Source organism: Rhipicephalus sanguineus, chromosome 1 (genome assembly GCF_013339695.2).
Source record: "Rhipicephalus sanguineus isolate Rsan-2018 chromosome 1, BIME_Rsan_1.4, whole genome shotgun sequence".
NCBI classification, from domain to species: domain Eukaryota; kingdom Metazoa; phylum Arthropoda; class Arachnida; order Ixodida; family Ixodidae; genus Rhipicephalus; species Rhipicephalus sanguineus.
In genome coordinates this window covers 147,312,311-147,456,489 of record NC_051176.1, presented here as the reverse complement: position 1 = coordinate 147,456,489, position 144,179 = coordinate 147,312,311, and the positions used below count along the sequence as shown (strand labels likewise).

At 47.2% G+C, this 144,179-nt stretch overlaps 1 protein-coding gene across 2 annotated transcripts; it reads left to right on the top strand.

The window, feature by feature from the left end:
• Positions 1-51,556: 51,556 nt before the first annotated feature.
• LOC119399883 (nucleolin) lies at positions 51,557-111,656 on the top strand. Of its 2 annotated transcripts, XM_037666764.2 has the most exons (12): positions 51,557-51,758; positions 51,894-51,990; positions 65,489-65,770; positions 71,362-71,406; positions 73,781-73,870; positions 74,701-74,733; positions 89,148-89,253; positions 91,495-91,719; positions 97,914-98,032; positions 104,707-105,041; positions 110,684-110,732; positions 111,431-111,656. In XM_037666764.2, exons 1-11 carry the CDS (start codon positions 51,705-51,707, stop codon positions 110,693-110,695), a joined length of 1,398 nt encoding a protein of 465 aa, XP_037522692.1. In that variant the 5' UTR covers positions 51,557-51,704; the 3' UTR covers positions 110,696-110,732; positions 111,431-111,656. The 2 variants fall into 2 exon arrangements, with proteins under 2 accessions (XP_037522692.1, XP_037522709.1); XM_037666781.2 differs by lacking the exon at positions 110,684-110,732.
• Positions 111,657-144,179: the final 32,523 nt, after the last annotated feature.

The following is a 144,179-nucleotide window of genomic DNA, read 5'->3' as shown; positions in this document are numbered from 1 at the left end:
CCAAAATAATGCAACGTTTTTTCTGCACAATGGTAGACAACGTCCTTGACTTCAATCAGAGGGATTTTTAAAAAAATTAAAAATGGCCTTTTTGAGAAAATCATTTTCAAAGTTCGGCGTTTTTGGTAAATCACGTACGTTTCAGCCCACTTATCGAGTAAAACAAACCGCGATAAAACCATGCAAATTATTTTATAAGAGAGCGAAAGTATCAAAGTTAATATGGAGCGATTTTTATTATCCTCACTTTAACTTGCTTGCAGCAATAAATTCCTGAAATACAGGTATTTTGTGCGATTTGCCAAGTTTTTGATTTTTTTCTTCAAAAGTGCTTCGACAAGCAAGGGAAATAATAGACTAATAAGATTGTATTTCACTTGTCCTTTAAGGGGAATAAATATTGTGACGAAGGAGTGCACCGTTTTTTCCCTAGGTGCGCTCAAAAATCAGAAATCGCGAATTAGGCGAAAAAGCGTTTTTTGCGGCCAAAATTTGTATATTTTTTTTCAGGCAAACAAAATTCTTTTTTCGCAAAACTAACCGCGAAACCATTGTTCTGGGTGTAATGCCTAGGCCTACAGTAAATTTCATCACAATCGGGAATGGTGACCGGTACCTCGTGTTCGATCTTATCTGGACACACCCAGTAATCTCTTTTAGATCTGATACCATAAAAGGTCGCGGCTATATACGTAGTCTAGCTAACTTACAATTAAATCCTTCGACGCGCCTAAACCGACATTCCGAACATTGGCATGTGCCGAGACCGCGCACAAATTATGGTTTTGAGACATTGCATTATTGCTTGCCGAATACACTAAATAAATTAGGAATTAATTGTGAAAATGTTCGTAAGCTCTCTAATACTTCTATTTTAAATATGCTTTATTAGTTTATGTGTGTAGTATTATTTGCTGTTTTGTATACTTCTTTCTTCCGATGTATAGCATGTGCGTTGCTGGGATGTATAAGTTTGTATAACTTCTTTGTTCCGATGCAAAGCATGTGCATTGCTGGTTTAAACTGTCTTGTGGTTCACTTTGCTTTTGCCGTTTTGTTGTCACAGTGAACATGGGGATGTGGGGCTTTGTCAAGCCGTTTTTATACAGCTTTTTTCCCCTGTCCCTGCCACTTACTGTACAACTGTACGTGGTAAATAAACTGAACTCAACTCATCTTTTTCGTGCTTTCGACAACAATTTCATTATAGACTGCATATTTTTAGATTACGCTAAAGCATTCGACACTGTTTCGCACACTCTCCTTTTTCTTAAAATGAGCAAGCTAAGTATAGATCTTAACATCCTTGACTGGATTCACTGTTTTCTAACAAACCATCTGCAGTATGTTCACGCTAATAATTATAACTCTCCTACCGTTGCTGTTACGTCAGGCGTACCACAGAGTTCGGTTTTAGGTCCATTACTTTTTCTTATTTATATTAATGATTTACCTGTCGGAATTAATTCTACCATTAGGCTTTCCGCTGATGATTGCGTGCTGTATCGTGTCATTCATAACCCACATGACGTTTCTACTTTGCAGTCCGACATTGACGCTGTTTCTAACAGGTGCGACAAGTGGCTCATGAAATTAAACATTAGTAAGTGTGAAGTTATGAGAGTAATGCATCACAATAAAGTTAATGACAATTTCTCCTATACCCTTAAAAACTCCACTTTAATCCCCGTTAGTAGTTACCGTTATCTTGGCGTGCATATAACCCACAACCTCTCTTGGAATACGCACGTTGAACATGTAATTAACAACGCAAATTGCATGCTTAAATTTCTCCGCCGTAATTTTTCATCCGTTCCTTCAGATTTAAAACTTACATTGTACACAACACTCGTTAGATCCAAATTAGAATACGCTTGTTCTATTTGGGATCCATTTAGCTCCGTATTAACTACAGCCCTTGAGTCCGTTCAGAACCGTGCAGCTCGTTTCGTGCTTTCCAATTACAACCGCTACGCCAGTGTCTCTTCAATGAAAGCTACCCTAGGTCTCCAACACTTAAGTCCCGCCGTAAGTACTTCCGCTTAAAACTATTTCACAAAATCTTTTACACGAATCCAACACTTAAAAATGATCCTTTCCTACCCCCAGATTATGTATCACCACGGTCCGACCATCGTCTCAAAGTTAAAATTCCCATATGCCGCACTAACACTTGCCATGCTTCTTTTTTGCCGCAAACAAGCAGTGACTGGAACCACCTTCCTGCCTCCATTGCTGCAATGGAAGAATCTCCCGCCTTCAAAATAGCAGTTATTGATGTATTGTTTTCAGACCACTCCTCTCTGTAATGCCCTCGGGCCCTGAGAGTATGAAAATAAATAAATAAATAAATAAATAAATAAATAAATAAATAAATAAATAAATAAATAAATAAATAAACTATATTTCTTAAGATGAACGCACCAAGAAAGTGCTTATCTGTTTCTTTCGCGCTGTACCCAAGAAAACCGCAATTTTCACTATTTATGTCACTGTACAGCTTAAAGCTAGGCGGCAGCCACTGCGGCGTACATATATATATATATATATATATATATATATATATATATATATATATATATATATATATATATATATATATATATATATATATATATACATACACACACCCTAAGAAAAAAACCGGCTGAAGGGGGAGTTAAGTCAGCTTTAGTCCTCAAATCGTGTCGTTAGTCCGCGAGAGGACCAACTGTCGCGAAGTGCGTGTCGTGTGCAAATTCGGAGGACTAGACATACCTCGGAAAAGACTAATGGGGGGACGAACGGTTGCATTTACTCCCGTGGGTAGAGGTTGAAGGGAAGACGTTTTTTATGTGGCCTTTGTTTGCAGCAAGGCTCAGCATCGAACGAACGCGAAGCAGTGATCGTAGACCCACGAATGCCTCTTTCAAAGGTCATGAGCTTAGCTCTCGGCCAGGGGCGCGCCCTATTGTTCCGAAGCCCTCCTTTCTACTCTGTCGCGGTGCGGGTTGCAGGCGGCGACGACCTGAGGGGTAAGGAATTCGGCGAACGCATGTTCCAAATGTCCACGGCACAGATGACAAGAAGGCATCGGCCCGCTTACTGCTGCGATCAAGAAAATAACGCGATAAAAGATTAATTTAATTTGTAGTGTGTTAATATTGTGTCATCAATTATGAGGACTTGAAACTTAGTTCACCAATAAGCTTCCCAATATTCACTGGCGGTGACAATCGTGTAAATCTGACGGACGTTTCAGCGCTTATGTTGGGTATCCTTCCGCGCCGCACTCTTTCTTCTTCAGTATCGCTCGCCGGAGTGTCGAGTACGGGTCGTGTTCGTCACTTGTGATCTATCTTGCTCTTGTTTCGGGGTCAGCGAGTGCTGCTATTTACGCAGACTATGAACGCAGCTGTGAAGAACATACCTCGCTGCATGTGCTGCAATTGTGGACGCGCATGCGCGTTTGTTTCTGCGTACCGGCTGTTTATTGGACCCAGCATCGTAACTTTCCTGCGGAAAAATGGACACCTCAACTTACAGGCAAGACTCCATCGCGGCTTCCTTTCTGCAAAGCTTCAGAGATGGACGCCGTCATATCGAGGTGTGATCAACAATTTCTGGATTTACTTGCTCTGCAAACAACGTCCCTCTGCTAATTTTGAAGGTAAGTTTATTATTTCCATTGCCTTGGTGCATTGTATTATAAATAATATGAAGACTAAAAAAGCATTGTGCGTCGCATGTTTTTGAGCATGCGACTGCGCAATTATTGGGGCTTACGTGATTAAGTCGTTTTCTTCTAGCTACTTTATTTTGTAACAAAATTTTCTTTTTTGTATTTCTTCCAGGTAGGATTCGCCCTAGTAATTCGGGAACAGGCCCTACACCAACTAAATTATGGCATTCGTTCCTTTTGGTGTTTTCGTAAAAATAAAGATTGATGTTAATAGAATCGTGTTTTTCTTTCTTCCTTGAATACTTTATAGAACACCGTAGGTTATCTGCAACTTACACAATCAAGAAATCAAAACCGTTGGTAACCTGAATCACTGTGCATGTGTGTGTGTTTGGTGTCATTCATGTGACCTGTGTTCCCCTGTCGTGGTTTGCCACTTTGCCAAGTGTTTTAAAGGATTGAAAGATCAGGGCACGCAACTAAATATTATCGCTAGGGCAAGTCTTGAAGCCGGTATATACAATTTCTCTCAAGTTCGGCAAAGTAAATTCGAATGATCAGCATTATTGCTTGCAAGCGCTCACTGAATGCATTAATAGCAGTTAATACATGTAAGTTGGGTACCACTTCTAAAGCACTATTTAAGTGGCATGTTTCCGTGAAATGTCCGTTCCTAAGAGCGCAGGAACTTCGCCACCATTTTTTACAATTGCGAAGCGCGATTTGCTCTCCCAAGGATCATTTCTGAGGATCAACCAATTAATACTCCATAAAGGAGTAACATTTGCTCCTTCAGGGACCATTTCCAAAAACCAACTGTTAGTTCTTACAGGAGTAACATTTGCTCCTTCAGGGACCATTTCCGAAAATCAACTGTTACTCCTTACAGGAGCAACCGTTAGTCCTTTGCAGTTAACCCTTCAAAAACTAACTGTTTATCCCCTTGCAGTTCATCCCCAAAAGGACTATTGGTTGTGTCAAATCAGTTGATCCCCAAAAGGACTAACCTCCCTACCCCTTTTAGTCCCTTTTTTCTTAGAGTGTATATATATATATATATATATATATATATATATATATATATATATATATATATATATATATATATATATATATATATATATATATATATATATATATATATATATATATATATATATATATATATATATATATATATATAGTCACGTGCGGGCCCGCTGCCCGCACATGCCTTCAGAATCGAATATTTCAAAATATTTCAGAATCGGCGTACAGATTCAGTCACCTTGGAAATCGGTACCCACATGTTTCTCGAATCCTGACGGCAAATGCCCTTCAGAGATATGGGAAGGAGACGATATATGGATGGGAAAGGCCTTCTTTCAAATGGCAACGTTATCTGACATCTTGTTCAAGCTGCCCCTCCCCGCTCCAGCCTTCTTCAATGTCGCGGCCCTCACGGGACTAAATTTTGTGACTGCGGCCCGCTAGCTGAGGTGAGTTTGAGACCCCTGGTCTATGGTAATGCGCAACGTATCGTCATTATAACATGCATGTAGTGGATATCCCGTTGAATGAACAACCACCGATAGAGAGAGAATTTTATTTGAAGGCAGAGAGGTCGGCCTGTGCTAGTGCGCTCTAGCCTGCTACTCTGCACAGGGGGAAAGGGACTGCATCATTGCATCATACGAAAGAGCCTAAATATAAATATATTCATCGCCTGCTGTATAAGCAATAAATAAATAAATAAATAAATAAATAAATAAATAAATAAATAAATAAAAGGTTAGCGTAGCTTGCACTGGAGGCACAAAGAGACAGCGGAGCTGGGCACCTATAGTCCTGGCTTTTGCTGTTTTGCTAGGTTTTGCAAATTCTCTCTTTCTTTCTCCTCTCTCATCTCCGTTCTTTCTATGCTCTTTTTTTTTCAGTTTATTTATTTCTCTCTCTGTTTATTTCTTTCTTCCTCTTTCATCCCTTTCTGTCTCTCTCCCTCGCTTGCTTCCTCCTTACTATCTATTTCTCTCTTTCTCACTATTCTATGCTATGCGTTACTCTCTCCCCTTCTCATTTCCCTCCTCCTCGTCATCACATCTCTCCTCCTCACGCTCACTTCCCTTTCCCACCCCCTTGCTATATATAGGGAAACCAGCGCTGGAGTTTCCGCCTCTATTTTTCAAAGGTAGCGCAAACTCCTCCTCTCAGCGCCGTTTCCTCCTCGCCCGGCCGCCATTATTAGGCGAGACTCGCAAGGCGCGTCCGGCCTGCATGCGGCGCGTCGAAGCGCTTGCTTGTATACTTGCTTAGAAACGCGACAATTCTGGGCGCAGATTCACACAGCTGTTCGTACGTAAGATGTGTAGTAAAAATAGTTTGTGATTGGTCGGTACATTAGCTATCATTTCGCGTTTTATAAGCAACAAATCGCACACTGGTGCCCGGCATATATATGAAATCTCACTGCGGCACCTTACGCGCGAACAGCTTTCTGGACCTGGGACTTCTTTTGACAACTTGAAAACCTAGCATTTGTGCATTGTATTTGAGTTCATAAATGTAGGATGCGTCGCTCGCACCAGGCGAACAAGAGGCAGAACATATTAAACGCAATCCTAGAAAGTCTTTGCAGCTGCCGTTTTTCTTTTCGGATACCGTGGTGTTTGTTCACAAGAGGCATTTCGGAAAATCAGACGCTACATCAAACTATGAACACACAACACGGCGGAGGCATCTATTTGCTAAATACCCCCAGCGCGCATTCGTTTAAATTTCGAACTGGGTATGGGTTGACGCGCTTCTGTTGCCCAACTTGGTTCCATCGCGTGCTGCTCGTGCTCATTAATTGGAGCTAGCTCTTTAATTGGAGACTGTTTTAGACTGGCCGATGCAGAAATATGGAGGGAACCGCATTAAGCTTTAGCTTCTTGCAGCCATTTGTCGCAAGGATGACTGGCTCGAACTGATCGTCCGTGAAGTGTTTCTGAAATATACAGACATAAAGCCCCTTGATTTTGAAAGTAGCGACACTCTCCTCCGCGCGCGCGTTTTCCTCCTCAATTCTCCTCGGATTTCTCCCCTTCCCTGGCCGGCGCGGTGCGCACGGCACGCTGAACCCTCCACTGGCTCGCCGCAGCCGCATAAGAATCGCTGCGCGTGCTTGTTTATTCGGCCCTTTGAAGCATTAAATGAGAATCTGTCGCATAAAACCCGTCGTGACGAAAGTGGGCTTCCGATAGGACATAATGACAAAAAGATATTTTTTTAAGACGCTTCGATAAATACAAGCGGATGCGCTTCGAAAAAAAAAAATGAGTATACCAACAGGCGGCAGAGCGGTTTACTTCTCCGTCGCCGCTTCGGCTGTCCGTAACGCGGAGTTGTATAAGCGCATGTAATGTATGCAGCATAAAGTATAGTCGAGAATTTCGTTCCTAATTGTTGTCTTCCTGAACTCAAAGAAGGTAGCCAAGAAGAAATGTGGTGGTTTACTTGAATTGCTCGAAATGAGTGGGCCGGAAGCCTTTTTGTGCCAATGCCGCTGTCAGACACGTACGCACGAACATATATACACATGCGCGTACACACGCAATACAGGCACGCACGCACGCGCATACACACAAGATACACACACACATGCACATATACACACGCGCACACACGCGATACAAACACGCACGCACATATGTATACCCACGCACGTACACACGCGATACAGACACGCACGTACGTACACACGAGCCTTAACTCGCGATACAGACACGAACGAATGCACATACACACACACGCGCTACAGGCACGCACATACATACACACACGCATATACAAGTGATAGACAATCACGCATATACATGCACACGCGATACAGATATGCACGCACATACATACATACATACATACATACATACATACATACATACATACATACATACATACATACATACGCTCGCGATACAGGCACGCACGCACGCCCGTACATACATGCACACGCGATACACGCACGCACATACACACGCGCGAATGTACACAATCGCACGCACGCACAGGCGCACACATACACACACATACGCGCGCACATGCACATACGCACGCGCCAATCCAGACATGCACGCACACATACGTGCTCGCACGCACGCACAGGCGCGAAGACACATACACAAGCGCACGCACACCATGGCGCACACATACACAAACCTACACGCAGGCGCGCACATGCACTCGCATACCTGCAAAAACACGTGCACACATGCACCTACACACGCAAGCGCACACATGCACACATACAAACACGCATGCACCCGCACATACACGCCTGGAGGGTTGATGGCGTGCGCGAGCAACTAAAAGCGCGTGAAATTTCCTTGCGCGCGCTTTTCGTGACGTCAGGGTCACCTGACTTGGAGGTATAGCGCGTCGCAGCCACTCAGCGTTGCGGATGCGCCGGCTCCACGAAAGAGAGGGTGAAAAAAGAGGACGTTGAAGGCGCGACGAGGGTGCGGCCGTGGATAAAACAGCGCTGCTACTTTCCAACATCTAGGGGCTTTATACAGATATCCTCCAATGTGCCCTCTGTAATTTGCCTAACGAACTACGGCCGAAGTGCTTAAAACTACAACAAATAATAAAGCGCATCAAAGAGAAACATGCAGCAACTGTCTTATAATAATTATTATTGAACACAGAGTATCAGTAACACTGAATCAGAAACACTGAGGTTGGTTGGTTGAAAAACTTTATTTGGGTGCTGCAAGGCGCGCGTCAGCGCGCAGCGGGCGACTCCCACGTCGGGACCGTCAGACCAAGCCGAAAATGCGGATAAATTAAAAAAAAAATAGTAAAACCGACAACACAAAGAATAAAAACTTACACCCGCTTCAAATAAACACATAGTTCAGGGGGAAAATTAGAGGGTTGGAGAACAAACATGCGTTTAAAATTATAGTTTGCATACGGGCAGCTTTGCAGCATATTGCTAAGTAAAATTTGTTTTACGCTCAGCAAATTACGCTAATCAATCGATGCTACTTACTTGCCATGTCTCTTTATCGTACACATCTCATCACCACCCTCTATTTATGAGCGCTAAAGGAACAGCTCCGACTTTCTCAGAGTAAGCTTTTTAACGACTTTTGGAAAATGAATTTTGTAAAATCTACCCCGCGCCAGGGTTGAGCGAGAAAACAGATCTTGCAAAAATATTTTTCTCAAACGTTGCAGTAAATTTTCGCAGAACAATTATTTTCGCTGTAAATATTGTGTGCGAGAAAGCGTGGCCGATAATGTCACGCCGCTTTTTTTTTTGTCTAACTTAGGCATCAGTATCGAGCCTTAGCTCCATCTAAAAGAGTTCGAATGGCAAACATACGCGAAAGGGTTTAGTAGTGGTCGACTTACCTCACAAAGCCTCCCGTCGTGTCAATCTAAATTCTTTCTCCCGATAAAATGGAACCATATCGCACGCCGTTTGAGGTTTTCCTTTCCGCGAGGAACAAAAAAAAAAAAGCTTGACTCCCTTGGCATTGCTGTTCGAGCAGCCAACAGCGCAACAAGTTGGCATCTGGCTGCAGCCGATGGCATCTTGCAAACTGTAAAAAAGCTATAAGAAGCCTGCGCTCACGTACAGCGCGCACATGCGGCGGTGTTTCTACGCCCAATAATGGCGTCGTTTTCCGGCGCCAGAGCAAGAGTCGGAGGGGTCATCAGGGATAACTGGTCACGTGTCGAGCCTAGTCCAATAGGGGAGCACAAAAGGGCGAAGAAGAGAGGAGAGACGCAGAGAGTGGGGAGGAAATTCTCCCTCTCCTTTTTGGACAATGGTTTGCGCTACCTTTGAAAAATACAGGGACCTTAGTTTCCGCGGACAGGGTGCGCCGCCCTGTCGGGCACGGCCGGAAACACTGGGGCATACAAACAAACGCAAGTGGCTACTATTAACGTCAACCATGCCGCCGTGCGCGATCATCAACGAGGAAAAAGAAGCGTCGAGATCGGCGGTATATATTGTTGTATTCAGCCAATGCCACAACCACAAATGTCCTTACCCAGGCAGCACGCCGCCATTGGACCGATCTCGGCCCAACGTCGGCAAATGACGGCAGCAATATTGGCCCCACGTCGGCAAATCACGCTCGCGCTACTTTCACCCGCATCGGCCCGACGTCGGCTAGCCGCCTTTGGGCCGATGCGGGCTTGCCGGCTTCGGGCCGACGTGGGCTAGCCAGCGTCGGTCCGAGACGGGCCTGCCGTTATTCAGCCGATGATGGCAAGCCGTCGTTGGGCCTATGTATGCTAGCCGATGCTGGCGCGCTGTCGGCCCCGCCGACGTCGGGTAGCCGCCGGCGTGACCGTTTACACCCGTTATTATGCTTTAGCAGTGGTGGCTTACCGTGCGTTAAGCACGGTAGTACTGTACCGTCGTCGTCGGCACGTAGCTAGTTTATATGGAGACACCGGAGGTAGTTGCTCGATGCGTAAAGTAACCTGATCAGGCAGGCTGATACATGTGTTATGAATTAAAATGGCTGCGTGCCGACCACAGCAGTTCGGTATTACTGTGGTTACTGTACTGTAAGTCAGCAGCGCTAAAATAGACTAGCCCAACGACATTCATCGACTGCCATTGGTGCCATATTGGAAAAATGCTTCCTAATTAGAACGACTGCTCCACTGATGTCTTAGTGTACAATTCTGTCGAACCGTGCAAGGCCGAGAACGAAAGTCAATATTGTCTCAAACAAAACTAAATTGATGAAAGGCCTGCTGCACCAACTACGCATGCGTCTGAGAAATTGAGGAGGAACACATTTGCAAGGTGATAAACACAAATTTATTCACAGATATGAGCACACGCCAGCACTTCCGGAATAATTATGCCATCAAGGAATATCTAAACATCTATACATACCGTAGCCAACATCTAAAACAACCCCACAGCCACCGTATTCCTCAAAAAAAAGCAGGACTATCCTAATCGAGAATGGGATCAGGCGCAAAATCATAGGCGTGAGCAGGGTTCTCCTTCAGAGGGGGGTGGGGGGGGGCGAACGTTCATCGCGGCGGCCCCACCCCCCTCCCTATTAAGTCAATGTGTTTGGCAGACCTTGCGCCCCCCTCTTCTTAAGTGACTACGGGGGCAGGCCGCCCCCCTGCCCCATTGTGCGCACGCCTATGCGAAGAGTTACAATCTCTTCAACTTTATGCGCGGCACATTCACTATAAATATTGAAAGAACTAGAACGGGCAAAAATAGGAATAAGGATTAACGAAGAATATCTTAGCTACTTGCGTTTTGTGGACGATATCGCGCTTTTCAGTAACGATGGTGCCGAATCACGAAAAAAATTCTGGAGATGTAAACGAAGGCAGCATTAAAGTAGGATTAAAGACGGACCCGAAGAAAAGAAAGATAATGTTAGGCGGCTTGCCGAAAAAGCGAGATTAAGAATGGCAACTAGACTAGAAGATTGTGTATACGCGTGAGCTAATTACGAGCAGAGGAGCACTCCCCCCTCCCCCCCCCCGTTTATTAAGTTCACCAAGGAACGGTAGGCATTCGCAACACATGACTGGCAATTAAATTAGCGTTATCCTTTAGGCGGGAATTGCAATTTTTTCAGGCCAAAAAGATGGATATACTGCTGCACGCGACGCGAGAAACATTGCGAGCGGTACCACAAGATCCCATGAACTCTACATCTAAACAAGATAGACACGCACGCATTCCCATTCTAAAGGTAAGAATATAACAGAAAGGAATCGTGCATAAAAACCACTCACGTGTGCCCGTTGGACTGCTAAAAACACGAGCGAATAAAAAATGCAAGCGCACCATATCAGAATACACAAAACACGATGGTAAATAGAGAATACGCGATAAGAAAACAAAAATCTGATGACACGTAACAGCAGTGAACACGCGGCCTTATATGAGGTGAGCGAGTTCAACATGGAAGCAGGGGGCCACTGGTTTCTCGCTGCGGTAATCTCTGCCGAAAACAATGCCGGAATCCTGCCGCGTATCCGTCTCGTGCACAATTTTGACTTTCCACCACACATGTCCACACACCGCACTTCTTGAAGAATTCTGCTGGTCGGAGTGAAAAAAACCTGCTCCCGCAGCTACGATTGTTCCTCCGTCTGGACGGCTACCCTACCCTGCCTGGTCAAGCGAGTTTCACGACAATGACGCTGAACGAGGGGAAGCGAGGGACGGGGGGGGGCGGTTAGAGGTTGAAGAAGACGAAAAAAAATTGCGAATTCTCCCTTCTTGAAAGCACGCCTCAGCCTACCACAATGGTGCGCGATCCCCCCAGCATGTCTATGGGCATGCTGTTTGAGAAAGGCGTTCGTCGAATTTTCAATGCATCACTTGTTGCCACATGTCGCTGCATGAAAACTTTGCGTACACCACGTTGGAGCCGCATTTTTCATCGTATTTCACGTGCCATAATAATAATTTTATGCGACTGTTTCTGAAAGCACGTGGGAAGCAATCGTTGAGCGAGATTTTTACTTGAAAAAGATATGTATGTCGCAAAATGGACGGCAACGAAGTGCAAATGCGAACTGACAAACACGTGGCAAACACGTGTTTGTCAGTTCGTTAAAGATGGTCAGCGGGCTAGTTGATTTGTAAACATTCAAACGACAAAACGTGTCTTCACTTCGCTCGGTCTCTTTTGCACCATACCTATTTTTCTCAAGTAATGAACCAACTAGCTCAGCAACACGCCTTGCTGAGCTTTTGCTATTTTCATAAAGTAAAATTATGTGACATCACTGAAGCAAATGCGCTTGTTACGCTTCACCCAAACACGCGCGTATGTGTAAACACAGAGATCGGAAACTGTCCGTGTAGTATATGAGCGCTGGCGCCACACATTCAGCGGCTGAAAAGATATAGCGCTATAAATATGACAGGCTCGATTTATGCGCAGAATTAGTATTCACATAAAACTTCTTCCGCTAAAAGCATTCGTGCGGGAATGTTTGGGTGAATTTCGATGCTGGATACATTAGCGAAGTCGGCCGACCAGTGGCAAGAACATTTACGAAACAGAAGTACTTCGAATTTGGCCATGAAGTTAATGATATGTGTTATAGCGTTTCAACATTTTTGATAGCGTTGAACAACTGGTCAACGAAGTGGCCATCTAATTTCACTAAGTTATTCTTCTAAAGACCACCTTTTTTTTGGTAGAAAAGTGACTGTGCTAGTGATAGTTGTTAGTCATTGTCATAGCAGAAACGAATAAGAGAATGCAAGCTATTCAGTCGGCGATACTTCGCGCCCCGAGTCGTACGTGCGGCATTAGCACGGTACAATATTTGAACTTTGTTATTTGTGCTAGTACAGCAATCCATGTGGCGGTATTCTACAGCTTAAGCTACAAATATTCAAGCGCCTAATGCTCTATTGCATTACGATTGTATCCTAGGCGGGCAAGCTGCCGGGCTTCTTCGGCGGGCTAAAGGTAGAGCGCAACGTCCAGGTTATTCTCGTCACTGACGGCCGGCAACACGGCGTCCAGCGTCGTTGAGGGGCTTCCGTGAACTAGTTTGAACGGCGTCATAGTGCGCCGTTTCTTACACTGCCGTGTTAACCTCAGGTTATGTGCGGAAGATATTATGGCGTCCCGTGTCATGTGTTCGACGTACAGTACATTGCCCGCATGTCGGCGAGGGTTTCATTTAGCCGCTCGGTGAGGCCATTCGCCTGCGGGTGATGTCCGTCGCTGACTTGTGTGTCTCTATTTCAAGATGGTTTGCGTTAGCTCTGCCGTAAAAGCCGTACCTCTGTCGGTGACGAGGGCTTTTCGAGCGCCGCGACGCAGGAGGACGTTCTCAACAGGGCATGTATAACTGTCTGAAGGGAGACAAGAAAGTTCCAACATCGTCGATAAGCCATCGGCTACGCCGATGTCAGCTGAAGCACGGCAGAATGACGGCATGCTCGGCCCAATGTTGCCGGTGAAAACCATCGGCTCGGCCGATGTCGGCGAAAGTACGGCAAAACGGTGGCTAACTCGGCCCAATGTTGCCGGTGAAAGCCGTCGGCTAAGCCGATATCGGCGGAAGAACAGCAAAACGCCGGCAAACTCGGCCCAATCTTGCCGGTGAAAGAAATCGGCTAAGCCGATATCGGCCGGAAGGCGGCAGAAGGCAGGATAACTCGGCCCAATGTTGCCGGTGAAAGACCAACATCGGCTGAAAGGCGGCAAAATCGGCCCTATTTTGCCGGCAAAGGTCATCGGCTCCGCCGATATCGGCGCCAGGCTGGCAATGCTGGCCCGAGGTGGGGCCGCGCACAGCCGCCGTAAAACCAATATCGGCCCGACGTTGTGTGCTGCCTGGGTAATAACTGAAAAAAATAGTCCACAGCATAGTTGAGTCCCTTCGGTCTCGCTTAAATTTCCACCGATGCACATGGGTTGGCGCTCTGGAAAAGATCACAAATCTTTTATTTGAGACTGGCCTTGAAAAACTTAAAAAAAGCAGATGACAGCTTAGGTTGCGTAAGCATCGCGCTGTACATTACACATACCGTATTTACTCGATTGTAACGCCAGGGGTGACTTTTGATTGCGTCCAAGAAGAAAAAATAGAATTTTGGTATTCGATTATAACGTGAGGGTCGACTTTAGGTTGCAAAGATCTAGAAAAGAACTCGCGTTACATTCGATTAAAACGGTATTGTACGTCACTGTCACCTGCACAGCTCTAGACCGGTTACAAAACCACGACCCCTGTTGTCTACGTATGTTTCAACCGTGTTGAAAAAACCGTGTTGTCTACGTATGTTTCATTACTGATCACACACTGCATGTCAAACGCGGAACTACCACGAAGACTATTACCACTAGGTTCCTCAAAGGCATTTCTTTTTTTTTTAATACAAAACCACGACCGCTAGAAAAACCGTGTTGTCTACGCATGTTTGATTACTGATCACACACTGCATGTCAAACGCGGAACTACCACGAAGTCAATTACCACTAGGTTCCTCAAAAACATTTCTTTTTTTTTTAAGTATCAGGCTTAGACGACGTCCGATCGCAAGTTTGCAAACGGTATGCAGACGATGGATTAAAGCACGACCCCTGCGACATGTTTGCATTTCCACTAACACCACTGATCTTCACTTTACACCAGCCTTTTTACATTTATTTCACGCTTCACTGTCAGCTTCAAAAACTTTTTTTAAAAGACTGCGATACGAGCATTAGTGGGCACATGCAAGCCGTTGAAAACAGTACCGCAAAGGAAAGCGTGTAGCGAAACAGCTTCTGTAATATTCGCCGCGAGATCGGGCTATAGGTGGCGTTTAAGACGACGCCGAATGAACTAACGTGCTTGAACGAGAAAGTGGTACCAACATTGAAATGATTTTGGCGAATAAACGGTACGATAGTTAGACCTAGCGCCATACCGACACGGGCGTGTGCTCATTTATTAGAGTGCATACAAGTCCCGTAAAGCGAAATGCTTATGTATATCGTGTAGGCATACGTACAAGCATTTGACACTGTGCTAGCACAACGGAATAAGCTGTAATCTGAGGACGCGCATGACGTACGCACACATGCGAACACGGTGTGGCTAGCAGATGACACAAGGAGCCATCCACACCGCGGGGTTTCCTCCGCTCGCCGCTAGGTGCCGACTCTGCTCGATCTCGCCGCCAATACCAAGGGTCGGTTTCTTCGTCTTGGCCTCGAGGAGTTACGGAGTCGCCCTCTATCGGACGCGCCTCGATTGCGCGCTAGGCAGGATACCGCCGGCGCGCTCCCCATAGGTTATCCTGTCGGCGCTCTACAAAAACACCTCGCGGAAGTCCTCCAGGGCATTTCTGTAAGTACTTTCGAAATGAACTGTGTTCTTTACTGTCAAAATAATCATTTTCGACGAACTGAAAGCACAAGATAGTCCACAGTCGCTGTCTCTTTGCAGAAAACCGAGCACCCGCTTCACGCTGTCACCGCGTTGGAGACCCCTGAACCGGCTTCTTGCGTGAAAGGTAGTCACTCGCTGAGTGCAAACTATGTGAAATATCTCGTTAGAGTAGACTGCCTGTATAACCAAACGGAGCATAACAGAAAGAAGCCTCAAGCCAGCGATCGCACGGGTTCGCCACGACTGACGGTGCCTCTGCATGTATGAGCGTCTGCATGTATGTTCGTACTGATGGTTTCGCTTTTGCTACGAGCGCGTTTTGGCACCGCGCTGTGAACTTTAGGCCGCAAAATATGAGAATATGTGAGTAAACAAACAACTACTGTTGCGCGGACGCTATCAGAGCAGTTCAAAAACAATTTCCTTACAACTGCGGCTTCGGTGCGCACGGCAACTTTGTGATCGGCCGTCCCGACGATTCAGTGTTTTTTTTTTCTTTTTCGGTCTAAAATCGGGTACGTTTCAATGTCATTTGACAAGTTGTCTCGCACTGCGTATTGATCGGTCTTTTCAGCGGCCAAATGCCGCTGCTTCTGTTTCTTTATTCAGCGCATTCGTTTCGTTTGGTGCTCACACAAAACGTGAGCAAATGCGACGCCTTTTTTAATGCTCCTTAATTATCGTTCCGTTTGCATTCCAGTGAACTTGCCGCTCTCTATCATCAACAAATTCATAGACCCAAGCTTCACCACTTCGAGATTGCTGGTGGAAGGAGAACCAGTCTACGAGATCGAGCATGTAGTAGCATGCGACGCCTAGGAAAAGAAAGAAAATACAGTAACGTTTACCGGACTTGTTCTGCAAACGTCGGCCGTGAACTAGGACCCACATGAACTTGAAATAGCGGTGAATAAAATAGAGGGTATTGCAGCAGCCAGCAGCCGCAAAACAGGATAGTATTTATTTGGCGAGTACCCCAGCAATTTTGGCAGCAGTGTCGTGTCTAACGCCAACAGGGTGGCATCTTTCCCACGTAAATAAATGAGGCTCCAAGAAAATACATAGGGTTGGCTGGTGGGCCGATCACGAAGGCAATGCAAAATTTATGTAGCTTATGAAGCAATGCATGCCTCATCAAATGGGAAGGTTCCCCGTCGACGTCTGCGTCGGCGGCGTTAACACGAGTGATGCAAAAAATAATCGTCACGTGATGGTGTCACCATATGACGTCATCATGACGTCACAGATCACCAAAATATGTAGCGTCATTATGACGTCACATGATGACGTATTCACACGTCATGGTCGCTTTGCATTGCCTCCGTGATCGGTCACGGAGGCCGTGCAAACCGTGTTAGGTGCAGAACGCTTTTGGAGGGGGGGCGCGGGTGAATCAGTACATCGACTGACAAGAAGAAGATGGCTTTCGCCTTCTAGTCATCTTTAACGAATGCATAGGGGACCCTGTGCGTTTTTTAATTCAACGTATCTAAATAATGACTTGTGCATCTGCAGCCGATTTTGTGGACGCTGAGCACGGGGCCGACGATCAAGAGGTCGCATTGAAGGGTTCTGAGATGGCATCGCACGTGGTAAAAGGTAGCGCTTTTACCATCCTGTGGCAGATAAGCATCATTTGCCGGCCGGAAGCGCGCGCGAGCCATCGTCTCAGTGCGCGCTGTCTGCTACTCACCGAACATCGCAGGCCCGACGCAGTAACAAAAGTCTTCGTCGCGGAAGTGCTTGTTGCACACAAGACTCGTAGCGGATTGCTATTTGCCGGTTCTTAGCTTTACAACCCATGCTTCACGCTGTTTCTTGTCCCGCGGTTACCGGTGAAGGCTGACAATGGGCTCCTTTGCGTAAGCGCGGCACTGCGGCACCGAGCGGTAGAGCCCCATGTTCGTCGCCTTCGGAGGCAGCCACTCTATTACAATGGTTTCAATTGAGTAGAAAATGAGAGAAAACTTCCGATTTTGAGCAGACCGCAGCGCATGTGGGACTTGAAACTCGTTTTCAAAGCACGCGGCAGTGCGCCACAAGCAGCCGACGCGGCCGCTGAGACCACGTGATCCTGCCAAGCACGTCACGCCGACGGTGGCGCCGGCGTTTCCAGTGGTGGGCCTCGAGGCCAATACCTCCCATAGGACGCGAAATTCAAACGCTCCGCCGACGCAAGCGCCGACAGCGCCGAGAGCGCTGTTGAGTTACGCCCCTTGCAGAAGGCCGCCAAGCTCAAAGGGCGATGACGTATCGATTACGTTGCTTACGTCGTCGGGGCAACAGTAACAACAGCCGCTAGCCTCCACCTCACTTCCTCCCTCTCCGCGCGCCGTTTTCTTTCTCTTTTTTTTTTTTGTGCGCTTGCTTTTCCTCCTCTTCCATGCCGCGCACCGTTTTTTTTATTTTGTACGCTTGCTTTTTCTCCATGTGCTTGGCCGCGCATTCGCGTTTGCCCGCAGCCAGTATGTGTAAGAGCATAAAGGTTGAATCCACCTACAACATTTCTGTTACCTCTTTTTAAAGACAGATAGTCTTTCTTGGGGAACTTAAACGCAGAAATCTTGGTCTGTCTTTCTGTTTGTCGGCACGTCACCCGATTCAGCCACTCGGCCAAAGTTGAACCACTTGCTTACCGCCCACCCATCTTGAACTGATATGGCTGTTCATACTTGCGAACGTTGTCGATCAAAAAGTAAATATTACGCATATCTGAGGCGCAACATCATTAGGTAAGTATTAGGTGGTGTGTTCCTTTAATAGAAACTACATAGATACGCAATTTTAAAGACCCTAGTTTCTTAAGCTGCGCTGAAAAGGCGACTGCGCTGAAACTTGTCTTCCTCCGTGCCCTCTGCACATGCTCACGTTGTGTTTTGGTTTCGGTTCAGTATTGCATTGTACGAATGACAGGGGGCGCCGCTCTGGCATTCCTCTTTTACCCAGGCGACGTGTAAATAAGAGAGTTTGTGGAGAGTACTCGTTGAGTGTGGACGTTTCTTCTCCTTCGGCGCATCGCGCTTTTCAGTTCAGGAGAAGAACAGAAGGGAAGAATTCACAGTGCGTGCATGACTAAACACAAAAGTGCATTGTAAAATTTAGAAATTAAAAAATCGAACACACTGAAAAGTGTAGGCCCTTTGACGTACACACATATAAGAAACACGATTTTCATTTGGTGCAATACCGAGCAAAGTGCAGAGGAGCCTCTGATGAGAGGTAATCACGTAGTTTAAAGAAATGTCACTGCATGACAAAAACATAACGAAGCGCAAAATATGTAAATATGAAATATTATTGCAATGCTGGACACCTTCACCAGATAAACAAAATGAAAAAGATAAGATTTAGCACAGTAAGTAGTACATTGCGCTAAAAAGAGCAAGGCACAATATATGGTACTTGAACACTACTTGAAAATTAGTTGGTGGCAACGGGATGCAGGCCATGGTCAGTTTATGCAGCAGCACATGACATTGAAGAAAAGCGTATTACTCAACGACCAGGTGAAGTAAGCCTATACGCAGCTTTTCTTTCACCGCGAATTCAATGCCTAGCTGAATATAACGCCATTGAAGGGAGGACGTCATGTTGGGTACACTGAGCACTGTTAGGAATGAGGTATCGTGGCCCATCGCTACCGCCACCTTTAGGTTCCGATGTCGTCCCTCAGGCTCGCTGCTGGGAATACGCGTCGTTGCATCCCTCCTCTGGAACCGCTGTTGGGACTCGGGTTGCGTGGCCGGTGCGAACACGGGTGTGTATCGTGCTCGGAGTAGTCAGTAATGGCAAGGTGAAGAAGGAAAAGATTTTATGTACAAACTATTTACATATTTTTGCTACCAGGCAACATGACTGCCAGCCCGACCACGTCGGCTGGTTCGACTCCGTTCGAGTCGTTCTCCTTCTCCGCTCTCCCCCCTCATCGATGGACCGGCACGGCCTTAAATCCTCTAGCCGTCCATTGTCCAGCTGACGGTCCGCCAGTCGCAGGTGTTGACGTTCTTCTAGTCTCCTGACCGTCCGCCGGCCGCAGGTGTTGACGGTCTTCTAGTCTCTTGACCGCCCGCAGGTGTTGACGGTCTTCTAGTCTCTTGACCGCCCGCCGGCCACAGGTGTTGACGTTCTTCTAGTCTCCTGACCGTCCGCCGGCCGCAGGTGTTGACGGTCTTCTAACCTCTTGACCGCCCGCCGGCCACAGGTGTTGACGTTCTTCTAGTCTCCTGACCGTCTGCCGGCCGCAGGTGTTGACGGTCTTCTAACCTCTTGACCGCCCGCCGGCCCCAGGTGTTGGCTCCTTTTTGTATGTTGAGCAGCCTTTCCATAGCTGGGCAGCTTTGAAGAACGACTGGCGTCAGTTGTCGGGACCGGCTGGGTGAAGACGCCGTTTTCCCCGGATTGCCGACAAAGCATGCAGGGGTTGATCCCCGCTTCCACGTTCGATCAGGTGCTCTGGCACAACAGCACCCCCGCCACAAAACAATGCATCAGGAGGACGAGCTGCTCCACGTAGCTCGGCTGAATTGATGCGGCCGGACACCAGGCTCATCCACGGCTCGAGGCGAAGCTCCCAGGATCACTGCTCTTGTGACATTCCACACGAACACTCAGCTGGCACGGACTCGAGATTCCTGTGGATAAGACGAACTCGACAGGGCAACCATTGTCAAACTACACCCAACGCTGCAAGTGCCCTCCGCACTCCCTCCAATTGCCAGACATGAATGAAACAAATCCTACTGACAACTAACGTTCCCGCTTTAAATAAAACAAGGAGAAGTGCGTATCTCATGGCGACAAGTTCAACCACAGACCTCAATTTCAGGTGTTGTTAAAGAAAAAACTCCGAGGTAATACAAGAATTGTAATTGTACTAAAGCTGCTTAGGCATGGAAGGTAAACAACCAAGGAAGCCAACGGAAGCTCAAAGGCTTCGCTAAATTCTCACTAAACGCTCTCAGCGTAAGCGTAACACACTAAGAACACAACATGGTTCTACTAACTATGAACTGAAATTGAAAATAAAGCTTGCACCCTTCACATAAAACAATGTTGAACTACCCTTCGCCCTAAATGCTCATGCTAACTAGTACAAAACAAAACAAAATTCAACCTACAGCTAGCTCTGTTGAAACATTTTTCAGCAACAACGCTAGAAGATTAACCTCCAAAATATAGACACTACATAGGTCAAAATTACTGCCTCTACAGTAAACACAAACAAGTAAAATTCGGTTACGCTCGACAAACACCACTCTTTCACACTTAGCCGTCGTAAAATCTTTACTCACGGCTAACGTGTATTATTTTACGCCGTCAGCTCACTCCCATGCGGGTTACTGCTTCCGCATGTTATTCTTATTATTGCGCCAATAAAGCTAGACATGTTCCCGTGAGCACTCTGTCACGCTGCACCCACATCAGGAACTGAATCCGCAAACGACATCCGTAATTGCACGTACTAGTGCCACTGCGAGCTTCTACTCCGCGGATGTACGACTAACCTAGCTCTACTCTTGTGGTCACAATCTTTACAAACAACCGAGCGACTCGCTATAACCTTTCCTTTCTACATAGAACGCACGCGAAAAAAACAAAAAAACAAGCAAAAATAAATTTTTGCGTGGCTCTACCAAAACTCGCACAAAGCCTAGCCTTGCCTATCCTTCTCGCAAGCTCTCAGCTTACCGCCTAAGGTTCCGCTATCAACTCGTGGGACACCTTGACTTACTAGGGAGCTCCCGAACGGCGCACACAAAGCCCTGCGCCGGCCTTTCGTGTAACTGCGCACGTGTCATACGCCAACCGCTTGCGGGCTCCCGCCAAGTGACGGAAACAGCAGGCCTCAAACGCCAACGCTAACTCAGCGCACGCCACCCGAAAACTGCCCAATGTTTCCTTGCGTCCACGCATGACACGCAACGGAAACGCCACAATCTCTTTTCATAGCTGTGGTAACCCTATTCGAGGCGCTCATCTCTTGAAGCCCTCGCTCTGATGCGTGTCACTAACCTTCCGATAGCTAGCTGCACAACGCATATCGGCTAACAAACAAAACCACAGAGCGCTAAAGAAAACAAGGTTAAATAACAGTTAACTAAGCTATCAACACTCGCGGAAATAACAAGGAATACTAATTACTAACCAAAATCAACACTCAAAATTCCTTCCAACAAATCTGGAGTCGATATTCCAGGAAAAGCTAACAGCTGTCCTCAACAACTTTTCAGGCGCACTCGCGGTGGTCGCGCCCAGAAGGCTTTTCTCGTCAAGCGGGGTGTACGATACGCATGAAAGTTAATCACCCCCTCGTCGAGCCTCACTACTTTCCCTGTAGCGGACTTTTCTTTGTCGCCTCCTGCCACCTCGCGAAGGTCACCGACCTCGCGGTGTCGCACCTGTTTCAACGTTCCTCGAAAGGAACAACGGGGAGTTCTTTTACCCACTGACCCTTTCCGCGAATCATGCGCTTCTCTTTTCTTTTTCTTTCGGCGGTACGGGCGCATGCGGTAGAAACCTGTCCCTGACGGCATCGCACTTGTCTTGCAATTTCGCGCCGACTTTTGAACTTCTTTCTCAACCGCGTCGCGACCTTTGTCGCATTTCTATCTTTCGGACGCTTTCTCCCTTTCGCACGCTTCTTGGTGCAGACTTTGGAGCATTCCATCCGCCTCCGATGCTCATCAGCATCAACATGCTCTTCAGCTGTCTCGCGCTTACTGTCTTGATGATTGCGCATCAATTCATCCTCTGACCGATTCCGCGAACCATGCTCTACTCTCCTCCTGTTCTCTTGGTGGTTCAGACGCATGCAGTAGAAACCGGTCAATAATGACAATCGCGCCCCTCTCGCAATTTCGCGCCGACGTCCGAACTTCTTCCTCAAACGCGTCGCGACCTTTGCCGCATTTCTGTCTTGCGGACGCTTTCTTTTTGCACGACTCTTTGTGCATATCCCTTGCATCCTTGGCGTTCGCTACTCCTTCGTACACAGTTCTGGGCTATCCGTAAATCATTTATACCGCGCGGCTCGCTCTGACACACTTACCTGGTGGTTCTTCATGTTTAATTTCCGCTTCCCTAAGAATAAAAGAAGAAAATATACTTTGGGGCCTTCGTCACGATACCTATGTGCGCGACACCTCGTTGCGCTCCTGCCTCTACACGGCAGTGAAAAAGATGAGAAAAGACGGAAACCTCGGCTTCTGAATCTCATCGACATTCGCTTCCTCGCGATGCGCTTAGCGCACCATCTAGATCCCCGCGGGACTCTCAACTTGGGACGTTTCCTAGCACGCCTTTTTGGGAATTCTGGCCAAGCCTTCAACTTGGCGTCTCGAGAGATGCGGTCGTCGCGTTCTGCTAGCGCTTTAGCACGCTTACCGCTACTGGTCTCTCTTTCGTTCCCCTTTTTCTTTCGCCGGCGCCTTTTCCTCACTGAACGGCTCGGAATGCTGGCAGCTTCGACGCACGCGCGCGCAAGTACGCTGCCTTCGATATTCATCGCCAAAACCTCAGGCGGCTCAACTAGCCTATCCTCGGTGTCGTCGCTAGGTGTCTGTACTCCTGACATAGCGACAGTCTCGACACTCTCTAACTCAGTTAGCTCGCCCTGAGATGTCTCTTTAGCTTCGGGTGATCTATCACTATCCTGGATAGCCCCTTTTCTCAGGCCTTCGAAGGCAACCTCTGCGTCCTGCGCTTCGCGACGTATCTCGACCTGTTGGTCTCCGCGGCGCGCCTCGTCTTGCGCCTTACGACGCGCCTCGTCCTCACGCGCCTCAGCTTCTCGCGCTATGTGAAGTGCCTCTTGTTCTCGCGCCTCTTTCGCTTTTCGAAGCGCCTCGTCCGCTCTCGCCCATCGAAGCGCCTCAGCCTCTCGTTCTCTCTGATGCGCCTCCTCCTCTAGGGCCTTGTGACGCGCCTCTGCGTCCTGAAGCGCCTCGCGACGGGCCTCAGCCTCCTGTGCCTCGCGACGCTTCTCGACCTCTTGGTCTCTGTGGTGCGCATCATACTTTTGCGCCTCGGAGCGGCTCACAATACTAGACGCCTCGTCCCTCGTACTCGCATGTACGGAACTCGGTGGAGTCAAAGCTCCAAACGGCTGAACTGAGCTACCCTCGCGGTCTTCGTCAGTTATGTCCTGTGACTGAACGACAGCCGCGACGCTCTCTAAGCTAGTCAGCTTGCTCTGAGGAGTCTCTTCCATTACTGGGGCTTTATCACTGCCCTGCAAAGACCTCTCTCTTGGGCCCTTGCATTCGGCCGAACCTACATTACCCCACTGGCTGAACAACGTATCCTTAACCTCAGTTAGTTCCTGCACGCCATCTGACACTAAGGCCAACACTGAGTCTTTCCCACGTCCGAGGCACTCTGCGTGCCTGTTGGCCATTTTTCCCCTTCCCTCATGCGTGCCCTCGTCCGATGTCCTAGCTTTGCGCGCATGACTCAAACGCTGTCTGAATGCTTTTGCTGACAAGCGACATTTGCGCAACAGCGCCTCTTTGACCTTGTCATACGATACAGCGTCCTTCCTCTTGAGTCTAGCTATAACATCGGCGGCCTCGCACGGAAGAAGAGTTAGCAACTCTTGCGGCCAACTTTCGAGGGAGAATCCTGCCTTCTCGCACGTTCGCTCAAAATTAACAAGAAAGAGTGCGATGTCCTGGCCCATTTTGAACGGCTGCAAAAGGTCTTCCATTTTTACCGCCTCCCTCACTATGGGAACCTGTCTTGCGGCGGATATACGAAGTTCTAGCTCCCTTAGGTTCAACTCATGTTCCTGCTCGGCAGCTTTCTCTTTATCCTTTTCCTCCTTTCTAGCTCGAATCTCCTCATGAGCTTCCTGGGCCTCCTCGACAGACACCTTCTCTGCCTCCATAATCGGGAGGATCTGTCGATTCCGCTTGGCCGAGCCAACGGAAATGCCCAACTCCTTGCAAATTTCAAGGAGGTCCTGTACACTGAACTTGTCCATACTGATACTTCACTCCGCCTCGTTTACCCTCGACTGAAACTAAGCGGTCAGACCACCCAATTCTTGGCTGACCAAACAAAGTTACAAGTCTGCAACAAAACCTGCTAACAATGACTTAGGCTAGCTAGGTCTGGCAATAAGAGAGGTAAACTTCAGGCACTCACCACACCAGGGTAGCTGACGCTGGCCGATCCCACCGAGCTGCCATCCACTGTTACGACTGGGGTAGGGCCCTTCGGGTGCGTGGCGTAGGATACGAGGTCGTGGCATCCCACCGCTGCCACCACTGTTAGGAATGGAGTAGCGTGGCCCATCGCTACCGCCACCTTTAGGTTCCGATGTCGTCCCTCAGGCTCGCTGCTGGGAATACGCGTCGTTGCATCCCTCCTCTGGAACCGCTGTTGGGACTCGGGTTGCGTGGCCGGTGCGAACACGGGTGTGTATCGTGCTCGGAGTAGTCAGTAATGGCAAGGTGAAGAAGGAAAAGATTTTATGTACAAACTATTTACATATTTTTGCTACCAGGCAACGTGACTGCCAGCCCAACCACGTCGGCTGGTTCGACTCCGTTCGAGTCGTTCTCCTTCTCCGCTCTCCCCCCTCATCGATGGACCGGCACGGCCTTAAATCCTCTAGCCGTCCATTGTCCAGCTGACGGTCCGCCAGTCGCAGGTGTTGACGTTCTTCTAGTCTCCTGACCGTCCGCCGGCCGCAGGTGTTGACGGTCTTCTAGTCTCTTGACCGCCCGCAGGTGTTGACGGTCTTCTAGTCTCTTGACCGCCCGCCGGCCACAGGTGTTGACGTTCTTCTAGTCTCCTGACCGTCCGCCGGCCGCAGGTGTTGACGGTCTTCTAACCTCTTGACCGCCCGCCGGCCACAGGTGTTGACGTTCTTCTAGTCTCCTGACCGTCTGCCGGCCGCAGGTGTTGACGGTCTTCTAACCTCTTGACCGCCCGCCGGCCCCAGGTGTTGGCTCCTTTTTGTATGTTGAGCAGCCTTTCCATAGCTGGGCAGCTTTGAAGAACGACTGGCGTCAGTTGTCGGGACCGGCTGGGTGAAGACGCCGTTTTCCCCGGATTGCCGACAAAGCATGCAGGGGTTGATCCCCGCTTCCACGTTCGATCAGGTGCTCTGGCACAACAGCACTTCATTGTGATAAACACAAACAGTAAAATTCTGCATATAGGACATGTCTCATGCCTACACATGAATCCTTAGAGCGGTTTTTCCATAGGTAATAACAGAGACAATATATAAACACGCAGACTACTTCTTCATCCGTAAGTACATAGCATATTCACGCACCGAGAAGGAGCACTGGGGGCAGGATAGAAAGCTGGTCCACTTGAGTTGCGGATCGAGACTTCGCAGAGAGCTGATTTTACAGCTGTTAACCCTAGCTCCTTGGGCAAACGCATCGTCCTGAAATAAAGCAATTGAAAACTATTAATTCCAACGATACAAGTTACGCAGTCGCATGAGGCAAACGTAGTTTCGTCGTCTCGGCTCAGTGCAAGCTGCGATACATTAGGCAGTTTTAGAATAGCGTACGCTATGTTAGCGTTTGCGGCTAGCTTTCCGTCACTACGGGAGCCCGCAAGCGGTTAGCGTACGACGCATGCACAGTTGCGCGAAACGCCAACGCAAAGCTTTTCGTACGCTATTCTAAAACTGCCTATTGAGTCTCAGAAACGCGTCTTTAAACGATGGCGAGTGATAAACAGACAAAAAAAAAAGCAAAACGCACTTCCATCATGCAGTTCTGTCATAGACGCAAAAGTTAAAATGAGTCTCAAGTGCTTTAATTTCATTGCTTCTAGGAACAGCGATATTAACTGCAACATCGTGCTCTTCACGATTCAGCCATATTAAAAAAACAGTAACTGTGTTGTCCAACTGCAATATATGTGTGGCTGCGAACGCAAGCCGCATGCTCACCTTTAGTTTTTCGCAACCTCAAAGAATCTTGCGGAACTCGACCGGTGTTGAAGTAACCGTGCACCGTTGCATGATGTACGAATGGTGCGTGCCGTTAACCACCACGGCGGCAAGAGCGCACAACACGCTAACACCACAAAAAGTCCACACGCCGGCCAAAGCTCGCTTCATGTAACGGAACATCACGAAACTTCATGTCAAGGCCAGCGACTATAGGACGGGCTCCTGTATGGCGGCGACGGAGCACGGCTGACGTAACGACCACTCCGATAAGTATCAAGAGCGAACAATGACCAGCCAACCACAACGGGAGACTCGCAGGTGTCCGCCAAGCATAGCCTGCCTGCACGGCCACCCTGGTGCCCGCTCTCAACACTCGCTTCGTGCTACAACGGAACTTTCGGGGAATTCAAAACTAGCGTCGCGGCGCCAGGGTTGCCAAGTCGAAAAAACAAAAAATAGCCAATAAATCGGAAAAACTAGCCAGAAAGTAGCCAATTTGAGCCAAGGACACTAAAAGTAGCCAAAAGTAGCCACACGATAACACGTGCGTGAAAACGACTGCGACCTTGTTATTCAAATGACTAATTTCAGTAGCCTTTTGGTGGAAACGTAAAGAAGTACACCAGAAGACCTTAAAAATCATAATTTCTGAGATTAAAGCATAAATTGTTGACTTTAGCAATCATTTCGTGCCGGATGATGAAGTTTCTTACGCTGTTGCAGAAATGACATCCTCTTCGCGCGCCTTGCGTGACTTTTCTTGAAAGGGCTACAAGTACCACCGACAATAAAAATTAGTGCTGCATAAGTGTTCACAAAGTCAGTTTCCGTAATTGAAGCATAAATTGTACTCACTTCGGCAATCGTTTCTCGCGTGATGACGAAGTTCGAGTAAATAATATTCTCGAGTCGCAGTCCGCCCCTAATTCTTGGAAACGACACAAGCATTTCGTCAGATATCCGATTTCTAATGTCGACAAGTGCATAGCACCTTGGATGCGGAGCGCTTTCGGTTGTCCTGTTCACTTTCAATTAGTTTTAAAGTCGCGTTCAGCAATAGGTGGTCTGCGAAATGAGACGCCATGCAACAGTTTTCTCCCAAGTCCCAGCCACTTATGCATAAGACTTTTCTTTTGTATAATGCGAGCGCCAAATTCAATTTCGGGAGCTTGTAACACGCCTTGATAACCATGTCTTGACACCGCATACTCGAACGCCAGCGGCTGCGACGTCACAAGCTATTGATAATTTGGTTCAAATTGAGGCAACAAGAAACTAGCCAAAAAGTAGCCAAGTAGCCAACACACTTTTCCTGCCGCCACCGGCCTAAAAAAGTAGCCAAATTGGCGCAAAGTAGCCAAACCTGGCAACCCTGCGCTGCGCGCGCGCGGCCGGCGCGGGGCGCACAGCTTTGCCGGCACGGCGGCAGGCCAGGCAGGCTGCCATTGGCTGCTTTAATTTTGAATCTTCATGAACACTAACACCATTTTCGCCTTCAGTTACGGCCCCTTTTAAAAGGCCGCCGAACTAGCAAATTATTCAAGATGGTGTCGGTGACGTAACGATGACGTAATTCTTTGGGACGCCGGAGCGGCAGTGTTTCCGGGTATTGCCAATAGTACGAGAGCTGTAACTACCGATTACGTAAATGTGATATGCTCACTAAAACCAGCTGTCACTCACTGGTCCGAATGTTCTCAGTGCTGCCTGAGGCACTAATTTTATTTCAAAGCGGGCGCACAACGAGCAAGCGTCGAGCTTCGCTAGCGCAATTTGTACACACTTACCTGTAAGTTTACGTCGTACTGTGCTTGACACTTCGCCGAAAGTTTACAATCGCTGTCTCTGCAAAAACAGCTTCTTCCACGTCATGGACATACTTCGCATTGGACAGCTTCCGTCCTTTCGACAGCACACTCTCGCGAAGGTACCCGTCCGCACACATCACATCACTGAAACCGCAGCGGAGAATAATCTGTGGCATCGCTGCTCGCCCGCTGCGCCACAGGGCAGTGAAATGTCCCGATCTTCGCTAGTCTTGCGCGTTCAAAAGTACCTATACAAAACGACGCACATCGAGCAAAAGCCGTGGTATTGTCGAATGACGTTCAGCATGCGTTTGAACGTGCCGCGAGGTGTGTGAGGGCACGTTGAAACGTGCCGTCGTGCGCCTCGCGGCAGCTTTGTATAAATGTTTCTCAGCTAGCTCACCAGGGCGGCGCTTCCACCACCACTCGGAGCGTCCTAACCACCACTCGGCTATCCAGGCATCGCGTGCCTGGATAGCCGAGTGGTGGTTAGGACACTCGCCTTCGGATCGAGGGTACGCGGATTCGAATCTCGCCATGTGAAGAATTTTTTTTCGCCAAGTTTCTTTCTTTATATATCTTTCTTTCTTTCTCGCTCTTTCTTCCTCTCTGTACTCAACTATCAAGGTTATTACAGGCCACGCCGGAGAAGTCGGCGCACGTGTTGTGGGAGCAAAACATGATAATATCTGGGGTCACGTCCCAAAACCGCGGCGTGATTATGGGGGACGCCGTAGTGGAGGGCTCCGGAAATTTCGACCACCTGGGGTTCTTTAACGTGCCCCTAAATCTAAGCACACGAGCCGCAAACATTTTCGCCTCCATCGAAAATGCAGCCGCCGCGGCCGGGATTCGATCCCGCGACCTTCGGGTCAGCACTCGAGCGCCATACCCACTATACCACCGTGACGCGGCTGGGAGCGAAACAGAAGAGGACGAAGATGACGAAGAGAGCGCGTGCCGGTTCATGATGATGATCATTTCTGTTTCCGACAGACAAATTGCGGCGAGCTTAAACAGCTTCGCTGTTAAAAATGCTAATCACACTGAAATATGGCAATTATAGCACGGGAACCGGACACGCTGATAGCGTCGAAGGCAAGCCAGAGACACGATCCATTCGTAAGTGTTCCTTGTGATTGACCGGCCAGCTTTTCTATACTCGGTTACAACCTACGAAAAAGGTGTTAGCTCCACCCACATGCCCTTCACCTGCAAGAGACAGTCGTGCAAACTGCATGGTTTCCGCTCGAACCGTAACTACTTTCTCTCGTAAGTACGTTTGGCTGAGCAGTGATGTCAAAATTCCTGACGAAATTTACCAGGACGTTCAAGGTTCCGACCTCAGACCAGCGACACGCTATAGCATGCGTTTGTATGGGAAACAATCTGAAACACTCGAGAGGTGTGTGTCGTCACGAAAATCAGCAAGCGCTATTGGATATAGAGTATTTATGCAAATTCTCTGAGCATACAGAGAAGAAAGAACTTGTCTCCAAAGTAGAATATGCTCAACTTCCCAAGCACCGCTAGATCTCGGGAAAATACTTGGACTATACGTCTTCTCCTTCTCAGCAACGTCAGATTATAAAATTTCTGTTCAGATTCCTCGAGGACATTAACCGAATTGATAAACTGTAACTTAACTTACATCAGCATCATTACGTTATGACATGTATACATACCACGCTCATATTATCTTCTCTTTTTTCCCCCTCTCCTTTCCTGCCTTGGGCGGAGCTGCCATTTTTTCTTGGTTGTAAACGAGTATAATATGTCTGCAGCACCGAGGAGTGGAGAAAATATTCCCTTGGAAACCTTTTTAGAGTATACTCAGACATTTTATGACACATTATTTAAGGTACTGAAGTAATACACCTCGAGCAGGTGTCAATGTGCATACAACGCTAACGACAGTCTCAATACACAATAAAATTAAGTTAGCACGTAAAAGCAAGCTATTCGCAATGCCCACGAACTATAGGTGGCGCGCCGTGCTTTACAAGATGGCGCCAGGAGGAGGGTCAACCCGTTTGTTAGCACACTCTTAAAAAAAAGGTAGTAGTACTTGCTAACTTTGGGGTTGTAACGGCTTGTCACATATATTACAGCCCTGTTAGTAAGTGCAGTTAGTAACGGCAAGGGTGGTAACTATTACTACCTTTGCAGTTACTAACAGCAATTAGTAACTGTTACTACCCTGGCCGTTACTAACAATAGGTAGTAAAATAAAGGGAAATGAAAGTAGTAACCGATACTAACGTGTTCATTTTGCCACATTATTATCGGTGATCAAATTCATAATGTCACACTACGATACAACTTCGGGTAATCTTCCGTGGAGTGTCATGAACTAGAAGAATACACAGATGCAACAAGTTCACTACGCGACAGTACTTACTACGCGACTCTCGGGGTATTTATAGCCCCTACATTCGGGATGCACGACTGGTACCTGTGAGCACCTGTGTTTCACGATGAATTATCAAAAAATGTGACACTGAAGTACCATACCCTACTACCGGATTATGTGTGCTTGGGGACGTAGCACAAGACTTTTAATCAACCGCATTAAAATAAACAATATGTCCTGTCTATTTGCTATAGAACTGCCGCAAAAAAAGCATTATGTACAGCGGCCGAGACAAGGTACTAAATCCACTAACATAGCCTCAGGGCATTTCAATGAATTCCTGTGCTAGTACATAGACAGTAAAAAGCTCATAATTATCATTTCTGGGATTTTACGTGCCAAAACCACAATATGATTATGAGACGCACCGTATAGACTCCCGATTAATTTTGACCACCTGTGCTTCTTTCACATCCACCTGTCATGTTAGTTTGTTGGAATTGATATTGTGTTCTAAAACGCGTATAGCACTTGCTTACAGTTAATTAACTTTTGCTCCTCCGTTTTCAGAATAGCAGAACGATGCTTAGAAATCGCGGTTGCGTAATTTTAAAAAGAGAACTTGTATTTTTTTCTTGATCCATGGACATTTTTTTTCACCAGTTTTCGATTAAAAATGATGTGTCGAGACGATTCCAGTTATAAATTAACACAGTAGGTATTAACTACAGTTTTAGATTAAGTAGTTAACGGCCGGGTAAGAAAAAGGTTGTAACGGTTCATGAAAGTTAGTATAACGGCTGCAGTTACTACCCATTTGCTTGCGGTAACTAACGTAGGTAGTAAACTGTCAGGAAAAAGTTTGCAACGGTTGCAGGTAGTAACTGTTTACTGAGGTAGGTAGTAAACAGGCAGAAAAAGGTTAGTAACGGTCCAAGACAGTTAGTAACCGCTGCAGTTACTACCTATTTGATTGCAGTTACAACCTTTTTACTAACTTTTTTTTAAGAGCGTAGGAACAGATAGTACGTGCGGACGTACGGCCGTGCCACTTTCACCGGATGAAGTCATGAGCTGTGCTGAATTGGATATGAGACTAAGCTACTTTCCCAAACCATGGAAAGTGCTAAGTACTCGCCACCTAATTATTTGCTGTGGTGTGAAAGGTTATATTTCAGCTCCGTTACCGTGCATAACGATGCTTTGCGAAATTCTGTGCGTGCCACATAAAACTGTGTCACTGATCCCGTTAATCGGGATGGCAATCGCCGGGCGGATTCTAAGGACTGGCGTCAAGGCCCTCCGAAAACGCACCACGAAAGCGCGGACAATTTAGAGTTGGTCCTTTGGTGCGCCAGCGAACGCCGGTTGTGGTCCAAAGACCGAGTCAGAGCCGAGAGTCGATAACACAAACGAAAACGAAATATATTCTCAGTTAAGGCAATACAAATAATACAAACACATGCACACTCGGCTGGTACCAGTTACAGCTTCACAATAATACTCAGATGGTGTTTACACAACGGGAGCTGAACAAACAGATCACACGCTACAAATGCAATCGCATGCATTACAACTATTCAATGACCGTTAAAGTCCTGAATATACAATGGCGTATCCAGTCCACAATACTTGGACGGTAATCGAATGCTTCTCTTCACGGAAACACTCACGCCAGCTCCAGCGTTGATCGTCGTAGCTCAACCGTCGTCGTGACTTGTCACGGCTCACACGGCGTCGTCATCCAATTCTTCCAAATTGACGATCGGCCGACCGCACACCATCATAAACACGTCTTCTTTGGCTAACGAAGCCACACGTAGCATAACTTCACCATCACCGGGCCACTCCTTCACTGACTTCACTTCTTCTCGACTGGCTCCCTCACTCCCGTCCCTACCGCCGATTGCACGCTTTTATCTCTTCTCCCCCGGGTTCTAGAAGCGTCGGGATGTTTCTTCTGCGTGCAGTACAGCTAAGCCTGGTGAAAGGGCGAGAGCTTTCTCGTATGTTCGAATCGCGGCGGCATCGCGCACGGATGCGTCCCCCCTTCCTTCCAGAAACATCTAGGATTTGCCGGGCGTTTGATCGCGTCGTCTGCGCCTGGCTCGATTGGGTGAGGAGGATGCGGCGCGCCGGCGTCTTTTGATGCTTGTTTTTTCGTCTTTTCGCGCTTCTTGGCGAGCGGTTCGCGCCGTTCTGTCTCGTAGCAGTTTGAAAGCGGCTGCGCGCGCGCTTTATAACCCGCTAATTGGTGACACTGCCCCCACTTTAAGAATATTATCACATAATATTCAAACAACACAAATTAGCGCGCACATACACATCCAAAAATGTCCTACATACAGAGTCCATAACTCAGTCCACACACAATGCGCGTCCCATTCACAATAAAACTCTCAATACAATTCACAGGGCATTTCAATGTCACGACATACAAAAGATAAACTCAAGTACATAAGTATAAGACGCCATCATACATTTCATATAAAACAATGCGAACACACAAAACAAGCTCTTCATTTTCAACGCTTATACAGTTATACCCATAGCATTGTACACATAATGTTAAGCAAACGACCCTGCGGCTCTCTAGCCATACACTCTTGACACAGGGAATAATAACACTTCAAACACTTTCAAACTCAAAACACTTCAAACAAATTCAATTCCAACACCCTATACTGTTTAAATCGTGCCGCGCTTGCGCCCCTTCTTTCGGTGCTCGCTCGCTCTCTTTTTGTTTCTCTTCTTTTTCTTGCGAGTCGTTCCATTTGACAGTGCCGGAGGGGGCGTCTCTGCTGCCGTCGACACATTTGACGCTAGCAAGGCGTGGTCGCGTTCGTTAGAACGTTCGCGGTGCTTCGCCAACTTCTGCGCGCCGTGGTGTTTTGCTTGGACGACCACCTTCGTCATCTTTTGAGCCGCAGATGATGGTGGCCGCTCAGTTGCAATGTCACCTGCTCGGCGCGTCTTCACGGGCGGTACAGCGACCGTTGGTGTTCCATTGTTGCCATTCTCTGACGCCTCGGCATGAATTGGAGCTCGGGCGACATCCTTCATGAGATTCCCTTCCGCGCTTCCTTTTTGTCGCGGTTCCCGAACTGACGAGGGCTCAATCTTCGGGGCTTCTCCCAAACGTTCAGGATCGTATGGCCCTCGAGCTCCGTCGATGTTTCCCACGATTAGGTCAAACAGGGGGTTATCCATGCACAGGGCAGTAACTCTCCCGCTGAAGTAAGGGGTCTCAACCTCAATCTTGGCTTCGGGAAGCATTCGAATGGAACTATCAAGCAAGCGAACCGGGGTGGAATTGCCTGTGAAGTCACTCTCTCGGACCAATTTCTTTCGTACGATCACAGTGCATCCACTATCTCTTAATACCGTGGCTTCCTTTCCACCAACTTTCCCCTTAACTGTCGGCATTTCTTTCTTTCTGTCTGTTGTCACCGCAGCACCAATGAAATCTATCTTCCTGCTTTTCACATCGGCCAATTCATCTTTGATCGCTTCTGTTTCCTCGTTTGGCGGGGCATACGCACAAGCTGCTTGGTGGACTTTACTCACATCACTTCGACATGCGTCTGCTTTGTGCCCAGTCTGACCACATTTAAAACACTTCATCACACTGGGGCGTGAGAAGTTGGTCCGACAGCTGTTAGCGCGATGGCCCACGCGGTTACACAGAAAGCATCGCGGAACACTCTCTGGTGCACGCTTGGTTTCTTCAGGTGCCGATCTCTTCGACTCCTCGTGAACTTCCTTTTTTACTTTGGCCAAATTCGTGCCGCCTTGCGCTTCTAAGAATTGATCGGCCAACTCAAGCATGTCCTCAAGCGATTTAGCTCTCCTCTCTTTCAGATACAGCGACAGGCTCGGGTGGCAACTGGTGAGAAATTGCTCTCTGATTAAAAGCTCTCTAAGCTCACCGTACTCCTGCGCCGTCTCTGAAAGTTCGATCCACCTGTCAAAATAATGGCTGAGCCGCGCGGCATACTGCGTTGCCGTCTCGCGATCAGCTGGCTTTCCCGTACGGAACCGATCTCGGAAGCCTTCCACGGTGAATCGAAATCGCTTCAGCAAAGCAGCTTTCACTTTCGTGTAATTAGCTGCATCGGTAGGTGTCAGCCTACCGTACACACTGAGTGCTTCGCCACTCAAGCAAGTGCTCAAGGCCGTTGCCCATTGCTGCTCCGGCCAATTTTGGCTTCTAGCTATCGTCTCAAACCTGTGCAGGTATGCATCAAGGTCATCTTTCCTTTCATCAAACGCCACAAGCAGTTTGCTTGGGTTCAAACGGAAGCTATGATCTTCCCTTTCACTGCTCTCCACTCTAGCTTGCACGGGCGTCTCTATGCGCTGCTGCAAACGGAGCCGTTCGAGTTCCAATTCGTGCTGCCGTTGCCTTTCTCTCTCAGCCATCTGCGCCTCTCTTTCTGCTCTCTCCCTCTCAGCTGCTAGCCTCTCTCTTTCGAGCTCTGCTGCTTTCTCTTCCTTGACCCTCTCAGCTGCCAACCTCTCTTTCTCTAGTTCTGCTTCTCTCTCTTTGTTAGCCCTCTCAACCGCCTCCTTTTCCTTTTGGCTCACCCACTTTCGTAGTTCGGCCGTTCGGTCCCAGAAAGACCCATCTTCTCACCAAGGGCAACTAACTTCTCGAGATCCATGATGCCCGTCAAACGAAACCTAGCCGCGTGCACAATACCTCTGCCTAACTTCGAATACCAGTACACTCTCGGCACACAGGTTAGCGAGAACGCGGTGCAACACTCAAAAATCGTTCGCAAGCACTATCAACGTCTCAAGGCTCTTTCTCCCTACTTTGGACACACTTTTGCACCAAAAAGGTCCTGTGTCGCGGACGCCAGAATAATTGTCACTGATCCCGTTAATCGGGATGGCAATCGCCGGGCGGATTCTAAGGACTGGCGTCAAGGCCCTCCGAAAACGCACCACGAAAGCGCGGACAATTTAGAGTTGGTCCTTTGGTGCGCCAGCGAACGCCGGTTGTGGTCCAAAGACCGAGTCAGAGCCGAGAGTCGATAACACAAACGAAAACGAAATATATTCTCAGTTAAGGCAATACAAATAATACAAACACATGCACACTCGGCTGGTACCAGTTACAGCTTCACAATAATACTCAGATGGTGTTTACACAACGGGAGCTGAACAAACAGATCACACGCTACAAATGCAATCGCATGCATTACAACTATTCAATGACCGTTAAAGTCCTGAATATACAATGGCGTATCCAGTCCACAATACTTGGACGGTAATCGAATGCTTCTCTTCACGGACACACTCACGCCAGCTCCAGCGTTGATCGTCGTAGCTCAACCGTCGTCGTGACTTGTCACGGCTCACACGGCGTCGTCATCCAATTCTTCCAAATTGACGATCGGCCGACTGCACACCATCATAAACACGTCTTCTTTGGCTAACGAAGCCACACGTAGCATAACTTCACCATCACCGGGCCACTCCTTCACTGACTTCACTTCTTCTCGACTGACTCCCTCACTCCCGTCCCTACCGCCGATTGCACGCTTTTATCTCTTCTCCCCCGGGTTCTAGAAGCGTCGGGATGTTTCTTCTGCGTGCAGGTACAGCTAAGCCTGGGGAAAGGGCGAGAGCTTTCTCGTATGTTCGAATCGCGGCGGCATCGCGCACGGATGCGTCCCCCCTTCCTTCCAGAAACATCTAGGATTTGCCGGGCGTTTGATCGCGTCGTCTGCGCCTGGCTCGATTGGGTGAGGAGGATGCGGCGCGCCGGCGTCTTTTGATGCTTGTTTTTTCGTCTTTTCGCGCTTCTTGGCGAGCGGTTCGCGCCGTTCTGTCTCGTAGCAGTTTGAAAGCGGCTGCGCGCGCGCTTTATAACCCGCTAATTTGTGACAAACTGCATGAACTAAAATTGACGTATGAGCAGAACGGCACTCCGAGGTAGTACGTACCGAGCCAACGTTTATGGATACGTTGTACCGAGCCTACCTTACGGATTTGCCGCAGTAGTAGGCCGCCAGCGAGTAGCGCCATCGCTGCTGCACGGGACCGCACGTTTAACGTGGTGATGGTTTGCAAACATAATACGCCGTCGTCATTACTCGTGCAGTCGGGAACGCGGAGTTACGTCTTCAACGGAGCACAAGCATTTAACTTCCCATTCAGTAGCGCTTGTGTCACAGCCTTGCTGAGACTGTAGCCGTGTGCAATTCACTTCACTCGCATGTTGCAGGCTCGATCAGCACGATCGAAACACGAATATCGAAAAGAATGCACACGTATCCTTTTCGCAACGTCGAAGAAGTTAGCCGAGAGGCGTGGATTGTGGCTGTGACTGCACGTTCCAACGCTCTAACCATTTCGCTTCTCTGGTCGCGCTCGAGCGTGTTGACGGCATGCGGCGCTCCTTAATATCTACAATAATTGATACATGCAATGCACAAGAGGAACTATGCTTTTACTTTGATCTCGCTCAAGGATATTATACATTAAATACAATCAAAGTGACTTACGAGCATGAAAGAACATTAACGCACGAGGACGTGAAGTGCAACTCGCTCCTCGTGAGTTAGCAGCTGATCGTTCACTGTCGCTGTCACTCTCGGTGCCTTCACAGTCTTCTACGTCCAGTGAAAAATCCTCGTCGTCAAGATGGTTTCTTTCAACATCACTGCTGCTGAAAGCAATCTGAAGAATTTCCTCCGCCGAACAACTTCGACCACTCCGCGTCACCACGTTTACAATTATAGATACGTCTGGGCGGTGAGAACATCTCGCTCTCAGATCGGTCAACGAGCAAATCGCTTTCAGTGTGCTGCCACCTATCAACAAACGTACAAAAACAAACGGCGCAGCGCTGGCTATGAAACCAACACACTGGCGAAGGACGGCGTGGAAAGCGTTCGCTCCACCAGAGGCGTGGAGCGGACGCGTCCTCGAATTATTGAAACGTCGCTCGCACGATTAGTAACAGCGCTTTGCTGACAAAGGATAGAGGCATATTTTAATGTATCGACAACTTGAGATCGCTCAGTTTTACAAGAGCACATCGCGAGCCGGCGCGACCTCCCGCGTACAGTGTTATGGGATTCATGCACAAGAAACACTGACCAATGCTTATACAAGTGAAACAGGGTGAGCTTCAACTGAATATGTCAGACGATAACATTTAACTAACCTACGTGGCTACAGAAAGCCTCGCGAAGCTTATAGTATGCGTACGCTGTGGGCTAGCATTGAAAGCGCGAGTCGCCACGTATTTTCACGAAAACATGGCGCCTCGCAAGAACGAGTCAGATTTCTCGTGTCATGGAGGGCCTGGTTTGTTCACTGATGCAGGGAACATGCCAAGTCGTAGTGTTCCTTCCTTGCCAACGCGTTAACACTGAGGTTAGCACAGCCGAACAAGGGAGCGACTACGTAGTGCTGCCATTTTGTCGTCTACTAACCCTCCTCGAGAGGACGCTCCTGAATTCCGCTTGGCGGCGCGACAGTCTATGGGCATTGCGAATAGCTACTTGTCCACTGATTCGGGCATCAAAGATGTGCAGCGGTCGTGCACTACAAATCCCGCTGAACTGAAGTTTCTCGCTGCTCGCACTGCAGTAGCCGGGATTGCCACGATATATTCGCTAGACACCAAGGTCTTTGCAATCCCGGTGGGTCAAGTCCTCTGTCGACGGCGAGGCGATATAGTAAACGCTGACATGTCGAATATAAAAAGAGATACGGCTGTTTACTCGCCTCTGGTCAATGGAACGCGAATAATCGGAAACATGCGTCAGTGCGTGTTTCGAACTGAGGGGAAGGCTTAACATTCAAACGCTATAGACCTTTTTTTCGTGGGCGCCGCCATATTGCCTAGCGGGCGGCGCCGTCCCTGGTCTGGCAACCCACTGGCATGTGCGAAGCACCGCGTTTGAATGGAAGGTATGCTTGCGGCTGCACTTGCAGTCGGTTTTTTTCGTTCTGGTGCGCTGAATTTCGTATCAAGAGATGCGGTCTACTTAAGAAATGAGTCTGTGAGACGTCCTGAAAAGGTTTGGTCCGTTGAGGGTCAATGATGTTAATATACGGCGGCGCGAATGTGTCGCAACTGGTCGATGTCATATATTTTCGGCACTGTCTGTTGGAAAACCACGCAAATATTTCGACTCGTTCTAGCAGGGCAAGCAAGTTCCGCCACTGCTAGCGTATACAATGAATTTTTTTCTTGGACTGTAACCTTTTAGTTAGTTTTTTTTCATTCACGGTGTGTTTATGCTGTCGCAGCGACTACCGCTCGTACTACATGCGGTCGTGCGTGAACACGCAGTCTCGATTTCGTGGCACGGCATCTGTTCGTTGCTCACAAACAGTTGCCTATCTTGTTTCTCAACTTTTAAGTGACCGCTTATTACTCGCTAGCTTATTGCCCACCGGTGTGGACGAAGTTTTGGCTGTTTACAGGGAGGTGCTGGTACATAAAAACGATGCTGATGTTGACATGCTGGCGCGCTTCTTTTTCTTTTTTCTTTTAATTGAGAGTCGTGATATTTGATTGGATTTGGGCGGCGATAAGATGAAGATGGTTAGTGTGTTTCTTCTGCCGGTGAGGCACGAAGCGCGCCCGGGCTCCAGCCTTTGATAGGCATCGGAGGTGATTCGCGTTAATTTTTTTTATAATTTCATATACCAGATGTACTGTTCTTGCTAATTTGTTGCTGTCGTTCGCAAAGCTAAACAGCATAATTGGCAGTTCAAGAAACATTAGACATGCGTAACAACGTGGTTTTTGTATCGCGTTTACAGCGAATTAACTGTGGATGGATGAATAAACTTTATTTTGGTATTATGTTGTATATTATTGCGTTGTATATTATTGCGCGACTTGTCGGACACGGTTCTTGACTACTTAAAAATTTGTCTTCCTGAGGTAGTTCTACACACGGAGCGACAGAATTCTTTTTTTTTTACTATTCGGCTTTCATATCGCTCATCGTATACAATACGCCTCGCTGTCTTACGGAAGTTGCAACCTCACGACAAAGATCTCGCCACGTCCTTTTGATGCAGTGTTCACTGAATGTTCGGGTTTTACAAGGCTGGTACGGAGCAATTATTAAATGTATAGTGCTGGTTGCCTCGCTGTGAAGTGAGGGACTTCTCGTTCGTGCTAATACCGGTATGAGAGCACTGCACGGGCCAGGGCCGGCCCGAAAGCCGGGCCCGGCCCGCGGGCCGGGCCGGACTCGGACCCGCTCATTAAAAGGCGTAAGTCGGTCCTTCGAGCACACGCGAATGTTATGCATTCCATGGTCTAAGGTATACTGTGTCAAGCTGAAGTGACACACACACACACACACACACACACACACACACACACACACACACACACACACACACACACATATATATATATTAACAGCACTAAGAATGGGCCAGATCACGGTTGTTCCCATGGGAGGCATAAAGATTTCGGTCTTTTATTCGAGGTTGACACATACGACACATTTCATTTATATTCCTTGGTATTACGTGCCAAAACCACGGTATGATTACGAGGCGCGCCGTAGTGGCACAGGATCAATTTCGACCACCTCGAGTTCTCTAACGTGCACCTAAAGATAAGTATATACACGGGTGTTCTTGCATTTCGCCCCCACCAAATTGCGGCCGCCGTGGCCGCGGGAATCGCACCCTCGTCCTAGGACTTAACAGCGAAACAGCTTAACCGCTGAGCTACCACCGTGGGCAAAGCAACATTTCGATGCATGTACACACCGGATTTTCCGTCCGATCGCCCGCTACAAAGCGCACGGCATCATTAATAATCATCATCAACAACTAATATCCTCTAGCGGGCCCGGGCCCAGGCTTGAAACGACGGGCCCGGGCCGGGCTCGGGCTGGGTACGGTCAAGTACGCCCGGGCCCGGGCCAAGTTCGGGCTGGGTTCGGTCATCTATGCCCGGGCCCGAGCCGGGCCCGCGCTTGGAACCACGGGCCAGGGCCGACCCGGGCCGTAAAATCCGGCCCGTGCGGTGCTCTAACCGGTATACATCAACTGCAGCGACCACCGTGTTGAGCCGAGCTACGAAGCTAATTGTTAGACCAAACACATCATATTAAAATGTAATAATAAAACGAAGCAAAAACAACTGAGGCGGCTACTCGAGTGGTACTCAGATGTCTTGCACTTTACCGGACAGGGCCGCACTTGACCGCTTATATTTGTTCGCATATCTGGCCATGTCCGATTGACATTTGACTGCGTGGAATACAAGAGATTGCGGATATATTGCTGCACTTGCCGATTTAGAACCTGTAACGTAACACAAACGATGTACCTTGAAGAGTTTGCAACCGCACACACTCCGCGTTTGGTGATGCACGTCGCATACTTATTCAGACAGCAGTTTCCTTTTTTTATCTAGTTGTTAGAACAATCAAAAACGGCACAGTGGTTTCCTGTTGACCTTTCTCTGGCTGACATCGCAATAAAACAGAACGAAATCCGCAGGCCGACCTAAAACACGCAAAAATTGTTCGGAAACGCCACTCATCCAAGCACCAGCCCGAACACTCCGCGCCGTCGCGCACGAGCCAGAAAGGAGGAAAGCGCTGGTTGCCTGTCCGGTCCTCCTCGCCCGATGCAACGGTCTATAGACCAGAACACAGCGAATTCCATGCGCATCGCCATATTTGCATCGCGCGTCGCGCCATCTATCGCACACGCGGCGAAACAACGTGCGCGGGCTGCCACGCCAGCAGACGCTACACAGAGCAAACGTGAAACTTCCGAAAACTCAGCCCGTCGGAGAGCGTGTTTCGCGTCTTTTCTAGCCTGGACATTTTCGCTGATTTTACTGGAACATCAAGAACATCTTCCTCATGCAAGTCCACAATGTATACAGTACGTGCTGAGTGGGCTGCGGAAGCAACCTCGTCAGATACGTACGCTGTTACATTTGTAAAAAAACGTTCTCGTTGTAGTACGCGTGAATCGTAATTGCAGTGCAGCTCGCGAAAGAGTGAAACGATGTTTTGTTGCCCTATATTATAAGTTGTGCACAAAGTTTTGTGAAAGCTCATCATTTCAGCATGCATCGCGTAATAATTAGAGTACGCTTTACGGGTAGTTTCGCGGAACGTAATTTTTGTTTCACGGGCGCTCTTACAATAATGCGTCTTGCTCACAAAAGCGTGCTATAAGAGAGTATAACCTGAAGTATCGTTCAGCGATCCCTTTTGGAAGCTACCTGCGCTATTTTATTCTTGTAACGATGGAGCTTTACAAGCGAAACTGTGCTACTCTTAGTTAAGCCGGTTAGCTACGCCTGCGACGTAAAGGACACTGGCGCAAGTACTGTTTACTTACGTGCCAATGTATGTATTATGTGCAGCTGGATGCCTCGTGTCCAAATAAATTTGGGGACATCAAACACTGAAATGAAAGCACGAAATTCTGGCCAGCTGTTGTGGAGCACCGTACCATTTATTACCTTTGGAAGACGAAATCTCGAAGGCGTGGTTGCCATCAAAAGCACTAAAGCTTAATACTACGTTGAAAGTGGCAAAGCATGCTGATTGCTTGTGCTTGAAAGCACTACCTTGCACTAGATTTTCGTCAAAGGAAACGCTCAAAGGTATGAAGTGCACCCCCACACGAAGCTCGCGCCTGCCTTCAACCCAGCTACGTGTCACGCAAATTAGGTTCGCAAAATGAAATAGGTGGGCATCACACTGCAGAATACACGCTGTTAGTGTACTTACTCGCGCATTCTCACTCGGCTCCTGGTTTTTTTGCTTGAATTACAGTTATCCACTCGCGGCGAAGCTGAAAACACCGCACCGGCAATATTTCCGTGGCGCGTCGTAATGGTCGCAGAACACGCTAATGTCCTCTTCTTGCGCAGCTTGTTCTGGCATCCAAAGACGACGCAGTGGTGCCCAGACGAGCTCTTATACGCTGAAACGGCGTGAACGGGTACTTTTACGCACTTTAAAGCCTCAGAACTGCAGCTTGCCCTGTTTACTCGGTGCAGCCCACGCGCGCCTTGGCAGCCCCGGTCAGCCCGGCGTCTGGGTGCGAGAGTATCCGCTCGGCTCGCCAGCAGCCTGGGTGCGAGACAGGCGTGCTCTGGTGTATAGAAGGAACCGGAATACTAGCCCGAGGGATGGCGAATACGAAGACGCTGTACGTGCTGTATGGAGGAGTATTTCATTATATGTAGCGTCCATATTTCCGGCTCGAGTCGGGGCCGTAGCTCGCACGTGGCCCGAGCCCGAGCTACAGACCTTTCTATCAGAGGGAGAGAGCACCTCCTTTCTTGAGAACTGTTGCGCGGGAGTACAAAGGCTGACATCACTGCCTCGGCAGAACACTTTTTTAAGGGTCACGCATATTTACAACAGCGCAGAGGGCAATATATAGTATATGGCGGCTCCCAAGGAGCCCTCGTTGAAAAGGTGCATATATGGTTACCAGGGGCGTAGCCAAGGGGGGGGGGGGGGGGTTCAAACCCCCCTCCCGAAATTTTTCAGTTTTGCTTGCGTATATAGGCACGCACACATACAACGCACGCACGAACATACATAAAGCATGGTTGAACTCCCCCCCCCCCCCCCCCCCGAAAAAAATTTCTGGCTACGCCCCTGATGGTTACGTCGGGCCGTCCGGCCCGACGTAACCTCTACAACTGCCTGTTTGTCCCACAACAATAATCGTCATCTGACTTGCTTGCGTTTCCTTTCCTGAAGATTCGACGCTCGGCCAAGTTATAGTCAAGATGATATATGCGACGCTGATAGCGTGCACGCCAGGGGCGTAGCCAGAATTTTTTTTTTTTTTTTTTTTTTTTGGGGGGGGGGGGGTTCAACCATACTTTATGTATGTTCGTGCGTGCGTTTGTATGTGTGCGTGCCTATATACGCAAGCAAAATTGAAAAAATTTCGGGGGGGGGACCCCCCCTTGGCTACGCCCCTGGTGCACGCCGTTCGTGACCTCGAAGTGCCGGGGGCGCGGCGATAATGCAAGGAAAATACACACAATTTTTGCAGTACAGTTGAAACTCGATTTAACGAAACGACAACCACGCTCGATTTATTTTGTTCGATCGGGAAGTTTGTGAAATCGGGAAGGGGATTTTCGCGATCCTTCAAGACCTAATTGTATCGTAGCGGCAATTTAAAGCTGCCGCAGCATTTTATTTGCCGTTCACACACGCCTGCACGTCTGAAAAGTCCGCGAGGGCAACCCGGACATGGTTCCATGTCTGGGCGATACAGGGGAGAGAGATGGTTACGTGAAGTTACGGAAAGCTGCCGATGTGCAAAGACGGGGAGAACGAATGCACTGATTGTGTGAGCAGGCAGAGCAAGAAAGTTGCGAGGAGACGATCAGTGCGATCTGTCGCATAAACCATTAAATAACGAAAGCGACCAGTGTTCATGTGGCAGCATTTACAGGGACAACGAACCGCCGCCGCCCCTATATATAGCCATTTGGTGCAGCCTCGTGAAAATAAGACTATAGTTTATAGGGTCGTGACTAAATGCTATAGATGAACTTCGTTAAATCTGGTTTAGTGTCATGATAGCTTTGTTAATTCGAGTCGATGGCAATAGCGAACCCTAAGGGTACCTGCCGGGGAATGGAAATTTATTCGTTAGATCAGGAAATTTGTAAAATCGGGCTTCATTATATCGAATTTTAGCTGTATATGCATGTACACACACGCTTACACATACATATAGAAATCTTAACCCCCATTCTCGCTGAAATAGGATCCTGGCCGGACAAGGAGGAACGTTGCTGTAAAGACCACACGAAGCCCGTCCCGAGTTCTTGCGCACTTGTTAGCGCTGCTAATTGCTTTACAATTCGTTTATTTCAACAAGCCAGCCCCCCCCCCCCCCTTCCAAATGCAGGCGCCGATTAATGAGACACGCCAGTTAGCACAAAAAAAGGTATAATCGTTCTTATTCAAGGATACATCGTCTTAACCGTCAGAAATCGAGATTGAAGGCAACATCGAGAAGGATTCAGTCAAGCTGGAAGATCCAACGAATTTTCGACCTTGAAAATCGCCCGCGTCTAGCGTCCTTGCATTATTGTTACTTTTTGCTTGTTTGGTGCCGTTTTCGTTATGGCGGGAAGTTTTGGCGGGCGGATAGCAACTTTTTATTATTATTGCCATTTTATTTCGCGCAGTGAAAAGAGCATCAAAGCTTTTCTTTGGGCCAGTTAGAGCATTGTTAAACACTTGTATGATAGTGTACTTCTCGATCTTCTCGCATCTATTATGGAGCGGTCAGTTATTTTGTTTGGAACGCGTTGGTTATTGAGCAGATTAATCTTTCGCAATGTAAAAATTGTACGCAGAATCTCCTTTGGAAGTTGTCTAAGTGACGCGTAAGCGTAGTTTTGTTGTGGAAAACTGTATACTGTGGCGAACCCTTCCTCGAAAGTTGTTGCCAAGCGGCGTTGGCACGACGTCCTTGAACTTCTTTCTAGCGTGAATTCGTCAGCGTCTGGAAAGGCCCAACGAAAGGCGCGTCCTGCGACCACCGAAACGCGCGTTTGGCATTAAATTTTCGCTGAGCTGGAATTTTCCTGACAGGTCGTTGCCAGAAATGTTTCAACAGCGAAGTTGTTGAAGCTGGAGGTAAAACGTATGACCGGAGAAAACTATCATCATCATAAACGGGTATGTGCCATACTGGTCCACCAAAAAAGAAGAAGGCAACAGTTAGCCCAAGCAATAGCTCTAGACTGGTCATTCTCGATTCGGTTACCGGACTTCACCCCTATTTACCAGGCTGAATTGCTGGCAATAGTCCTAGCATTGAGTAAATTGCCCCAGTGTCTATCAGCAGTGGTTGTACTAACAGACTGCCTCTCTGTCTGTTCTGCGTTAAGTGCACCTAATTTATCGAGTACCATACAGACGTTCTATTCGATGATTCCCAGGCATGTACGGCTGGTTCGATTAGTGTGGGTACCAGGCCATAGAGGGCTAGCACTCAATGAATATGCGGATGCACTGGCAATATCATCCCATGATGGCCCTATTTTGTCTGTATTGCCCACGTCAGCGTATGTCACAGCAGCGAGATTTGAAAAGCGTACCACGGCCAATAACTTCGATAAATCTCCTTTGTTTTCATCAGATTTCCCACAGCTAAAGTTTCCTTGGAAGAGCAGATGGTGTTCATCTAGGAAGGAAGAAATACTAATTACAAGGCTACGCTGTCGAGTCCCACCACTGAACTTTTACCTTCACAGGTCGGGTCTGGCTCAGTCACCGTTATGCCTCCACTGTAATGAGAGGGAATCTCTGGAGCACTTCTTTTTGACGTGCCGAAGATTTAAAACACAAAGAAAAAGACTACTAGAAGAACCCCTGCGGAAGTTGGGCTTGAATTTGTCACTTCCGGTGATTCTTTCATTTGGGGCAACCATATTTGGTTTTAGCCACAGGAGCGTTTTCAACGCTGTCTCTAATTTTTTACGAGACTCCAAAAGAATTGAATGTTGAGTGTAGCCTCAGTTGTCTTATATGCAACTGTATATATATTTTTTTATTGTTCTTGTTGTTTCCATATAGGCGTTTTTTTTTTCTTTTTTTTTCTCTTTAAATTTTGCGAGTTTATATGTAAAGGCTAAAATTTCATTTCAACTTTTTCCTTCACTACGTGAAATAGTTTCCTAAGCAAAGCACCGTCCGCTTCATGGCCTATCCCCCGCAGTGGGTTGAGCCAAGGTACTGAGGAACCAACCAACCAACCAAGCTGCGAAGCGACGGCGGCGAGCCGATTCGAAGTCCCCGAGTACGAGAGAATAGGGAACAGGAATGTCAACGGCGGCTGCGAGAAGACCCCGAAGCGATGGAAGCCCTACGCCAACGACGACGTGCCCGTAGATCTATGGGAGGTGCGAACGCTTTGTTTCAACGCGAGTTTCTGTCTCTGGGGTTTGGACATCCGTGTCGTGTCTGTGACAGTCTGTGGTTTAACTCGAACCTCTCTGCGCTGAGCATCAACCCCGAAACAACCTAGCATCACCTAGCTAAAGCCTAGCAACGACCTAGAAGCAACCAGATTAGACTTCAGAAGCGTTCAGCTTCGCTGTTTCAAGCCTTGCGCGGCTCAAGCCAAGCTCCGCCTTGTTTTTTTTTTTTTTCTGGAGAAGTGTTTTTTTTTTTGGGGGGGGGGGGGGTGAACTCTTAGTACGTAAAGGCAAACCCGTTTTTTCATTGTTTCATTCTTCTGACTTAACACACCACCACGCCAGAGTAGTAGCAATAGACTTTATTGAGAGTGATTGAGGTCAATCTTGTCCCAGCGGAAGGAGCCCTATGTAGGCCTTCGCTATTGCGTGAGCTCGGTTCGCCAATGCTGTCGCTGGTCGTCCTGGATAGAGCCTTAGATTGGCACGGGGTGGCGTTGGGGATGGAGCGAACTGCAGGATTACACTCTCCGGGTAGTACGGTACAGCAGATTAACTGACTATGGCTTTACAAAAATATCTGGAAAACGGGCATATGCATATTGTGCGCAGGTTTGGGGGGTACCGTGCACTTGTGCTGTTTAGTGTAACTTTAGCTACAGCTTTCAAGCCGTGAAACTTGCGCGAAAGACGCCACACACGTTGCCACCTGCAGCGCGCAGTACGGTGGCGGCGAACTAGTGTCGTAACGCCAACGCAACTAAAAACAAAAAGCGGGCAGCGTGCGGGCGCTGACTCCACTTCACCTCAAAAGGACGCTCAAAGCACCTTGCCTGCCCCTCTGAGGGCTTTTGCAGAAGATATATAACACCATTCCAGCCAGAAATTTTTTTCGGTGGAGGGGAGGGGGAGTTGAACCAACGCCTCGGCGATGAATAGGGCTTTTTGTTTTCGGATAAATCCGATAAACGCTCGCCGGTAAAATTTTTGGTAGGGCTGTACGAATAGTGAAATGTCATCTCGAATCGAATAGCTAGTGGCCAAAAATGTCGAATATGGAATCGAATATCGAATACAAAGGATTTTATTGAAAATTGAAAGAAAGAACAACAGTAATGTTGTGCTTCATCGTCATGATTGCTCCTGGCCCAAACATTTTCGGGCGCGCGTTCACAGCAGCCTTGTAACTACGCGCGCGCCGTAACGATGGGACTTTCTGAACGAGTCGTGCGGTGCGGCAGTGGCGACTGCACAGCGTGAACAAATTTTCACATGTCAAGCCAATCACAGAGGGTTTTGCGGGCCAAAGTCGGTACGTTTTACGGCGCTTGCGGCATACGCGACCCAACTACGCGAGAAGTCCGTGCCTTCGTTTCGGAAGCGAAGTTGTGAAGGGCTTGAAAGTTTTCTCGTGGGTTTTTTCACGTGCGTAAATAGAGAGTTTTAGTGCCGGGGACCCCAAGCCGCCTGCGTACGCATGCTCTTGCGTTCCTTTGTACTCCCAGCCGCATCCACGGAGAATACAAAAGAACGCAAGAGCTAGCGTGCGTACGCAGGCGGCTTGGGGTCCCCGGCACTAAGGGTTCCCCATTAGGGGGGGGGGGGCAAAGGTTCATTGCAGCGCCCCCCCCCACCCTACTAAGTCAATGTATGGGGCAGATTTTGCGCCCCCCCCCTCTTAGATGACTAGAAGGGTCAATGTACGGGGCAGATTTTGCGCCCCCCTCTTAGGTGATTAGGGGGGGGGCTGCCCCCCCCGCCCCCCCCCCCCCCCCCCCTGTGCGCACGCCTATGCTCATCGGTGAAAGTTTTAACGACTATAAAGGCGTTAGCGTTAGTTTTATCCACCCCACCCTAACCAAGTTTCACCATTGCACGGCATTTGTCGCGTTTTAGATATTCGTCATGTCGATTTATTCGAAACTTCGAATACTAGCTATTCGAAAGTCGAATCGAATTATTCGATTAGGTATTATTCGATTCGAATATTCGCACACTCCTAATTTCTGGCAATTCGGATTTATCCGGTAAACACCAATTTTAACGGCCAATGTGACCCTGTTCCGTTCTTTATCAAAAAGGCATGCCATTGACACATCGGCCAGTTTGGCCAATATAAACTTTACCTAACGTCAACAGTATCTCGTAGACCGCACACATCGCACATTTAACAACGGGCTTGTCGCGCACAGAGCGAGACGTCAACGTACACACGTATAGATGGCTTGCATTGACGTCACGGAAACAACCATGTTGGAGCACCAGCATGTGGAGACGCGACGCTTGCGATGCCACATTAATGCTATCAAAACATCACATGCAGGTTATTTCATTACGCACGCACAGAGACGCTCCTGCCACGTCGTTTTCACATTGTAGCAATTTGTTTGTCGTCAAAACCACCATCGTGGAGTACCAGTACATTCAGAAGCGGCGTCCATGACGTCACGTGCAAGCCATCTATACGATCCTCGGGAGTGCGAGACGACATCCCAGAGGCGTAGCCAGAAATTTTTTTCGGGGGGGGGGGGGGGGCGTTCAATCATGCTTTATGTATGTTCGTGCGTGCGTTTGTACGTGCGCGTGTATATATACGCAAGCAAAACTGAAAAATTTCGTACCCCCCCTCCCCCCCGAAATTTTTGGTTTTGGCTACGCCCCTGATCTTGATATACGATCTCCTGGCGGCACTGCGGCGCGCCAGAGGACGTCGAATATACAGACCTCATAAACTATGCTTGCCTCTAATACGACAAGTTTTAAGTTATTAATAAGCACAAACGTAGATATTTCGTATTCAAGTATTTGCGGCTGTGTGTATATGTGTTTGGGCGTTCAAACCTCCCAGAGAAATAACTAAAATACACTTCGTGTGTTCTGACGTTTTCGTGTTCAGATATCATTTCATATAAGATATTGCAGTATTGAATCATGCAAAATTAAACGAATTGGGGATTTACGAATAATAATGTCCGATAAACGCCGACTTTCGACTTTCTGCCCCCCCCCCCCCCCCCCAAAAAAAAAAATAATAAACTCCGAAAAACACGCTCTGAATTTCAAGAAAAATAAACTCCGAAAGTGCCCGATGAACCGTGTCATGAACTATACATACACGCAGATATTATATATATATATATATATATATATATATATATATATATATATATATATATATATATATATATATATATATATATATATATATATATATATGATGCATATTCCAGAACTTGCGAGGTGTGCCGATTGCAATGATGCGCGCAGCCTTCTGGTTTTCTATCTGAGCAGTCCGGTCTGGAGCCGAGGTCCTACTCAGACACTCCTACGCGTTCGCTGCTTTCAACTTTTCATCGTGTATAGATATACATCTATACGGCTCTGGAAACGTGACGGGGGGAAGCGGAGACGCGAGTGCATGCTTTCACAAGTTCAATTGCACGGGGGCAATGTCCCTCTCCTCTGCCTACCCCCTCTCTCGCCCCAAGATCGTCCTTCACTTCTTTCTTTCAATGCGGCGGGTACGGTGGAGCCGCCACTTACACGGTGTTTCGTAGTGCTTGACGTGGTCCCATGACGTGGGGACCTTGCGCGCCTTTTCTCACTTTATTATTTTTTTCTTTCAATTTTTAGTTTCATTGTATTCGGTGAGCCCGTTCATAACCCTACAGAAAACAGGCACTCGATCGGTTTCGTTTGGTGGGATATGTATATCCTATCACACAGACGCGCACGATTTCAAGTGCACCACGTGTATGGCGAGCGGTGGTGGTGGTGAAAAGCTTTATTAGCCACCATAGCTTTATTATAAAAGACAGTGTATGAGCCCCTGAAAGGGCCCTACGGACTAGGTGACATCCTCAGTCCGAGACGTCATTGGACGACACCGCTGCTTTTGTTCGCGCAATGAGGGCTTTTTGGGCCCTTAGGTCAGAGCAGCTAAGCAGCGTCGCCTCCCAGTCCTCTCGCGTAGGGTTGGGGAGGGAAGGAATGGCTCTGTTCAGCTGGCAGGCCCATACCATGTGGTAGACATCGGCTGGCTCCCCACAGTGCTTGCATCTGCCAGTGACTGCGGGATCGAAGTATTGTAATATGGCCGGGCATAGCGGTTGGCTCAGTTTTGCGTCTTGCATGGCTTTCGCGTGGTAGTACCGCACCACACTTTAAATATAGTCCAAGACGAGGAAATTCGCACATGTAAATTTTTTTTTTTTTAATTGTCGTGTGATGTTCATTTTATGGCGACCGACTTCTCGATCACGATCGACTGCAGTAATCAGTGTAACGTACTTGCGAAAGCGCGGTGGCTAGACCGTCCCTGTTTTGCAAGATTCTGCATTCGGAAAATAAGCAAACACTAATTTCTTAGCCTGAAATGAAACAACACTTGCTGGAGGCCTTGACTATTTGAGAAAACCATATTTATTTTGGTAAAACACCCCCCTCATCAAAATTACGAGGGGGGGGGGGGGCTAGCCTCCCCCCCTCCTGGCTACGAGGCTGGGCACATATCCTATGGAAATGTACACAGGTCAGAGTAATATTCAGAGAGGACAACATATATAGACCGGACCTTCTCGAGGAGCGATGGCTAAGCGCTCTGACTAGCTCAGGTCTACACGACCAACTGTTGGCAAGCCAGCGGGCCCCGGCCGCGGTGGAAAGGCTATGTCTCACCGCACATAATGTCCAGGTGGCCTGAGCCCGGGCAGGCAACCTTGCAGGTGCTTTTCTGAATAAAGTTTTTTCCGGCCGTCCGTCCGTCAGTCTCGAGTGTTCCCGCCAAAAGTCAAACATGAGGGAGGCTCGCAGCGCCACTACTGTCTCGCATTTGCTTTAGATGCATTCTCTCAAGCCAATTCTTATTTAACATGTGCTCATTACATATTTTTGTTTGCCAGAATAGACATTATTAATTGATAAATATTGTTATATTATGGCAAAAAAACAACGGCAAGTACCGTAAACCCGTAAAACCGACGCTCTTGAGCCATTCTAGCAACCTTGGGGCGACGACTGAAGCTCTCGCCCTCTCGCGTGCTGCTAGTGGCGAACAATTTCTTTTTGTTCCCACGTGCTGTTCCTGTCGGTAGGTGCTGTGGTTGACGTCCTGATTTTGATCCTTTCGGGACGGTTTTCGTCAAGAGTGAACTATGCCTCCGAAGAAGACGGCGGCCAAGGCACAGCCTACGCCGACGAAGGCCAGTGTAAGTTGATATGCTTGCCGTATACCTCCTTTTTTTTTTTTCTCTCCCAGAGCTTCGCGTCGGTACACGTGTGTCGGCCAAGCGCGCCGGGATAGCCGGCACAATTTTTCTCATGCACCTGTTCAATCCGCGCAGGGCAAGAAAGCCGTGAAGAAGGTGGTACCCGTCGAGGAAGTGGAAGAAGAGGACGATAAGATGGAGGACGACGAAGAGGCAGAAGACGCAGATGCCGGTAAGCGAACGTGGCGGTTGCATAGCGCGATCGGCCGGCCGGCTGCCGTCGCGGCACCACGCTCTTGGCGTGGCTTCTAGGACTACTTTTGCCGCAAAGTGCACCTCGCTGTTTCTCGCCCGTTTTGGCCGTTCCTAACGTCCGATTTGCTGTACAAGCGCTTCAGGAGCTGGAAATTTTTATGCGCCTATGAAATATGGCTTGCTCGTTAAATTTTTTAACCTAACACTCGCCGATCCCCACTGGCGCGAAATGGCGCCCTAGGGGTAGCAAAAGCGCCGACTGGGTTTGTGTCTCTTTCGTCTCTGCAGGTTTATTTTCGGGGTTTGCGCTTATTTTACAGTAACTAATTGTTTCGTCGATCGTAAACTTCTCGATCAGACGAGACTTGGCATCGCGGTCTTTGTGACGTAACCCCGGTGCATGTGCGATTCCAGACTGAGGCAAGCCTTTCGCGCTTCACGCTAACGATATCTCGGTTCCAAGGCACAATGGAGACGGCTCGTAGAGATCCGTGAATGCATTTTTCTCTGCATATCGAAATTTCAAACTTAATCTCTACGCACCTGGTGGAGCACGTGTGAAAGAAACGCGCTGGTGTTTTGTATTGCGTCGAAAAGGCGGCAGCCGTGTTTTGTAGCCGCTGCGAAGCCGATGGCTAATGCAAATGCCATTTCACGAGTTGTGGCCGCTTCACCGGCAACGATGCGATATTCCAGTGGCCACTTTTCTTTGTTGCTAGCCGCGCACACGTGGCGGCTAAGCTTGTGCCTGGCGAAATCGTCTGCTGTAAGGTTACAATGTAAAAAAGAAAAAGTGGTTGATATAAGGCCCGCGTGGTTAGCTAGCACTTTTTGTACTCTGGGTTTGTGGTTTCCTGCATCCATCTTGTGTCGGGCTGTGTTTTTGGTCGAAATCGTGGCATCAAATCATTTTTGTACCATCGATTGGCGCACAGATTAATGTTTATTTTTTTTTTATGCCCGCGTCATTCTGGGTCGCACTTCTTAGAATGTTGGAAAAAAAAATTGATTTTGCCGCCCAGTCTTATGACGGGAGCATTTTCAGAACATAGCTTTGAAAATGCTCTCCTATTAATGATATTACCAATCAGGCTTGCCCTGAACTCTTTACAAAGTGTGTTGACAACGAGTGTTGCTAGAACTATTTTTTTTTCTTGTGCATTAAGGATTTTTTTATGGCTCTTGGAGTTTATTGTGCTGGATGAATTACCGTGAAGTTCAGTACGTATTGACAAGTGGATAGGCGAGTTGGTTACGTTATTTTCGTTACAATGGCGTTAACGGGACAAAAGCCGCTCAACTTACCAATTGGAAAGAGAAGCAGCTATATCGAAACGCTTCTACTGTTGTCCATTGTAGGTGATTATTGTACAGATTATTTCAAGGCAGTAGAGAAAATGTATCTGCTGTGAAATCTCGGCAGTGAAGAAGCCGAGCGCGCTCGTGCTTTTTGCTAGCCTGGCGAAGCACCACTGTTGGTGACAAATCTGGCTCACGCGAACACACATGAACGCAACTAACTCGCATCGATGCAATATGCTCTTCCCTTTTTTTTTTTTTTGCGGGCCGGGGGGAGGGGGAATTCTTCCGTAGCCTTGCCGCAGAATTAGCGGAGCAGGGCGCGCGCATCTTAGTGCGTGTTTGATGCGCAGCTGTTCGATTTAATATTTAATTGTTTGTGATGAGATCGCGTATGCTGCTGCTTTCTAGCCGTGTGTGACGATTGCAGTTCTCTGTTGTAGATGTGCGCAGAAACGCTGACGCGGGTGTCGCAGGAGGCAGTCACGTAGGCGGTGCTGCGCTCGCGCGGATCAGGAGCGGTCTGCTCGCGGCTGCATGTTGCGCGGGCAGGCTTGATTTGATTTGCGCACACGTGCCCAGCGGTGTACTACGTGCGAAATGTTTCGCACGGAGCGTATCGCAGTCCTTATTGGTCACGGGCGGCCACGATAAACAAGCGCAGCTTTTCACCATAACTTAGAGGTCGTTGTGGTGCCGTTTGCCAAAGTAAATACGGTCGTTGGCTCTAAATTTGTTTCTTGGGTAGTCTGCAAGAACAGTGCAGGTTAGCATTCAATTTGTACTTTTTCTTAATCTGCAGTGTGTGGATCGTTGCTCTCGTACAGTACTCTCGATAATCCAAACTCTTCATAATTCAAACTTTCGGTTGATCATGCAAATCTTTAGGTTTTGGTTGGCCCGCTATGTTTTCAATGTAATTGAAAGCCGCATTATTCAAACTTCCCCACTGTACAAATTCGGTTAATTGAAACTTTTTGCTTTTCCATGCCTAGAAATATCTGCTGCCTTTGTTGCTTCTATCTGGACATTCGCGTTTTTATGCCACTAGCAGTCGCAAATAAACCTGATTGCCTGCCTACAGAAGGGTCAAACTAGCCAAACCAAGTGCACCAACAGTTGCATGTTGACCGAGGAAGAGGAAAAAAAAAAAAGCCGGAATGGTCTAGCCTTGGTCCACCGTGTGTCGAACGGCTCTTGGTCACTTTCGCTGCACTACACTAGCGTCATACGAGGAAGCGTCCTAAGAATGGGAAAGGGCTACGAACTGTCACGAGACTCAACACATTTTGTCTCTTAATTACAAGCGCGTGCACATGTTTTATTATGAGTACCGGTATGATTGCTGTCGTCTAAAAACTTTACTGGCAATCATGCAGAGCTGTCTTTGATGTTGCTGCGGCACTGAGAAACAAACATCACAGCGCTACTTGGTATGTTGCCTCGAGTTATATTTATGAGAACTTCTGATAATTCAAATGAGATCCTGAGGTCCCCTAGAGTTTGAATTATCAAGTCTACTGTAATCTGTTCAGATCTGTATGCTCCTGGCATTACTTGACGTAGTGGTTATAGTTCGTTAAAAAGATCACAGCTGTTCTAGATCATGTCTCCCATAAGCTAGTTACGTGACCAGTAAATATTTTGAGGGGAAAAAACGAAACCTAGTTAATGACTCAAATGCATTAATCAGTTCCATGCATCCCTTTGAAATAGTGTTCTTTTTTTTGAGAGGTGGCTTTTAATTTTTTAAAGTACGTTTTCAGAATGTAGTGACATTCAGAATTGGGGTGGACAAAAATTATTGTCTGGTTTTGTCATACGTTATGGTATTTTTTATAACTGTGCTCAAACGAAAATAGCACACAGCATGAAGGAAATAACATACACTAGAAGAGGAAATGACGGAACACGTGCACCGACTCGACGAATGAATGAATTGAACAACTTTACAAAGTCCAGTGAAGTTGATATGGGGTGGGCCTCGACCCCTTCCTAGGCATCGGCCGCGAGCCTTTGGGCTCGGGCTGCTTTCTTGACTCGCTGGATGGCCCACAGTTCTAATGCGGAGATGAGCAGTCTCCTGCCAGTGCGCCCTGCGGTTCAACACTGCCTCCTCGAGGTTTCTGTGTGCTCGAGCAGAGCCGTATATTCCCTCGAGCACTCCCATAGCATGTGTTCCAGTGTTGCCACTGCATCGCATGCCTTACATTTATAACTATTGCCCCCCTCCTTATTCTGAGTCTCCCAAATTTCAGGGTCCTCAGGTTGGTAGGATGTAAAAGCTGTAACATTGAATTGCTTGGGCATAATGCTGCTGCTGTTAGTCCCCAAGATGCTGTGTACACCAAAGACAGAAAAAAAAAGTTCCCTGAGAATGTGGTGTCTGCCTCCTTTGTTAGGTGCAGTATCTTTTACCAGCAAAATAATTGAGGCTCTACATAAATTAATGCAGGTGTGAGAAAACTTCTGTAATGATTGACCTCTTGAAAATGTTCGATGCTGTAAAAAAATTGGAGTGAAATGTCCCACTGATTATGAAAGTAGTTAATCACGAGGCATACTGCTAGGCTTTATTAATTTAGCCTGGATTAATACCCTATGATAAGGTTTAAAGCGCACTCTTGCAGAGGGATATCGCATGCTTTGTACTTGAGTGTCTGGCAACTGCTGCAGTTCTGTCACTAAGCAAGTATGGTTCCTTGTACATAGAAAAGAGTACCCTGAAAGAAAGGGGGTGGAGGCAGCACCTCTGCCAAACAATTTCTGCTGGCCCATGCTAAGTGAAGTTTTGTGCTGCTCCTAGACCATACTGCGAGATAACATAATTAGGTTCAGTAAAATAGTTTAACTGATGTGGAGTAAGAAAAGTAATACTTGGTGTGGATGCTAGTTCTTGTAGGACAGTCTCTTACTAGATAACATTACTGTGAGCAGCATGTGTGTCTCTTGAAAAAAGGCAATCACTTTAGTTGGCGTTTACACTTGTTGGGTGCAGTTTCCCTCCCTGTATTCAGTGCCATGTTTCTTGAGCATGGTGGCATGTGGCGCTCCCTAACATTCAAAATTTGTTGTGCTCCAAAATCGCATCAGAAACAGTATGCTTTTATTTTGATATCAACACTGTTACACATTGAATTCCCTCAAAGTTACTTATGGGATTGAAAAACCTTAAAGCACAAGGGGCCATGAAGTGCAACTCGGGAGTTCGCAGCAAGATCAAGTCGGTGCTTTCACGATTCTGTCGAGTGAAATGTCGTCAACATGGTTGCTTTCAACACCGCTGTCAAAAACCATCTGAAGAATTTTTCCCTCTGTGAGGCCTCGACTACTTTGTGTCGCCAGCTTTGCACTGAGAGAAATGTGTGTGGGCTTTGGGAACATTTTTTTACGCCCAGTTGCTCTCAAAACTGTGGACATGTATCTCTATTAGGTGTCAACAAGACCAAAAAAAAAAAAAAAGAAACTGCTTGCAGTATGCTACCACTTATCAGTGTATGAAAGCGCTTTCTAGGTGGCCGGCGCAGTGCTAGCTACCGACTCTTTGGCCTCTTGCATAGGGATGGTCGATTAAAATTTTTAATCGATTAATTGTTAATCGAATTAGCCTTTAATCGATTAATTGCTTTTGGTGGAATCTTTTAATCGATTAATCAACATTTTTAATGGGTGCTTTAAAACCGATATCTCTTTGTTTGAGAGGCATCGTTCGTGTTTAATATGGGCCCAAATCTTTTTATTAGACGCGTTGACGATCCAAAATTCCCACTTTTGAAAGTGTCGACGACGGGCCCCTTGTGTCCAGTGTGCGAAAATTCACACTTTCGCGCACTGGACACAAGGGGCCCGTCGTCGTTGGTTGATGTCGCGGATTCAAGAATCTGTGGCCATCATCCCTGGACTATTCGGCAGCAGGTCGTATTTTCTCGAAGCCTGCCTACTCGAGCTCATCGAAACCGGAGGCGCGTTCGGGGACCACACTGGTTGGAAAGTCGCACTTGAAACATGAAGTGTGGCGGAGGGTGAGGAAATCCCGAGAAAGGTAAAAGAGAGAAGAGGAGAAATTAAATAAGACGCTCGCTCTAGTAAGCAAGGCATCTTTTCTCGGTTTGTCGGTTGGATATTGTGGAAGCCCTACATAATACTATAATTGCGGACTGATGCGATCTTTTTCTTGAGGTCACCTATGCAGAGATTACACAGAAATATACTGGCCTCAAACAGACCATCCGTATAGGCAACTGCGGGAAATGGAAGGAAAGATTACTTTTAGGGGCTCGTTTTTCTTTGTTAGACACAAAATTAATTAGAATTAACAGACAATAATGCGAAGGAATGTATAGGGAATGTTAAGGGTGTATGACAAAGAAAAACGAGCCCCTTCATTCACAGCGAGGGTCTCGTTCTGGCAGACTTGTTGTCTTCAGGTAGTATGCGAGGGATTATTGGTCAGCTGCCAGTTCGTAAAAAAAGGTCACTTGCTACGTGACGCCAAAAGGCAGAAGTAGAGTGTTCCACACTCGCCCCCATTAAAGTCCCTAGGTTTTTCCCTGTTCTTTCTTAAGTACCGACAACCATTGAAGCGCCGCCGACGAATCTTATTGGCTAACGCTCGTTTTTAGTAGCCATGTTCTTGCTAACGCTTTTCCAGCAGCTGGTAAAACGCTTCTCCTGTTCACTGATGACAGGGGGTAGACAGGAGGAGAAAGGCGCGTCGCGTTAGCATATTGTCCGCTGAAAGATGTGTGGCTAATGTACTTACCCACATGGCTTTGCAAATCTTCCAAGTTAGGAAGAAAATGGCGTTGGACGCCAGCTGCGCGTGAGAGAGGGCCGGGAAAGGAGGCAGTTGTCTGTACTTAAGTAAAAAGGCAAAATCTAGGGACTTTAGCCACTTTAGCCGCCATGGCTGTGATCAGCGCTAACACTCGTAGGTTTAAATGCACATGTGTACCCTATGAAGTGGACGGGGGGATGACCGTCGACGTAGCTCAGTGGTAGAGCATTGGACGCGTTATTCGAAGGTCGCAAGTTCGGTCCCTGCCGGCGGCAAGTTATCTTTTCGTCCACTTTACTTTCTTCACATTGATATCCCAATTATTACAAATAACATCCTCCATACTTCCCTTGGCATTATTGTCTGTTAGTTCTAATTAATATTAATATCGCGGGAAATAGTGACATGAGTTTCTGCCTCCTGGCTAGAAAAACAGCAGCTGCGCCAGTATACTCCGCACCATAGGTCGGCAAACTCACTCATGAATCGACTCACTCAGACTCAGATCGAGCCATGAGTCTGAGTGAGTCCACATGAGTAATATTTTGGTGAGCTTCAGTCCGCGTGAGTTCGGTTGAGAAAAATCTTAGCGAATCTGAGTCCGAGTGAGTGCGGTAGCGGAAAATTTTGGTGGGTCTGAGTCCGAGTGATCCCTAAGCGCAAAATATATTTCTTGAGTGAGTCTGAGTAAGCTCCACACTTTTTTGCCGACTTATTGTTCTATGTACACAACTTCAGCGTCACTAGCACCCTTATGTCTGCTCACGCCTATACTCCCGCTGACTCACACTTCAAAGCACTAGCGTTCATACACCAGCTCTATATTTATTAATCAGAGGCGTGAGTTACGTAGAAGGGGGGGTGGGGGGCAGGTTGACCTCCACTCGCAAACTCTTTCACAGGAAGTTCTCGATCAAAAATATCTCGTGTGAGTCACCTCTTTCAATAAGAATGTCCATACTGGATTGCCACCACTCATAACTCATATTTGAAGGTACGAGATTAAAAGGCGCCAAGTCGAGCGCCAATTTTGCGAGATATTGGTGTTAAATAGCAGTGACACCATGATAGAAGCCAATTATACGCTAACGGACTCATGAGTCGACTCACTCAGACTCAGATAGAGCCGTGAGTGTGAGTCTGAGTGAGTCTGGCTAAGCAACATGTTGGTGAGTGAGTCCGAGTGAGTTCAGTTGAGGAAAATTTTGGTGAGTCTGAGTCCGAGTGAGCTCAAAGGGCAAAATATATTTCATGAGTGAGTCTGAGTGAGCTCCACATTTTTTGCCGACCTATGCTCCGCAGGTTTCACCTGATCTTTGCCGTAACACGGCGCCACTCACACCTTTTCAGTCGTGCGTACATCCTGAACTGTGAGCGCTATCTAATGTACCAGAGATTACAGCATAAATTGCGCGACTGTCTTTTCTTGTCACAGCAGAAGACGGGGGCCTCTAGCTGAAAGCTGTATTTCTCCCTAAATACGCGACCGTGCAGTATTACTAAGTGCTTCAAGGTCACTTCTTCAATAGTAATGCACTGGATGCTAGACGTTCGGTAAACCGACGCGTAAAGTTGCGGATTACATAAAGCGTCTATAAGACCATTTCACAATTCGCGAGTGCGCATTCCTGCGCTACATTTTCTCTCAACTAATGGCAGCAACTTTCGTGCTTCAAGTGGAGACGAGGTCGTAGTTGCGCGTGCTGGCGTTTGTCTATTATGCGTGTTCGTGTCAAGAGAGCCGAGTCTACACTTTCCGCGTCCCAGCGCAAGCAAACCGCGCTTGAACACTGTTTGAAGAAGTGACTAGCTGCCATTAATTGGGCTAACTGCATCGTAGGAAAGTTAGCTCAACAATTATGAAAATGGTATATATACCCTATAAGACGGACAGATGGGCTAGTTGGTATACAGCATAATAAAAGATGGTTACTAGCGTCCTTCTCCACTTTACGCTAGCAAACATGTCTTGTTATGTATATACAGATTACCTAATCATCTCCCCATCATCGTACTTCATCACTCTTTTTCCCCCGTTGCGTTTTCCCCGGTGCAGAGTAGCAGGCAGGGCCGTACTAGCTCAGGCCACCCCCTCTGCCTTGTAATATATTTTCTCTCTCTTTCATTGGTAAACAATATTTTATTTGCTAAAGAGTAAAACAGAACGGCACTAAGAACCAGTGAGGAAATAAGCAGTGCATATTACAATGCCGCACTTACACAAGAATGGAGTAAAATCTGAGGATTGAATAAAATACAAAGAAAGTTTCGATTGACACTACAGGCGACGAAAATACTCGTTTATCAAATGTAAGCAGACATGCGTTTATGCGGCAACACGATGAAACAGCGCGGCAAAAAACGAACACGGACAAAATAAGCTACAAGACGATGCGCTGGCACGTATGAAATTTACTGAATGAATAAACTTCTCTTTTGAAAGTTGGCGAATCCACGTGCTGCTTACTTTCTCAACAGTCCCCTTTTTTGTTTTGTTTCATGGGGTCGCTGCTTCGAACCACATGCTTTCTTCTACTGAGCGAAGAAATGTCAGTTGCCCGAGATGCTCGGGCGACAACCGACACCTCCTTTGGGTCGCCACACATCCAGCATGCGAAAACAGGCACTCGGATGCTACTGACGTTGCAGGAATTGGCAAACACTCCATTGCAACGTCAAACACATGATCTAGGCCAGTTTGCATGCTGTGCCAAGTCTCAAGTGAATTCGGATTGGTGCGGCGATCGACTACAGGGTTACTATAGTATGTCTTGAACTGAGAAGGCATTTAGTTCATCGGATCGTACTCCAGTGCAACGCAATTGCGTAAAAGTGCGCGATCGACGGCATCCCAAATAGAACCAGAAAAGGTAGTAGTATTCGGCTTTGCAACTTCCTGCGTCTAAGGATAGCGTTCAGGGTCTGCGTCTCAGGATAGCGCGCCTCGCAGTCATGCGCTCCGGCCAAGGGGCGAGGTTGGGGGTGGGAGTGGGGGATGCCGTAATCGATTAATCGAATAGCTTTAATCGATTAATTTGATTAATCGAAAAGTCCAAATCGATTATGATTAATTGTGGACCTTTAATCGATTAATCGTTCATCGATTTTACCATCCCTACTCTTGCATCGCGGACAGCACAGCACCGGCTGTGGAAGCAAGTGGGTTAATGACTTCCCGTGGAGTTCATGTTAGGGTGGTTGTGTTTTATACCATACGGTGGTCAGAATTCATGGACATTTCAACCCGCTGCAGTGGCCTGTGGGATTTTGCTGGGAAAGCATGGTGTCACATAACCTTGGTACCCTGGTTCTGCTTCTTGGCAGTGACAGATGTTCATGGCATGTGAGAACATTTCAAAATTGAATATAAAGCCTCCTATTACTGCAAATTTCATGGAGCACAGAGTAGGTTTTGGGTGCACAGGACCAATTATTAGACCCAGTATGCTATTAGCCCATGAACCAGGATCCTAACGGTTCTGACCATAAAGTGCAATAGCAGGTACTTAGCCACACAATGAAGGCCTAGGTTGTACTGAAAGCACGAACATAATCAAAATAGTTTATAGTAAAAAATTCATAGAAGATTTACACAGCTTGTGCTTCCAGTGCTCTAACTAAAGCATAAGAGAAAGCCTCATTCAGTTACAAATATGAAGTGTAATATTGCAGGGAAATGTTAGGTGCCCTGAGGTCATACATAAAGAAACTTTGGGCTGTCTGCAGGAAAGCGAAGAGCAATAACCTTTTTCTTTTGACATGGTTTATGTATGCTAATATTGTTTTTGTTACACATTGTACAACTACTCCTGCTTAGAGACTCAAATATTTGTGTTGGAAATGTTTGCCTGATAACTTCTTGAAAAGGCAGACTTGCTGCTCCAGAAGTCGTGCCGAAATGGCTTTGCTCAATCACTTAAAGGAGTACTGACACGATTTTGAAGTGCAACAAAACGGACGTTTTTGTTTTCCTTGGCATGTAGTGTTAACGCTCTCCCCACACCGCATCCGGGAAACACGTATAAATATTTAAGTTTGATTTTTAAAGTTTTCATCTCCCAGCATCTGCAAGGCAGCTTCACCGCATGGAGAGCCCTATGACGTTTCAAGTCGGCTCACTTGGTTTGCGAAATCTGGGTCCTGCATGCAGCCTAAATCACAGAAATCGCTGTCGGAGGCACTGGATGACAGTTCACTCATCATGAACCACGTTCGACTGACAGCAAAGGACAGCAGGTGCATATTTCGTGGGTTGCTGTCTGCCCGTGACGTCACGGGCCGACTTGACACGTCACTACGAAGCCGCCCTCTCGAAACCGAAACCGAAACTGCTGGTTGAAAGAAGCGGTATTAAAAATATATGTAATGCATCCCCAGGCACCAATACACTCTTTTTAGGGTTATCGACACCCGTGCTTTCATTTAGAGCAACAATCCGAAAAATTTTAAAATTCATGTCAGTACTCCTTTAACTGTGTTTACTTCCCCACTGGAGTCGTTGAAGAGTGCAGTCATTGCTGCCGATAGTTGCATGTCTGTGTGGTATGTTTTATATCATGGGCTCTAACACGCGCAAAAAAAAGGGTTGTGCAAAATACAGTAAGCTGCAAACAGTTCAAATCTGTGCTTTCAAAGTCTTCAAAGCTTAATGTTGACACGTCAGCCATAAATATACAGTAGTTATGGCCGTTAGAAATTCATTAGGGATCAGATGCAAGTTTGGTTCTGCCACTTGGTTCTGCCACTTTTGCTTTCTTTGCCGCTACATAGTTGCAACCACTATCAAAGTACGGCATCAGGCCATTCAACAAGAAAGTTTTATTTTCATTCTACCAGAATGAACATGTGCTGGGGCGGTATCCTTGGGCGATCCCTTTTGCAAGGTTCCACTAGACAAGTGGAACCTCACAGTGGCCACAGTGGTCACGCACTGTGCCACCTGCTCTAAGACAGCATGCGAGAAGCATAAGATTGAAGCCCTGGCATGTTTGGAATTAATCTCTTGGAAGAATTGCAAAAGTTTGGAAAGTGGTTGTTCGAGAATGCTACCCGTGTACTCTTAGTGGCACTTTTTTTTTTTGTTGTTGTTATAACATGTAGGAAGATGCTGGTGTTGTGGCACATGTGGCCACTCTCAGCTATGCTGTCTGCAGTGCACTTTTCCGGTTTTAGGCCTGTCGTGGTGGGCTCGGTGCGTCCTTGGCCAGTGACTGCATTGCCCTTTTTCCAAATTGTAATAGTACTAAATTTTCCTGATATGGTGTGCACCCTACAATGTGTAATGCATGGCCTTGTGAGGAACGCCAATAGGATGGCAGAGTCACGTGCATTGAGCACCTATTGACTGCAGACCGAGCAGAGTTGCCACATTGCGACCAACTTGCAGAACCATGCTAGTGTGGATGGCTCCTTGAGTCACCCTCTTCCCACTAGGTCTGCTAACATGTGCATGTACACCGTGTACGTGAGATTCTGTTTGTTCTGTGATAGCACATTTTTGAATGTGCACATGCGTTATGACATACAGAAGCTCTTGAATTTGTGCGGAGTATTTGCATCCGTGATTGTACGTGTTAGGTGCGTAGTGTGAGGTTATTGCTCTTCATATGCAATAGTAATATTAAAGGAGTCCTGACACAAAAATTTTTGCCCCGCGTTTTTTTTTGCTGCAATGTGTTGCTGGGGGCCTGTTGTCATAACACGGCACATTGTTTGCTGCAGTGCACGACAGATAATTAATTACAAGCTCCTCATTACCGACACAGCCTCAGTTTCGGTTTGACAGAGCTCCAAAAACGACAAGCCACCGGATGCAACTATCACCACCTAGCGAGTGAAACGCTCGGTCACGTGAGCGCACGGAACAGTTACGCATTTCCGCGCGGTCTGTCGTCGTTTGGCTCATCGTTGTCTGATGGCGATGATTTTCTTGCGGTGGGGATGGAAGGAATTTTTGACGTGTCGAATCACTTCAGGTTTGACCCGCTGGCGAGGAGCGATTAGTCGGGAAACGCGTCAAAACAGAAATGGCGGCTACGACGTCATCATAACTTGTACCGGCTGCAACAGTTACGTAGGGGAAGTAGAGGGATCACCTCGGGTCACCTCCGAGGGTGTCAATGCACCAGGTGCGGCCTATAATGCTGGATCGCGCTCGCGAACTTCAAAATTCATATAAAATACCTTCCAAGCTTTATTCGCTGTCTATATTTTGCAGATGGTACACGCACGTACACGGGAATCGATCCAGCAGGCTATCTCGGCCGCAAAATTTTTTGTCAGTACCCCTTTAATTTTAGTTGTCACTTAGCATTTCAAGCTCATCACAAAATGTGGTTAGCGTCCTTGTAAACCAGTGGTCTAAAGTAAATAAGTGGTCATATGGTGTGAATGTAGTGCTTCAGCAACTTTTTGCGATCTCTGGGTGATTCCACAATCTTAGAATTACTGTGGAATATGAATGAGGTGGTGCAAAGATCACTCAGTAAAGAACTTTTGACCAAGAATCTGAACCACTTATACTGTGGGATATTCATGCTTGGGCACACAGCAACTGTGAAACTGTTGCTTAGCGGTTATGCAACAAGGTTTAACTGTGCTTGATGTGTGCTATTTATTGTGTGTTTGCAAAGGTACTACAGAGAAATCTGTGTAGTAAATTTCTGCATAGCAGGTTCAGATTTCTGCTTCCCAAATGCATTCTGACACTTCGTTTGGATTGTCTGCTCCAAAGAAGAGTAACGTAGTCTTGAATGATACTCATGAGACATGGCAGTCACAAAGGAAGTTGTTCGTGTGGCTTGTTTCTTTGTTGGACACAAATAATGAAGCCAACAATTAAAGGAATTTAGGTGGATGAAAAATAGCCCATTCGGTCGGTGGGATCTAAACCCACAACCTTCTCACGGAAAGTCTTAAAACTGCAAAAGTCTGACTTATGCAATTTAATTAACATAACAATCGTGATCAATTCTCTGCCTATGACAGTGCTATCCACATCGCTTACGTATATGTGGTCTGAGGTAAACATGCTTGCTATATGGCTTGGTGCTAGGCTTATGCCAAATGATATGGTGCGACACATTACAGTGGTGCACTTTGGACAGAGCTAATCATTTTTTATTAGATCAAAAGAGTCGCATGAACAGCGTAATTCTGCCACATGACCAATGAGTCGGTGTTGGAGATGAGTGCTCGCGTTTTGCAGCTGCGGGAAATTTATTGCGGCGGTCTTTATAAACAGAGAACTGACAAAAACTTATTCCACCTTTTTTGTGCCTTTCTGCATAAGTAACCACAACAAATGATATGTTTGTAAGTCATAGTTTACATTGAGACTTTGATGTTATTTTTGAGGGCGTAAGTGGCACTAGGCTAATGTTACATTTTTTTTCTTTAGGCATGGATGATGCTGGAAATGAGGAGGAAGAGGAGGTTGCTGCCAACGAGGAAGAGGAGGAGGAGGAAGAAGATGAGGAGGAAGCAGCCCCTGCTCCGGCTAAGTCCAAGCAAAAAAACGGCCTCCAGGTCAAGGCTAATGCAGCCCAGGAAGAGGAGGACGAAGAGGATGAGGTTGAAGAAGTAGATGCTGAGGAAGAGGAAGAACAAGAGGAGGAGGAGGAGCAGGAAGAGGAAGAACAGGAAGAGCAGGATGAGGAAGACGAGGAAGCTGAAGGGGAAGGTAAGCTCCAGCTATTTCAAATTACTAAATTAACATTATTAATTCTAACTATTCTAGAATTCATTAGTCATACAATTCATATGTGAACACTTTTATCTATAGATTATTTGTTTCTTGGCCAATCCCCCAGAGTGGGTGTGAGCCATTCATAAAGGCAGTCATCATCGTCGTCTGTAGCATTGCCTGCTAGTAGAATTTTCATCACCTGTAGGGGAAGCCATTTGTGTGGCCATAGACTGAGAGTTGCTTGCCGCCTGTGTTGGCTCACCATCAGTTGCAACGTAACCAAACCCATAGTCCATGTGCTGACTACACTCGTGAAAGCAATAGAATCTGGTCTATACTTGCTCTAGTGTTGCCTGCTGTGTGTGCAAAAGTGTAGTGAAAAAATGAGAATAGTTACAGGGGCTCAAAATCATTGTGTATTGCATAAAAACCCATTAAGCGGGTAGGGCAAGTCCTTCGGGTTATTAACAGACATGGTAAAGGAAGAAAAAGTACGTAACTACCATTTACCACTACATTTTGAAATTTCTGGTGGGCAGCCAGTGCCATCTGTGTTACGTGCAGTGATGTGATAGCTGCGCCAATTGCGCCAAACTGCGCCAAGACGTCAAACCTGCTACATCCTGCTACATCTCCGCTGTTCTGCGCCAAAACTGCGCCAAACTATAAGCACACTAGCGAGTAAAACGTGCGCAGCGCGCCGGCGGCGGCAAAACGCGACACTCCAAAGCTGCCGCGTGGCAAAATTTTCGTGCGGCGAGAGGAATGGGTTCGTGCATCATTTTTCGCGACACGCTGCCTGGCGCTTTCTGGGGTACCTGACCGGACGCAGATTGATGGGTAGGCTCGTTAAGCGCTGGCTTGGCTTGCTCAGGTTTTTGGGGGCCGGCATAACCCTCTCCCGACTGCTGTAAATTGGCGTGACCCCCCAAAAATGCACCTCGGAAGGAGCGGCTCGCCGCGAGCTGGTGTGACCGCACCGCCGCAGCAACATAGAAGTAAAATTTCAGTGTGGCACAGCGACGTCCATGCCTGTCTTATTTTTGCCCCCTTTTTTAAGTTCGAACCAGTGTTATACCCCTGTCACAAGGACAACCTTAACCGTGGTTGGGATAGCTACACACCAGAAATAACAGCACTTATAAAATAATAACCGCAGACAGAGAAGCTGGCAAGATGGCGGACAAGCTTCGCACCAGCCGTGAACTGGCGCAGTTAATTGGCAGCTTCGTGTTGTTTGAGGATTTTCACTGAACGCGACTCCAGTCAGTGAGCCAACCTCGTGGAAAACTAGGTTCGCCGTGGAACGGCTATCAACAAAGACTATTCCGTCCTCGGCGGGTCAGAGCCTCAGGTCGTTCCACCAAGTTCATTGTCGACATCCTGAGCAAGATGGACGAAAATGGTGACACTATATCATCTTGGTGTCGCCAAGGCAGCGATGGCAGTGGATTTTGCATTGTCTGCAGTCAGACTACTAACCGCGAACATAATTGTTTTGCAGCGATAAAGCGACATGCTACAAGCAAAAGGCACATTGAGGCCACGAAGCAGCACCGGAATTCAGCAGGTGTACTGAAAACTCCAAAGACCTGCATATCAGACGTATTTGGACTTCACAAAAATTGCAACCCAGTCCGATCCAGGCTTTTTGCGAACCCACAGTAAACCAATTTAGGAGGCGTTGATGTAAACGTAAGCGGCTGATACGAATTCGTGAAATTCCCCAGCCGAATTCCGCTGTGTCGAATGGGCCGAAATTTGGATGTTCCGAACACTTTTCCGCGTCGCGGCGGGTGATAAGAACTTTGGTACCGAATCAATCGAGCGACGGTCAAGAGCAGAATGCTGTTAGCTTTGGAAGTACGCGCGCGGCCAGCGCGCACACTGTCAGAACTCTGGTTATCGTTTGCCACAACGGCTGTGGGCGAAACCGCGGTCGCTTTTGACACTATCATATATGGCGACGACGAAACTGACGGGACGCCGAAAGTGCACACGCGTCCAACGCCTGCCCAGTCTAAGCGACGCTGCTTCCCGCAAACGCCACGCACAAAACTGCGGCAGATGCGATTATAGATAGCAACAAACGACGTAGTTTTGAAAAGTTTTGAAGGCACGTGTGTGGCCAGCGCAGGCGGATTGAAAACGGAACTACAGTTTGCCGCAACCGCCGCGCACGAAACCACGGTCGCTATCAATGCGATCATCGATAGCGACTACGAGCTCCGAAGCTACGCGGCTAACGTAGCGGTAGATTAAAGGCTATATAGTCGTAAAAAAAAGTCACGAAGCAGTGGCGTAACTGGGGGAGGGGTCATACCCCCTCCCCCTCTGAAAAAATTTATTTTGCTATGGCATACACAGCCCAAAATGACACTTGACCACATCTGCCTGCGCGGCCCCCACTTCAAATCAAGGAGGTGCCAACCCCTCCCCCCCCCCCCAAAAAAAAAAAAAAAATTCGGCCAGGACCGCAATAAAGTTTACCATACCATATATGCCCCAGGCACGAAGCCTTTCGGCGTTCGTGTCGATCTTCGCTTGTCACTATCAGGAGCGTAGCCAGAAATGTTTTTCGGGGGGGGGGGGGGTGTTCAACCATACTTTATGTATGTTCGTGGCGTGCGTTTGTATGTGTGCGTGTATATATACGCAAGCAAAACCGAAAAAATTCGAGGGGGGTTTGAGCACCCCCAAACCCCCCTTACTATGCCCCTGGTCACTATGGTGGAGTGGACTTCACTTAGTTTTCATTTGGCCTCGTGAAGCTTTGACGTATTTCGCGACAGCCAGCTGCGCCGTCCCTTATTGGTCCGTTCACGTGTGTCCCAGAAAGGCGTATGCGAGTTCTTTTGATGGAAATAAATGTTTTGTGCGTATATCGTGGTTTGAAAACAGATTTTGCTAGTTTTTTGGTGATACGAATATTGTCGCTTCCCCTTCAGATTCTATCACAGAGATTCTACTGTAGTTGGGAAACCCTACCTGCGTTGTTTGTTTGACCACACTAAGCCATTATAAGACTGCAATGCCAATTTTTATGCTTACGGGGCCGTTAGGTGATCCAGTGGTGTTATGCAAACACCCATTATTGGACAGAACTTTTTATTTCAAAAGAGTTCCTCCTTATTTGACTGTTTTCCTTCACACGGTTCATTTTTCCACTTGGCAGTGAGCTTTTAGCTGGGAGCAGGGAAAACAGCTCCAAAAGCTGTTTTCCCTGCTCCCAAACGCGTTTTTGGCTGCTCCAAAAGCCCTTTTACCTGCTCCAAAACGCACTTTTTGCTGCTCCAAAAAACTGCTCCAAAACAGCTTCAGTCAATCACATCACTGTACGTGCTCCATATTTATGCAGCTGTGCAGTCAATAATAATCATGAGGTAACTTTTTAAAAGCACCGTGAATTACCCTTGTTGCACTGTGGGCTAGTGATTGGGGTCTTCTAAAGCTGTGACATTGTGTAGCCAGTGAGTGGAGTTGCTGCAGTGGGTAGGTAGTGAGCATTGAGCTATCTCTATCTCATCAATGCCAGGATCTGGATGTTTACAGCTGTTGTTTCTCTCTGAAAGAGTACTACCATAATGCTCGTTTTTGTGCTTGTTGTGGTTTTCAGGTTTTTGGTTGGTCTTCATATGGTGTTAGTGTTTGGGGATTATCTGGTTACTGAAGGAGAAAATGTGAGACACTGGAGTGGCTGGGTCTGGGATGCTGACCCGGCCACCGCAGAGCTCAGCCAGACAAGTATGGAGTGTGGCGCCACCTCTGTGATTATCCTTGTGTTGGCAAACATTCACAGAAGCTTTGCATGGAGCTATTGCTGTGAACTGTACTCACTTCGCTGCTGTTCTTTTTTGGCAGTTGTGTAATCGCTAAAACGTGGCTACTGTCGGGGGAATATGGCAAGCCTGATGGTTGGATCATAGTGGCGAATGTCAACATGGAGTGTAGAATTGTGAAACCATCTGTGTGGGTGAAAAGCCCGTCTGTTCTCTCCATCAGCATAACTGCTCCTCAAGCTCCGGATCCCTTACAGAACGATGGCTAAAACCAGCGATTAAAGAGAATGCTCCCGTGCATGATGCTTTGATGACTCGTGCTGGTTGTCAAAGGCCAGCCGGAGGCAACAGAAGGGGATAGCGGGGGTTTCTGCGATGGGTTGGAGGCACTGAAAGTAGGTTACACGGCATTGAAGTTGAGGAAAAGCATTGCTTTAGAGGCAGGTAACCTTTAACTAGTTTTATCTACGTTGCTACATGGTGCTTTGCTTAGATTGTGGTAGGAAAGATTTTCACTAAATGTAACCAAAGCGTTTACACAACTTTAAAAAACTTTTTCAGAGACACTTTAAAGGGGTCCTGAAACACCTTAAATTATCGAATGACCTCAGTATTGGAGTTTATTGCTTCATGAATCGATTGCTGCAAAAATATTTTTCGAGTCTGTAAAGTACGAGCGGAGTTACAGGGGTTCGTTACGCGCTTTATGTTCTTTTTCTCATCTTTCATCTTGGCCATCGTGCTGGAAGGTACATAGGGGGATGGCAGAGGGTCAAGAAGCTAGGTCAGCATACGTCATGAAACGAGTTTATTCACTTCTGATGAAATTCCGGTGCACGCTAGTGTTGCTACTGCGAAATTTTAGCACACGATAGAGTGCGGTGCCAGCATGGAATGGCACCCCGTGGCAAGAAGTTCATCTGATCCAAGTGCTGGTCTTGATTTGTCAGCTATCGGCCAAAAGCAGTCATCCGCTAAATGATGAAATCTGGCAGCTCCAGGCAGCTTGAAACAGATGACGGGCCTTTGAAGACAAGGGGGTGCTCGATAAAGTGGCACTTTCGCACTCCACTTGTAACCTTTATGTGCTGTGGACGACTACAAAATTTGACTGAGCTGTTCAAAAGCGGTGTTTGCTGTTGATAGAATGTGTATTTTGTGCAAGCCCAAGGAGTGGTTCAGGACACCTTTAATAGTATTTGTGATGTGTGGGCTAAATTTCAGGTTTGTGCCAAGAAACAAGAAAGCTATCACCACGTCCACCCTTAAAGCTTTTTATATTTGGTGCCGAGCTCATTTGAAAGTGTGAAAGAATAAAATTTAGCATAGAAGTGAATGAAACCTTGAAACGGTGTCAGACACCTAGGTTTATTTTATTTAAAAAAAACAGCACAAATTAAATGGAGTATTCTGTCGGCACAATAGTGCCAGTCCCTTAAAACCCCCACCACTCCTGCAGCTTGTATAAACTTCTGGTGAACTTATTGTAGTGTAAGCCACAGCCATGTCATTTTAAAAGCTACGAAAGTTATTTGTATCTTTTTGTTCCAGGAAGTTATAAAAAATATTACTTGGCTCATTATAAATGTGATTTCCAGGTATTTTGTTTGGTGCCTTCTCTTTTCAGCACAAGCTGCACAATAGTCTCTCTATGAAAGGCTTATTGTATTGCTGAAACAAAGGCTCTACTTAAGCAGAGCCCTCAGTGCCTGATATTCCTTTTGTTCCCTGACTATGGAATTGCTGGATCCTACAGTTTGCTCAAAATGGGATTGATTGTTTTCTAATTGCCTTCTTTTTCTGTAGGTGATGCTCCAAAAAAGCAGGCCAAAAAGACTGCTGCTTCTAAAGGTGATTATTGACCTCCTAGTTACTCGGTCAATGGTGCATGTTAGAGCTCCTGGCATTTTGTTGATACCAGGAGCTCTTACTGTTGTCACAGTGAAGCTAGCCTTGATTGGGCATTGCGTAAAAGAATATCTGATGGCTGAACATAATAACTTATTTGTTCATTCAAAGTGAGATTGTTTCAGTGGTCAATAGCTGTACTTGCGTTTCCAGCCATATTTGCAGGGCATAAAACTTAGGAATGTGGTGAGGCTAAAACGTTTTTCGACCACACTGCATAATCCAATTATATGCTTAACGTATGGTGAAAGTTAGTAAGAATGAAATGAATTCAATTTGCCCAAGAGTGACAATAGTTGGGTCATGCATTGTGGAAAGCAGTTTTAGTCCTGGGAGTGGTACTAGTTTGTAAAAATGTATGTTGATAGCGTAAGCTGAAAAATAGATGCCATAGAAGTGTAAACAGTTATGTGTACAAGTGTTGTGCGACAGCTGTGTATGCAAGGGTTTTCTGTTGACTTTGTGTTAACTGTTACTACATGTACCGTATTTACTCGATTCTACCGCGCCCTCGATTGTAACGCGCACCAGTTTTCCGAGGCCAAAAAAAAAAAAGTTAAACATCGATTGTAACGCGCACCCATTTTTCATGACAGAAAAAAACACAAAAACAGTCCCTAGGAGTCAACCTTCGCACATTCAGAAGAACATTTAAAGTTTCAAAAAATAAAACACAAAGTCAAACAGCGGGCCTTCCCGCTAAAACTGTCACCACTACGGCGGCGATACGAGTCGCGTAACGGTCCAACAGATCAGTCCTCGTCGCTGTCGGACAACTCCTTCTCGCTGTCAACGGCCCAGAGCATCTCATCCTCGGTACCGTCCATGGCATTCGAGATGCCACATTTCTGAAAGGCCTTGATGACCATGGCTGATGGTATCGCACACCACGCATCCTTGACCCATCCAGCGAAGTCTTGCAGAGAGGCGCGCTGCATCCTGTTGCTTGGCGTGAAATCGTGCCGGCCATTGATCAGCCAGTCGGTGTAGAGCGCCCGCATCTTGTCCTTCACCGGCTTGTTGAGGCAGACATCGAGCGGTTGAAGCTGTGATGTCATGCCGCCAGGTATAATGACAAGGTCCGTATTGCACGCGGCGAGCTTGTCCTTGATCCGCTGGTCGAGGTGGCATCTGAATGCGTCGAGCACGAGCATCGCACGCAGGCCCAAACCGGCGCCGGGCCTCCTCCGCCAGACGTGATCGATTCAATCCGCGACCAGGTCCGTCGTCATCCAACCTTTCTCGTTGGCTCGCACGATTACACCACTCGGGAAGACGACTCCTTTCGGGAGCGTCTTCCGTTTGAATATTAGGTACGGAGCAAGCTTGTGCCCATCTGAGGTGCAACAAAGCATCGCCGTCACTCTAGTTTTCTCGTGGCCGGATGTCAACACGCGCACTTGCTTCGCCCCCTTCTTCTCGACGGTTGTGGTGCCAGGCATGTCGAAGTAGAGAGGCGTCTGGTCGGCATTCCCGATTTGACCAAGCTGGTAGCCGTTGCTGTGGCGCAAGTTTATGACGAACCTCTGAAAACTGCGAAGCTTCTCCTCATACTCATCAGGCAACTTCTGGCATATGCCTGTGCGCCTTCGAAGGGAAAAGCCTTTCCTCTTCATGAAGTTTGTGAGCCAGCCCCTGCTTGCTTTGAAGTCGCTCCGCGTTAGCCCTTTTTCTAAGGCTAACTGCATTGCCCGGACCTGGAGCACATCTGTCGTCACGGGCCGCTGAGCCGCTCGCTGCTCAAGCACATACTCGGCGAGCAGCTCTTCGATTTCGGGAAACCGGCCCTGCTTCGGTCCACTGAAACCTTTCCGCGAGGCTTTGCTGTAAAAAATCTTCTCTTTCTGTCTGCGCCAGTCTCGCACGCACGTTTCGGGAACTCCGAACGACCGCGACGCGGCCCGATTTCCGTCCGTCTCCGCACATGCAATCACTTTTCTTTTAAATGCGGCATCGTGGTGCACTCGTCGAGTCGTTGGAGTCGGCACTTCCATGTCGTCGATGCGATGCGATGCGATGACAATGGCAGAAATGGCCGAAATGGCCGAGGCGCGTAGGAGGCGGCCATTTTGGAAATGCCGATGGCAATGCGATAACCGAGATTTTTTTTTTGTACTCGATTCTAACGCGCATGCGATTTTGGGACCCATTTTACCTGAAAAAAGGTGCGCGTTAGATTCGAGTAAATACGGTAACCGTGGTGCTTACATGTAGTATTATGTTAACTGTACTCTGACAAATTATGTTATTTGCTGGTATCAGCACTCTCCTTGCAAGGCACGTGTGGTCCTGTCCTTATTTTTACTTGGTTTTGCAGACAAGAAGGCTGCAAAAAGCGGAAAACGCAAGGCGGCCGATGACGAGGAAAGTGCTGGAGGCAGCGACGCCAAGAAACTGAAGCTAGAAGGTGCAGTTCAAGAACTTTTTTGCAGTTTGTCGGTTCGGCTATATATTTTTTGCATAACAGAAAATATTCCTGTGGAGTATTGAAATGTGCTCTGAAATAGTCGAACCCCTCTACAACGAATGCCACCTCAACGAAATTTCTAGTACAGTATAACCTCATTACAACAGACCTTCATAGTGAACAGGATTTTGGTCTGTTGTAAAGGGAGTATGTAAAATCCATGTACTGTTACAACACTTTCATGTAAACACTGAATGGGTCTGTTATACCCGGAGAGAATTACGAGTCACAAACATGGTCTTATTTTTAACGGGCAGTTGGAAGCTAAAATTGCCCCTGACAATTCAGAAAAGCAGAAACTTACCGTAAATCTTGAACTTTAGCTTTTTCTGTTTACATAAGCAGGCCAAGATTAAAAAATGTTTTCTACTACACAAAACAATTTTCCACTTAACATACCGCTGGCGCCACAGATTTTAAAGTTCAAACAATTTTTTCTTTGGTTTTAAATGTTTGTAATAGATGGCAGCAGAAACGCATTGTTCACGACACGCAGTGGCGGAGGAAGCCCTTTTTTTGTGTGTAGAAGAAAAGGCAGGATGCATGTGTCCCATTATCCCACAGATTGGTAGCTTCAGGATTTTGTCTCCTACTTTTGTCCCATTTGCTTGTGAGGTGTATGTAGATTGCAGTGTTTATGGGGACGTTTGACTGAATTGTTGCATGCTATATATATACATTGTGTGTATCCAAGCTTGACTGTAGTGTTCAGCTTTGAAAAAAATGTTTGCCTCTTTTTTAAAATCCTTTGTGCTTCTCATGTTTTTCAGACTATGTTCCAGAGTCTTGCATCGACAGCCAAGGTGAGTTTGAGTTTTAGGTTTACCTATTCATGTGCCTGTCCTTTTGCCCAATTTGTGGACTTGAAAACGATAAATCAGATGCTGACGATTGTATATCCCCCCAATAATAAAACTGAGAAAGTGGTGACAATGAGAACTTTATTGCAAAAATACAGCCTAGACAGAATAACCTGCCAAACAAGGTGTGCAGGTAAAAATTAAGCTAAACTGGCTAGCCTTGTTCAATACCTTTCAAGCGCTTGCAGAAGACTGCAAGTGTTCAATGTGTTGCCGCAACGTGAGGACCTCAAAAAATGGCAGTTCTTGCTACTTGGTGGATGTAGCTTGTTACTTTGTCATTGCCGGTCGCAGTTGCATGAATAGCACTGCTACCAAGACTCTGGGTGTTGCTCCGCAAGCTGCGTAGCTGTCAAACTCTTCTGCAAGACCACATGTTAAACCTTTGCTTATCTACCGACGACTTGCGGCACGCGTAAACGTGCAAGCTTGCCCAAAAGCTCAACAAACCGACACTGATGGCATTAAATTCTGTCAGTGCTGTGTCTGCTACATAAATAAACTTGCAGTTTTAGTCATTGCTGACAAGTGATGATAATCACAGGTAAAACTCGCATGAAACATGCAGCTACGAGTGACAACAGTGATAGTTGCTTTACTAGGCGTGGGTGAATATTTGAGTATTTTGAATATTTGAACAATTATACAGTATTCAAATTAGCTTTGGCATGAATTTAAAATTTCAGAAATTTCGATGTATTCAAAACAAGCAGCATAGGCATAAAAAAACCACATGTAACCCTGAAAAGGTGGCTTCACTGCATTGCGGGGCCGCTTTTCAGGCTTATGTGTGCTAAGTTATAGCAGTTTTAAAGGGACATTAAAGAGCAACATGATTTTTCTGATATTAGTAAAGTACTCATTCACGATGCCAAAAACACCACGCTTGCTGTGAGAAGACGCTTAGTAAGCGAGAAAACTCGCAAAAACAAAACGTGGGTGGCGACGCCACCTTGAAGTTTCCGCACCATTTGCCGTGATGTCACATGTTTTGACATATGATGTCGTATGTGCCGTGATGTCACATGTTCCTAATCGGTGAAAATGAAGTACATCGTCCTCTGAGAAGGCCATAGACATAACATACAGTAGACTCAATAAACGAAAATCTCTTCAATCAAATGGCTGCTTAAATGGAACAACTGCCTCTAACATGATTGGTTTTGTGCTTGAATTCTGCACCCCTTTTCATCTCTCAGTAAACGAAACTCCTGTTAAATGAAACATATTTTCCTGGTCCCTTCAGCTTTCGCTTAACAGGAGTCTACTGTACCAAGTTTGGGGTAATTTTATTGAGCCAATCGGCGCTGAAATACGGTAAACACACATTAAAATCTATGACGTCATGCGGGGAGATTTCGGTGCGAAATTTAAAAATGAAACTTTGAACTTGATTTTCTTCTCTATTAAGGGGAGACACTGGTCTCGAAACGAAAAGTTTTATTATTGGAGATATTGTAATGAAATTGGGTGTGTATATGTATTTCTTCCTCCTGTTTTCAAAAATATAATTAGTTTTCATGTACTTCAATTAGTTATCAAATTGTGAGAGCATAAGTGAAATCTAATTAGGTAATTTCTTACGGGTCATTAAGACACTTTCCCTCAGTATTTTTAGGTTCTGTTTAAGATGCAGCTGTAGCCAAAGACCTGCCATGTGGAGCTATGCTATTTATATTGTCACTGAGATATATCATCATATAAGAACTTTCAATTGTATTGACATTGTGTAATCTTGAAATGCAATTAGCTCACATTATTGTTCACAAAATTTCATATGTTCATCTTAGCCACAAAAAAATAGCATAGCTCCACAGTCCTATTTCTTACGAATTCAACGGTATAAAATTTATCAAAATTACCTTACAAAAACATAATGAAAAGATCCGTAAGGCTGGTCAAGTTGGCAAAAAATGTGAAGCTGAGAAAATCGCGTTTGAAGATTGACACGCACTGTATAAATTTCTAAAAGGAACCTTTAACCATAAATTTTATTCACATGTTCCCCATCTGTTTCCCTTCAAAACAAAACAGAAAGTGTCTTGTTCCACCCAAGGAATCATATCTAAAAAAATTTTCCAATGTGCAAAGCATGATCAAAACCCCACCATGACAAGCGGCTGGGGGGTTCTGGAAAAGCCATGGGGTATGAGGCTCAAGCGACTGGCTGCTCATGTCTTTTCAGTCTTTAGGAAGAACCTTCTAGATGTTAGGCAGCATGTTACCCTGGGTAATAGGTTGCTATGCTTGAGAGAATACCTTCAAAGTAGTCCAGGACTGTAATCTTCAGTTGCACCCGTTTTGTGTCTCCTTGCAAGAGTCTTTTTTGTGTTGGTGCTCTTCAGATGAGTTGCATTTGCCTTGCGTAAACGCAGAGAGTCTTTTTCTAGGCTGTGGTCCCAGGGCACAGCCGAGACAAAAGTTTGAGTAAACAACATGGTCAATTACAAGGCCAGTGTAGAGCTCAATGATGCAGCCCACACCTATGTGTGAGCTCCGACCTCGCGTCATCCATGAGCCGTCGAACACAACATCGATGTTCCCTATGGGGTTCAGGAAGTCTGTATACAGCTCTTTTATTACTGCCACACTAGCAGCTTCACTTTCAGTCGCTGTGTTTTCGCAGGCTTTCACTAAACTTTTTAGGTGTCCCTGAAACGTCTTGTGGTGCAAGCCTCGGTGCGAAAGGTTCATACACGCACAAAAGTCCGAAAGGGCAGTAACACCTTTGCCTATCATCTGTATCCCCTTCATGGCCCTCATGTTGACTTCGAAGGGAGTGATGGTGGCAGTTCCGCTCACTCTCGGAGAAGAAAATTGCTTCTTCTCGAAATCACAACTGCTGCAAGAAAAAATAAGCTTTACCGCAAGGCCGTACTCCTTGTCCGTTGCCTTCCTCACGCTGAGACTTTTTGCGTCGCATTTGTCGCACTTCGCTTGTGCAAAAAAGTTATTCAAAACTTTCATATCGACGAGCAAAAAATCGGTCCCGGCGTCACCGGTCTGGCACTCCGCGCTTACTCCAAGAAGGTCGAACTTGCGCTGGGTAGCCGACTTTCCAGACAGAACGGTCTTCGTTTGCGCCGATCTCTCAACTCGCTGCGCCTGCTCCGCCGTTGAGTAGTACGCGGCATCAACCCGAAGTGTTTCGCTAGTCGAACTTGGTCCCACGGTGTCGTCAGTTGAAGTTCCCGGCAGGTCCAAAGGGTCCGGCCGCGACTCCAACTCCGCTGCCGACGGTGCACTTGTAGCCGGCGCCTTCTTGTTCCAAGCCCGTTTTTTACGGCTTCCAAAAGCTCGTTGCGTCGATGGTTTCAGACGAGAGTCTCCAGGCATCTCGATCGCGTGGAAAAACTACCGGCACAAAGTAGAGACACGGTCCGTCGAGAAACACGCACGATCGCAAAAGCAGGCGCACACAAACGGACAGCCACGGCGGAGAACCAAACACAAAGAAAAAAAAAATGACGTGTCGGTCGCGCCAGCCAATGGGAGACTCGGAAAGGCGCGCTTGAAAAGCGCGCCGCGTGAGAGCCAATCAGTGGCCTGGAAACGACCTTCAGAAAACCCGCGACGGCGGCCGTTCTGCTTGAGCGACGCCATTTTGAGATGGCGCAAAATGTGCACAAAGAAAACAGCTTCAAATCTAGCCCAAGATGGCGGCGCTCGGCCCGCTGCAACGCTCATGGCGCGCGCGGGAAGTTCGAACAAATTTCGTCCTTTTGGGGACATTTTAGTGCTGCCGGGGTGCTTTGAAAGCCGATTTTATCGCGTTTCCCGACCGAATTTAGCGTTAGCAATTTGAGAGTAGGTGCTCAGACGTACAAACGCCTCGAAAATAAGCTTTGCGAAAAATCGATTTTTTGACCATTTTTGACCGTTCCAAGACCCGCGTCTCCCCTTAATAAACATATGATGGCGAAATTAACGACATTAGAGTTCTCAGAGTACAATTTATTGATCTAAACCGATTCATTGTTTCTCTTTAGTATCTCTTTAAAACATAACATATTTTACCATTTATAACTTGCACCATACTATTCAAACCCTGCTACTATTTGAAGTTGCTTACTTCAAACGAAAAAGTGACATTTGCACAAGCCTGGTTCTAATTCTTTAAAAATATTGTGCAAATAAGTTTGGTCATGACAAATTTTTTTTTTATAATATGCAGTATATACAGTAAAACCTCGTTAATTTGAACTCGGTTATTTCGAAATCCTGCATAATTCGAAGGGTTTATGTGGTCCCGTATTTTGCAATGTAAATCTGAGTGGATAATTTGAAGCGGCGGTCAGCGCCAGCCCGGTTAATTCGAAAACTTTGGGCGCCGTGTGTACATTCCCGATTTCGCCGCAAATCCGCGGAAGCGACGCCCCTTCGAAGTTACAGGGCAATACAGTGTAGCAATATTAATGAGTGATAGTTGAAGCAACCCAGCCTCGCTGCTGCTAGCGCCAAAAAAAAAGAAAACACGGTCTCGTGGTCGGCTAAAAACGGGCGCCTGCGGAAAAGACGTGCTTCACTGCAACACAGCGGTGACACGCGGGCGGCATGTCGCATGCGTCTCGCATCGTCAGCGTGTCATGATTTACCCATTCTTTTTGGGAAAAGAAAAGGTAATAAAGGACGGTCTGACGGAATTCATGATGTATGCGAATCTCCGATTGGCGATTTCTTCGGCAATTTCCGCACTTGCACTGCTGGCGGAGTTCTTGCCTGTAACGCCTACTTCGAAAACTCAGTGAAGACTTCAATGATCATGTTTTCCAGCCAGAACACATGTGGATTCCGTCACACTGGCCATTATCATATTCTTTATTTTACCAGAAAGAATGGTCGAATGGTCGTATCATGACGCGCTGAGGCTGCGAGGAGCAGGTGGCATGCTGCCCGCGTGTCAACACTGGGCTGCAGTGAAGCACGCATTTCAGCTGACCACAAGACTTTCTTTTTTTTTCTTTTTGCGCTGATAGCAGCGAGGCCTGCCGTTTTCCCGAGTTAGAGCCAAAAATGGACCAGGTATTGCTGGAAAACAACCCTTGGAGCCACAAACTAGAAGGCCAAATGACCACCTCTCATTACTTTCAGTAATTCAAAGTTCCTTGCATCCCGCTTTTTGTATGTTTCGTTAATTCGAAAACCCGCTTAATTCGAAAGTTTTTCACAGTCCCAGTGACTTTTAATTAACGAGGTTTTACTGTACTATTCAAACTACTTGATCTGAAACTATTAGATCGGATCACTATTCGTTTCGAGCCTCAAATTTACTATTCGCCCATCCCTACGGTTTGCATATTCAAGCGATCAGTGATGTTCTCGAGTGCAGTCTAGCACTGCTATGATCAGCACATGGGTTGAATTCAAAGGGGCTTTCATTTTGCTTGTGAATGCCTACCGTGGTCGCCTTGCGTTGAATCAAGACAAGAGTCCTTGCCATTCTGCACAAGTGTCTCGTGGACAAAGTAATTTTGACCACCATTTCGCAAAGCTTTTACTAGATTCTCAGATGATCAGTTTGAACTACACAGTAAGGCCCCAAGTTCAGAATTGCAGTCGAAAGCATGGCAGCCCATGCTATCCCCAATGTCCGTTCAGACGTGGTCCTTTATTTTTTTCTTTGAATGGCATAGGTGCAGATAATGGTGATGTGGGCTGTACTGCTGTGTGATGTGAAAATGGAGTCAGACAAACAAGATAGCTATTTTCCACGCCTACAGTTGCAGCTTACTTGTAAAGCAGAATTTACCTTGGTAGACTCGCTGTGGTGCTACAGTCGAACCCGGGTACAGTAAAACCTCTTTAATTCGAAGGCCTCGGGACCGAGAAAAATATCCCAATTAAGCGGGATTCCCAATTATCCGAAACAACGCGAAATCAAAGAAATCAGCCAGAAAACGTGATGTACGGAAGTCACACCTTTATTGTGGCAAGTCAGCCTACTTGGAGAAAAATTCCTCCATGCGTGACTGACGCGTTCGGTAGTTCCCAGCACTGAAAGTCATATTTTCCAGCCTGTCAATGAGGCGCAGCATCTCAGCCTCGCTGCCGTTGCACTCGACGAAGCTGCGCACAACACTCAAGGCATCGATTACATCCGCCAAAGGGGGTGCTCGGGAGGGCTCGTCATCGCTGTCAACATTAGAGGCCGAATCGGTCGATCTCGCAGCTATCTCGCTGTCGATGTCGGCGTAACACGTCTGCACTGTGCACTCGACATTTGCGTACTCGGAGAATCCGATTGGAGTGCACTCCTCGTCCGCGTGCAAAGCCTCATATCGAGCGCAGAGAGTCTCCCCTTCTTCATCAAACGGGCAAGTGACAGCGGTGACAGCAAACTCAGCGGAGGTTGCCTCTTCTTTCACAAAACCGGCGTGCTCAAAACACCGTCGAATAACGGTGGCCTCCACCTGCCTCCATGCGTGAACGATGAGGCAAATACCACCGAGGAGGTCAATGTTATACAGTCGCCGACCGTTTATTCGGACTCGACGGGAACCGCCGAAAAGTCCGAATAATCGGGAGTCCGAAAAAACGGATTCACTCGAAAAAAAGCACTTTTATTGGCCCGATCGCCCGAAAAAACTGTCTATGCGCGTCTGCACACACGCACGCTTACGCGCGACCACGTCGGCCTGTACCTCTGCGAGTGTCTGGCCGTCGCTGTAGACAGACAACAGCATCGATATGGCCTGCGCCAAGTCCGCATTTGATGGTTGTGGTGCGGGCGGCGCGTCATCGTCGGAGTCACTGTCCGCCAGCGCCGGTTCGCAGACCTGACGGATGATCTCGTCATCGTCCAACTCTGCGCAAGGCAAAACGGCACTGTCGATGTTCGCGAACTCTTCAAACGTACCCGCCCCCACATCGACCCCGCTAGCACGGAGGTCGTCCAAAATGTCCGCTGCTGCGGTAGGCGGACTCTCAACCGCGGGGTTCTGGCCTGTAGCACTGTCCTCAATCCCAGTCATAAATCCTGCGTGGCGGAAGCAGTTGTGGATCGTTTCCTGAGTCACTGACTTCCAGGCATCGGACAACATGCTGATGGCCGTCAGAACATCAACGACGTAGTTTTTGTTACTGTCGACGCATAACAGCATACGATTCAGGAGGCGCGACCGGTAATGAACTTTCAAGTTTTTGATCACGCCCTGGTCCATGGGCTGCAACACGCTTGTCGTGTTAGGCGGCAAAAACTCAACTGTCATAGCCTTCAAGTTGTCGATATGCCCATGGGCACCGCAGTTGTCGACGAACATCAGCACCTTGCGATTTTGCTGTTCGTACCGGCGGTCGAGCTTGCGAAGGTACTGCTCGAAGAGGTTTTGCGTAATCCACGCCTTTGAATTTGCTTCATACCACACAGGGAGTGATTTGACGCCTTTAAAACATCTCGGATTCTTTGACTTCCCTATTACGAGGAGCGGAAGTTTCTCCGTCCCCGTCATGTTGCCTCCTACAACAACTGTTAGACGCTCCTTGCTATGCTTCCCCCCATGACAGGGTTCGCCAGACAAAGCTAACGTCTTGTCGGGCAGCATCTTATAGAAAAGTCCAGTCTCGTCACAATTAAAGACGTTTTCTGGTTGATACTGGCGCAACAGCGCGCACAGCTTGTCGGCGCGGTAGTTGGTCACGAGCGTTTGGTCGACGGAACCACTCTCGCCGCACATTCGCTTGAAGGCCAGGTCGTACCTTTTCTTAAAGTTGCGCAACCAGCCGTCACTGAACCTGCAGCCGGTAATACCCATGCGCAGGGCGAGCGTCTCTGCTTTCTGTCTGAGCAGATCGCCAGACACGGGTATTTTCCTAGCCACCGTGGCACTCAACCACATGTTCAGCGCCTCTTCAAGCTGCGGGTGGCTGCCGTCCCGGAAATTTTTCTGCGTACCCGCAGACGCTTTCTCAGCTGCCTCCAGGATCTTAGCCTTCTGCTTGAGGTAGTCCGAGACGGTTTGCTTGGAAACGGAAAATTCCCGAGCAACTTCAGACTGAGGTCGGCCTCCTTCTACCTGGCGAATTATCTCCGCTTTCTTCGACATCGTGAGCGTCTTGTAGCTCCCACGTTGGCCGCGTTTCTTCACTCCCGACGGCGCAGCAACGGGTGGCGTCGGAGCCATTTCAGCACGCCACGGAACACGCAAGAGACGAGAACACAGAGAACAAGACGAACCAGGCCTAGCCGCAGAAGCAAACTGACACGCTGACACACGCCAAACGCCACAGCAAACAGACTCCGTAGGTGGCTTGGCTTGGCCGCTCGACTGGCTAAAACAAAAAAAAAAGTGTCGTCAAACGTAGCCTTCGAGATTGGCAATGGCGATTTCTGCGTGCATTTTGACAATGGCCCGACGTCCATCCATAGCTAGTGCAGCATATCAGTGCTGGCAACCTAGCAAACGTATTGTTAACGTCGCTGTCAGCGTGTCATGGTAGTCATGGCGTACGGCGACGCATCCGGTCAGTCAAACGGAGTCCGAATAATCGAACGGCGCACAGCGGGGCGTCCGAATTTTCGGTCGTGAGTTTACATTAGGTTCAATGGGGCGAGTGGCGGTGCCACGAAGATGTCCGAATAAACGGGCATGTCCGAATTTTCGGCGTCCGAATAAACGGTCGGCGACTGTACTCCTTTCCGTTGTCATAGCAAAGGAGCATTCGCTTCAACAGATTGTAGCAATATATTTTCCTGGTATGGTGTATGACGCCCTGGTCCATCGGCTGCGATAGCGACGTCGTGTTGGGGGTAGAAAGACCAGCCTGATTGCCTGCAGGTTCTGAATGTCGCCGTGAGCTGGGCAATTATCGACGACGAACAAAACGCTGCGCCCTGCGGCCGCAAACTTGCGGTCAAGGTGCCGCACGTATTCTTCCCGTCATCCAAGCTTTCTTGTTGTTTTTATAGATCAGGTCATCCTTGGATGGCAGTCGTGCATTTTTGAAACAACGAGGCTTTTCTGTCTTCCCAATAACAAGCAGTGGCAGCTTGTGCTCACCGCACATGCTTGCACCAAACAAAACAGTGATTCTATCTTTGTTCTGTTTCCGCCCCTTAATGTCTGCCTCCTTCAAAGCGAACGTCTTCGTAGGCAACATTTTGTAGAACAGAGCAGCTTCATCAAGGTTGTAAACATCTGCTGCTTCGTACTTGGCGAGTAGTGGAGCCAAGGTGTGCTGCTTCCAGCCGTCGACAACAGACTGATCCGTGCTGCCACTCTCTCCACAAACAGTCACGAATGTCAGGTTGTTGCGCTCCTTAAATCGGCAAAACCATCCATTGCTGCATTTAAACTCCGAATGTCCAGGTTGCAGCGCCAGCTGGTTGGCCTTCTCACGCAATATGGTCCCATTCACAGGAAGGTGTGCTGCGTTGGCTTTCTGCAGCCAGTCGATCAGAGCTGCTTCAACGTCTGCGTACGTAGGCGGGCGTACTCGTGTACGCTTTGACGAGTGCGTCTTGCTGTAAGCATCGAGAATTTTCTCCTTATTCTTGATGATGTTGCACAGCGTTGACAGAGGCACGTGGTGCTTTTCGGCGAGAGCAGTTTTCGACGCCGTCGACTTGCTGGCCTCTTCAATTAAGCACACCTTTTCGTGCAGGGACAAGCTCTTGTACTTCGGCATCTTCCTTCCAAGCACACCTCAATCAACTAATTCACAGGGAAGACACTCAAGCGGAGACAGGAGACAAATGGAGCAGTCGCACCGAATCGCACAATGCTCGCCAGCCGACATCCAAATGGCACAAAGACTCCACAAAACATTCACTTTGCTAGAGTGGCTAACATCGCTGTTGAGATGATGATGATCATGATCGCAACCGCACGCATCGCCGCCTGGCAATTGCTAAAACATGGCGTCTACGACGTATTTCCGGTAAAAAAAAACATGGCCTTCGAGATCCGTACATCAAAAAAAAAAATGCATGTTTTAGTTACAGCCTCCGAGATTCGCAACACCCTTTGCATATCTTGGAAGTCGCGGCCAAGTGTGCCAATTAACCGGGAAGTCGCAGACTGGCCGCACCAATTATCCGGTTAAATTTACATGTAAAAATTTGGGACCGCGCAAATAATACAAATTATCCGGGATTCCCAATTAACCGAGTACAAATTACGGAGGTTTTACTGTATATCGAACTCGCGAAAAAACGTTTATTAGTTCGATATATGGCATAATTCGATATAGGCCTGCTATAGGATTTGACACAAAGGCACATAACAATAAGAAAAGTACTTTATTATTATGGTGGCTTACTTGCGTGCCCTACTTTGGAACAAAATAGTCCTGCATTTTCTTCTGTGTCAACGACTTCGCTGCCTGCAACAGCACGCACGCCTCCACGTTGTCCAACGAGTCGGAGCAGGTGAGGCCGCAACCTTCCACATTCACGCAATAGCGCCGGACCAACGCAAGTGCACTAATCACTTCGGAGGATGTAGGCAATGGGCCATCGTCAATTTCCTTATTGCTGTCGCTTTGGCTCGTGGTCGGCACGACGTCTGCAACGTAGTTCTCATTTTGTAGCTGACCCATGATGGCGACATCATCGTCCGCACTGACGAACTCGTCGAATGTCCACCCGTCGATGATTTCGAGTTTCGCGGCGAACGGCAAATTCTGCCTTTGCACAAGCCATGACGACAGCGCGCCAATAAAGTTCACAGAGCACAAACAGGCAACACCACCAGCACGGACCACGCTGAATGAGGACTCGAGGAAAACAGGCAGCAGCAGGCACACAAGCATAAAGAAAGAAAAAAATGGCGCTCACTTCTACCGCGGCCTCCGCGCCTCGGAGAAAGCACGACGGCCTCTGATTGGCTGTAAGCGCTGCGAGCGGGCCAGGATCATTTCTTGCAGGGGGGTGTTCGCCCGTGCGCAACCTGGTCTAAACCGCTTTTTCTAGGGTGGCGCCGGCAGTTTTCCCCGCCACCGCGAGGGAAAGCCAACTTGCTGGGGCACTTTTGAGGCACATGGAGTTTGATATATCGGTTGTCGTTGCTATTTTCGTTCGATGTAACAGTAACTTTTGCTATATATTCTCAATGTAAATTTACCGTGTTTAGAAATTGTTCGATATACGGGATAATTTGATATAAACGGGTTCGATATAGTCGGGCTCGACTGTATTTGCATGCATAACTTAATTTTCAAGATAATTTATTTTTAGAACTTTTGTTTCATTGAGATATGCAAAATGTTGATTTCTGAAGTCTTTTACTAGGGATATGAAAGCATTTTGTTATGGTCAATTTTGTGTCGAGATTCACTATTATTTTACTGCAGCAATTTTTAGAGCAGTATCTAGGTTCACTTACTGCACCATACCTTCCAAGTCTCCCGGATTACCCGGGAGACTCTCGGATTTTGAACGTTTCTCCCGGTTGTACGGGTCATAGTAAAATCTCCCGGAAATCCAGTTTTGCCCCGCGCGTCCAGTGCTTTGCGCGCCCCGTGCGTCACGGTGACGCGAGGTGGGACGTTTCGCGTACAGATGCGCTACATGCAATTTCAAAATTGATCTTAAATGTGTTATAGGTTATATCAGTCGTTAATATTTCCTAGATGATGCGTTTGTGTACACACAAATCTATCCCACAAGTTATCTCGTCTTCAAAAATTTGTGTCACTACTGCTTTAAGTGGAGAGCCCAGCACTTAAAAGGGTAGCCGTTACCAATGTCTGTCGAGATAGCGTGTTCACCGGCGCTTGCGACCGTCCCCGTCTCAACGGCGCCCCTTATGGTCCCTTGCCCGATAAAATAACTGGTAAGCAAGCCACGACAGGCCTCGCATGCGGAACGATGTTATCGCACGTGCCTTTCGCGCGACGGTGACGGCCAGGTCGTTTCATCTCTGCTTCAACCACGTTCGTCCCTAGCGCTAGCGCGCATTTACTCGCACGTGAAACAGACGATGTGTAAGAGATGTTATCAGTTTGGACTCTGTACAGGTCAGCGGCGACAGCAAAATCCCGCTGACAGTGTCCATATAATTGCTATCGCAGTACCTCCCCCCCCCCCCCTGAGTAGATCTCCCGGATTCCGTTTCTCCAAACTTGGCAGGTATGCTGCACATAGATGTGGGGGAACAGAAGTTTGCAAATGCTGGTGGTTTATTATGTGCACTGACTTGTTCAGCTTGCAGCCACAAAAAGACCAAATGCGTCGAGGTTATTTATTTATTTGAACATACTGCTAGCCTCACATTTGAGGCTGTTGCAGGAAAGGGAGTAAAATACATAATCAAAGCAATTTAGGGTAGGCGCATACATATTTTGAATTAAACTGGACAGTACATATGCTCTCCGCCTTAATTGCACAACGCTACAAAATGAGAACAATAATAAACAGAATGTTACAAGGTAATACACATATGCAAAAGAACACCGATCAGTCGAATTGAACTGTCGGTACATACATTGCATTAATATACAAATCTACAAGAATGAGAAAAACAGCGATGAACAGCGTGTTACAAGCTTAGCGCACGAAAAAAACATTAAAAAGAAACTACAGATAAATTAGACATTTTATTGCACTAGAGACAAGGCTCGGCAAATGCTGACGAAATCATGAACAGTATAAAATCAAGGCAAGAAAAAAAAGACATACTGTGAAGGGAAACAGATTGTCATTGCACAACGCAGCTAGCCTGCATGCCGATAGTAACTAAGAAGCATTATTTGAAATCTTAGCAATAAAAGCTTTGAGTGTTGTGCACTCGACAGCATCGTTAGGCAAACTATTCCAATCTCGGATTGCTTGCGGAAAAAAAGAGTACCTGAAAATGTCGTTGTGAAATCTGTATTCAGCTAAGTGCTTGGTGTGTTTAGTTCGGGAACTGGTTGTATTTGAGGGAAGTAAATAGTTGCTCACATTGATCTTCATGCTGCCATTGAGAAGAAGGAAAAGCAACTTAAGACGAAGTAGTCTGGCTCGATTTTGTATAGTGGGAAGATCGGCTTGCTTTAATAGTTCTGTAGGGGAGTCACGTCGGCGATGCCTATTAAAGATAAACCTAAGTGCTTTTCTTTGGACGCTCTCCAATTTTGCTATGTACTGCTTACGAAAGGGAAACCAACATATTATTAACAACTACACAGCAACATAGGTTGCTGTGTAGGCTTGCAGTCCAAGCCACTTCTGATAAGTGTCGTAGCAATACATTGATTAGATCTATAAACTGATTACTGCAGTGTTTCTGTGCTGCATTAGCCATTATCCGAGAGCCAGATTTAATTGTTATAATGAATAATGCAGCACAGGAACATTGTAGTAAGTGGTTGGGGAAAGAAAAGGGTGAGCATGTCTTACAAGAGGAGGTAGTGGGGCTGCACTGCATCTTGTAGTAAATCTGTAGAGGTGTAAGAGATAGCAGTGGACTTTGAAAATATTAGTGCTGCACGTGATTGCAGTGTGCGGGTTGGCCACTAGTCATCAAAGCATAGTAGGCAACTCTTGTCCTGCATGGAGAGTGGTCTGGATGAGGAGTAACGGTGGGGAACCAGTCACATTGCCATTATAGTAACAGCAGCTGTGCCAGCTCTCTAGCCTCCTCTGCTTTCTGTGCAACCCAGTTATAACAATGGAATTCTCATGGCACTTGAATATTAAATTATAGATTCCACTGTATATTAGTAATTGAAATTTCATTCCTTACTGGAATTTCATTGTGGCTGCATGCTACTTTATTAAAGGGGGACATGGCACTACAAAAATATTGGATTTTTTAAATCGATTTTGATGAAACTTTGGGAGTTTATGTATGTTTTTGTGCTAATTTGAAGTATGCAAGTATTTTTATCGTATAATGTGCATTTATAAAATACAAAATATTTCATGTGCCTTTTGGCGGGCAAGATGTGTTCTAAACTGAAGGAGTTGCAAAGTAAATTGGTACATCGCAATAATCTGGAATCGGAACTGTATGCAGTGCAACAACAATGGATGTTCTAAACCCATTAGAACAAAAGTTATGGCATGTTGAACATTTGCAAGTGAAGTCCCAGCTTGAAGTTGACTCGTCGAATCTTGCTCCCCAAAAGGAGCATGAAATTTTTTATTTTAAAAAATGTGTTATACTAGAAAAATAATTGCATATATGAAATTGGCATACAGATATACATTAACTCACCAAGTTTTTTCAAAATGGATCAAGAAGTAAAAAAAAATTGTGATAGCAGTGTCCTTAAAGAAGCATTCTGTACATGCAAGTTGAACTTTCACTTTATGATTACTATTCCCACCATGATCTGTCAGATGCATGCGATAGAGCAGTAAAGGTCCTGCTTTTTGTGGTAAGTGGTCGGTTGTTTTTGTTTTGTTTTAAATTGTTTAATACTTTCCTAAACAGAAAAAAGAGACAGCTGTAGCCTCGTCATCACCATGGCACGGGGAGCTCGGCCAGGTGACATCACAGAACTGTCTGGCGACATCATCAATCTTGTCATAAAGGGAGAGTGAGTTCCTTTTAATTTCCCTCCTAGTGAAGAAGCTGTTTCTCAATAACTTTATATTCTATTTTGCTGAATGACTTAGAGTTGGTAAAATTTTAAGCTATGACCAGCTTGCCATGAACACAGCATGTTTTAAGTTTATTATCTACCTCGGCTTGAGGCAGGTGGATGTTTCGCAAGTGGATATAATACAATTGACTTTTGATAAACCAAACTCAAGGGGCTCCTGGTATTTTTTTGAATGATTAGAAGTTTGAATTGTCAAATGCGAGCATAAATGACTAGGCAGCATATCGGCAAAAGCAGTTGTCAGATCATCACATGCATACCTGCAGTTTGTTTTTCTGCTTGTGGTTCTGACCAGTTTCACAAGCTCAGGCATGCAGTTTGCTTTTTTTCTGGCTGTTTTAAAAATGCACGAGAGCAAATGTTCAGCTAAAAGGAGCAAAGGCAGGTAATATTTCTGGTTCAAACAAGCTAAAAGGCTGAATTAACCAAGTGGTGCAGCTTGAATTAAGCAGCTTTTGACAAAGAGTATCAAAGTTTGAATTCTCACAAGTCTGCTACTGTAACCAAAAGCAACAAGAGATCTTTTTTCACTGTTAATGTAATTAGACAAAAAACAAGACAAAGCGGCATTGGAATTCTGTGCTAATAAGTCTACAGTAGAACTCTTGCTGCACAGAATTCTATTTCAATGCTTACGCTCAGAGGAAAAGCCCCATGCGAACCCAAACTGCTTTTTAATGTTTTTTGCACTATGGAAGGCTCCATAAATGACTTGACCTCCACATTCAAACTTCATTTGAATTGTAATGCAAATGCCATTTTACGAAAACAGTCAACTGTGCGCTGGGGTTTGTCTTGTCCCTGTGCCTCTCAATGCACCCGTGGGTCCTTACTGCCAATGACTGGTTTTGAGGTGCAGTGTCAGTGGAAAAAGACTCGCTGGTGGCTGGAGTGGCAAAATCGCAGTGTACTATGCTTTTGTTCCCAAGTGTACAGATAGCAAGATTTCCAAGCACATTCCATTTTCTTGAGCAGGGGTGGCTGGCAGAAAGCAATCAATCTTAAAGCCTGCCTATCACGCCACTGCATGTTCTTTATTTCGTGTGTAATGCTATTTCATTTTGTGAATTGTTTATTAACCCGTTCAGGCGTGAATTATGATAGGCTGTCCGCTAATGTGTCAGATTCGTGCAACACAGTTCCAAGGCATTCTTTTATATTCCAAGAAGAGGGGTTAATATGCTGTTTTGTGCGGGTTTCAGTAATTAATCATAATTAAAGTGTAATAAATATCTAATTATTCTGCAGTCATGTTATATTTTTTTATAAAAAGAATCAAATCTTAGGTTAGAAATGTGTGCAATTTGGTTTTGGTTGTGTACGTTTATAGCAAAGAAAAATATTTTTGATGTTGGTCCTGGAATGTGACACTTTGAATGGCCTGTTGAACATTGTAGTGCCTTCAAGAAAGTGATTGGCTGCAGTCATGCGCAGCTCAAAGAAGTCAAGTCGAGACGTGTTGACTTTGCAGGAGGTCAATTATGCGCATAATTGACCTCCTGCAAAGTCAACACAATGTGTCTTGCTCTTTCTTAGCCTCTAGTCGAAATAACTGGGACAAACAAGTTGCGTTCACATATTCAGTCACTGCGCCTGAAGGACTTGAAGCGAAGTCAGATAATTTGAAAGTCGCTGCTTTTATTTGTGGCAGGGTAATGAACTGAACTTGGAAAGGTGTGGGTACCTTTACGGTGACCTGTATTTTCTATGCCACACTATAAGCTGTGACAGTCATTTGTGCTGCAAACTGCCAGATCGCCGAAAGGCTTAGAGAGGAGAACGGATTGTCTTGGAATATGCGGGGCACCCGCGGCTCGTAGCGCTGCTGCGTTTGGCATTGTTGATCGTGACAGGATTCTAAATTCGGTGTGCATGTTTGCTTGAAAAGTTATAGCATTGTCAGAGGTTGTTTAGGGGCCCTTTCATGTGTTGCATTCTGCTGGCGACACCCTCGCCTTTGCGCACCCGGGCACAATAGGAGTGCAGGTCCCTTGAATTAAATCAACGAGTTCAAAGAAGTTTACGGGTGCCTGTGGGAGATGGTATTACAGAGTAGTGTGTTACGATCTCTGTGAACACTAACAGAATAACGTGCTGTTTTCTAATGCTGCATTGTTATGAAGATCTATGACAGTATTTGTAGATTTCTCAATTTTGATTCTGGGTTATTTGCAGGAAAGCTTTTGCACGGTATGTGGATGCCGACACGGCAGCAACAAACCTGAAGTTGCTGGAGAAGGAGGTTGGAAACGGCAAAGTGACACGTGTTGAGAAATGCACATCTCACGAAACGGAGACACAAGACAACCTGCTGGATGTTTTCCGGGTGCCCTTTGAGTGCACTGTAAGCCGGCTCAAGGAACTCTTTCCTGGTGCCAAGGTCTATGTGCTCAATGATGGGTGAGCTACTGCCGTGGCTACATTTTTTTTGGTGGTGTTTAACCTAATGATGTGTTTTTTTAGCCTTTAGCTGCTTGAAGGGGGTTGTGGGTTTAAAAATTTTTAGTTCTTGATCAGTTTTGATGAACCTTGCCAGTTTTATGTACAGTAGACTCTCAGTCAATGGAAATTTCTTAAACTGAACTGCGGCCAACTCCGGCGATTTTTCGAGGTCAATGGATCTCAATAAATTCACTGGGTGCGTTCCTTTTCACGTTCCTGTAATTTATGCCAAATTGCAAGCTGAAGAGATCAGCAGATTCATTACAAATGAATTTTATTGATTGCCCCGACTCTCCCCACCTCGTATCCCAGAATTATTGGCAACATTGTGTGCGTGACATCCTTTTTGGCAAAGCGGAAGTGATGGAACCGAGGGGCCACAATAGCGTCTGCTATCCGCAAGGCAACAATTGCGTGTTTGGCCAGCGCTTCGTTGGCTGGGTGTGCGAATTTCAGTTCCTTGTGGTAGTGTGTGCGATGGGTGGCAAAAGGCGTTGCATTGTGGGTTGCACACGATTACCCTGCGTCTTTAGATTAGTGTTTTAGCTGCACGGAAAGTACAGCATTACTGTACCGGCTTACTGTCACGCGAACTTAAGGGGGGAAGTGGCATTGAAAAAAAACTTTTTTGTTTGTTGACCTAGAGCAATGAAATTTGGCATGCATACTAATAAGTGTCTTGTGTAGGGAAATATGCAGTTTCATCATGATACCTTGAGTAGTTCTCAAGTTACATCATGCTACATGGTCCAATTATATGGTCTGCTTGTGGAAAGCCTAGCGCTGTAACAAAACATGCCAGGAAGCTGCAAATGCTGTTGATCTTTACTCAAAAGAAGACTACAGGGTATGACACTCTCAGAATTGTTTAGTAAATTCTCTTTTTTTTTTTAGAGATCATCATGGCTGCTGACACACATTGTCAGAAACAGTGTCATGGACAAATCATCTAGAAAAATAACTGGGCCATAAACAAGAAATTGAAGAATGTCATACCCACAAGCAGTGTTCAGGGATTCAGGAAAAGAAACATGAATCAAAATCGGTCCAGTCATTCCCGTGCTACTCTTTCCACGAGCAATGCACAATGTCCAAACACACTTGTGAGAAAAAGCCTATCAAAGTTTTCGAAGTTGTTTACATTTGTTAGAAGGCACCAGCATCTGTAGTCCTTGGTGTTCTTGTGTAGAGGCAACCTTTTGCGTCTCTGCCCTTTCACTTCATGCATGTGCGATGACTTCCTTGCTCGCTGAGCGTCTTTTTAGCAGCCCTGTGGAGGGTAAGGGCCCCAGGTTGCACACCCATTGCAGCACAAATCTTGAGTGTAAGCTTGAAAGTTGCCTGCATTGTACCTCGCAACTGCCTCATGGACTGCTACTTCCACAGTGAAGTGGGAGGCATGCCTGCTGCTTAGAAATTAGTGACCAAATCACCGAGTGAAGGCTTTCAGCGGCATTTTGTGTCTTGTTGCCACTGCAACGAGCCTGCAGTTGAGGGTCAGACAGGCGTTGGTACACTGGCCGCAACACTTCAACAACTTTGTTGGGCAGGTTATACGTGTGTGGAAGTTGTGGCTTCCCCTCTGCCTCTGCTGCACGGTGCCTGCACCAGCTGCGGGCACCGGAAGGACAGAGCTCTTGATGAGGTTCTGCATCTGTCGATGAAACATTATGAAAGGTGGCCATCACTGCTTTCTTCATAACTTCGACGTCCGTGTTGCTTCGCAGTGCTAGGCCATAATAGCTGGTGAGCCTTTTGATCAATTCCTGCGTCAGGCCAATGTTGTCACGGATAGCCATGCCATAACAACTAGTCAGTCTTTTAATCAGGTCTTCAGTCAGGCTGCCCCATCCTCCTAGTCTATCCTTCTTGCTTCTTGACACATGTGTTGGAGAGCTGTACCCATCCTCTCTTTGACATGATTTATACAGTCTTCTTTAGCCAGTGGAATAAATCTGTATGTTCTTTCTTCAGAGTGAGGGAAGTATCACTGTCTTCATCACAAACAATGCATGCGTACCGGAGGTCATTCTTTCCAGTGACCTTCTGAATAAAATTAAGGTGGGGGACGTGGCATTTTCCTTCGTAGGTTTTGATGAAAATTGGCACAGTTATTGCAAACATTTCTGGGATCAAATATCTGAGCAGTTTATTCAATAACGCGAGTTGGTGAGATATAAATTCAACTCCCTGCTTCACACGCCACGCTCATTTGCAAACCCCGCCTGTGATGCGTTTCATCATCCACTCGGTCGCGGAAACGGTAATTTGCGAGGCATTCGTTATTTTCGAAGATTCATCAGAGCTAGCGGCGATACCAAGCACGAATCCAAACGTGCCTAAATTGCGTCACCAGCGCTTTCTTTCAAGCCGATGTACTCGGCCGCGGGGTCCGGGAAGTCTGCGCACGATATGCTGGCTGGCGGCATTCGGTGACAATGCACAATGCTCCTAGCCGCGGCGACGAAACATCGGCGCACACAACGTGCTTGGTCTCGCATTTTGCGGCGCCGACGCGCGAAATTGCTAGCCGCTGTTCCGAGCGGTCAATGCGCGACGAGCTTGGCCAGGAGGTCCGCTGCCGATTCGTAAATCTATCCGCACTTTCGAGGAGCCAGCAGACGATGCGATTTGCTGCTTGTGACGAAGCACAGTGCGGCTTGTCCGCTAGCGCGATGTCCTTGCCCGCAAAGTTCGGATTCGTCTCGTAAACCAGCGCCGTGAGCGGAGTTAGGCCTAGCCACGACTCCGAGCAGTAAGCTCTGTCGCGGTGTGCGTGGCCGCGGTGCCCGATGTTTCAAAGCAAGTCATGTACGATCGCGAGTACAAAGAGTAGTAGCGCGAAGTTATTCGTCTCTGAGTACGAAGTGCTGACAAGCTGAACTTCTACCCGAGACGCGCATCTGCGATGTTCGCGACGAGCGCGGCGCAGTAAGCTTTTATTGCGTAAAACATTATCGCGGCACACAGTATAATTACACACACACACACACACACACACACACACACACGTGTGTGTGTGTGTGTGTGTATCGGGTGTCCCAGCTAACTTGTGCCAAGGGTTAAAAAATGCAATACAGTCAAACCTCGTTAATACGTACCCGCTTTAAACGTACTAACGGTTAAAACGTAGTTGGGACGAATCCCCGACCGAGTCCCATAGAGCCCAATGCATTCGCTGACCGCTTAAGCCGTAGTGGTTCACCCTATGCCTACCGGTTAGTGCGTACCGTGCGTACCGTGATAACTTTTTGTGCCATAAAATTTTACTGCGCCGCTCAACTTCCCGACGCTAGAATGTGCCGCCAAAGGTCTTCCGCCTTTTTGAGAAGTGCGCAGATCAGTCGATTCCCGATTCCGACTTCCGCGCGATTGCGGCGACGCCTTTGCGGGTAAGCATCAGGAAGGAACGAAGGCGAGGTGGCGGCCACCGACGAACGCGCCGACATGACTTATCGCCGACAACCTTATCACAATAAGTATCTTCAGCTATCTGCCGGTACGCGTGTGCGCAGCGCTACTTTTTAAGCCTACTGCACGCTTTTATTAGGCGACAACCTGAACGCGCTGGGCCGCCGATCGCTGCCGCTTCGTTGTGCGCGGCCGTCTTCAAGGCTGAAGTTGAATTAATGGCACAAATGCTCGGGCAGGGACGAAGAACTTCAGCCATGTACCAATTGGCTCGACAGCAAACGCTACTAAGCCGTCATCAGGCGCGCACCGCTTTGTAGAAGCGAAAGCAGATCGCTGTTGCGTAGTTAGCGTTGCGGGTAGCGGGCGCCGAGAAACCCTCGCTGCATTGACGCTATCACACTAAACGCACGTGTACAATACAGCAAGCGTAGCGCGGTTGTAACCATACTGCACGCTTTTATTAGGCGACCACCCAACGTGCCTCCGTCCGCTGCCAGGACCGCTAGAGCATCGCGGAGTGCACATCGCTTGCATGAAGCTCGTCATCGCTGCGTTAACCGAACAAGCTACTCGCCGCACTTGTGCACGATCTAGAGCGAAGTGGGTATGAACAACATTCCCACGATAAATGCGCGCGTGCGGCACAGCAAGCGGCCGGTAGTGACGGCGTGAGCCGAGTAGGCGACACGCTGCACGCAACTGGCCGGGAGACGATCGGCTCCACGCAGCCGTACCGCGTTTCACTGGAACTGTGTCAGTTTTCGTTTAGTAGCAGATCGCGGGTTAGACGCACGTACATATACCGCGGAAAGCAGACACTGTCCGTTCTGTCGCTATGTCGGTCACTGCGTTGACCGCGTATCCCGGACCCTGCAATAGTTTCGGAATGTTCTTCGGCGTCGCCACTACGCGCTATCAGGCGGTCGTGCGGGTGTGGCGGGATCTTTTCTCCACTTTGGCAAAAAGAAAGAAAAGGCTTTGCAGTGGGTACTTTAGGCAATATTTGCTGTGGCGCTCCATTTATTTGCTGGCGGCGATGGCGTACGCTAGGAGATGCAAATTTGTACTTGGTGTTTAATGCGTACTACCGTTTAGTGCGTAGTTATGCCGCGTTCCCGGCAGGTACGTATTAACGAGGTTTCACTGTATTAGAGGCAGTTGAGTGAAACCATTTACATACTGCTGACAGCCACCTTGCGCACTACAGATATTTTTTTGTTTTGTAAATAATTTGTTAATTGGAATTATTTATGCTAAATATTGACTTTAGGCAAGAAGTGGGATTTGCAAAGTTCGAGAGCGTCTTCACGAACCCCCCATTGCATTATTTGCGAGAAAGAAAGTCTCACGTGTACCATTTCTTCCGAGCTGCAAAGAAGCCCGAGAAATACGAGGAAAAAAACACCTGACTAGCGCTTTCGCGCGCCGCGATTGTGCTGCTCTCAGCCGTGGTTTGAGCGAACGAAATCAGCTGCGGCCGCGATTCGCTAGCTTCGTCACAGCTAGTTGCAGCGGTAGGCCGATAAGTTGGCGGTAGTTTCTTGCCTGTGTCAGCCAGTTGGTGCGCGTGACGATGCAAGTTTTATCGAGCGCGGGCCAAGCAACAACCGCCAACTTATCGGCCTACCGCTGCAACGGAGGCGGCGAGTCGCGGCCGCAGCTGATTTCGTTTGGTCAAACCATGGCTATGGTGGCTACCACGGCTGAGAGCAGCACGATCACTGCGCGCGAGTGCGCTAGTCACGTGGATTTTTTTTGTATTTCGTGGGCTTTCTTTGCAGCTTGGCTAAATTTCTAGGCTAAATTGGCTAATTCTAGGCAGCTTGGCTAAACTCTCGGCAAAATTTTCTTTCTCTGTGTTTTTCATGAAAAGTTCGTGCCTGCTCCAAACACAGGGGTAGCTGCTCCAAAAGCAGATTGTGCCTGCTCCAATGGCTGCTCCAAAATGCTGGAAGGCATTCCCACCACTGTGATTGTCATAGGTGCCATCTTTGTTTATAGCAAATTCAAATCTCAAAGGCTGAAAACATGCTTTTGCTTGCGAGAACTGAAAGTACATTATAGGTGTCGCTTGCGCCACCCGTATGGCTTATCTTAGTGTAGCCAGGCAAAGCTGTGCAAAAAGCCGGCGCGCACTTCGCAACATATCATACAGTTGTGACTTAACAGCTGGGTTTTCTATACATTGGATCGTATGGTAGCTCTGCCGGGACCAATGAAAAATGACGTGACAGCTGGGAAAATGCAGCACTGAGGAACATAACAGGCTTCGACTGCTAAACTGCAGAGTGCAAATTCGGTACTTGTTCCACGCACTTTTGTTCAGATCCCAATGGCTACAACAGCCGGGAGAGCACTGCGGAGCTAACAGTGCGGCGCAAAGAATGGATGCTGTCGAACATCTGTGGCATCATGAGACATAGACGTCTAAATGGTATGGTCATCGATATAGCAGCCGTGCCAGTCTACTCGGCATGTTTGTGTGCTCCATGCTGCTTTCACATTCAGTGCACGTAAGGAGACCTCTGTGTCTTTTTTGGTAAGTTTGGTAGCTATTTAGTGTTAAAATTCTACGTTGTGGTGGAAACTCCTGAAATGTTCAGTTGAGTTCTCTGGTCATTTACAAGGTTTTGGTTAGCTTTAAGCCAAATCGAAGAGTCGGTCAGAACCCAAACTTGGGCTATTCGCAGTATTTTCTGAAGTTCTCACCTGCTTTTTTTTTGTTTCATTGCTTTTAGGTTTGCACGGTTGCATTTTGAGTCCTCAGAAGACCTGCTAAATGCAGTACAGAACCCTGCATGCCACACCATTGATGGCAGCAGCATCCGTTTCAGCCTTGTAAAAAAGTTTGGACAAGGTACGTTCTTTGCCTCTGTTCTCTCATAGCTGAGCCATGATAGTTCTTAGACCCGAGGTATTGGTTTATCTTGCTCTCACGTGGGAAAGGAGTGACTGAAGGAAGCATGTCATTTACTATTAACTCAATTGAGCACCTAAATTTTGACATCTAAAGTACTGCAGTGCAAATACAGTCGACAGATAATTTGTACTGTGGAGGGATTGCTTTAAAGTGAACACTCAGAAGTTTGTAAACTTTTGAAGTCGCCAAAAGTGCCTTTATTGCAAAAGTGACCAAAACTTATCAGCATGTTGGTGTGTGCACCTAAACTTTCGTGCAGCTTGCTCTATGTACCTTAAAAGCCCACATATAATAAGATGTTTTTTTGCAAGTTTTGCCATGTGAAAGTTCTGCCTCGTATCATATGCAGATCTGTTTTTCAGCCAAAATTTGCTGTCCCGATTTGCTACTCTGATTTCATTGCTGCTCTGTGCTGTTGACGAGACTTGTAGCGCAGAAAATAGCTTGCAGTGGCATCGGTGGGCTCCTTTTTGTTTCAACCAGTGCACTTTTGGCCACGCCAACTGCAAGACATGCTTGCATCAGGAATCTGAAAATTTGCCAAAAGTCTGCCTTGCACGATATCGGGACCGCTAAAGCAGCATCCAGTTGCCTTTAAAAGAAGTATTAGTGGCAGAGACCATGGGGAATTGTTCTGCATGGTGACAGTTTGGTGTCGCCACGGTCAGCGTTTGCAACAGGAGGAAGTGACAAGAGGCAATTTTTTCGTGCAGCGGCCTGTGAACATTATGCGGGCTGAACAATGAAGTCTTTTCAGAGATAAACCCAGATTTACATCTGGGTCTGCACTCGTTCTGTTAGGTGTCCTGTAAAGCTGTTGAGAACAATGGCCTTGTGCTGTAGTAGGCCACCTGGTCAGTTCTGCCACTCTGATTTCAGCCAGTCTACGGCTAACTTATCGAACATCCATTCTTTCTCTTGAACCCGAACCATGACATCCTCTTTTGGCAGTCTTCTGGGAGCTGCTGGCAGCTTTTTGCACAATGTCGTTTGATGGTTTTGAGTTGGTTCTGGTTCGTTAATGGCTTGAAGCTATCTTCGTTGCTCTTTGACTGTCATTTCTGTTGAAACCGCACAGGCATTGTTCCAGTGGTGCGTACGTAGTTGACCAGCTCCTATTCAAGTTTCTGAAACTTTCCTTTCCCGTTGGGGTTGCCTCGGCAAAGTCTTGCGTTTGCAGACACCAGCAGCGCGCACACTTTAACAGTGGAGTTGTTCAAGCTTGCGGTAAGGCCGGCGTTGCAGAAAACTTGGCGGGTATGCGCCACAGAAAGCGGGTCAAGCAGCTCCTTGCATAACATAGCCATGCATAGTATGTATATAGCAAGCAGGTGGGAAAAAGAAGTGCAAGTGAGGAAGAAGGAAAGGAGGGGAGAGGGTAAAGCATGGTATAGCCTTTTATTGTATAGTTAAGCAAGTATATGGGAAAAGGAAGTGAGGGAGAGGAGAGGGAATCATAGCCATTTATATAAGGTGTGGGAAAGGAAAGTGAATGAGAAATGGTGTGGGTGATGAGGGGAGAGGGTAAAGCATAGGATAGGCATGTATAGATAGTATGGGGTGGGAAAGGGAAGTGAGGAGTGATGCAAGGGAAAGGAGGGGAAGGCCACCAGCTTGGCTGTTTTTGCAGTCACTGCTTGCAAGTCTTAACACCTGCGCACACAGCTGCCAGTTTATCATGCCCTTTTGTATGTCTTTGAAGTTTGGACCCCACAGTGAAGGACTGTGTGTGTGCTAGCCCCTTCCATTTTTTTTTCTTTTTTGTTCATGTTCAAAATCACGCAGCCTGCTGCATGAGGCTAGAGTTATGCGGCATACACAACACTATATTGGAAAATAAATGTGCAAAGCTGAAGACAGAAGCAGTGGAAGTATGTTGCAGAATGATTATGATTATCAAGTGTGGTAAATGGCGAAAACTACCTGCACCATCTTGTGGCACATTCTAGAACTATATGACCTCTGTGATTGACAGCACTTTGGTTTTAGGCACCTTTATAATGTCTTCGACACAAAAGTGTTCTTTGCCGAGGTTCACCAAGAATGAGCGGAGAGAAATTCAGAAAAAAAAAACCTGACTTAGTAGACCGGGGACACTAACATGCTGACCACTATGTCGTACGCAAACAGGTTTCCTCATTCAAAACGCATCATGAAGGGTTCCTACTTTGATAAGGATGGAACCACCATCTTGGACCGGTGCAGCGAAGTTTATGCTGAAAGTCTGTGGCAGTGTCAGAGTTTCACGGTGCAGTCATGAGTGCGTTGGACCAGCATGATATACCCAGAAGCGCAACGTTTTTCTCATGTTCGTGAATATACGCGTGTTGCAACATCAATCTTCTGGCGGTAAGAGTGGTGCTTTTGGTCACTACATCTTAGGAGACACATTTCACTTTCATATTATGAACAATTGCTATGAAAGAGGGATCAGCAATTTTTTTCATAAGGGGGGATGAGGATCTTGAAAAAAAAGTTATTATACTATCTTAATGAAAATTCGCATGCACGTGCGTCATTAAATGGGGATGTCAAACTTGCAAACAGATTTCAAATATTTCATTGGAAAGGAAGTAATCACAAATTTCTGCATTGTAATTAGGTAATTTCTTACGGGCCATCATGGTAATTTACAATACAAAAGTTACATTTCAGAACCAAGTGGTTCTTCTAAAAGGTCCATCCAAGAGGCCAAAGCAAATTAAATGTCAAAACAGCTATTTCATTGATCAGAAATATTTTTTGAACTTGAAAGGTAAGAATTAGCTTCCAAGCTGGTACTTATCAAAATAATTTCAATTGTATCAAGGCTGTGAAAAAAAAAAGCTTTAGCCTTGTAGTTCAGTTGTTGCTGAAAATAATGATACCAAGTTTAATTCTGTTCATAGAAACTTCCTCAAAACTGTTGTAAGGCAGAAGCACGTCACAAAAATAACAAAACCAAGAAAATCCTGTTTCATGTTTTGAAAAGATTTGTACAGTGGAACTTCGATTATACGACTTTCAGGGGACCGCGCAAAATCGACGTATAATCCGGGCATCGTATAATCGAAAAACCGAGAATATAGGCAGTGACGATCATTGTTGGCCCACAACAGCGGGCACATAATGCCTAAGAAAGTCTGCGGCACAAACCTACGCTGCTCCGAGGAACGTAGATTAAATTAATTGAAAAAATGACAACCACGCATTTTATCGGAGGTGTGAACGAACCTTTATTTCTCACCTTTTAAAAAAAAAAAAATCTGATTTTCTTCTGAGAGCTTGCCCAGCCACGATGTATCAGCTTTCTTTCGATAGCTGCAACATCTGGCAGCAAGTCGCCGATCTCATCGCGTGCGCAAGCAAACCGCCGAATGTGGTTGACGTAGCACAACACGTCCACGTAAGTCGGAACGGACGCGCTAGCCTCTGCAGCGTCGTCCATCTCTTCCTCGTCGGAAGTTCCCGCAGTGTTGGGACGCACAGTTTCGATAATGTCATCCAGCGACACTTCACTGCACACTGCAACGTCGTCGTCGGCACCAACATAGTCCGCGAAAGATCCAGGCAGCTTCACTGGTAGAACAAGCACCACTTCTATTAAAGCCGCAGTGCCTGAAGGAGTTGGCGATGGTTTCTGGCGTGACTGCGTCCCATGCACTAGCCATGTAGTGCATTGCATCAAGCACAGAAAGCTTCTTATCCAACTGCTTGCGTTCCATGCCCGCCAGCCGACGCTGCACCAGAAACTTCCGATATTTCTGTTTCATGCACTTGATGACGCCAGCGTCAAGCGGCTGCAGCTGGCTAGTGCAATTGGGGTGCAGAAATAAAACTTTCACATTTCTGAATTGCGACATATCTGATGGATGGCATGGCGCATTGTCAAGCAGAAGAAGAATCTTTCTGTTTCTGCTCTTAGCCCCCATTTTGGAGTCCAGCTGCTGCAGATATGTAGAAAACATAGCAGCCGTCATCCAGGCTTTCCGGTTGAACGTGTATTGGCACGGCAGCCTTTTCAAATTCTTGAAGCATCGCGGCTTCTCAAACTTGCCGATCACGAGGGCAGGAAGCTTTTCAGAGCAGTCTTCATTAGCGCAAAGCAATACGGTAAGACGCTCTTTGCTTCGCTTACCCCCGTGACAGCTCTCTCCTTTGAATGCCAATGTCTGTTCTGGCTGCATATTATAAAATAATCCAGTTTCGTCTGCGTTGAACACGTCGGACGGCTTGTATTCCCGTATCAATTCCGGCAGCAATGCAGCCCACTTTTCTACAGTGTCGGAGCTGACTGACGCGCTCTCTCCACAGCAGCGGCTGTACACAACTCCACTGCGATTTTTAAAGCGATCCAACCAGCCATTGGAGGCTTTAAAGTCGTCAATGTCGCAGCGCAATGAAACTATCTCAGCCTTCTCCTTCAAAATTGCGCCATCCACGGCGATTCCTGAACTGCGGGCCTGACGCAACCACTCAACGAGGGCCTTCTCCATGGCAGCATATTTGCCATCTTTCGCGGCCTTCCTGTTCAGGCCGAACTTTGCCGCATTTAGTAGAATGCTGTCCTTCTTAGCGAGGATCGTTTTCAGCGACGACTCGGGAATGCTCAGGTCGCGGGCAATGCTGGCCTTTGTTGCTCCGTTCCGCTTCTCCGCCTCCTCGATTATGCGAAGCTTTTCTCAGGGCGTCAGCGGTTTTCGGTTCCGCGACATTGCGAGACGCAGCACTCGCAACCAAGAATTCGAAAGCTTCCTCGCACACCAATGTCCGAACACAGAAAATTTTGCACGTGGACACAGCAGCTGCGGCGCAGCGCAACCAACTGATGAGGCAAACACGTGAAGGAATGGCTGAATGGCAGCACGGCAGTAGGCCTATTCGATTTGCAAGCTTCAACCAATCGTGAGCGGCTAAAACGCCCCAGCCCTCTGGTAGCTAGACAGCGGCGAGTACCGGTTCCCGCGGCTGTCGCAAACGTTAGCTCAACAATCGCCGTTCAACACGTCCGGTATAACGACACGAAATCTAGTGAAAGTTATCGCATACTACAAAGCGAGCTCGAAATTATCTGCCATGTTATCTGCTCACAACTGTCACTACAAAACCACCCAAAAGAAGAGAGAGAAAAAAAGGCGACAACGGAAGTGCGCAGTGCAATGCGACAAAACGAATGCGCTCCGGCTGGCTCCTGCCAACGTTGGCTCTGGCTAGCTATGGCCAACCGCGTGTCGAAAAATTGAAGAGGCCCTGTGGTGGCAGCGCGGATACGAACTCGGTTCCTCGGTTTCCCGACTTTTTTCGCCGGCCGCAGTGTGTTTGCGTGCCAGCCCGCGTCATTGTAGTTTTTTTTCTCAGACAGTCCAGCGAACCGTCGTACGAGGCGGGGCCGGCGTAAAATTGCGTCGTACAATTGAGGTTTTTAATACATTATTTCTATGGGGGTTTTGCCGGGACCAAGCCAATTCGTCGTAAAACGCGGGTCGTCGCAGGACTGGGGGACGTATAATCGAAGTTCCACTGTATGTTTATCTCTTGAGCCTGTAAGAAAACAAAGCTATATTGCTATAGAATGATAATTTTCCAAAGCATAATTCAGGCTACATAGGCTTTCAAAATTGTGATTGCCAAAATTTGACATTTTTTAAGGATTATTGCTATTTTGAGACCCTCGTCACCCCTTAAAATTTCTGCATCCCTTAGTGGGTGGTACAGGTTTTACACAAGATTGGCTTATACATGAGTAAATACTGTATCCACTTCATGTAGTTCTTTGCTGCATGAAAAGTGGTTGACAGTGCATCTATAGCAGAGTGATTTTTGTTTCTTTGCAAAGCGTGTTGCTTTCTTTGGTGCAGACACTTGGGGTGGAATTTGTGCCATTCGTAGCTGCCTTGATATTGAATGACGATAACTATAATTGTGCCAAAGTTGTTGAAATGCATGTAGTAGAACATATGCTGGAGAACCAGGACTAGAATGCACTTCCACTAAAGTAGCTTTGTGGTGTGCTGGTAAGACATGACGAAAATCCTTAAAGCACACAGCCAGACATCGACGGTGAAGAAGTCTGCAGATATGGGTGCTAACTTGCGCAATTATCTACCGTGCATCTTGTCTTCTTCACTGGCATCGTCTGCAGTTTGTCACTGCATGCTGTTATGGTATGCGATTTTATTTGTCTTTTACATCCAGTCTGTTACCTTGGCCATTGAACACAGGTTAGACGCCATCAAAGATTTCTGTGATCTCAAGGTCCCCCTGGTTTGTGGCAGGCATTCTGTAGCTGAGCTTGCATTCAAATGCTGCCTTTAATTTCTTGCACCTTCGAAAAATTCTTCAAATATTGCTAGTGGAAGGGAGACAAAGATGCCAGATCATTGGTGCTTATTTTGTAGGGCAGAAACTTTCACAGCCAGTCCGCATGAGCTTCATCAGTTGTGTGACGATATAGATCGGCCTTTTGACAGCTGCACGATTTCATGCACTGTACGAGATGTCCTGAATGTCGGCAGTGTTATAGGTCTAATCCCATATGTGTAGTATGTAACTTATAAATGCATTAATGCTCACTAGTATTATACAGCTGTGTTTGCACAAATTCTGATTACCTTGCATCCTGTGATTTGCAGGTGGTGGCTTTAGGGGTGGAAATCAGTCTCGAGGTGGCAACTCCCGGGGAGGACGAGGTGGAAATTCCTATGGCCGTGGACGAGGAGGTGGCGGCGGAGGCGGCGGCGGCGGCTGGGGCAATAACAGCTGGGGTGGCGGCGGTGGCCGTGGGGGCTGGGGCAGCAGTGGCGGCAGTTGGGGCCGTGGTGGGGGTGGGGGCCGTGGAGGGGGCAAGTTCGGCGGAGGCCGAGGAGATTTTGGTGGCCGTGGTGGACGAGGGGGTGGAGGACGCTTCGGAGGCCGTGGTGGAGGCGGCGGCCGGGGCCGGGGAGGCCGCGGGGGACGTTTTGGGGGGGTGAGTGATAGTTGGCTGGAGTGCCTGCCTGCCTTCTGATTCCCTTTTTTTTTTTTTTTTCAATCACCTGTCAGTGCTAGTTTGTGTGCATTTGTGTGCATGGTGTGTGCGTGGTATAAGCATATTAACAAGAATTTAGATCTCATGGTGACAGTACACACCAGTTTGCAGCAAACGAATAAGTGCAGTGGGCAGTTCACTCGTTGCCTTTTTTGTGTGTGTATGTGTGTGTACAGTTGTACCTTGTTCATACATACTTGCTTAAATCAGTTGCGACTGATCCCCGACTGATACCCCTGTCACACGGGGCAACTTAATGCACTTTGAGGGAGTGCACTTTGCCACTAGTGTCATTTGCACGCTGTCACACGGGAACGTTTAGTGACACTCGCTGCAAAGCGCACTTGCCGGCGAGTGCGTTCGCCAAAATCACTTCTCCGAGACGGAGTGTCTAGCCTCAATAGCAGTGGCTCGAAAATAAATAAGTTATTATCCGAAGCCGAGTTCATAGCATTTTTGAACTATCGTTTTCTTTATTAGGAATATTCTTATGCATTAAAACATACTATAATACAAAAAACTACTTTGCTATTCTCGTTCTCGGGCAGTTTACAGACACGACCGCCAGGGGCATGCCCAGCGCACGCCGTGCAATGGCTGCAGCCGCCGTGTTTGTGCGTAAATTTTATTTTAAGGGGTGGTTATAGCTGTAATACAGTATTACTTAAGAAACATTGCCTGAAATAACAAATACCTGTTGTGCTACTTAAGTACCCATCGCCATTACAATCATTTTCAAAGTGCATTGCCCTTTCTCGTGTAGCAGCGCGCTGCCAAAGTGCCATTCTGGGGGTGCAAGTGCACTCGCTCAAAATGACACTAAACTTGCCAGTGTGACTGGGGTATGAGTCTCTGAGCCAAATGCATTTGCTGACTGTTTTAAGGCCTAGTGGCTTGTCCTATGCCTGCTGGTTAGTCCGTACCCCGATAACTGTTTGTGCCATAAAAGTTTACTGCGCCACTGAACTTGCCAGCACCACAATATGCTGTAAAATGTTTTGTCTTTTCAATAAGTTCAGAGATAGGTCTATCAATGATTTAGACTTTCGCGTGATGGCAGCGATGCCTTTGCGGTTAAGCACCTGGAAAGAATGAAGGCGAGGTGGCGGCCACCGACGACTGCGCCAGTATCTGACTTATCGCTAGAGCTCAGTGTTTTCAGATAAATAAAACAAAATTCAATAAACGCTTGCCGGTAAAATTTTTGACAAATTCGGATTTATTCGATAAATTGATTTTAACAGCCAGTATGACCTTGCTTCGTTCTTTATCGCAACTGCATGTTCGAAGCAGTCATATATACATATATATACACCGGCTGGTTTGGCCAGTATAAACGTTGCCTCGTGCACCAGTTTTGCCGTGCACTCTGTCATGCTGGGATTTCACTAGACCAAGCTCTTAGCAGCCTCTTTCGAAGCAAATGTCAGGCGGTAAGCATGATGCCAGTTAATGAACTATTTCGGAAATATTTACGTGAGGTCAGTGCGATAGACATTGCGACAATAAACTCTTCGATGCAACACGACCTGATTTCCATTACCGTCAACAATTTGCCAAACTCCGCGGATGTCCGGCGGAGGTGGTGCTTGCAACCGTCTATGACTCATGATAGACTTGCAAGTAGTTAGTGCAGCGTGACACAGTATCAGCTGGCACTTGATAAAAACTGCTTTCCAGAAGGTTGGAAAGGCCTTAGCCGACGTAGCTGTGTTCTGCTCCGATTCAAAGCCGAGTCATCAATCGAAAGGAGTGCACTTCTATCAGTGACAACAGTCTTGTAAAATATCTTAGCAAAATTAGTTGCTGGGCTAGTTGGTACTTCACTTCGAAAACAACCAGGACGCTTAAGCAGCCCACTCTTGTGCTTCTTCCCAGTGGTGGTGCTTAGTCTAGGGTTTTCTCGAAGCTAGTAACGTATGCTTGCATCTATAACAAGCTTAAGGTTATAATAAGCACAAACGTAGGTGCTTTGTATTGAAGTATTTTTGCTTGTGTGTATATGCGTTTGCATGTTCAAACCTTCCAGGCAGCTAAAATACGCTTAGTGTGTTCTGATGTTTTCATGTTCACATTTCATTTTGAAGTATTGAGATTAATGCAAAATTAAACTCCCGATAAACACCAAATTTCTGCCGAAAACATGGAGCCCTACTTAGTGCCGACAAACTTCACAATAAGTATCTTCAGCTATCTGCTCGGGCACACGTGTGGCGTAGCACTACTTTAAGCCTATTGAACGCTTTTATTAGGCAACAACCCAAACGTACCTCCGTCTGCTGCCAGGACTGCTAGAACCCAACAAGCTGCACGCCGCATCTGTGCACAGTCGATAGCAGAGTGGGTATGGCAAATGCATGCATGCAGTACAGCAAGCAGGCCCAGCAGTGACTGTGTAAGCCGAGTAGGCGACGCGCTGCATATAATTTGCCAGGAGACTATTGGCTCCACACGGCTGTACAGCGTTTCAATGAATGTTTGTCAGATTTTGCTTACTAGCAGATCAGGGTACGTACACATGTATCGCGAAGAGCTGATACTGTCAGTTCTGTCACTGTCAGTCGCTGCATATCCTGGACCCTTTAATATCTTCGAAATGCTCCTTGGTGTCTCCGCATGATAGACCAAAGCTAGACAGTCAGTTTTTCTTTCTCTTCCTCAATCAATGTGCGATTGTTGGTGTGCGTAGTTTGTATTGTTTGGCCATTTTGACACTTTAGCCAGGCGGTTTGATTTATTTGCGACTGTTGGTGATACAAGAACTCAAATGTTCAGCTGTGAGTGACAAAGGCAGCAGATATTTTCCAGCACGGACAAGCAAAAAGTATGAATTAACGAGATCATCTTGAATCAAGCAGTTATTAAAAGTACATTGACAACATGGCCGAGCCAAAATTATTAAACTTGTTTCAATTAACTGTAAGTTCAGGTTGTCAAAAGTGTACTGTGTAATTGAATCTTGGCCGTGGCGACCACATTTTGCTGGAGGCAAAATCCTAGAGACCCGCCTGGTTAGATTTAGGGGCATGTTAAAGAACACCAGGTGTTCGAAATTTACGGAGCCCTCCACTATTGCATCTTTCATAATCACATCATGGTTTTGGGACGTTCAACCCCAGCAATATTATATACGTTAGGTCCATGGGGCAGCATCTCTGAATTATCGGTTGGAAACTGTTCATTGCGAGGGCTGCCTTAGGGACAAGTAGATGATATTGCCAGTATTTCTTTCGGCATATTGGTGCCTCTGCATCCTAGTGGTGGGCATAAATTTGCTGCTTTAAAAGCGTGTTTCATGGTAGTCAGTGGTGGTCCAGCTGTGCCATTTTGCCACTATCTCTGCGCCTTACTGCACCCATCCTAGTGCAGCTTGCACCAACTTCGCCAATGTTCATTTGTGCCTGCTTCAACAGTAGTGGAGCATTTCTCACCCTGCATATGCTCAGTCAAATGTAGAGCTTTAGCCTTTTCCATATTACTGCAGAACCTACTCCCCCTGTTTTTCTGTCTGTTGTCTTTAGTCTGGGAGCTCGTCACTCATGAGGAACTGGCGCTATGTAGACAAGTGATATTTTTGTGAGCCACTATTCGTATTGTGATTCTCCACGCTAAGAAATTCGGTATACTTTGTATTTTATAAAACGCCGTTCAACAATCGTATCTTTGTCAATTGCAAAAAAGTTCAGGCAATTAGCTCAGCATGCAAGCCTTACAAACTGCACTTGCGAGCGGGCTCAGAGCGGTCACCGTGTGTAACAAATCGCACAGTGACAAGTCTGGAGTGCCGCTGCTGCATGGGTTTCTCTGCTCAATACGGAAGTGCAAATGCGAGGTGCAGTGGCTTAGTAAAGTTCAGAGAACAATGCACAATTATTTCTCTAAACTATAAAGTGTGTAAATTGTGAAATAATCCGATATGGAACTACTTCTCGCACCCACAACTCCCTTTGTGGAACTGAGTTTGGGAATCTTTGCCAGTGGCAGATTTGGTGGGGCAGTGGTTGTGGGTGGGGGTGGTGAGGAATCTGTAGGGGCGGTCAAGCATGCGTGCTGTGCAGCCAGCATGTGATATCTTGGTTGGTTTCGTTTCTTACTTAGATTAGAGCAGCATTTCTTTGTTTGCTAACAAGTTAAATTTAATGTGTACAAATGGGCCACTTTGTTGCATTTGCAAAGCAAACAGAAATGTAGGGACGAGCATTCAGACTTTCTGCTTTACAGTTCCAAGTGATCCCGAACTGCATTTTGTCTGCTCCAAACCTGCTCCAAAAGTGGCTCGAAATCTTACAGAAGCTGGGCCACTACTGCGGTAGTTTCAAAGAAAGGAGAACTCTTCCATGAAACATGCTTCTGTAGCCATGTAAATTGGAGAGGCTTTTGTATAACTATGTTGTCTTAGCTCCTTTGTACCAGACTGTAGTGTTGTCAAGGCATGCAGGTGGAATTCGATTCACGAAAGTTAGCCTGATCATGGCCTAATGCTACCACGGTTCATAAAACATACCTGAAATGTATGCTCAGTTTGTGCTTGACTGTATTCTTCCGGCACCTTTAATGCAGTCCTCTTTTGCATTGCCTGTATGATATATCACCGCAAGTAAAGTGGCATAAGATTGTTGGCTGCCACACTTGCATGCAACTATTATTCCATGGGAATTTCAGTGAATGAAGAATTTCATGTCAGTATCTGCGGACAGCAATTTAAGAGTTCAGTTTAGCCTGTTTGGTCGCAATACTTGTGCATGCAAGCATTGTCCGAACCACAATATAAGATATATCAAGTGCATGCCTGAAAGCATTTGACCAAGTTTCTTGCGGTGGTATTGTGCCATGGTTTCCTTTCTCATTTGATTTAGTTTTGAACAGACTTCGGAACGTTCTCATATTGCTGCATGTGCTTCAATGCATTCCATGCTATTTCTGTTAGTGTATGGAAAAGCAGTTTAACCAGGGCATAGCTACTTCACATGCCTCTATATGTATAATTAGTCTTTTTGTGGCGTCTTTTTTTTTTGCATTTTGTTGGTCCTGCATTAGCATACTTCTCTCGCAGTAAGTGGTTGTTTCTGTGTACAAACTGTGTGTGTACTTGTTTACTCTTATGTGAACTGAAAGCATGCAGGCACTAACTCTTCCCACTCTTCTCCAGCCCTCTCTTTGTGCTCTGCTTCTGCTGTTTTAACCTCTAGTTTCTCAGTAGCAATGTGCGTGGCTGACTCACTAAATGCACTGCAAAGCCAGCATTTTCACCTGTGCTATAAGAATTAACTCTGGATATTAATGTTTGTTTGGAGAAAGGCCAATGCAAATGGCATATTACCATTCCATTGAAATGTGGGCCAATAAAAACTGCACATTACTTCAGCACTGTTGGCCATTTGTCACAGGTTCAGTGCTGAGTGCTGTCAAGTGCTGTGAATGAAATGTGACTGATGAAGAAACTTTTTTAGGATTCATGTCCTGTTGGGAGTCCATTCAATGAATGCAATAGATCCACAATGAAACTGACGTGGACAATGCCAGTGCAATGAAGCCTGCCTGTGCCTGACATGGTTGACTCGCCATAACTTTAATCTTTACAGTTTTATTATTGAAGGGCCAAGTCTCCGCTGCTTGGACGGCAAGGTGCATGTAAGATTTCCTTGTTAACACAGCTTTCTTTGCGATTTTCCTTTCTTGTGGCTGGTGTGTGTGTGGAAAGTAAACAGTGGGCTAGGTCTGTGTTTGCCACTCTGTGGTGTGTCTGAGTGGTTACGTTTGTCTGTAGGGGGGACAGAGTGACCAGCAGCTGAAAATTAATACAGCATTTTCTAAGGTTTTAGTAGTACTGTAATTTGAGCCTTATAGTTGGCATTGCTGCATCTCTTCAATGGTGTAGGTGATGGAAAACTTGTTCCTTTTGCCTCCGAATGTGGTGCACTGACAGTACACTGTCCAGTGAGCTCACTTGAGAATTGTGACGATGGTCTGTGTGTCCTGTCAAAGTGCAAGTGACCAAGGAAAGAAAACTCTCAGTGGCCATGGGGAAGATAAGGTGGCCAAGGCCTGTTATGCTGCATGTTTACTGTGACGTGATGCATTAGCACACACTTGGCTCTGTAATGCATGTGCAGCTATTGTGAAATGTTGAGGTTGAGAGTGCCTGTTCGTTGCAGTTAATGTCAGAGCTCAAACTATTTTATGCCTGCAAGTATGGAGCTTTCATAGAATCTCTCTAATTAAAAAGAATGTTGGCTGGCTGGTGACTCTGTGCCTTTAACGAGCAGTTCTCTGTTTGAAGCGTACTGTATGCCACTGATGTTGGGCTTTTGTCCAATCCTCTTTTTCAGGGTGAAGATTAGACATTGAGGACAACCACCACATCACCATAACCACCACAACCACCACATCTGTGACTAGCGTTTTCCTTTTTTTTTTTTCATCGGCGCCATGTTTGTTTTTCAGTCTTCATTGAATTTCACATTGACCACTGCATGCACTGAACGCAAATGCCATTGCATGGCGTTTTCATGCTTGGCGTCATCCATGTGGTGTTATTAAAGGACTAACTAAGAAGTTGTTGTGCACTCTTCATTGCCTTTGTCTTCTCAGATTGTGAAGTTGAAGACCTTTGAAGGCTCTTCGGTTTTTGTTACATAAGCAACCATATCCTTTGTCGTAATGAGTATCTTTGAGTCAGGGAAGCAGCTACATAGCGTCAAATTTGTATGCAGTGTCCGCCAAGATTCAGGGGTGGAAGTGCTGCGCCATTTGCGCCACGCTGCGCCAATCCGCTTCTGCTGCGCCATCCTGCTCCAAAACGCATTATTGCGCCGAAACTGCTCCCAAGCGGTCTTTGGTGCACGGCCTCCGCGATGGGCTCCGGTGCGCTGCCGGATCCGATCACAGAGGCTACGTTTGGTGCCTTCATGTGCCGCTGTCCGTGTCATGGCGCGCCTAAGCGAGCTTATATCATCATCGCATCACTTGGCGCGCTCTCGTGACCTTGTCGAAGGCTAAAAAAAACCTAGCGAGCCTGTATAGACCTTTTCACAGACGGCTCCCTGGGCGCCGCCATAATCCTCTCTGGGCTACGCTAAATAGGCGTGACCCCCCAAAAATGCACTGGCTGTGACCTCGGCCTTTGTACTCCCGCGCGCAGCCCAGCACGGCGGCGTTTTTTCTCCTGTGAAAAGGTGCTAGCTACAAACTACAAGAAAGTGAGTTGGGGGTTGCGGCCATATTTCGATTGGGACGCCGGCGGCAACGGAGTTTTTTGGCGCGCTGCGCGCACGAGGCGGTTGCTGTCATCGTGGCCTGCGATTGCGAACATGAATAAAAGTAACTGCGTTGACGCTTATAATGTCGAAAAGGTTCTGTTTGAAGCCATGAGGATAGTGCGAGCAGCTGCCGCGGACGTAAAGCGCGACCATTATTTAGAAACTGCATTAAGGAAACCGCTCTATAGCTGAGTGTGTAATATGGATTTTGTGTCATAAGTCTGCATGAGAACGAAAACTTTGTTTTATCCGTTTGCGGTCAATGAAGCCACTACCAACCGCGAAACCACTCGCAGGGCTTCGGTTTGTGTAAGTCGGTTGGACCATTTCCGAAACCCATTTTTTTTTTTTTTTTAGCGAGAGCATGCCTCTCAATGGGCAGTATTTGTTGCATTACACATAAGCCCTTAGAAGTTAAATGCAGCATGTAAACGCCCTCGTGCAGCGACGAGCTTAGTCTCGCTAGTGCGATCGGTCGCGTTGTTCGATTTTGGCTCGTCAGAACTTGCGCTCGGCTCGTGGTCGAGTACGCTGTAGCTCGTACCATCCGCAGCACATGACATGCCGCTCGCCGCCGTTGCTGCGTGTGGTTTGGTACATGAGGTAGCGAGTGAAGAAATATACAAAAAAGAACAAGATAGACACTTTGAACGTTTATTACTTGAAAGACAAATGTGAGGTAGTACAAAAACAGAACCACGGGATACAAGTTGTGCGCTTGCAGCATCTAGTATCATCGCCCCTCAAGTACCATATTTGCGTGCATATAAATCTTGGAAGGGAACTTGAAGGGCAAAGGTGGAAGCGCGTGGCGCAATTTTTGGCGCGATTTACGCGCGTTTGGATGGACACGTGTGTTTTTTGACGAACGCCTTCGCGACATCTCGCTGTTGCCTCCAGAATGGTTTGATTTCATGCGCGACTGACGCGTGGTCGGAAGGTCGCGCGCGTCATTTTGATGTACGCCATCTGAAATCGCGCCGCCGCGTCTTCCTACTCGAAGTAGAAAAGAAAACGCCTTGCGCGGCGCATCGCCCGCTCGTCCGACAAGCGGAGTATAGGGTGCAGACGCGTGTTTGTTTGGTTTCTTCCAATGCATCCAGAAGGCGCTGACCTCCGCGCATTTCGAAGGAACTTTTTGAAGCCGGCGTAGGCTTTTCACGAATTTGTAGCAACCCGGCAAACGCGGCGTGAAAACGCCGCTGCTGAAAAATGGGCATTACCATGAACGTTTTTCATTTCTCGGTCTAGTCAAGTGTAGCTATTCAAAACATCGCTTATTTCGTTTTCCTGAGTCATTTCTCTATCACAGCTGTGATGTTTTAATCATAACACGTACGCGTATATATATATATTATATATATATATATATTATATATATATATATATATATATATAATATAATATGGGTCATTCCACGTGCTTATCTACCAAACTGCCGAATCTTATAATTTTATAACGTTTCAGTAAAGAGATATGATTGGGCTAAGTTCAAGAAAACGCCGAACAATGCAAACTTCTGACGACAATTAAAAAAAAGACCCCATTTTTTATATTTCTTAAACTTTGTACACTTATTCTCCTCCACATCAGCTTTCACAATCATTGAAAACATGTTGCATAATGTTGTTGCACTAATAGTTACGGCCCCTCCAATGAGACCCTTAGGCAAGGATTGGCAATTACGACTTCTTGCCCAGCAAGTGTATAAGATGCAGGCCGGACTGAATTTCTCTTTATTGAAAGGCCAGCAAGTACCGAAAAAGGTGTCGCCGGCACAGAAGACGTTAATTTTGAAATTATTTGGTCACTGCAGCGGCCACGAGCGCGGGGCTACCGAGCAGGCGCGCGCGCACCCGAGATGCTCGTTGTAAGAGACGGCGCAGTGAGAGCTCGTTTTCGCGTCCTCAGACCGATTGAGTTCGAAACAGCAACACCTCTCGGGTGACTTGAACGCACGTGCAGCGGTAGTCGCAGTGATCTGGTTAATGACGTCGATTTCTTTTTCAGGGGGCATAAGAACGTCATCGTTAAACTGCGTTTCGTGAAGAGCTTTCATTGCAGTGGTAGCAAAAGCACGCGTAGCACAAGTAGTCTGTCTCACTTACAGTCACTGATCTTTCGGGCGTTAAACGTTCCTTCAAAGCATTTATGTCTAGGTCGCTAACTCTGCGAAATTTTCGCTTCTTTGCAATAATTAAAGGAGTAGTGACACGATTTTGAGACATCACAAAAGGGACATTTTTTGCTTCGTTGGTATGCAGTGTCAACGCTGTCCACACACTGGAGTCGGAGAACACGTATAAAATATTTTAATTTGACTTTGTAGTTTTCGTCGCTGAACATCTGCAAGCCAGCCCCACTGCAAGGACATTATCCCGACAAGTCAAGACAGTTCCTCCGAGTTCGCGAGTTCTGCGTCCTGCATGCAGCCTAAATCGTAGAAATCACTGTCAGGGTCACTGGACGACAATTCACTCATCGTTGTCTATTGCACCACGAGCAGATGACGGATTTCCCGCTAGTACGTCGCGAATTTCTGTGTCTCCGTGACGTCACACTGCTATGAAACGACACTGAGAAGCCACCCCCTCGATATCGAAACCGAAAGTGTCTTTTTAGGGTGGCACTAATTAAAATATATAGGATGCTTTCCCAGGCACCACAACAGTCGTTTTAGGTTTCTCGACACCAGTATTTTTATTTAGAGCAACAATCCGAAATTTTTTAAAATTCGTGTCAATACTCCTTTAAGCTTCTTGTGCTTCGAAAGGTAGTCTCCACAATACTCATTCAGAGCTATACTTTCTCGCCATGAGACGCACAGGAGGAGTAGAGTAAGAGCAAAGCACAAGAACTATCCGCGCTGAATGAAGTGTGAATAGCGCACCGAACGCGCGGCCAGTTCGCGCCGTCTGCTGCCGACAACTAATATAGACAAGCGCATCCGGTTACCGATAGTTTTGCTTTTCTTTCCTTTGACAATCCATATTTTGCTTTACCACTGGAGCGCCACGTTCAAAAAAGCTCCAGTTCACGTGCGTTCAAGTCACCCGAGAGGTGTTGCTGTTTCGAACTCAATCGGTCTGAGGACGCAAGAACGAACTCTCACTGCACCGTCTCTTACAACGAGCATCTCGGGTGCGCGCGCGCCTGCTTGGTAGCCCCACGCTCGTGGCCGCTGCAGTGACCAAATAATGTCAAAATTAACGTCTTCAGTGCTGTCGACACTTTTTTTGGTACTGCTGGCCTTTTAATATAAAGCAATTCAATCCTGCCTGCATTTTATACACTTGCTGGCTAAGAAGTCGGAATTGCCACTCCTTGCCTAAGGGTCTCATTGGAGGGGCCGTAACTATTAGTACAGCGACATTATGCAACATGTTTTTAATGATTGTGAAAGCTGATGTGGAGGAGAATAAGTGGACAAAGTTTAAGAAATGTAAAAAATGGTTTTTTTTTTTAATTGTCAGAAGTTTCAATTGTTCGGTGTTTTCTTGAAGTTAGCCCGATCATATCTTTTTACTGAAACGTTATATAATTATAAGATTCGGCAGTTTGGTAGATAAGCATGCGAATAACGTAATGCGAACTTTTTGTCGCTCTGGTACAAGGCTTTTTTGAGATAAGGACGTTCAAAGTAACGGAAATAACGTTCTCTGGGCCAATTTTGAGGTTTTTTATAAAAACATCTACGCTACACATAAAAACTAAAAATACCTGAGCAGAAGCAAAAGCATGCATATATTTAGTTAAAGAAATTTCAGCTACCTAACTTTAATATATTTTGTGCAATTCATAACGAAAGTTGGCCAAAACAGCAGAGCGGATGAGCGCTCTACTCCACCTCTTCGTCATTATTGATTTTTTGTGCTTCGAAAAAATTTTTGGTGGGAAAACAAATTGTGGATCTCTTCTTTCCACTCATTAGGCAATAATATATAAAATTCTGAAATAAATTTGAGAGGTCGACCAGCCATCGTTTGTTCGATCTTACGTGGAATCGCCCATATATATATAATGTTGTGTTTACTGGAAATAAAAAAAAATTAAACAACAATAATGTTTAACCCTACAATTCTGCTCCAAAACTAACTTGCATTCTTGCATTGCTCCAAAACACACATTTTGGTGCTCCAAAGCTGCTCCAAAACAGCATTATTCCTGCTCCCTGAGCTGCTCCAAAACATTCAAGCCCGCTTCCACCCCTGCAAGATGCATTTGCAGGAAGTTGAGAAGTGTGTAGTGGCGGGTTGAAGATTGATTTTGACTATTAACGCGACAGCGTTAAATCTCGTTTCGCAGAAATTCCGGTGTTGGCGTTGGTTATGAGCGAAAAACCAGCGTTGTCCGTAAGCGAAAATTAGAGGCGAGCCGTGATGTCATCTCGCTCTTGACCACGTCGCCGCACCGAACGCGCCAGCACATTCCTAGCGTAAGAAGAGAGTGGACGAAATGCGCAGAAACAGGAACTTTTCAACTTAACATCGAGGTTTAGCGCTAAAATAGACAGACACTTGTGTCTGTCTTTCTGTGTCTGTCAAAGACAGACACAGACACAACAAAAGATGTTAAGTACTCACCAACTCGCCCAACAACAAGTTCTTATTAGGAACTTTTCAAGTTTGAATTTGCATACGAATGTGTCCCAGATGTTTGAGAACGATGCAGGGAACGCGTACCGACCTTACAGCTGCGTTAGACGAGCGGCCGCATTAAACTTAAATCGATGGCTAACACGATCAAAAGACATGTGCACCGAAAGTCGGATCTCTGAGGGCTGCGTTCGTTGCATTGAAGCGCATTCCGTCCCTATCATTTGTGTCGAGAGTGTTTGAAAGCTTCGTGATGTCATGATGGAGCTGCAGAACAAGAACCGGAAACAGGTAAGGTCCCTCTATTGTCAGGCGAGGTGCGCCGGTGTGGCCTCTGCATTAGAGCACTGCACGGGCCGGGATTTTCGGCCCGGGCCCGGCCCGGAACTCGTTCAAGTTTACCCGCTCGAGCCCGGCCCGGCGATTCAATACGCGACCCGAGCCCGGCCCGAACCCGAGAAAAAATTTCGCCTACCCGGCCCGGCCCGGCCCGACGGTAGATCAGGCCCGACAGAGGCCCGAGCCAATAATATAGGTGATATTGCCAGAACAATGAATCTACAGCAAAGTGTTTTAAGTGGCAAATATCTACGCTTTGTTGGCGAATATTTTGCTAACAATTCTTCTTAAACCTACGGTAATTTCGTGTAGAAAGGAGCTCACGATAGAAAGAGTTGAGTGGACATATTGGGTACAATGAACGTTTGTTCGGCAATGGTATAATATAACTTTTCTTTTCTTTTTTTGCTAATGCAATGGGGATCACCAAGAGCGTTTTGTAGCAGATATTGCAGCAAGGTAAGTGATTTGCAGCATGTATTCAGTTTCGATACGAAATGCAATAAAAACAGAGGAGAGAGAAAATCCAACGCTCTCATTGCGCTCTTTACTGAAACTTAACACATTCTCTAACGACAAAGCCAATCATGCACCCTTCTGGATATGTAACACATGTCTTCAGTACCTTCCCACAGCAAGATGGACGAAGAAAGCCAAGTTTGTTACCTTGCTGTATGTACACTAACTTAGATAAAAATTATAACGAACCGTGTGCAGCACGTGTACTTTTAGAAATACGTATAGGCAGCCGAAAGGACGAAAAAATTATTTGTGGTAGCATTCCTTTCATATATCATATTTATTTCATATATCACCGATGCTACTATATGCAGTTCATAAGTCTTTTGTGGCATATTTTATAGTTTATTACTTCACGAGTTATTGCGCAAGAAATCAAATTATGTAGAGATTCCGGATTTAAGCACGCCATCCACCGTTGTATCACATATCCTGCCACGCTAAAGTTTCTCGCACTGCATGCGCTAGCCGCAGGGGTGCACATCTGTCTTGCGAAATGTGAAGGCGTCGGCAGTCGTTGTTCTTAACTTCCACCACTGGAGCCAATTTAGGATGTGTTTGTGGACCTCTGCCGAATGAACGTAGCTGTGCAGCTTATCCCTTCATTTGTATCGTTCCCGAACGTCGTGACACTCTTCAGTATCACCTATAAAACTCCTCTTTGAGGGCTTCTGCTTGCAGTTTTCAGCCGTGTATGTTTGTACGGCTTGCACCGCGCTCTTCTTTTCTTCCGTATCATAATGCTCTATGCCTTCCTAACGATGTTGTACTGGCAGAAGGTGACCACTGCACTACGCGGGTAGGACTGGCAGGAGGTGGACGAAGCGATTTCGATCTATTTTACAGCGAAAGCTGTTATGAGATCATTTCACCGGCCGTTTTTGGCGCCGTAGTTGTCCGCCGCCGCCGGTGTCCGTAACCAGTATCGCTCGAAATAAGAAAAAAAACGAAATAAGAAAAAATTCCAGGATGGAACGAGGTTCGAACCTGGGCCCTCTGCGTGGGAGCCCAGTATTCAACCTCTGAGCCATGCCGGTGCTTGAAACAGCTTTGCAAAAAGGTCCTATACAGGCTTCATGTCGGGAAGGAACCACATTAGCATATGTAATATAGCGTGGTAGAAGAGTACAATAAGCACCAAGCGTCGCACAACGCGAATTCTGTAACAAGGCGTCACACAATGCGAATTGCGCAACGAGTAGGTTGTTGAATGCTTCCAACCCATTACAAAGGGCTCTGCCATAATTCTTCATCGTCATCAGGCACAGCATCAACAAAGTGCGCATGAATGCCTTACATGCGTTTATCAGGTAGCAACGCTCTCCGTAGAATGACGAAAAATGGCACAGTGCCTGCTGCGCTACTTCTCAAAAATTTCAATGATTTATAGCGTAGTGGGTTCCTCGCAAGTGCACTTGTATTGGTTGCCAAGGAAGCCCATAAGCGCATGACCCGTTTCCTCGGGGTCTCAGTAAAGTTCTTCCCCCCCCCCCCTGTCTCTCTCCCATGACAACGTATGTTATACAGCATGACGGGAGAGAGAAATAGCGACCGGGCGTCACCCAATGCAAATTGCATAACTGGTGGGCCGTTTAAAGATTCCAACCCATTACAAAGGGCTGAGCCATAATTCTTCATCGTCATCAGTCGTCGCGTCAACAAAGTACACATAATGCCTTACAGACGTGTAGCTGGTGCCTCGCTTCTCCGCAGAATGACGAATAATGGCTGAGTAGGTGCTTCCCAACTTCACAAAAATTGTCATTTATGGCGTAGTGGGTACCTTTCTAGTGTACTTGTATTGTAGCCCCAAGAGAGCTTAACGGGCTCTAGAAACGCCGCTCTTCCAGCTTTCGCTGTGACTGTGCTGCGGTTTCAGCGCAGGCCTGGCGTTTTTTTGGTTTTCGTTACAGTTTGGTAATAAAGGCGCGAATAAGCTTCTCGACGCTTGCTCATTAGATGCCTATGGTTCGAGGTGAAGGGACATCACCCGGCACGGAATTTGTAATTGTCTTTTTAAATGCGAAGCATTTCTTAGCGAACCTCTGGCACTTTGAGCGTTTCTATCTACGTATCTATCTATCTATCTATCTATCTATCTATCTATCTATCTAGCCGCGTACGTCTGCGTGCTCTCATGATTGCCTCCTTAACTTGGTGTAGACCAAAATTTGCATGGGAGGGTAAGAGCATTTGGCGAATATGAGTGCCAGGTCAGGACATGAATAACGTTAAAATCCTGTCGCGTACGTCGTCAAACCCTTTCCACTAGACACGTGTGGCACATACCCGTTTACCACAGGCCGCGGTGTACGGGTATGCGCCACAGGTGATTGACAGTTTATGTCTACCCAGAAACGGAGAGAACAGACATTGGTAACCTAAATGCTAGAGCGTTAAGGAAAACCAACATCGGCACCCTTGACTCAACGAATGGAAAAAATGAAAATTAGGATCCCGGAGGAATCGAACCCAAGTAGTCTGCGTGGCAATCAGGCATTCTACCACTGAGCCACGCCAGGTCTATAAACTGGTTTGCAAAAACAGCCTACGCAGGCGTAATGTCGGTGCAACGTCAATTGTGGTTGTGGTGCTGGCTATCTAATTTTACGAGAAAGCAATAAACACTACATGATACTCCTACGATATGTACACTCCTACGATACAGGCGTCATATCAGATTAACATCTGTAGTTCCAGTGATGGCTCCGCTTTTATAGCAGTCTAATAAACGTTACGTTTGTATTTCTATCGTTCAGCAAGCTATATTGAAGCATTGCTCGACCCCCGAGAAATACATTAACGAAAGTTACATATGATATCCACATCACCGCACCGTAAAGTGCACTTCGTCCACCACAACGACGCAGTGTCCTCTTCATTTCTTAAGAGGCTGGGCGATGACCTCATGCTGACCGAGGATGATGCCAGATTGACTGACAGCCGTTTTGTAGACTAGGCTACGCAGGCCACTTACGCCCAAGTAGTCTACGATTACGACAAACATCATCCAGTGATGTTGGTCTACGTAGCACTGTCCAGGGCTACCAGCCTCGACGGCCTATACCTCACCAACGCGAAGGGTGGCTTCAGGTTCCGATATGTCGCCGGCTCTGAAGACAGACAATTTGTCAACGAAATGACCGAGGCATCCACGAATTCCAACAGCTCTACTATACTACATACTTCCCTAGACATGGACCCCTTGTCACCACGATCACGACCGGATCCTATAACAAGTCATGACCAGTTGCTGGTGCTCACTGATAACGGTGATGATGCCCTTCTTCAAGAACTCTCAAGAACTTCTTGCACACATGCACATGGGTTCGTGAAACGTGCGTGCGTTCTCGGGACATGCGTGCGTGAAACGTGCGTGCGTTCTCGGCACTATATATCAGCTTACCGCTTCTGGTGTTGGTAATACCCACGTTGCCATTGGCAGCGTTACCCAACCGTAAACAACTGGTTATAAACACATATGCGTACCTTCAACATGTATATCTGTGCCTATAAAATTTATACAAATCTTTAGCATCATTTTGTAACGTGTCGCTTAGCAAACAAAGTTACGCCACAGTCACCTACCCGCCGCATGCTTCGCATGACGTCGACTTCCGCGGTACGTGGCATCTGCCGAATTTTTCAAGCCCGATATTTCGTCAAGCGAATATACTTTGCCTCACGCCTTATGCTGTTTGAACCTATGCTATTCCTGCACATTCCAACGGTGCTGTGGCAGTGCCATGTAGCTCTCACACTATACCTGTATAGCGCAGGGGACCCAATTTTTCATTTTCTTTATAAGTATGTTCTTAAGTTACACAGGCATGACAGGTCTAAAGCTTTTTTGTCGTGAGGCATCCCCTGCGGCCACCATGTGGTGATACCTAACCGTGAAACAAAACTCTGTACTTCAAAATCGGCGTCCTTATTTTATTCATGTGAGATAGGTATCGATATTGTTGGAATCCTGCTGCTAAATACCCTTCAGAAACGACCCATATGTTACATATCGGAAAGCTCTTCTCTTAAATGGCAACGTTAGGTGACATTTGGTACGACCTAGCCCCTCTATCCCCCCCCCCCCCCCCCCCGCGCGCTTTTAGCTGCTTTACTGTCCTGGCCCTTGCGGGAGTAAATTTTCGTGATTGCGGCCCGTTAGCTGAGGTGGGTTTGAGACCCCTGACATAGCGGTAAAGGCGAAAGTTCAAATGTTAACGAATTGGGCACACCAAGCAGGCTGTGCACGTCCATCTCGCGTCACATGACCACTGGGGGCCGTGACGAAGCCACGAAAAAAGAATGTCTATGTATAGGACTTCTATGTAACGAGAGTCCGTGCAGGCCTTTCGTTTTAGTGGAGGGCTGGAAACTTCAAAAACCTTTGCTCACTTTGGAGCTCTGTGATCGCTGTTGCGATAAGCTACAGGTATATATTTATTATATTACACTGATTACTGCGATTACAGAATAACATTTGCGATATAAAGTCATAACGAATGAAAATAAAGCACAGAATATCGACATGTTAAATATATAAGCGCCTGGTATATCTACTTTTAGCTCGCCTGTTTAAGATAAATCAAGTAGCCCCATATGCAAGGAACAAAAGAAGTTCAGTACTTGTCTCTAATAAAATTTGTCTAAATAGCTTGCCCCACAGAAAAAAAAAAAGCGTTTTTTTTCGAGAGAGAAATTGTGAAACATATATATATATATGTATGCACAACGTATGTGGAACAAACATGGACGGGCACTAGAAAGAAAAACAATTTCCCTATTGTCAGTAAATTACTCTTTACCATTTCCTTATTCACCACGCTCGCCGGAACAAGGCTCTTGGTAAGTTAGAATACGCGCAAAAAGATATATGCGGGTGGTGATGTCCCCTTTAAGTTCGCGCAGCAGACACTGCGACACAGATTCTGACGGCGTCTAATGGGTCCTACGTAGTTCCTAATCACTAAAAATGAAGTACGTTGACCTCTGAGGGGGCCATAGACTTAACATACCAAGTCTGAGGAAATTTTATAGAGCCAATGTCCCCAAATACGATAAATACAGTTTGAAATTCGTGGCGTCACGCTCGGAGATTTCGGCGCGAAATCTAAAAAATGGAATTTTGACGTCGATTTTCTCGTCTGATAATAAACTTATGATGGTGAAATGAATGACATTCGAGTTCTTAGACTTCACATTACCAGTCTAAACCGATTCAGTGCTTCACTACGGTGTCCATTTAGGAACCCAGCAAAGTCCAAGCCCGGCCCGACCCGAGCCCGCCACCTCAAACCCGGGCCCGGCCCTAAGCCCGGAGCTTCAGGCCCGAGCCCGGCCCGGGCCCGCCGTGAGAACTACATTACCCGGCCCGGCCCGGCCCACGGGCCGGGCCGGGCCCGGGTTTCCGGGTAGGCCCGAGCCCGTGCAGTGCTCTACTCTGCATGCTACCGTATCGGCGCGCCGTATCAGATTCGTCGCTGCGTTTGATGAACAGACGGCAGACACTTCGGATTTAGTAGTACGCATCAGAAGAGATTACACATGTTGCGCGTCCGCAATGCCGACATGTTTTGTGGAGGGCTGCACGGCGGCCATAGGAGAAACAAATGACTAGGCACTTTTGGTCTACGCGTGATCAAGCGGGATATAAGGCAGCCAGGCAAATCGCAAGCTAATGAGTAAACGTGCTGCTTGCTGCGCTATAGCTGCTTTATACTGAACTTGAGAAAACCAGCGAAAAAAGACGCAAACTTGAAAAGGGCAAATTTGATGTTTTATCTTTTTTTGTACTATGCTGAGAGCATGGTGCATGTGTTGGCTGTTTTGGTTGTTTGAGGCAAGTGTGGTTTCTAACTATGTCAGCTGTAGTCAAGCGTGGTGTTGTGTCTCCCTTCCTTCGTCTATGCGTCTGTTTTCGCTGGTTTTCTCAAGAATCACTAATGAGCGAGTCATGAAAGCCAGGAAACGGCTCGTCTTCTGAAAATCTTCAAAAGTTAGTCTGCAATTCTTGTAAATACCGAAGTAACCCCGCAAACCTTTCAATTAAACAAAACATGTGATTTATGCGCATTTTTTTTCACATACACTCTTGTACTCTATAAATGTACCACTTATCACATTCATGCATTGAATTACAGAAAATAAACTTTTAAAAAGTGAACATCGTTGATGACTGTTTAATTTTTATGGAGGATTAAATTATATGCGAAATTCGACACTTAAGTGTGAATTGTGTCATCTGAGAGATGAGGGCAGAATTGTACATTTTAAAGCCATCTTCGATCTCAGCTAGTCGCGGCCGATCTGAACGTAGTTCATCGAGCGCGACTGGCTCATTTCCGCAACTTGCACAAGTGAGTCAGTCACGACCTAAAAATTTGATCCAGATCACGCTGTATCGCGATGAAAGTTCATTGAGTGACACACTAATAAGTTTTCGTATCATGTGCTTGCGAGAGTGGAATTTTACAAGTGCGCCCTACAATGACAGTGGCTTCTACAGTGCTTTATAATTGATATGAATAACGACAATATACAATGACGTTTCCTGATATTCTTGCCGTTCCTTGGGCAATTCCGATAAGCAGTAATCCGAATTACAATAAACTAATTGGGTAAGACGAATGCTGTAAAAGGAGCCCACTGCACGAAGAGAAAACAATAAATGCTATTACTCACTCGCGAGCCTCCCATGAAGTAATGCAACGGCATATTCGTTTCCGAATACGTGCGAGAACCTTTACAGCCTTTTTTTGGTAGCCAGATAAAAAAAAAATAGGTTTGTGAAATCAGCTGTCCTGGTATTTCAAAATTGCACTTAGCCAGTGAGCAACGCTAATGCCTGCACCAATGAACGTGACGAGAGCAGCAGCGCCGGCCGCGCTCACGGTGCCTTTGCGCAACACAGAACACGATCAGACCTGGTCTGAAATATTGTTGTTGACAACCGTGCTATTTAAAAAACACCATTACCTAAACAGAAAATTAAGTCGTTTTCGCAACTGTGTTGCTAAGCAATTCATTATTAGCGCGAACAATCGCAGCTGTCCGCCGCCTTCACTCGCGCTTCGTTGTCTGCTACGTAGAGCCTGTTGCTGCGGCAGCGCCACCTGTACCCGAAGTCGGTTGCGGGCCGCCTTCAGAGTACGGCGGAGGCGGGGAGTTTGGCAGCTGAAGAAAGTTCTATAAACGTTGGGTGGTAGGGCGTAGCCGGGCGAGGGAGGTCAATACCCAGCCGCGCTGAGCACAGGTGGTATGACGGTGATGATGTCAGCTCTCCTAGGTAAAAGGCGAAATGGTGAATGGTAATGCTGGGCCCTGCAACACTTTTTCAGCATGGTCAGAAAACGCTGCCGATCGGCACTCGAGGCAGCTCGAGTGCTGGAATTTGCAATTAATTCTCAAAGTCAGTTAGAAATCGCTCGCCCTTCCCTCCACATATGATGCCATAAACCCAAATGACCGCGCCATAAACCCAAAGTACACAGTCATTGGCCGGAATTGAGTATCGTGGGCTGCATATTTAGTACGGCCGCCGCGGGGGCGCGCACACGCGATCACACTGAAAGTAAGCCGCGCGTTCGAAGAAAAAAAAAGAAAAAGTGTTGAAAGTCATGATGCGCGCTGACGAATGGACGTAGCTTCTTGCCCCCCTTCTCCCCGCGTAGCTGTCATCGCGCTCTCTAGTACGAAAGGAGAGAAAGCGCTTAACTCGCACTTGACGGATTCAAAAAGAAAAAATTGCGGCAGTCGATTTGTGAGGCACTAACCTTCTTTAATGAAGGTTATTGCCTTCTTTAATAGCCCTCTTTAATCTTTTCTTCGAAAAATGTTGCAGGGCCCCTTTGACTCATTTAACCTTGCTAAACCATGCTCTACTTTGCCTAGCTTTGCATTACTTTGCACTCCATCGCTGAGGCTTCCCCTCTGCTTCGCTGTCGCTTGGTCTTTAGGACGTTAAGTTAGTTAAAGCCGCGGATATTTCATTAACAGCGAGCTGTTTAAGCCGCCGTTCCTATGCAAATCGTGTGCAGAAACTCGGGCGGGTATGTGCCACAGGAATTGGGTAAGCCCCACTAGTTACCGAGTACAGTAGGGGCGAGGGAAAGCGAAGACATTATAGGGAGAGAGTGGAGCGAAGGAGAGTGCTAGAGGAGGTGGGGAAGGAGGTTGGAGCCTGGGGTGGGAGAGAGTAAAGCCTAGTAAAACGAGGGGTTCTGAGGCAAGGAGACGGGAGGCCAGCGGTAAGCGTAAACTCTGCTCGGCGAAGTGGAGAGGAGGAAGAAAAGGAGTAGGAGAGGAGGAGGAGAAGAAATAAAATTTCTTACCGAGGCAAGATTCGAACCCGGGTACCCACGGTACGAAGGCGAGCGTCGTAACCACTCGGCTATCGAGACACGGCAGCAGAAGCAGCATTTACGGGAGCCATATGATTGCGTTTCCATGGGTGAGAGAACAAGGAAAAGATAGAAAGAACGAGCGACAAAAACAAAGAGAGAGAAAGAAAGCATAGCATATATGCTATAGCCAGGGAGTGGGAAAGGGAACTGATGGTGAGGAGGAGGGCAAGGCCACCAGCTCCGCTGTTTGCGCAGTCTTCGCACCACTAGTGCGTAGCTGCCCCAATTTTTTCCCCCGCACAACAACTGCCTGATAATGTGCTATTATTTTTGACACTGTGATTACGATCACAGGCGTGCCCCATTAGTGTGTGGGGGGGGGGGGGGGATGATGTGTCCCCGCAATGCCCCTCTTCCCTTTCATTGAGTTCCAAAGAACGCAAGCATTGCAATGGATGCAAAAATGTAAATGACTTGCTTCTCACAACGGCCTACCTTTAGCCCCCGTCATTCCGGGAGTAAAGGTGGGAATAAGCAATTTTTGCAATGCCACATCAGGAGTCATCGGCCGCCATTACTGTCAAAAACCTGCTTGGTCATGACCCTGCATATTAAAGAATCACGGGACAGGTACAACTGGGTAAAGGTATGGGACAGATTTGGCGTCCCCCTTAGTAGATCAGGAAGGGGGGGGGGGGTGCTGTGCGCACGACGATTACATGTACACGTTAAGCCCCGCCTTCAAATTTCAAGTTGTCCCACTCTTTCTTTTTTCGGTTTGGCCCTCCTCCAATATTTTCAAGGTGGCCCATCTCCAAAAATTTCAAGTTGCCCCCAAGCGACCCCCCCCTCCCTTCAGCCCTCAAATATTTCATTGGCCCGCGCCCAATATTCCCCGTGCATTTTTGATGGACTTGAATGGAAAACTGAGCTGGTAGGTATTTATACTTAGGACTGTGCAGCGCCTTTCTTGTGAGCGCTGCACAGTCATAAGTATGAATTTTTATTGAACCCAATGTATTCCTATGGTGCCATGATTTTTCGTGTTACGGACATTGTTTTTGCGCCGATTTTCTGGTTCTGGATTAATCGCCAAAGAATGCGTATACACATTAAAAAACTGATTGCTGTTTGTTGGGTCCTGGTGGAATGGCTCAACCCGCTATGGCGGTTTGGCCATGAATCGGGCGACAGTAGAAGGGGAGAAAAAAAGAAACTATACAAAGAAATTTTCTGAACAGAGGAAGCTATTAAAGTGCTGATTTTGTTAGGCTTTATGGAACGTGGTAATAATGAAAGTCCAACTTCTTGGGTTACATTATTCTAGTGAAGTGGTGCGCGTTCATGACGTCTTCATTTCTTGAGAGTCACCGTCACGTATCAACGGGCGCACGCGCGCCACACACTTCGATACCGGGCACGAATCCTCGCAGTCATCGTGGCCAGTCATGTTACCTGTATACACTGATTGCCTATATAAACGACTGAGACGCAAGAGCCGTACTGCTTATTTGCCGTCTCGTGTTGCGTGCTCAGCGATGGCTACCGCATCTTATCAGAAAAGGTACCTTCTGAAAGGATTCGACGACGATCTCGATGGCCGGTGTATCTTGCTTGTTCACGAAGTGCCCGCTAGCGTGCCAGTGTGTTCGCTCTGCTCAACGGTATCGTCCTAGCACTACTTCTTGGCTTGCGGACGCGTCTACTGCAGCCCATGCTTCTTCGGCAGCGTGCAGAAGCAGCAACGTCCACTGGACAGAAAACACTTCCGTTCCCGCGTGACCAAGCCGCCGGCCACCAGAGGTACGGAAGTGCTGTGCGGCCTCGCGGTACACTGTTCACTGTGTACACAGAGAGCATGGATGCATCAGGGGCGTAGCCAGGGGGGGGGGGAGTTCAACCCCCCCCCCCCCAAATTTTTCAGTTTTGCATATGTATATATACACGCCCGCATACAAACGCACGCACGAGCATGCATAAGGTGTGGTTGAACGCCCCCCCTCCCCGAAAAAAATTTCTGGCTACGCCCCTGAGATGCATGCACGCGGCCACGTCCTTGGAAGACATGCTGGTTCACTATCGAAGTTGCTCCTTCTGCAAGGTGACCTGCTCCACTTGTTTGTCGACGTTACTTCGATCGGACCTTGATTCTCACGTGCAAAGCGCTCACTCGAAGAGGAGATCGTCAAGAGGCACAGCTTTGCTGTACTCCCAAGCGACGTTGCTGTGTCGAAAGACGCGGATACCAACGCCGAGAAGCCTGAACACGCAGAGTCGTCGAAACAGTCAGTAGTATCGGTGCCGCATGTGCTATTCAAGCATTTGGTGGAGGATCGGTTCCTGCCGTTTGTAGAAGGTATCGCGTGCGCGACCGCCGATGTCAATCAGCACAGCGAAGCGCTCTCGTTGGATATCTTAAACGCAATCGCACTCATCAATGACCGCCTAGCGACATTTGCGCTGACGGCGAATGCCGCGTTTCCCAGGCCGTCGGCTATTGAGACCTGGGATGCGATCGGAAACAAATCCGCTACAGCGCATTTTCACGAGTGAAGAATGAGCTAGAGCCGAACGTTGCTTTCGCAGGCTGCGTCAATAGTCAGTTTTAGAATAGCGTACGCAAAGCTTTGCGTTAGCGTTTGCCGCCACTGCGCACGCCTCGTACGCGGGCGACCGCAAGGATCGCTAACTTAGCGGTCCTTGCGGTGACACCTGCTGGTGACCGAACACACCGGGAGCAGCTACGCGGTTGCTCAGTCCGGCACGATTTCCGCCCCGGCACATCACCTCGTCTCAATTGTGACAGGTTGCGGCGGTGAGAATGCGGGAAAGCAGTGACAACTACAATTCACTCATGCCGTCTCACTTCTGACGTTAAATAAAACTAAAGGTGCACGTACTTTTGAAGCGATGTAGATATAGTATGCGTGTCATTGCAATGTAGTCTAGCTGCGGCTCACTAAACGCCTCGACGACGTCGAGTTCATGTGCGAGGACAGCAAAAGTCTGACTGTCGTAGCATTTTTCATTTTAACGGGCCCCTAAACCACTCCGGGTTCAAAGACATGAAAATCATTTCTTTCTCGCGTTCGCTATCCTTCAGGCGCTGTCTTGTCCTCTCCACTTATTTCTTCATAAAACACGTGGACAATGTCAGCACTAAGCGTGGAACTTACCCGGATTTCGCGCTTCCGCTTTCGCAGTCGAAAACTCACGAAACGAATTGAAATCAGTTGATCGCGCACGGTAGTCAAGCGAGACAAGGCAGAACGGTGAGCGACTGCATAAAGCGGGGTAGGAGACAATTCTCACTGATATACCATATGGACCAATTGAGAGCTTATTTTCTCATGACGTTACGTGGACAAACTCCTGGCGTAACGAATCGTGCCGAAAAGACGACAAGCGCCAGGAGAGAATAACGCACTCGTTCTTTTTATTTTATAAGGAGGTGTTGATTTTCAGAGGTTGTTTAGGGGCTCCTTAAAAATCTGCATTGTCTAAAAAAAGAAAACCTAGCGTCTGCCCCACTGAATTTCCTGTGCTCAATTGAGCCATTTCTAACGAGAGGTTTAATTATACTTTTGTTTTTATAATCGGGTAATCTACTTCTCCCTCATTTGAAGTAGCAGAGCAACACGATACCACTTGTTGAATGTGCAAGAAAAGTTTATTATCGAAACAAAAATGCGCAAATTAAAACAGTCACGCAGCTTGAAACACGTGAATCAAGCTCAAATTTTGCCGGCACGATAGCACTGTGTCATTTCAAGTTGACGGCAGCCACAGCATTGCCACCGGTATCCGTCGTTATCGCAAGCGTCCGGCTGACTGAGCCAGTGTTGGTAAATGCGAAGTCGCGTCGCAACAAAACAGTCCAGCAGGGCGGCATTGCGGTGATACTTCACGTCCTTTAACGCGAAACACCGCGTTTAAACGTTCTTCGTGGTCTTGTTCGGGCGGGTCAACGAACAGATGTCCTCTTGTTCCGAAAACCTGGGGCGCGAAAATCAGGGGTGCGTTGTTGCGAATGCTATCATCAAAAGTGCACCAAAAATCGACCGAGGAGCCACGGTCAACTCTGAATAGAGACGCAAAGAACCTGTTTTACTGACACGCTCAAACATACTGCATCTCCACACGTTCGTCGACGCGCGATGCTTGTAAACATAACATAAGTGGAATAGCGCACACTTAGGAACGGAGCAAACAAGATGACACAAGCGTCACCTGCCGTCTTGCTAGTTCCGCCTCTGTCTAAATGTGCGCTATTCCACTTAAGTTATGTACCAACAAGCCCAAGCTGCTCTTGTAAATATGACAGCGAGCAGCCACCGAAGCAATGCCCGCCAATACGAGTGGAGAAATATTATTGCGATAGCAATTATATGGACATTCTCAGCGGGTTTTTGCCGTCGCCGTCATGTTCAGTATGAAGTCCAAATCGACAACATCGCTTCGGCCGTCGTATGTTCTACCTGCGAAAGAAAACGCGCGACGCGGCTGAAGCAGAGATGAGATGAGCCGGCCATCTCCGTCGAGAAAATGGCGCATGCGGTAACTCCGCTCCGCGTGCGAGGGCTGCCGTTGATTGCTCCCTATGCAGAGAGGAAGCGCCTCCTCGCCCGTCTTTCATCGCGCGAAAGGCGCAGGTAGATGTGCGTGAGGGCGGGGGTGCGGTGACTGCGTGCCTTCGGGAGGAAATGCGCGCTGTGACTTGTAGGACGTGGCCGCAAGCCGTCGTGCGGCTGCAGTTGCAGTAGTTTTTTTTTTTTAGTTCTGGCGCGCTGAATTTCGTATGAAGTGATGCAAAGGTAGGAAGTTTCTCTGTGAGACGTCCTGAAAATGCTTAATTATATAAGGGTCAATGTTGTTAAAGGGACACTAAAGAGCAAAACGATTTTTCTCGCATTAGTAAAGTAGTCTTCCACGATACCAAAAAACACCACGCTGTCTGCGCGAGGACGCTTCATAAGAGAGAAAAAGCGCGAAAAGAAAATACAGGTGGCGACGCCACCTTGGAATTCCCGCACCATTTGCCGTGACGTCACATATTTTTGACGGTGCCTGCTTGGCCCTACGTAGTTCCTAATCGGTTAAATCGAAGTACATTGTATCCTCTGAGGGGGCCAGAGACTTGACATAACGAGTTTGTGGAAATTTCGTCGAGCCAGTGGCGCCGAAATACGTTAAATGCTCTTTGAAGTCTTTTACGTCACGAATTACGAAGTTTGGCGCGAAATTTAAAAATGAAACATTGAACTTCGTTTTCTCCTCTAATAATAAACCGGTGGTGGTGAAATAAACAACACAAGAGTTCTCCGAGCACACTTTATCAATCTAAACCAATTCATTGTTTCTCTTTAGTGTCCCTTTAATATACGGCAGCGCGAACGTGTCGCAAATGGTCGATGCCATGGATATACTTTTGGCACTGCCGGAAAAGCGCGCGAATATTTCAACTCGTTTTTACAGGGCAAGCAAGTGCTGGCGACCTTCGGGGATACAATGCATTTTTTTACTCTAGTTTATTTTTTTTAAGTTTTCTTTCACGGTTTGTTTATGCCGTCGCATCTGCTACTATAGTCGTGCGTGAGTGCGCAGTGGTCAGTCTCGATTTCGTGCCGCGGACGGCATCTGTTTGTTGTTCTCAAACTGTTGTCTGTCTTGTTTCTCAAATTTCAAGAAGTGACCACTTATCACCCGCTTGTTTATTACCCACCGGTGTGGACGGCATATACAGCTGCTCACAGGCGGGTGCTGGTACATAAAAACAATGCTGATGTTGACATGCCTGCGCGTTTCTTTTCTTTTTTTGAGAATTGCAATATTTGGTCGGCTCTCGGCGACGATAAGATGAAGATGGCTGTAGAGGTTCTTCTGCCGGTGAGGCGGGCAGCGCACCCGACGTTGCGCTGTACGCCCCACTGCTGGAACCTATCGGCGGAGGAGGTGATTTGTGTGTGTGTGTGTGTGTTTTAATAATTTTGTCTACCAAATGTGCTGTTTTTGCAAAATTCTCGCTGTCGTTCGCAAAGCTAAGCAGCAAATAAGCAGTTCAAGAAATACTAAGCGTAACAACGTGGTTTCTGTTTTGTTACTTCGACGAGAATTAACTATACTATATATCATTGCGGGACTGGTCAGACATGGCTCTTGACCACATAAAAAATTGCCTAGGTAGTAAGAAATTGCCTAGGTAGTAAGAAAAAAAGTCATAGTTTCGCCGCAAGGGTGAAGCAATGAATGCGATAGCAAGAAACTGATGCTATACGAAGTGAGGCTCGCCAATGGATACTCTCAGTTTGAAGAGCGCTCCTGTTGGAAAGGCGGCCGAAGCAGCGAAGGAAACTAGCGTGATTCAAGTGTCGAGCTGTGACACTTGATAGTTCGCGCTCATCTTCTGTTTGTTCGTTTAGGGGCGTCCCTAGAGCTCGAGTGGCTTTTGTACGCTCCGTAACATGAGCGCGGACAGCACGGTGAAAGCTCGAAACATCCCTCTTCCCCTCAGCACGAGAAAGCCGCGCGAGCAGACAGCCGAAGGGCAAAGTTCTCCCTGCGCAAATATAAGAAGAAGCGAGCGAGCGCGCCGACGACTTTTAAATCCGCGCGTCGCGCTCCTCGCGCCATCTAGCTGGTAATGAAGAAACGCTTATAAGCGCCTGCCGTCTCTGAGTCCTGCCAGGGGTAAAGGGTGTGTATATAACGCTCGCCGTTAGCTGCCTGAAGGATCTGCGCTTTCTGGCGTAGTGGTTAGCGCCACGCGCTGCGGAACGAGTGGTTCGACTCCGCGCTTCGCAAGCATTTTTCAGAATTATTTTTCTTTGGGACTTTGATATACATATACATACTTCTACATATACGGTGCATGAAGGCGGCGACGGCGACGGCAAAATCCAGCCGAAACTGTCCATATAATTGCTATCACAATAAAATTTGCTCTACTCACGAAGCGTACGAAAACCGTTTTTTTTTCTTGAATGCTCGCCTTTCATATCGCATATCTTTTATACGATACACCCCGCTGTTTTACGGAAGTTGTAACCTCACCGCAAGGATGCCGCTGCGCCCTTTTCATGCAGTGGTAATTGTATGTTCGGGATTTACATGGCGGTGCAGAGCACCATGCATTTATATGTATGATGCCGGTTGCCCCGCTGCGAAGTGAGGGATTTCTCATTGGTTATATCAACTGCATTCGTTATATTTCTCACCGCTATATCAACTGCAGCGATCACCGTGTTGAGTCGAGCTACGATGCTCATCATTAAACTATCATATTGGCCTCCTGGACAGCACCAACTCCGGCACACAGTGACCCCGACTGCGGGCAAGAGGCGGCCTCAGTTTCTACGCCTCAACAGGGTCCAACATGCCGATGGAGCCAGAACCGCGAACATAAGATGATGGAGACACCAAGTTCCAGTGCAACAAGTGCCGCAGGTGGGCCTATTTTGAGGAAACAAGCTTCAAAAGTGAGCAAGACGCAGCCGAAGCCCCCCCCCCCCCCCCCGCCCCCCCCCCCCCCCCGTTTTGTCTGTCTCCACTACAAGAACTATGAAACAGTACAGGCGAAGACGCGTTGGAGGCTGGTCTATTAGCACTTGGAGCGATAGTAGAACATCTCAAGGCCGGTGGTGTCGACTTACAAAAGCATGCTAGAGAACGACGAGAAGAGGAGAACTGACACAGCTGCGACGAGCGTGCCCGGTGAAAGTGGGCACAGTGAGCCTGACTCATTGACACAGCAGGACAATGAGCCCCCTGCAGTTCTGTCAAGCGAAGGCATAGGCGTGCGCACGAGGAGGGGGGGGGGGAGGGGGGACGGAATGTCTGCCCCATACGTTTACACTAAAGTCCCTAGATTTTTCCTTTTGACTTAAGTAGCGACAACTGCCTCCTTTCCCGGCCCTCTCTCACGCACAGCTGGCGTGCGACGCCATTTTCTTCCTAACTTGGAAGACTTACAAAGCCATGCGCGTCTAAGTACATTAGCCACGCATCTTTCAGCGAACAATATGCTAACGCGACGTGCCTTTCTCCTCCCGTGAAACACCTGTCATTAGTGAATGGGGGATCGCGTTTCACCGGGTGCTGGAAAAGCGTTAGGAAGAACATGGCTACCGAAAACGACCGTTAGCCAATGAGATTCGTCGACGGCGCTTCAATGGTTGTCGGTACTTAAGAAAGAACAGGGAAAAATCTAGGGACTTTAGTTTACACTGTCGAACCTGTGCTGTCATTGTTTAAATAGCAGGGTTATGGCCACACATGTATCTGACGATAATGGCGGCCGAAGGCCCCTGATGTTGCATTTCGAGAACTGCTTACTTCCCATCTGTACTTAAAGCCAGGGACCAAAGGCAGGCCATTGTGAAAAGCACGACTGAGAAAAAACAGGAGATGGCCTTCGAGTCGTCTTAGGCAAATGCATAAGGGACCGCGTGACATTTTCTTTTCGAGGCGCAGCAGGACCCGAAAGATTTCGAAGCCGACATTTTTAGCGATACCACGCCCTGATATCTCTAAAAAAGAAAAAAAAAAGGATTTGCAGTGGCTTAGCTCGGCTATGCCAGGATATACGTAGCGTTAGCAAAGGTTCAGCTGATTATTCTTAGCTTTCCAGATTGTCTAGGATTATTAGCCTTCTTCTGTTCATTCTTCGTACGCTGAACCGCTTATTGCCAGGCAACTACTTCGGGATGCGATGAGATAAGCTTCTCGGCTCTTCTGCGCCGTTGAGCATCATTTGCGCTCTCCTTCTCCATGGCGTTACCCACCTGCAAACGCCAGTCGGAGGCGCTATCAAGCGGCTCCAGCGCAGTGTCAGACGGCGACTGCACAGCGAAGGCGAATAGCTGCGCGCGCGCCGGCGCCAGTGTGTCTGCCATGGCTACGACGTCACTCCTTTCGAATGCGCAGACCAGCATCGGCGAGTCGGGCGCGGCGGTGGCGGAGTCCGTGCGCGCGCCGGCGCCAGTGTGTCTGCCGCGGCTACGACGCCACTCCTCCCGAACGCGCAGACCAGCAGCGGCGAGTCGCGCGCGGCGGTGGCGGAGAGCGCGTGAGATCGCGGTGGCGGAGAGCGGTGAGCCAGCTGTGTGACATCACTGATCCTCGCGCATGCGCAGCACGGCTCATGAGGATCCACACGAAATCGGCTCCGGTAGGCAAGTGTAGCTAACGCTACAAAAATCGAGCAAAACACAGCGCCAGAAGCTTCGGTTGCTTATATACATTGCTTCACCGGAAACGCTGGTCTGGTGTGGCATCACGGCACCATGGCGCAGGCTGCTGTGAAGCCACATATACAGGCAGAATTCTCTGCTTATAGAAGTTTGCACCTCTGGACAGTGAAATTTAGCTGCAGAATATACGCTAACCCTAAAAATATTGCCGATTTAAAGACGGGGACGAAACACTAAGAACATAGGCACCGTGACTTTGTTTTTCTTTGTTAATTGACTTGCAAGCGTTTTTCGTCGCGCCGTCAATTCTTGCGCTACGTCCGGCCAAACAAGATCAATTGAAATTGTTTTAGATGCGAAGCATCTCTTGCTCGAGGGTATGTCCCGCAGCCTGCTTGTCCGCACTCACACTACGCATGCGCAACTCTCCTTCTTCCCTCTCTCCAACAGCTGCGCGTTATTCTCTCCACTTCTCTCCCAGAAGCTGCTTGCGCTTCTCCTGCGTTCTCGCTTCTGCTCTCGCGGCGCATATTCGACTCTCCTCCTCTAGTCTCCTCTCCTTCCAGTGGTAGAGCGCTGCGCGCGTTCAGTCCAGCGCTTGCTTCGGTTGACTCCTCTGAAATGCGGGCTCGACATGCCGAAATTCTTTCCTGCGCAGCGCCGCGATGAGCGCCAGCGCATGCGCGTCCCCTCCCCCTCTCTCTTTCCTCTCCTACGCTGCTTCCCTCTCGCGCGCCTGTCGACCGCGTTCCCCGCTCGCCGTGTGAGAATTAACGTCCAGGCTAGAGGGAAGACACGACGCGCGTAGTGTTCCTCTTCGCGTTCCACGACGCGAGGTCGGTAGCGTGCCCAACGAACGCCAACGGAATGCGATCGTGCAAGTGCTCCGGCTTCGCATCGCCTCGTGGTCCCCTTTAGCGGGAGATGGTGTAATTTTTTTTATATGCCGATTTCTCCTTGAGGTGTGGCTTCACGGGAACTCGAATTCTTCCTCGAAGTATGCTTTGACGATAGTGTGGCCCGTCCTATCGATACAGTCGACTCGGAGAAGAAAAGAAGATGACTTGCACCTTCGAGTCGTCTTAGGAAAATGACCATCAGACTTGAGAGAAAATAGGAGATTTGAAGCATTAGTCCACTGCCTACAGCTTGGCACAGCATTTACGCGACACTTCCTACACAGGATAAAACGTGCGTCTAGTACAGAATGTTCCTGCGGCCACCCTGACGAAGATGTACATCATCTACTTATCGAGTGCACAAAATATGAATCACAACGAAAAGTATTACGAGCAAGTCTGCTACTTTTAGATAGAAGACCTTTCACATTGACGAAAATACTAGGTCCATGGCCAACGGCAAGTCTTCAATCTTGTCACACTTATGACGAGAACCTTGTGTTGTTCTGCACGTTGGGCTCGTTAGGCCAAGAAGCGGCTCAGAGCGAACTTCTTTGTCCTCTTCTACCCGTTGGTGCTCACACAACCATGCGGCATTAGTCCCCCCTTTGAAAAGCATCGACTCGATGCTTGTAAAAGAAAAAGAATAACTACAACACGCGCAGTCCCAGCTGTCGGTACGGGCATTCGCGGTAGATGTGACCGGCCTCACCGCAATGGTAGCAGAGAGGTCTTCTGTCCGACGTACACCAGAGATCAGACTTCCGCGTTGGTGCACGGCGACCGTCGATGTCCAAACCAGCGTGTGCTGATTGAATCGCAACTGGCGGCATCATCTGAATCTGCACACGATGTCGACTTCCCCTTCATACTGAAGGAATTGTGTTGTGTTTGTGATAGTGCGTTTGATTTTATGTGTCATCATTTGTGTCAGTGTGTTTTCCTGTGTATGTCAAGCAATACAGAATATTTGAGTTTGAACGTATACAGGTGAACTGACTTTTCCCATTTGAACTTGTCATACAACACTTGTGTGCATATGAACCTATTAGACGTATATGAACTGCCATGTGATGTTCGGCTGTGCGTATTTTGTACATATGAACCCATTAGACGTTTTAGACGTTTATGAACTGCCATGTGGTGTTCGGCTGTGCGTATTTTCCTATGTGTTCTACTGTATTGCATTTTGTGCCCTTTTAATCTTGTTACTACATATTCTGTCTTCTAAGCGAGAAGGAGTAGCCGGTGCCACTATAATGGCTCCAACCTCTCCTATTTCATCATTTCAATAAAAAAAAAAGAAGGAACCATGTGACTTTCTGAAAAAATAATCTTAACGTTTCTGGCGAACTCTCTAAGGACAGAGGTCTGGATTTCAGACTTAGGGGATTATTCACTGTACGTTCATTCAAACCACCACTTTCATCGTCATCAATAAGTAGCATTTTTTTAAAGCGACCCTGAAACGGTTTTGTTTTGACGATTTTTTTTACAAACCGATTGAGCCTGTAGCTCAGATTCTTCATGGGATGCAACATAGCCTGCACCCCCTCTAAAAAAAATTCTGGGGCTTAACGTGCCAATAGAAGAATACGATTATGAGGCGTGCTGCATTAAGGGGGGGGGGGGGAAGGGGCATGAAATTTGTTCTGGCAGGTAAAAGGTTCTATGTTTTTACACTTCGCCCCCATCAAAATGCCGCCACCACGGCAGTGAATTGAACCCGGGTGGTCGAGCTTGGCAGCACTGTAATAAAACGATAGAACACCAAAGCCAGACGGGCAAACCAAATAACACCAAACGAAAGGCCGTCTCTTCAAGAACCTGCGACTGCGAACATGGAACCGTCGACAGACATGAGCCAGGCACACCGTGGAGCGCGAACCCAGACAGGAGAGAGTGTGCTCGCTTCTCCCCATGGAAAGAAGTTGGTTGGGTGGGACAGTCTGGACACTGAATTTGAGAAAAGAAGACGTGTGTTGTTTTGTACGAGTGCGTGTAATACAGTTTTTAACACGAAAGTGTTTTATGCCGGGGTCCACCAAGACTTCAGCGACGTACTTCCGTCACGGAAATGACGTCGAAAAAATGTACACAATCAGATGTCAAAGAAAAAAAGTTCCGTCAATGGGCATCGAACCCACGACCGCTCGGTCCGCGACAACAGGTGCCGGGCACGCTATCCACTGCGCCACGGTCGCAGACACAAACGCGCCTTTTATATCTACCACTCTCCCCGTCGGCGGAGTGGTGTTGCTCTCTGGGAGTGGTAAAGTAAAGTAATTCGTCATTACTGTGGCCTTCGCAATTAGCACCTCCAACGCGTTACACGTCCCATTCGGCCCGTTTTCAATAGCTCAATTTTGTCAATGCTTTAACACACCGCGAGGCGGCGACATTAGCGCAAGCGTCGTAAAAGCGTCTGCCTGGCTCATTGCGTCACGCTAATCCAAACCAAAAATAGCTCTGCGACGCGCGCCTGCCTCACCTGGCTGTAACACCGCGTTCCCCGCTCACGCGCTCATCCCGAGAAAAATCGCGGCCGGGCCACCGGGGCGGCGCGACGCGCTTTGCGTTTTCATTTAGTCCGGCCGTGGTGTCCAATCACATTGTAACATGCCGCGGGATGGCGACCAAGTTCTGCGTCCAATATGCGACGCTCCTCTGGCTATCACACCTCGTTCTCTGATTACGCTTTCACCGTTAACTACTACAGCTACCACAAGGGGTTGTTTAATCATTTAGCATGGACGTCAGTCGTCAGGATGGAGATGTACCACCAATCATCAAAGTGGGTACATCCACGTTAAACGGTGCTATAGCTGCGAGACATTAATATACATCTTGCAAGCTCTCTTATATCAATGTACAGCAAAGATTCAGTTACATCTGTAAGGGCGCGCTTTACTTTCGTGTTATTCCGATTCCTATGACGAAGGGATCAACCATGTTTCTTTTTTCATTATATCCTTATTCACGTGTAGACCTCAATTATTTCGAACTAGTAAATCAGTTGAAATAGATAACATAATGGTGCCGAAACCAGGGAAGAAAGTATACTAAAGTAGAGAGGTCCTAAAGGTTGCCGGTAGGGACAAAGACAAAGAGGATGTAAAAGCTGAAAGTGAAGCGACGCTCCCGACGACGACAGAACACCGTCATCATCAACGAGGCAACATCGGTGCTTGAAAGCGCTAGTGTTGAATAGCTCAGTGCCATTCTGTAACGGCTGGAGGTTAACAACGCCGATCTTCGAAAGATCAACGAAGAAATGGAAACCTGCCTGCCAGAGGACGCCTTCGAGGAGGAGTACGAAGAAAACATCCAGTACGACGACTGGGCCAACCAAGCCATCGGCCTCCTCAAGGCAAAGATAGCGTCGGTCAGGGGCGTAGCCAGAAATTTTTTTCGGGGGGGGGTTCAACCATACTTTATGTATGTTCGTGCGTGCGTTTGTATGTGTGCGTGCCTATATCCGCAAGCAAAACTGAAAAATTTCGGGGGGGGTTTGAACCCCCCCAACCCCCCCCCCCTTGTCTACGCCCCTGGCGTCGGTACAGGCAGGTGCCATCACCTCCAGCAGCGTAGCAACACCTCATCCGCTGCCCTCCCAGGCTTACCATCATAGCGTCAAGCTACCAAAGCTGCGGCTGGAACCGTTCAACGGTGAGCTTTCCGCATGGCAAGCCTTCTGGGAACGCTACCGTAAAGCAGTGCACGAGAACGAAGGACTCTCGAAGACCGAGAAGTTGCAGTACCTAAGATCACTGCTCACGGGGCCAGCTATGACAGCGATAAGAGGGCTGCAGGCGACGGAAGCTTGCTATGAAGATGCTATCGAAATATTGCAGAGACGATTCGGCAACAAAGAACGAATTCAACAATAGCATATCGCAAAATTGAGAGCTCTTCCCAGCGTTGCTTCAAGGGAGGATGCACGCGGGCTACGGCGCTTGTACGATCACGTGCAAGCCCACATTCGTGGACTGAAGGGATTGGACATAAATGCGTCGTCTTACTCGGCAATGTTAAGCGACGTGATCCTCTCGGAGCTACCCAAAGAAATGATTGTGGATTTCCACAAAGAACTACGCCGAGCCAACAGCACAACAAAGTCGGCGAGTCAGTCGCCACACGATTCAGAAGCATCTTCGGCGTCAGGAGTAGACAATAGGCTAACCGACATTTTAGAATTTCTCCTCGTCGAGACAGAAAGCAGAGAAAGATGCGTCGAAAGCGTCCGTGCCACGAAAGAGAGCAAAGCCGAACGGAGCGGGGAAAAAAGAACCATACGCCAAACGCCGCGGTACTTCACACGCAGCCGGTGCAGGCGAGGAGGTGTTTCTTCTGCGAGTCGACGAAACACGAGACACGGCTCCCCTCCCGCCGGAAGAAAAGACGAACAAATTGGCACGAGCCGGGCGGCTGCTTTCGTTGTATGTCGTGGGGGCACCAGTCAAAAGAATGCAGAAGAAAAGTAAAGTGCATCCACTGCGGCAAACGCCATGTATCTTCCTTGTGCAACCCCGACTGGAAGAAAGCAAAGAATGATCGTCCGCAAGAAGCTGTGAAAGAAGTTACCACAACTAATGTACATGCGGCCGCTGAAAAAGAAATGAACAAAGAAGTCGCTCTACAGACTTTCCGCACTTGGGCCGTCGGTGGTAACAAATGCGGATACATCCGTGGTGTATTAGACGGCGGAAGTCAAAAGACATTTATTAGAGAAGAGTCTCTAAAACGCTTAACCTGCGTGTTTTGGGACACAAGGACTTCCACCTCAACACTTTCGGATTGACAGCTGCGAAAACGGAAACATTCCGAATCATTGAACTGCGCTTGCGGAGTCAATACAGCGACAGTGAAACAACCATTGAGGCCGTAGAAGTTCCATTCATATGCAAAGACGTTGCACCAGTTCCGGTTGACCATGCTTTTGTGCAGGAAATGGAGTTTAATGGAGGACTTATCGCTGACAAGCTCATTTATCCAGGAATGCCAGCGGTTCCAGGAATTGCACTGTTGATTGGAGCGGATCATTTGTGGAACTTACTATCCGGGCAGCTAGGTCCGCCGCTGTGCACACAACAACGGTTTAACAGCTATCGACACAAAGTTTGGTTGGACATTCCAGGGTCCATTCACTCTCAACAGCTCTCTGACCATGGCGACAAATGTCTGCATTTTAAAGATTGGTCTGGAAAGCGATGCAATTGAGCAAACTATACTGCAAAAGTTTTGGGAACTGGACGCCATTGGAGTCACCAATGAAGAGAGCGTGAAGCAAGAAAGCATCAACCACGCGCTCTGAGCAGCGTGGAAAGAAAAGGTGAGCGCTATGAAGTGTCACTTCCGTGGAAAGAAACTTCTAGCTACCTGGCTATGAAACGGCTCAAAAGTCTTACAAAGAGGTTGTGCCGCAGCAAAGAGCCTGTGGAAGAATACGACACGGCCATCAGAAGCTACATGAACGAAGGGCATGCAGAAAGAGTAAAAAATGAAGTAGCATCTGAGCATGTATATTACATGCCTCACCAGCCAGTGATCCGCTCTCAGTCAAAGACAACGAAACTTCGCGTAGTGTTCGACGCTTCTTCTCATGCACCAGAACAGTCGTCACTAAATGAACATTTGGATAAAGGGCCGAAGCTCATTAGCGACACGGTGCGCATTCTGCTACGTTTCCGCCTACACCCGGTTGCTCTCGTGGCAGATATCGAGAAAGCATTCCTTGAAATCAGCGTGCGACCTGAGGACAGGGATGCTCTAAGATCCCTTTGGTAGAGCGAAGCACCCCACAACCCTGACACCCTTCCAGACATCGAGGAGTGGTGAATGCAAAGAGTGCCATTCGGCACTACGGCGAGCCCATACCTGTTAAACGCCGCTGTTCTTCACCACTTGGAAAGCCAGGGCGACGGTTTTCAGAAAACGGTGAGCATACTCAAAGACTCTTTCTACGTCAACGACTTAGTTACAGGAACAGCTACTGAGGACGAAGCCTTGAAGATAGCTGCAGAAGCGAACAAAATAATGACCGATGCTGGAATGTGCCTAAGAAAGTGGTCATCCAATTCCGAAAAAGTTAGGATGACATTGGGCGAACAAAGCAGCGCTCCGGAAGAACCACATAAAGTACTGGGGCTTTTGTGGACACCTACTAAAGATGAAATGTCCATATCGGCCGCGACCGTACTGATCACAGCATGCACAGGAGTCAGCACAAAACGCGCGGTGCTGCAGGCATCAGCGAGGATCTTTGACCCTTTGGGACTGGTAGCGCCCTTTGTGATATGAGCCAAAGTGCTCTTTCGGCGCCTTTGGGAGAGAGGGGTTGGCTGGGATGAGCAACTGCCGGATGATTTAGAGGCAGAATGGAGAAGCTGGCGCTCAGATCTGACTAACTTCAAACAGCTCTCTTTTCCCCGTTGTATACTGACCTACTACGAGGCTACCTGTCAGCTGCACATATTTTGCGACGCAAGCCCAAAAGCTTACGGCGCCTGTGCATACCTACGGACGCAAGACGAGAGCGAAGTAGTGAACACAAACCTCATCTTCGCGAAGTCCCGAGTGGCCCCGTTGAAGGTGATGTCTCTGCCCCGGTTGGAGTTGATGGCGGCCCTGATTGGAGTACGAATGGCTAATTATCTTCATAGTGTCCTTGATCAAACAACTGCAGTGTATTTTTGGTCAGATTCCACGATCACCCTCTGTTGGGTAAAGGGCACAGCCAAGCAATGTAAACCATATTTGTTGAAAATAGGGCGACTGAGATACAGAGATTAAGCATCCCAGAAAGTTGGAGGCATTGCCCAGGCACCGATAACCCCGCTGACTGCCTGACACGAGGGATGCGTGCAGAGTCCCTAAAAGACAACACACTGTGGTGGAAAGGCCCAAGTTGGCTGCAACAGAAATCTCAATTCTGGCCACCAAAAGAATTGGATAATGCGTGTCACAGCCATGAAGCGGACAACGAAAAGAGGAAGAACGCAGTTCAGCTGCTTACAGGAATAACTGAAATGACCCCTTTGCTACAAGCAGAAAAGTTTAGCAGTTACACACGTCTGATAAGAGTAACCGCGTGGGTCATGAGGTTTGTAAGAAACTGCCGACGTCACATTGGGAGTAACCCAGCATATCTCACAGCGGACGAGATTCAAGAGGCCAGCAACCACTGGATTCGACATGCGCAACGTAAATACTACAAGCAAGAGATAGGAACAGTTTCTCGGGGAGAGAGCCTGACGGTGAACTCACCAATAGCACAGTTTCACCATTTCCTTGACGCACAGGGATTGTTGCGCGTGAAAGGTCGTCTTCAATTTTCAAAGGCATCCGAAGACGTCAAGCATCCAATCCTTCTACCGAAAGATCATGTCGTAACCAGACTTATAGTAGCTGCAGCTCATCATCGAACTCTTCACGGTGGCGCTCTCGGCAGTATGTCTGAACTGCGCGAATGTTACTGGTTTCCGCGTTGTCGGCAGCTAGTGAAGAAAGTGATATCGCGATGCTCTCTGTGTGCCAAGCACCGACTCAAACCGGCCACAGCACGTACAGCTCCCCTTCCGGGTGACAGAGTGAACCGGAGCGAACCTTTTCAAGTTGTGGGCATCGACTTCGCCGGCCCTCTTTTCACCAAAAGTAAAACGTCAAGCGCAAAGAGTTACATCGCCTTGTTTACCTGCGCAACGACGAGAGCAGTGCACTTAGAGTTAATTTCCAGCCTTGCAACTGAATGTTTTCTGCTGGCCCTTCGACGCTTCGTAGCGCGCAGGGGTCTACCGCAGACTATTTACAGCGATAACGCTTTGACCTTTAAGAAGGCATCGAGGGAAGTGCAAAGCCTCTGGAAAATTCTTCGCAGTCGTGACATTCAAGACTACTGCGGCTCTCAGCGCATCACGTGGAAATTCATAATAGAAAAG

What these genes read in the sequence shown, in the direction of transcription:
- LOC119399883 (XM_037666781.2), top strand. Translation starts at nt 51,705, where the DNA reads ATGCCTCCGAAGAAGACGGCGGCCAAGGCACAGCCTACGCCGACGAAG. An exon ending in GGCAGAAGACGCAGATGCCG is followed by an intron (nt 51,991 to 65,488) that starts GTAAGCGAACGT and finishes TTTTTTCTTTAG; the next exon opens with GCATGGATGATGCTGGAAAT. An exon ending in CGAGGAAGCTGAAGGGGAAG is followed by an intron (nt 65,771 to 71,361) that starts GTAAGCTCCAGC and finishes CTTTTTCTGTAG; the next exon opens with GTGATGCTCCAAAAAAGCAG.